The 144,179-nt window shown below is 38.6% G+C and overlaps 2 protein-coding genes across 2 annotated transcripts; one reads left to right on the forward strand and one right to left on the reverse strand.

The window, feature by feature from the left end:
• Positions 1-13,705: 13,705 nt before the first annotated feature.
• On the reverse strand, positions 13,706-99,436 carry EIF3H (eukaryotic translation initiation factor 3 subunit H). The gene is made up of 8 exons (XM_059043591.2): positions 99,216-99,436; positions 80,269-80,425; positions 28,444-28,611; positions 26,821-26,920; positions 25,443-25,592; positions 18,037-18,157; positions 15,676-15,808; positions 13,706-13,930 (listed from the first exon to the last, which is right to left on the reverse strand). Exons 1-8 carry the CDS (start codon positions 99,345-99,347, stop codon positions 13,833-13,835), a joined length of 1,059 nt encoding a protein of 352 aa, XP_058899574.1. The 5' UTR covers positions 99,348-99,436; the 3' UTR covers positions 13,706-13,832.
• A 13,466-nt stretch (positions 99,437-112,902) lies between these two features.
• On the forward strand, positions 112,903-119,970 carry UTP23 (UTP23 small subunit processome component). The gene is made up of 3 exons (XM_059043592.2): positions 112,903-113,188; positions 116,614-116,788; positions 117,989-119,970. The coding sequence occupies exons 1-3, from the start codon at positions 113,001-113,003 to the stop codon at positions 118,373-118,375; spliced, it is 750 nt and encodes a 249-aa protein (XP_058899575.1). The 5' UTR covers positions 112,903-113,000; the 3' UTR covers positions 118,376-119,970.
• The last annotated feature ends 24,209 nt before the right edge of the window (positions 119,971-144,179 follow it).

The following is a 144,179-nucleotide window of genomic DNA, read 5'->3' on the forward strand; positions in this document are numbered from 1 at the left end:
GAAAACCACAACAGGAATATGCCCTATAGAATCGATACCAGTACCCCATTCCTCAGAGCCTTTGTATTGTGAGAGTGACCATACCCATGGCTGGGGAAAAATGCTGTTATCAACATCAACTCCCAACACTACATTTTACTGAGCACCTTGTATGTGTTAAGCATTGACCACACAGTTTCTAAGCATTAATTTATTGCCTTCTCACAATAGCAGTACAGGGTTGATCTTACTCCCATTTTACAGATGGGAACACTGAGGCTAATCAGGATAAAGTTTTGCTGTGGTGATAAAAACCCTCAAATCTTGATGGCTTAAAAGTGTTGTATTCGGGCTTCCCTGGTGGCGCAGTGGTTGAGAATCCGCCTGCCGATGCAGGGGATACGGGTTCGTGCCCCGGTCCAGGAAGATCCCACATGCTGCGGAGCGGCTGGGCCCGTGAGCCATGGCCGCTGAGCCTGCGCATCCGGAGCCTGTGCCCCGCAACGGGAGAGGCCACAACAGTGAGAGGCCCGCATACCACAAAAAAAAAAAAAAAAAAAAAGTGTTGTATTCAATACAGAAATACAGGTTCTGTTCCTGACATCTTGTTCCTCCTTCTAGCCTTTCAAAGAAGGAGCTGATAAACCTTTTGAACTGTGCCAGGGGCTGTCTGACCTCTGCATCCTGAGTTGTTGAGGTCCTGCTTAGCTTGGACCTCACATCACCAGGGAATATGTGTGACTTACTTGCTGGAGTCGGGCTTCTGGGACCTGAGGTCATAGTGATAGACATGCTCTTGCACTGACACTCCCAGCTCTCACCAGTTCCAGCAAAACCAAATCAGCTGGCTTTCCATCCACAGTGCAAAGCCCACTTGCTAACCTTTCTTGTCCGTGATGAAAGCCGGTATCAGCCCTTCCAAAGATGAGGCATTTTTATTATTTTTAGTCTTCACATTATCGCTGTGACTGTGTCCAGAATCCCCTTACTCTGAGCTTGTTGTTTTAGCCAGGCAACTAAGAAAGAGTCTACTTTTATTTCAGCCTTCCTTTGATAAACATTAAAATCTCCCTATCTCCCACCAATTTTTAGACTGACTAGTTATCCCAAGTGACCAAGAAAATTTGACTGAGCTTCCTTCCCTTTTGGCAAGTGCCAAGGTGGGCAAGTTACAAAACCAACAGATTCCCTTTTTATTTTAATTTCCCCCAATTCAAAATTAAACCATAATATTAAAAAGTGTATTCAAACTAAACCTAACACTCTCACTCCTCCAGCCCTGCTGGGGACACTTCTGGAGGTTCTGCTGTGCCCTCCCAGTTGGTTACTACTGTTCAGTAAGACTGCAAGAGACAAATGATATCACAGCCATCTAGACGGGAATCTGTTTGGTTCCAGGATACTTCTCCGGAGAGACAACCTCAATACAGGCCACTCAAGGGACGGAAGAAACTAGCTCATGAAAGAAAGAAAAGAGACCCTGTTTCCACATTGCGCCGCTTGTCTTTGACAGACTGCAGCCTTCCGACTCACAGCTCTGATGCTGCCAAACTTCTTTCGCCCTGAAGCAGCATCTGGTTTCCTGATTCAAGTCTCTCCTTTGTGAAAATGGGTTCTCTCCCAGCAGGGTCTCAGGTCCCTCTAATGCTTCTTAAGCCTAATTGGAGTCGGGGATCTGAGAAGTCTCAGCCGCTTTCGAGAGTCAGCTAGTCCCCGCGAGAGAGACCTTGTCCCATTCCTAGGACCCGCCAGTTGTGTTGGCCAGAGTCCTACGTCCGTGATATGAGCCAATCCCATAACCAGTTTCAGTACCTCAGTTTCCCCACTCATAAAACTTAGCTCTGGGACTTGGGAGTCTTAATGAGCATTGGCCTTTCCTGGAGAAATTAACCAGGTGCCGGAAACATCTGTGGCTGGAAGTGGAGTCTGCTGTATAAACAGAATATAGTATTCTCATACACAGGACTGTAGCTAAAGCCCAAATACCAACGAAGCCTGACTTCATCCTAAGTCCTATTTAGTATGTCTCTTGGGAAAAGGCAATCTCTTCTCCTCTGAACTAGGTTATATCTGAAGAACTCACCTTCTCATTTAGCACACTTTCTTCAACTCAGGACAAAGGGTCTTCTGGAAAAAGTAGAGGAATCAATAATTTTTACATCACCACTTTCCATTTAAATCATGTAACAACATTCCAGAAATAAATACCCCCAAGAGAATGTGTGTTCCATATGGACACAGACAACATCTGTCTTACTTACCACGGTATCTCCAAAGTGCTGACTCACAGAGGATACTAAAAAAGGATTTTTTGAACAAATGAATAAATGCACAGATAATCCCCCTAAAAAACTAATACTACATGTTTGCATAGGTTTTAGACTGCCTTTATGGCATCTCCTTCCATGCTGTCCTCAGTTTATGAGCTTATTAGGGCAGAAAATACTTGATAAAGCCTCAACGATGGCTCAGAGAAGTCAACTTGACAAAGCCAGTAGCAATTCAGGTCTCCGAATACCCAGTTCTGTCTTCTTGCTTTTACAACTCCACTGCTTTTCTTTGTCTAAAGTAAGGGTCAGAAAACTACAGCCCTGGAGCGAAATCCAGGCCATCGCCTGATTTTTGTAAATAAAGTTGTATTGGAACACAGCCACACCTATTCCTTTCCATGTTGTCTGAGGCTGTTTTCCCACTACAACAGCCCCTGAGTTGAGTAGTTGCCGTAGAGAACACATGGCCCACAAAGCCTAAAATATCTACTATCTAGCCCTTTACAGACAAAAGCTTGCTGACCTCTGCTCTCTAGCAAACTTCGCCTGGAATCCCGTCAGTCCTGGAGCTCTCTGGTCACACTGATTCAGTCACATAGCTCACACAACCAACTGGCCCTTCAGGAATGCTTGCTCCTAGGAGTGCAAAGAGCTTCACCCATGCTGACCTAAAACAAAGAGACCGCCAGTTATTTGCCCAGCAAAAATGGGTTCATATGGGATCAACAGAGAATTGCGATTCTGCAACCATAGTAAGCTGTGTGCAAGTCCCCACATAGCAGGGTGAGAACTCTTTTTAAAAAGGGAAAAGGAAGTTGGGAGGGCAATACTGAACAGAGTCCGTTGGGGCAACTGAGAGTTCAGAGTACAGCGGCTTTTCACTGGCTGAGCTGTGACAGTCTCTTATTGGCTGAGCTCTTGCCAGGCAAGAAGATGAAGTCTTCCTTCCTTCTGTTGGGCTCTGCTATCGTAGGGCTCCGGCTAAGAGCGTAGGATGTGAGAGCGCCCTCTTCTGGCCTCCTGGCTCTATTTTAAGTGAGGTTTCTACTCACTAATTTTTATACCCACATTATCCTATTTAATTCTCCCAACAATTCTATGAGGTATGCATTATTGTACAAAGACATATTGCGCTAATAGCGTTGGACCAAGCAATAAGAAACTGCTATTTTTTTGTAGGTCAAATACTGGCAATTTCAGGTAGGTCAAGCTAATACTATTTTTTTTTTTTTTTTTTTTTTTGTGGTACGCGGGCCTCTCACTGTTGTGGCCTCTCCCGTTGCGGAGCACAGGCTCCGGACGCGCAGGCTCAGTGGCCATGGCTCACGGGCCCAGGCGCTCCGCGGCATGTGGGATCTTCCCGGACCGGGGCACGAACCCGTGTCCCCTGCATCGGCAGGCGGATTCTCAACCACTGCGCCACCAGGGAAGCCCCAAGCTAATACTATTATCTCCATTTTGAAAATGAGAACACAGGGGCAACTGGCCCATCTGCACTCAGTTAAGTGAAAGTGCTCAGATACTAACCAGCTCTCTGCCTAGGGCAGCCACTAGCTACAATGCCTCTTCCTAAAACTTTACACTTCACTTTGCGTATCAAAGGTTGTGCTAATACTGAAGTAAAAAACTAGTCTAAGGCTGTTTAAGCAAGCCTTTTTCAGATTTATTTGACCAGAAAAGTTCTGGGGTTTCCCCCCCCTCCCCCAAGTAGCACCTACAAATATCCCACAAAACCAGTCTTCCTTGGCAAAACACATTTTGGGAAACACCTCCACTCCCTCCCTCCCCATCAAAGAGCCTGGAACACTTCACAGGCACTGTCATCCTCAGTCCTCCGGCTGCAGCCCCCTCCTGCCCCCCCAGAATGCCCACACAACTGTTCTGGGCAGGCGCAATTTGAGACACACTGCACCTTGCTCCATTGGCAAATGGAGCTCCAATTTCACTAAAATAACCTGAATAGTTCTTGCTGTTGCTGCTGGCTAATTCCATTTACAGGAATAATGAAGCTCCATCCTTGCGTGGCGGTGGATGTTCATTTAATACACTTTAACCGTCCCACACCTCCCATTTGTAATGCAAATAAACTGCATCTTCCATCAAAACGGCTTGCTCTCCCTCTGAATCCAAATTCTTCATAGAATTTGTGTGCCGAATCAGTTTCAAGCTTTTTTCCAATGGCAGTACCCAAAACCTGAGGTTGCCTTTTAGTCCAGTCAATTAAAACAACGTGGTATATATACGCTTAGCAGGTTTATTTTTTTCCCTCCTTTTTAAAAGAAAATAATGGATGGTATATATAAAGTTTACAGTCAGGGCCTCATTTATTACAAATTTTCTTTAGGAATAATATAGGTCCATAATTGTCATATGCATCCTCCCCTGCCCCCTCCTAAAATATTAATTTGGTGGGGAGGTTAGAAATCTATCATAACCGATGACAGACATCAGGGCACAAAAATAGCAAGTCTCGAGTTTAATATTTTATTGCCATATTTAGAAACAACTGGTTAGGCAGATGCTACTGTTATCTTCCAATTACTTCTCATTTTTCCAGAGTTTTAAATGCAAGCTGTGACAAATTAAATCTAAATTTCTATATGCTTTTCTTTGGGAAAAAAAGGGCAATTTCAGAAAACACTGCAAAAAAAGAATTGAAACAGAGGGGAAGAAAGGGATATTGACAGCAAGCAAGATGAGAACTCTATTCTCAATGCCTCCAATGATTTGTTTCGAGGGCCTCAAGGGATGCAGATATGCCTTCCCCACGCAGGCCACACAGTCTCCATCCCAAAAAGATTCTTTGCACCCGAGAATATGCGGTTGCTAAAAATGCACTCTCCCTGCCAATTTTATACATGTGCTGAAGAAGAAATCCCATCACCGAAATGCTGAACCTCTCTCATACTCTGGTGTAACGAGCTATCAGCTCAAACAGAATTGCGCACGATTTAGACTGACCACGGAGACAGCATAGTGTGATTATTTTTTTTCTAACGTTAACGTGCTTTTCACCATATACTATGGGGATGGTGTTCAGCAATTACATTTTTGCTAGAAAAATCATATACATTTGCATCGTCTCTGTGTTTTTGTTTTGTTTTTGTTTGTTTGGTTTTTTTTTTTTTTTGGTAGTATGCGGGCCTCTCACTGTTGTGGCCTCTCCCGTTGCGGAGTACAGGCTCCGGACGCGCAGGCGCAGCGGCCATGGCTCACGGGCCCAGCCGCTCCGCGGCACGTGGGATCCGCCCGGACCGGGGCACGAACCCGTGTCCCCTGCATCGGCAGGCAGACTCTCAACCACTGCGCCACCAGGGAAGCCCTCGTCTCTGTTTTTTAAAAAATCTGACTCCTTGACCCTAATTAGGGGGAATTAGGGGTGACGGTAGAAGGCAAAATGTCTCAACTCCCTCTCCTTTCTGCTGCCGGGAGTCAAACAGATTTCAAAACAGAACTCATGTCACTCAGCCTTCGCTCAGTTCAAGGATGTTAAGTGGCACACGCTGGTTTCCTTTCTCTGCAGTGTTAACACCGCTGCCTCTAGGTGGCCGCTGCCATCAGCAGTCAGGTAAACAAAGCCCTGCTATGGCTATTGTCTCGGGTTCCCTGCGCACCTGCTTTGAAATGCTGGTGACTCTCAAGAGAAGGCTCTCTGGGTGCGTGACCCCTTCGCCTTCCCCGTCCCTCTCCCTCTCTCCTCGCACTACCTCCTTCCCCTTCTCTCCCACCTCTTCCTCTGTGCTGGTGCTGGCCAAGTATGCCTGCAAGCCTGGCCGTACACTCTGTCTGGAATCCTTCTCCAGGACTTGACATGACTATTACTCTTAACCTCTAATAGAGGTGACTACTCTAAAATAATTTATTGCATTCTGTCCTCCCAAAATCAGCTTAAAAAAAGAAAGAGATCCCCAGGCCTATTTCAGACCTGACTTTTTAAACTCCCCAGGCAATAATGACACACAGCCAGATTCAGGGGTCACTGTTCCAGAGCAATCTTTCACAAGCCTCTGAAACACCAGGGCACTTGTTAAAGCACCGGTTAGGCTCCACCTTCAAAGCTCCTGATTCTGTAAATCTGGGCGGAGGCCCAAGAATTTGCATTTCTGACAAGCTCACAGGTGATGCTCCTCCAGGGACCACACTTAGGAGAACCACTGCCCACGGGTAAGTCCCTTAGGGTCAGGACTGCCTGCAATTTCAGTCCCAGGGTTCAGCACCCTGTGTGACACATTTGTCTGCTGAATGGCCAGCAGAAGGTGCTCCAGCGTTAACACGTCATGTACGGAGGGAAACACACACAACAGTTAACCATTTAGAAAGCGTAAGTTTGTGATTCTACTTTCATCCCGCAGTGATGGCTCCATTTGCAAAGCTAAAACCCACCTGCCAAGTCAGACATAAACAGAGACTCAGAAGCACCGAACTGACAAGAGTAAGCAACACTCAGTTCTTTTTAAGGAAAAATGCTGCTCTCAATTGGTTGGTTGGTTGACTTTTCTTCCTAGAAGTAACGAGAGACAAGCATCTACTACATAAGAGCATCAAGAGAAAAACCATCTTGCGGTCCAAGTGTGCTTCAGTTGGGAGCAATGATTTACTGCTCACACTAAACGTATTCAGAATCCAGGGAGGATTTACATGGCCAGCCTCTTACCACTGTCAGCAGAGCACCCCACCGCCGCTACCATCCATCCACACCAGACGGGAGACTCTTATCTGAGATTTGCCACATCAGGGCTTTGTCAAAATGCAAAATCAACACCTCCCCTTGCTCCTTCTCCTACCCCAGATGATTTCTGAATTTCTGTACCTTTGTGAATTCACAGAAGCATGAGCAGAATGGCATGAACATCACAAATGCAAATGTCTTTGCTCCTAACCAACTGCTCCAGTTCCCCCCTCCCCTAAATTTGGGAAGGGGAGGGAACGCGCTCCACAGGTCACTTCATCCCAAGTTTCAAAGGCAGAGGCAAAGGTGAGTCACAGCATTCCAACATGTTTTGTCAGGAGGATCTTTTAAACACACACATACACACACCCCATCAAGAATCCTTTTTCCCAATGCTGATTTGTACTTTGATAAAACTGACATCTGACAACTGACATTTCTCTAAAGAAATACTTCACTGTCAAAAGAATCTAACTTAATTTTGTTTGCTTGAAATGTTTTCATCTCAGAACAAACTTAGAATACCCGGCCACCTGTTTACACCACCAATCTCCAGCAAAGCAGCAAAAGCTCACCTCTTCCATCCTCTTCCTAGCTGGAACAGTCAGGGTGAGGAGGAGATAAATTACAAAAGGTTTTTAATTAGCCCCTAACATCTTGTTCTTTCTCGAGAGTGTGACCTTTGTGCTCCAAATGCTTCTGAGAACACACCTCAACTCCAGGGGTTTGTCAAAATCAAAATCAGAGAGCATCTCAAAACCAGAAAGGTTCAGCACGAAGGGGTAACACTCAAGCTCTTGAAGAAATGCTGAGACACAGCATAATACAAAAGAAGAGTGAATGATCTAGGCTATTTTGGAAACAATATTTATAGCTCTGGAAGGCTGTTTCCTCATAGTTAAATAAGAGTGTGTGTGGTGCCACTGCTATATTTAAATGGCTAACCAACAAGGACCTACTGTACAGCACAGGGAGCTCTGCTCAATACTCTGTAACAACCTAAGTGGGTAAAGAATTTGAAAAAGAACAGATACATGTATATGTATAACTGAATCACTTTGTTGTACACCTGAAACTAACACAACATTGTTAATCCACTGTACTCCAATATAAAATAAAAAGTAAAAAAAAATAAATTAAAAAAAAAAGTGTGTGTGGTGGCCCACAGCTCAGGCTGGGTTCCCTCCTGCTCTAAAATGTCATTAATGTATTTGCAAAACAACTGATTCTTCTATTGCCTGGTAAGGCTGTACCTTCTCTAACCCATTCAGGCCTAACAGCAAATAAGCCTTAGTATATACATGAGTTGGATTAGGCATTTTTGAGGTTAAAAGCAACAGAAACCACCTCAAATTTGAAGGGGAAAAAAAGGCAGTGTTATTAAGAAGATTCAAAAGTGTTTTTCTAAGACCCAAGGGCAGGAACACAAACAGGCCCCAGAAAGGGACCGGAAACAGAAAATCCAAGTGTTAAAGGCACCTGGAAGCATTCTTCCACCTTTGTACCTCTCTTGCTTCTTCCCCTAAGTTCTTCTCTGCTACTCAGCCCTATGTTATAAAATGGTGAACAAGGTTAGATATTCTCTTGACAAGAAATGAGCCCAAATGGGACACTGGAATCCCTTAATCTCAATTCTTATTTATCAGAAAATGGCCACTCATTGGGTGAGGTGTCCACCCTGCCTAATTATAAACATGGAGGTCGGGGGCTCACCACTGGGATCCTATGAATTTAGGGGGTGGGCTGAATTAGGGGGGCAAAACAGTTCACCAAAATTGGTGGGAGGAGGGGAGAGAGTGGCTCACCACAGAAGTGGAGCTTTCATACAAATGGGAAGCCGTGCTGAACTGCGAACTATTTTCCTAGAGTTGTGTTAAGGAGGGAGATTGTGCCGACTACTCCTAAGAGAAATCAAGGCCTGAGCGCCAGTCCTGGTCCTGCCACCTAGCAGCGTGGGAGCTTTAGTTAATCGCACCTTTTTGAAGTTTGGTTTCATCATCCCTGAGCAGGAATTACCAAGTACCAAACACATCGGCTTCATAACACATCCATACTCCTTTCCAATCTCAAATGAGAAAACACACGAGCAAGTACTTGGTGAACTGAAAAACACTGTATTAATGTAGGAAATCGTTCTTCAAAGAGCTGTTTCAAATGCAATGTGATTAGTCTACTCACTTTCCTTTCCAGGTATCTGGGTCTTTTGCCTCCATAACAGGGGTCCCCTTCCACAGGTATGGAATATCAGACAGACTCAAGCCAAAATAATACCACCCATCAAGACCAGACTAGATACTGTATGTAGGCAGCACATGCATTTTGTATCTGTTTGGTCCATTGCCTCCTGAGAGTGCATTTCTGTTACAGTACAGTGGGCCAGAAGTAGAAGTCATCAGCTGTAGTTCCTCTCTGTATCTCATTAGAGGTCTAGTTTCCCACCTTTCATTAGCAGTAATGGTGGCTGCACGCATCAGAGAGAAAAATAGACCCTCACCCTTTTGGTCAGGAGATGAGGTTACTGGGACACTTGCCTGCTTGACTGGACAATTATGACATTCAGAGAGGCGTGATTCCGTCAGGGAAAAAATTAAAATCTTTGTAACTGTTTAAGAAGAATGAAATGTAATTTAAAAGCCTCAAAATGGAGAAGGGCAAGAATCAAAACTAAAGAATCACAGGCAGACTGAATCTAAGAATGAGTTAAGCAAGTGAAAGCCAAATGACAAGATAAACAAAGGCGGGGAAAGATTACCCAGGGGATCTGACAAAACAAGAACTGTTTCCAGTACATACAAAGTAAAACATTGGCAAGAAGAGACTCCAGTCCAAGAAGAAAAGGCAAGGACCATTTACCGTCAGAAGCAGTAAACACTGCTGAAAGTTAAACAAATCCTTTGCCTCCAGGTCCACAAAGGAAGATGGAAGATGCCAGAAATGTCTGTGCCCTGGAGAAGGGTCAATGAAAAAAAAATATTACTGAAGGAAATAGAAATGACACCTGAGTTTATGTCTTGAGGTTGACACAAATGCTAGAAGCAATATTTTCCTACTGCAATCAACTTGACTGTAAATAAGGACACTTGGAAATTGGCCACCCTGCATTAAGGGTCTTATGAAGTGCTAGAGTCCTTCACTTTTGTCCAAATGTAAAAACAGTAATTTTTGGATTAAAAGAAGAGAAAAATCACTTTTACATTTCTTTACAGTACAGCATCCGTCAATTAAATTCTCCTATACTTCTTTTTGGAGTAGGGGAGAATGCACACGGAAACTAAATGTGTTATCTGCAAGCTACTGAAAAGACCTGCCAACAAGTCCTAGGAGCGACCATGGATTCAGCACCCCACCTACTATCCACTCAACTCCTGAAGGTTCCACGGAATACTTTTAAGTTAGTGAGACTCTGAGACTGCATCCAACCTTTGGTAGTCTGCAAGTCACTGATTCAATGAAAGGACTGAAAATGGGTTGCCTAACTCAATCATAGTTTTACGAAAATGCAACTGACCTCAAAACCAATCCCACCAGATCAAATTGTGATTCTAATAAACTGATCACATGACAATTAATATGAGAACTTAGTCTCTGAGAACAAGGAGGATATAGGTATTTAAAGAAATATCTAGAACAGACCAAGCCCCTACAGAATGACCCAAACTCCCCAAGCTGGGGGGTGGTGGCTCTTGGAAACCATTCCGCATCCAGGAACTGTATTCCTAAAAATCACTACTGAGGCTTCAGTATAGCCATTCTGGGTTATGCTGCAGAGCCAAGCAGGCTTAAGGGACAGTATAGGGAGTGGTGTGCATCTATGTAAAAAGGAAGCTGAAGGCAATGGGTATTAGGCCACGGCTGCTTGCTCCAGCAAAGGGTAATTTCCCGATAGCTCTGGCTCCCCATTCCTCCTTCCCTATCTCAAGTAACCTGGAGTCAGATCAACCCCTGGTCCAATCCGTCCAAAGAGGTTCAGACTCCAACTTGGGAGTCGCTGCCCAACAAGCAGGTCTGAACTCCTCCACTGCACATTCTTAGGCTGTGGGGTGCAGAAACCAACTACTGCTTTTCTCTCATCTTTGTCAATATTAACAGACTCAGATCTTCACCCGTCCCTTCATTACGTATCTACTAACCACTGCCCCCCCCACTTCCATACATGCCAAATAAAGAAGGAATCCTCTGTTGGCAGTGACGACTTGATCGTGCCTTCTATAGACGGGCACGTGAGTCATTTGCTAAAATAAGCCTTTACAGGCATTTGGCTTGACCCACTTTGAGTATTATCAGCCCCGTCTCTATGACATAACTATCAAAGAAAAAGATGCCTAATGAAAAGAGAAAACTGATAAATGGTATATTATGTATTTAATTTGAATGAGAAATGCTTACTATAAGATGGAATTTACAACTTAAATAAAAAATTCTTTCATAACATTCTGATATCCACACCAGAGTTCAATGCCAGCATGGTTTGAAAGTAAAGCTGACATAGGTTTTCCAAAGAACGTTGTAAAAACATACTGTGAACAGTGCAGTAACATTTTAGAAGACACTAAAACTTAAATATTTAGATGCTGCAAATGAGAAGTTACACCGAACTCCATGAATGATGTTAACATTAGATAACCACATCTCCATTTCCAAGCTTCAAAAAATGGAGAAAAAAGTTCCTTTAGTTTACCTCCATATTAAAAGAATAAGGTATTTGGGGGAGGCTAAAGATTCATTCTCAGGTATTTTCAATTAAAAATAATGTTACATTATCTAGAAACTTATAAAGTATTATCCATGATTATGGGGTTAAATATCAAATAGGTTTTACTTTTCTTACTTTGTAACATTTAATTTGCCATTAGGTTAACATGCTAGTTTTTTCTGTTCTTTTTGTTCTTGGGTAAGTGAATGATTTATCAGACTTGGTACTCAGTTTATGAGCTTTTCTCGTTTCAACTTGAAGAAACTGCAAATATTTACAGAAGATGAACCACATGTATTTGTTCCTGAAGGTTGTCAGAATATAGCACTCAAATCAAATGCCGAACAGAAGCTATTCCCTAACACTACATACTGTGGAGATTTAATTTCCATCGACATGTTTTCCTAAACAGTTTTTCTCACTACAGTAATTCGTAACTCAGAAACTAATGAAATCTTCTGTTAAGTGTGTACTCACATATTACTGAGTTATGAGGACCTAAACAGGCATACAGAATGCAGAAAGAGCCACATCTTTAAAAATACAATTGAATCCTGTTAAACATATACCATGAGGAAAACCGTATATAAGATTGTTTGAACTGACTTTCCTTCCTTCTTTTTAGTTTGCTCTTTGATACTTCAAGGGCGCTTTGTTTATCCGCAACAAAATTCCAAACCTAGGCAACTAGAATGCAGGGAAATGAACCAAGAGTATACCATCCACAAAGGCAGGGACCATGACCAGCTTCATTTATCAATATATCCCCTCTGCCTAACACAATCACACTCAAATGTGTTCACTCTAATACGGAATCACCACGGGCAGGAGTGCAAATCAGTATAACCTTTCTTGAAGGCAATAGAGCAACTAAAAGCCTTAGAATTATATATACCCTTTGACCAGGTAAGTCCGCTTCTAGGAATTTATCCTAGGAAAATTAACTACATGTGAGCAAGGACTTGAATTCTATGATGTTCGAGGGCCAGATCTTTTAAAAAGCAAAAACCTGCGAACAACCCAATATCCTGAACGAAGGGGCCCAGGACGCGCCCCTCGTCACAGCTCACTCTGAGGCTGCTCCACAGCAACCACTGCTCCCCGTGGACTCTCTGAGCGCCCACAGCACCCTACACTGGTCTCCTTCTCTCACCCCCTCTGCACGAGGACAGTGAGGCACGACGTGTCTCAGGGCCCACTGAAGGGAAAAGAGCCAGGGTGCGATCCAGCTGACTGATCCCAGAGCCCAGTCTTGCCTCGAAAACAATGTTACTGCAAAAGAAACGATTTCTCAACTCTTCTTACGCACCACCCATTCCTTTGGTCATCTTCCTAGGAGCCGTGTCTTCCAAGGGAAAACCATCCATAAGTGTCTCATAGGTACACCTCCGCTGGCTGGTAAATCTCACGGATTTGGGGGTTATACAGATGGCAGGATTTTTTTTTTCCTTTCAAATACAGAATTATTATAATAGTCTTTTCCCCCCAGTGTAGCACTTGTCTCACAATTCTTCTTTCCCCATTCATAAAACCTGTTATTAGCATAATTATATTTCATGGTATAAAAAAAATAAACATGAAGCCCTCAATTTAAAAAAAAACACACACACAGAATCAATTTCATTTTCATACAAAAACATGGTCCTTTGGTAAAATGATTTTTTTTTTTTTTTCCAATTCTTGTGCCCGATGAATGGCCTTTGAGCACGGGGACTGGGCAACCATCACCTGAAGAAATGAAAAGGCGGAACCATGGGAAACACGCCAAGCGATTCTAGGCCTGAGGACCACGGGTGTCAGGGCAAGCACAGAAAGCCTGGGGCTTCACGGGCGCTCACGTGGGAGCGAAGAAGTACTAGAATTCACAGTAGGTAGCAGGGCCTCTGGGTGAGGCATCAGGACACGCAGCACTGGACTCGGTGGTGGAAACGTGGCACCAAACAGGTATAACAAAGGTGATGGAGCCTGTAGGTCTGCGCCTGGTGATGCTTCTCGTCAAGCCTGCTTTATCTTTAGAAATACATAGGTAGAAGCTAAATAAAAATAAGAAGCTAAATATAATATGTCTAAAACCAAATGAGCAAGCAGTCGAGATTGTTTTGTTATTATTTTATTATTTGCTAGAAAGACTTTTTCAATATGCAAGTGTGTTTCTTCTGAGAATTGCCCCAATGTGATCTCAAGAGTCCACGTTAACGCCTTTTCTGGAAACTTCCTTTTCTTAGCTGTTGTATTCTTGAAGAGCCTGGGCCATGAAGAGTTTGCCTAAGTTTTGAGCAGTGAACTCCTTGATGTTCTGGCAGTAAGTGTTAATCTGGCCTGTGCATTTGGGAAAGTGAGAAAGAGAGTCATAATGTTCCACAAACTGTAAAATGACCCAGAATACTAGTCAAACAAGAAAATCAGCATAATACAGAATCATCAGAATTTTATTTTGTTATGTTTTGAATCAAAAACAAAAACGAAGCAGACACAGATATAGCGAACAAACCAGTGGTTACCAGTGGGGAGAGGGAAGGGGGGAGGGGTAATATAGGGGTAGGAAATAATAAGAGGTACAAACTATTAGGTATAAAATAAGCCACAAGGCTACATTGTACAACACAGGGAATATAGCCAATACTTTATAATAACTATAAATGGAGTATAACCTTAAAAAACTGTGATTCACTAAATTGTAAACCTGTAACATATAATATTGTAGGGCAACTATACTTCAATAAAATTTTTTTAACGAGTTAAGAGTTCTATTAGTTCATAAGAGATTAATAAAGAATATAAGTTTTGTTTTGTTTTGTTTTTTAAATAAGCTATCTTCCACTCTTGGTTACATGGATAATGAAGAAAAACAACAACTTTTAAAAGATTATCAGCAGTTAAGCACATATTAGCTGTCAATCAAAACGTACTGACTGTGCAGACCAGACCAACACTGTGACTAAGCCAAGTGAGAAAACAGCACTAGCTCTTCTTAGCCAGGTAGAAAGGAGATACCAAATCACAGAACTGTAAACTAACCAGACCCACCTGACCCGGATGTTAGCTACAGCAGTTTTCAGTCCGTGCTCCAGAAGTATTAACAGCCTCCTCCTACGCCCCCAGAGCCCAGACAGAGCACGAGCAGGGAGCCCATGGGGGGAAAGGGCTCCACCACCGCCTTAGTCTGAACACTAATGATCTAATCGGATGCAACAGCTACACATTTCTTGAAAGTATAAGGAATACAATTCTGCCTGAAGTGGCCCTTAAGTAAGTAAGGCGTCTCGGTTTCCCGAACCTCATTTATACAGGTACCAGAAAGCTTTAAGGAGTTTGGAATTTCCCCCACATTAAAAATATATCAACAGAACTGAGAAACTGCAGAAGACCCGCTTTTCTCTGAGTTGGATTTTCACTCTAACAAATCTCTCAGACAACTGGCTGACTGAATCAAACAGTATTCAACAACATTCATACAGAAATAAGGTGATTATAGCTAAATAGGGGCATGAATGTTATATATTCAAAATCAAGTCCTAGCATAGGACACAACGGCTCTACTACCTTAAGGCAGTGTTAAATGTTTATCCCCAGAGAAAGTCCACGGAGAGTTTACATTCATGTTGCTACAATACAAGTCAAAGTAAGGGAAATACTTCTTTGAATCAAAAACTTCAGTTCAATTCAAACGCCCACTTGCAGACTGGGCTCAAGGCTAGGCTAGAACATCAAAAGTAAGGGGTTTGAACTCAATGGTCTTTTGCATTATGAGATGATAAACACTTTTTCTTGGTTTCCATGAAAGATGACTCACACAAAACCTTCCCATTTTAGAAAGTTTATATAATCCCATCTCAAAAGTGTTTGTTTAGATAAACACAGAGTGAACCACTAAAAGGACCTTAGAAATAACAAAGACTGACAAATTCTTAAATTTCAGAAATTACAGGTGCTTGATTCAAGTCCATCATTTAACCATTTTAAATACACTAACTTTTAGATGTCTTACCCTGTGAATCTCTCACCGTCTTCTGCTTCCTAAAGAATAAAGAGAACCAGCCATGCTCTGCACTGGCTAACAATACCTGCAATGAGCAGAGAATCCATCCTGGCAGGGGGTTGATGTGGTTTGAAGAGTTTGGACAGATCCTCCTCAGGGAGCGGGGGTTCTCCTCGACTCTGGCGCTGCATATTCTCCTGCTGGCGACGCTGCTGATACTAAAATTCAGAGAGGAAATGATTAGGTTATTTTTCTCTACCTGGGGAGAAAAAAAGGACCTCCCTCACTTATGTGATCAAGCAAAACTCCACTGCTTTGAACTCCAATCTCGGTTTTATAAAGGTAACCCTTCATAACTCTTGCTTCTAAGAGGCTAAATATGGTAACAGTCAAGGAAAACTTCCTTGTTGTAAACTCTAGTGTCACTCTGAGCTCTAAGATTATATAACTAATGATTTAGAAAAACAACTAGTTATGTGAGAAACATGGGGCTTACAGGCAAAGAAGCTCAAGATTCATGAGCGAAAGGGAGTAACTTGACCAATTATGACAACGGGGTAAATAAACAGCACTGCAAGTATGATTCATCTTAACTTGAAGCACTAAGCAATGAAATACCATATTGGGGAATTTTTTCAGCTTTATCTTTATTGACCAAAGTAACAATAATACTGATGATGTTACTATTATAACGTCACCATTCCTGTTATTATTATAACAATAAATACTATCAATTCCTAACAACAGATAATCATCTGTGCTTTAGCTCTACACCGAAGAATGAATATTAGCTCAGATAAGGCTTCAAAAACTTTCAAACTCTGGATTCTTAGGACTCCATGCAGAGAAAGTGGGGTTATATATAAAGGTATATATCAACTGTAAACTTATAGTTCAAACTACAATCAAGACGCTAATAGCTATGGATTGCTTACAACAGCAGAGGAAATAATATCCCACACACAGCCTTAAAAGGTCAGGTAACGGGAAGCCAGGGTAGGCTAGTAAAAATTTTAAGCCCTTAGATAAGGGAAGTAACTTGCTTTGCAAAAATTTCTCATTATGGGGTATGAGAGTAGAAGTGAGACAAATCTAAAAAGGGTTATGAATGGTGCTAAGTAGAAATAAATGTCAAATGCAACAATTTATGACATACTAGAATTCTAAAAAATATCTCCTAAGATTGGTTTCCAGAATCAACTGTTTCACTGGTGACAGATTTTCAATTTGATCCTCCAGTTGGGTCTTTTACCTACAGGAAGAACCAGCAGGGAAATGGGATCAAGCTGGTTTTATTCTCCCCAGTTTATAAGAGATTTTCACCATCACCATCTTCACCACCATCTTTTCAGTTAAAAAAAAGATACTTTATAGAATTATCTGTGTTTTAAAAATTCTACGTGTGAGAAACACAGTATTTTAAATTTCACTAAATATACGAACATTGGTATTAAATTAATTTTTTAAATATGATATTCTCAGAACCACTCAGTTGTGCTTAAAATCCCAGTTACCAACATCTAGTTTAAAGTACATTTTAATGAACAGAGTAATCAAACACTCACATGTATGTACATTCTGGAATCAACTTATCTCCGAATCAAATGCTAAGAACATTTCAGAGCAATATGGTCCAAGACAGTATTCCAGGAACTGTGAAAATCATATGGCCTTCAGGCAACACTAATAAAGATTAAGATTAAATGGCCAGGGCTTCCCTGGTGGCGCAGTGGTTGAGAGTCGGCCTGCTAATGCAGGGGACATGGGTTCGTGCCCCGGTCCGGGAAGATCCCACATGCCGCAGAGTGGCTGGGCCCGTGAGCCATGACCGCTGAACCTGTGCATCTGGAGCCTGTGCTCCGCAAAGGGAGAGGCCACGGCAGTGAGAGGCCCGCGTACCACAAAAAAAAAAAAAAACATTAAAATGGCCAGAGCAGTGTGGATGTGCATATGAGAGTATCCAGCTAATTCCAGGTAAATCTGTATTATGCTATCTATTTCACAGCAGTTGGTCTATTATTTCCTATCAAAATTGCTTGCTCTTAATCACAATTGCTCATTTTTTTAAATGAACTGAAGACTGCTAACTGTACTGCAATGAGCCACTAGCAAACCAATTATACTTAGTAAAGAAATGAGCTGTGACCCTCTAGAATCTCTCTGCCTCTGATTTTCTCAATAGATGTATCTCTCTTTTGCATAACCTTGGCATTACAATCTGAGCTTAATCTACCAGCTCTCTTCAAGATAGGTATTTTTAAGTACAACTTGTAAATAATATATTAGGAACATACTATATAAAGAATAATCTTTTAGAACACGATAGAGTTACTAGCTAAGAGTCAATGCTTCATCAAAGATAATTTAGATCGTCTTGAAGATGACTCTTGAAGCACCATACTTCGAAAGGAAGTCTATGCTTGTTGAATTTTCCCGTAATACCAACCTGATGTTTCTGCTGCTGCTGTTTACTCGTGTTCCTCATGTATGTGTTATATTTAACTATATCTTGGCTCATTTCATCCACTCTGTCCATCAGCAACTGGAGGGTCTTCCCCAAATGATTGCTGAAATATAAAGTAGGTATACTGACATGTCATACTTTAAAGTTATAGCTCTGCCACTGCGCTAAGTAGTTTTGAGATATTAAACTGATCTGCCATTTGCTAAAAAAAATGAAAGCACACACATACAGGAAAGCAAAGGCAGAGGAGAGAATGAGAGAGTCAGCTTGTTATTAAACTTTCCATATCAAGCCCACAACTATTAACTACAAGGGTATCTGAAATAGCTACATTTCTTAGTGTCAGAGCATACACATGTCAGAGTAGAAAGAGTTAAACATATTTAGCAGGGTATCTAAAATGGGTACTTTCTGAACAACCAAGTTTAACCTAGGCTCAGTACTCCTGAACCTGTTTCCTGAGCCCCGCCTCCGCTCTCCCCAACTGTGCTCCAGAGCATTCAAATCAGTAGCCACAGAAAGGAAGAACTGGCAAACAGACTGAGACTTCTGGCACATGATTTCTCTCCCTAGCAGGTTCTGAAGGAGTAACAATAGCATTTATTCTGCAAGGCCAAATGAAGAAAAGAGGGCTAATTCCCCACTGCCCTTCCTAGAATCTGAAGTACAGTCATTCATCTTTCTTTTCCTCTCCATAAATTTCTACTGCAGCTTACTTACCAAAATCTTCTTACAAAGTGGTGCTAATGGTTAGAACAACACCCACCATATTCACTGATTTCTGCCCACAACTATCTCCTACCATGTTAAGGCCCACTACACGTGTATGTACTCTAAAAATAACTAGCTGACAAATAGTACTCATTCACTCATTCCACACAGGTATCTACTAAACACCTATTATGCTCCAGCCTCAGTGTTAGCAAATAAGGAGACACTAGTGAAGGAGACATTCCTGGTCTCGGTCTTCACTGAGCTTACAATTGATAGGGACAGGGGAGCAGGAAGGGGGGAGATAAGACACTCAGACAGTGTGGTCAGACTACCTCTTTTAAAAGGTGACCGGCTGGAAGCACAAGATGAGAAGGAATCAGCCATGCAAAAAGTGTTCTAGGGGAAAGAAAGCCCACGTGCCAGAGGCCTGAGGTGGGTAAGAAGTGGACAGGGAAAAAGAGGAGGCCTGGCATGGGAGGAACACAGAGACAGGCTAGGGAGGCCAGACAAGCACACACACGAGGAGCCATTAGCTGCCCCACACAACACCCCAACCACACGGTCACTGAGTGTGAATGAGAACCCGCGACTGTGACATGAATCCCTGGTGACATGTCTTGCCTGAAATTTTAAAATGATTTAGCCTGGCTGCTATGTAGAGAGTACACCGCAGGGTAGCAACGAGGAGACGGTCAAGAGTCCACTGTGGAGTGCTGGCAAGAATGTGGAGAAATCAGAATGCTCGTACATCGTGGGGAGAACATAAAATGGGGCGGCCACTGCCGAGAACAGTTTGGTGGTTCCTCAGAAAGTTAAACCCAGGGTTACCATAGAACCCAGCAATTCTACTCCTAGGTATATACGCAAGAGAACTGAAAACTTACACTCACACCAAAACCTGTATATGTATGTTAACAGCTGCGTTATTCAAAACAGACAGAAATTGGGGGGAAAAACGAAAAGGATGAATGGATAAACAAACTGTGATTTGTCCATACAATGAAATACTACTGAGTTATAAAAAGAACAAAGTACTGATATATGAATGAAACTTAAAGGCATTATACTAAGTGGAAGAAGCCAGACACAAAAGGCCACTTACAACATGGTTCCACTTATAGGAAATGTCCAGAGGAGGCAAATCCACAGAGACAGAAAGTAACTACTGGCTGCAAGGGGACGAGGGGAGGAGAAGTGACTGCTTAGAGGCATCATGGGGTTTCTGCTTGGGGTGATGAAAATGTTTCAAAATTAGTGGTAATGATTGCACAATATTGCAAATGTATTAAAAACCACAACTGTATTCTTTAAAAATGGTTAAAATGTTAGATTTTATTTTAAAACTGCACACGTGCGCACGCACACGCACACACACACACACACGCACACACACACACAGAACCTACTGTGGCATTGCACAGAGAAGTAGTGGAGGCTTGGAACAGCCCAGTGGCAGTGAACATGGAGAAAAGTGGGCAGAACTGAGAGAGGAATCAAGGGCGACTCCCAGTTTCCTGGCTTGAGCAGCTGAACGGTTGGTTACAGCACTTACAGAGAAAGAAAAGGCTGAGGAAGAAACAGACTGGGAATATTGGGAATGACTAAAAGTAAATCCAGTTAAAACATGGATTCCATCTGTAACCTGAAGAAAAGAATTAATTAGAAAGCTTTGGCTCTTTATCTTAAATAATAGAAAGAGCACAGATCTGGGGTGTGTGTGTGTGTGTGTGTGTGTGTGTGTGTGTGTGTGTAGATAAATTTATCTTTTAATCCCAGGTCTGGCACTATCCATCTTACCTCGATCCAGCAGCTTGGTCTAATGACTTAACTGAAGACTCAAGTGCTTTTTTCAAATTAAATTTTATTTCATATTTATCTTATTCCATTGTAATTTTGTGAATCATTTTTTCCTTTTAAATATTTCTTCTTTGGACATCAGATTAAGTATTCACTTTTCTGTTCTTTTCCAATTTCTTCATAGTCTGATTTTAATTCACCCATAATTTGAGCTGATGGTGCAAGATCAGGAATTAAAATGATTTTTTTTCCCCAATAGCTAATCAAATGTCCAGATCCACTGATTATTTAGTTACCATGCTTTCCAAGTAACTTCAGGGCTGAAATGTAACTATACTGTGTCCTCTCACATGCATTCTTTCAACACACATTACTGAGTACATACTTACTTTTCCTGTCACTCTGTTATAAGATACTATATTCAGTCACTCTGTTATAAGATACTATATAAGACATTGTTGCACTCAAAGCATTCTAGTGATAAGCAAGGAACACAAAAAGAAATGCAACACAGTGGCAGTAGATTCTATAATAGAACAGAAGCATAAAAGATAGTTTGGTAGGATCAGATGAGACTTTCCAGATAATGTGACAGCTGAATTTTGAGTTTTTGAAGGAGCTGAAGATGGGAGTTGGAGACAAGGAAGATGCAGAGGGACACTGCAGATACTGTGTGTAGGTAGCATAGTCAGAGACACTGGCATGAAAAGCATGATACATCTGAAGAACTGCAAGTAACTCAGCCCATCAGAAGAAGCACAGGAGAAGGGCAAGACTGGGAAAAAAGAGAGCAATGAAACTGAAGAGGCGAACAGTCACAGTGCAAAGACTCTTGGAAGCTGGGCTATAAGTTTGGATGCTACTCCAAGGACAGTGGGGACTCAGCCAAAAATTTTAAGCAAAGGAGTAGTATCATCATACAATTTGCATTTAGCAAGATCACTGCAAAATGAAAGAGGAAAAGGTTAGAAGCAGGAAGTTAGGAGACTGTGAAAGGAATCAGGGAAAGAAATAATGAGGCCCTGACCTAAGGTAGCAGAAGACAAGGAATAAGATGAAATCACCCCAGGAATCACACACAGGAAGACAGACCCCCAAGGAACACTGATATTCAGGGACAAGAAGAAGGCGGCTGTGACTGTGGAGAATGAGAAGTAACCCGGAAGTAACCCAGTGGTAGCACCCTAGCCTACAGAGAAAGCATTTCAGGAAGAAGGCTTATCAACATTATTAAATTTTCAACACTCTATAACATCCAGCAATATCGTGATAAAGTCATTTTTGCAACTTCAGCGAGAACTCTAACAACACAGAAGAGATGGAATACTAAGTGTTCAGGATAAGTGGAAAATGAGTAAATACAGACATCGACATACAGAAAATCCTATTAAGAAGTTTGACTGTAAAAAAAAAAAAAAAAAGGGAGAAAATGAAGTAAAAGGTTAAGGGAGATGGATAATAATGGCACGAGGTCAAAAGGTGTTGTTTCTGTAACTTTGTTGTTTAAGATGACGGTGACTTGAAACAAGTTTAAATGTCCTCACTTACTCTTAGGAGATGCATGTTCAAGTATTTAGGGGTCAAGTGCCACGTCTGCAATTTACTTTCAAATGGTTCAGGAAAGAAAGTACCCATTTATGTCTAGAGAGAGAAAGAGAACAGGTGCAAATGTAGCAACACATACACCTGGTGAATACAGGTCAATGTTTATGGGTGTTCACTGTATTGCTTATTATCCTTTCAATTCTTCTCAACTGTCGAGCATTAAAAAAAAAAAAAAAAATTAATGGGAAAATCCAGTCAATAAATGTAACAGAAAAGAACCAGTACAGAGAGGAACTGGAGATACCCGAGGAGAGAGGGTGCAGAAAAAGAGAGACCTGGATGAGGCCTCAGGGGAGACACTGGTCCCTCACTTTCACCAGTGAAAGAACTGAGGCCCAAAGAGCTATATTAAATACAAGAAATACTGTAACTAACTACATGATTACTTGTTAAATAAGTCATTTATGTTCTTAAGTGCAAAAGAAATTCACAGAAGGCAAAGACCACCACCAATCCTTGACTGGGTGATGGAGGAGAGAGCAGTGACACTGGAGAAAGCCATTAAGAAGAGTTAACTGCCATTGCAGAGAAAAAGATCTATTATTTTTTCCAGACCTTACATCTTGGAGACTGACTACACCGATTTTAGCAATGAGAAAGGTGCTACTAGAAGAGAACTTCCCTCTCTACTAAAGAGCATCTTTAATGCAAAGTACTAACATTACGTGTTGTAGGCAGATGTAATTATAGTGAAAGAGCACAAGCACAGGTACGTGGACTTTAAACACTTCATAACATTTCTGTTACTATAGTGCCCTTCAGAAATCTAGCCAGTAAGAAATACGTGAAAATCTGCACAGCACAGGTCTTGAAGGGCAAAAGGAATTAACAATAATACAGAACTATTTCACAGATAACACTCAGGAAATCAGGTCCACTACCAAGAGCAATTTTATGGGGATCTTTTCAGTACCAGTTCAACTAGAATAGTGAAACAGGGAGTTATTGTTGGCAGTTTCAATAATATAGTCTTTTCTTTTATTGCCAAGGTAACAAAGAACTGAAAACAGATAACTTAAACAGATGTGAACCGAGAGGTGCAATGATAAAGTCTGCTCTGGCTACAGTATCAATTTGTCCTTATTACCCTTCATGTATGATGCCCACCCTTAGTTTACTTTCTTACAGAGGAAATAAGAACAGAATTGTTTTTTTCATGTGTGAAAAGCCAAAGGCTTGTGTAACAGATTTTTTAAAATGAATCAAGGCTGTTATGAAATAACGATCGCCAGAACTTCCGTCTAATAAAACCAAAATTAAGAATTAGAAGTTTTTAAATGAAAGGGAATGCAATACGTTTTATTCATAGCATAAAGCAAATTTATCAGGTAAATCAAAGAACTGGAATATGCATATGGGTTGTGATAAGCAAGACCAAGCAAAATGTTTAAGGAGCTACTTCAGAATGATTTCTGATGCGGTTTCTTAGAAAAAATTTTATGGCAAATGATGATTAGCATCATCATGCTACTAATGTTAGAAATTAAAATTTGAGAGGTACAAAGGTTACATTTCAGTCTTTTCAATTAGTACTATCAATTTGGGCCAATGTAACAGTCCATTAGTATAAGCACTGCTTCAAGGTTGCTTCTTCTTTTTTTTTTTCTCCCAACAGGAACACCAATTTACCCTTTTAAATAACTTCACATGGAAAGCAAACATCTTCTCTTCCTATTTCACATAAAATACAGAAGATAAAAACTATAATAAAATATTTGTCCAGATCTTAGTTGCTATGGCGAACTGGGAACATTTTCTTGGCTATTCTAAATGCTGCTTTGGACAAACAGACATTACAGACCAGCTCATTGGTAATGGGAAAGCAGAGAAGGGCTGTATTTGTTTTGTATCCTCAATAAAGGAAACTTGGGGAAAGGTGAAGACATAAATAATACGCAAGCAAAAGCTTTCACATAATAAATTTAAAATTATTATATAACTATATACTTAATACATCAAATTGCATGCTGAAAAAGGGTTTTAGCTCAATGCTTTAAATACAGGTGTGCCAAGTGTGTTTGTGAAAGCAATGAAGAAAAATATGACCTTCTAAAAGAGACAAATTAAAGGACTATTGTGAACGTACGTTTGCAGTCAAACAGTACACTCTTTAGTGCCAAATGACCCTTGCAACCTGGCCGTATTACTGAGCACTCCATTTACAATCCAGTTTCCATCTCCTTCCCCTGTTAAGACTTTCTGGTGGCCTCGGTGATGAATTCATGCAATGAAGGTGACACTTCAACCACAGTCCCACCCATCCCAGTGCATGGAGAAGAACACTGGGTACACTGGTCCTTCTGGGATTACCCCTACTTGTCTTATACTGAAGAAGTACAAAGCCTGCATATTCTTTTGTACTAGCTTCTATCTGGGATAACCAGAAACCTGATAAATAACTCAGCTTCCTTTCCAAACTGGTTGCTTTATGAAAACACACCTTGTTTTTCTAAGCCATTCAGCAAATGCATACTGATAGATTACCTACTTGCTATCAGCCTTCTCCTGCCACAAAACAATCACTAACATCAAGCTTAAAGGGAATTTAAGAGGAGCTACATACATGACTCTGTTCATATTTCTGTTAAAAGCAATAAATGAGGGGAAACGAAACATTAATTCCATAAAGGAAATAATCTGTTTTACAACACCTCAAGTCAGCATTTTATCAATATAGTAAGTAATATCTTAGCAACTAGATAGCCAAAGCAGTCACGATGAAGCAAATGATGTCACCACTGTGTAAGATAGCAAAAGCCAGTGTCAGCTTCAGAAAATTCTAATTTTGGTTGAAAATTCAAATGGAAAGTTTACTGCTAATAGAGTCTACATCTGAACAAGGGCAAATGCCACAGTAAAACAAAAAAGCATTTTTGGTTTTCTCCCAAGCATTATTAAATATCCAGACATAATACCATAGCCTCTAAGGACACTCACTGTACAACGAATAAAGCTGAGCCAAATCAAAAAACCCCTCCCCTGTGGGCATGTACCATCTCAAAGCAAAAATGACACAGAAAAGGCAGCAGAGGGGGTTCCTATAATAACAGGAGCTATCAGTATACAAACACCATCTCACTTTATCAATAACCACGGTGTTTTTCCTGGGATTTCAGCAGAGCTGGACAAGTACTACGTGTTGCTACTATGTCTTAAGAACCTCAAAATGTGCTTAAGTAATTTTCTTCTTGTTTCACAGGTTAAAGTCTAAGTAAAAGACTCTTTTGCAGAAAGTGATACAAAGGGACTTTTCATTAGACAGGGCCGCTTACCTGCTAGCAAGACTGAGCAATTCATGTTTATCTGCTACAGCTGACTTCTTCTCAAGCTCCCACATTAGGACGTTGATGAGATGTGAATTTTTAATTACAATCGGCACTTCTTCAAACATGTGCTCAAAGGTGATATTTCCCTTTTTCAATCTGTGAAGCATGTTAAAAATACGTTAGTCTGGTGGTCAGAAGTAAGTGTTAAAGTGATTATTTCATACATTTTCCCTAATTACAGGCCCTCTTCAGGATTTTTGTTTGTCTCATTAGCACTCTTTTAAAAAGGGAGAGAAACTAGAGTTTTACAGAGTCAAGCCTAAGTCGAGTGATTTGAACAACTCTGAAAACGATCCGAGTTGGAGCTAGAAGACTAGAAAATAAGACTCTTAGCAAAAGAAACTATTGTTTCTTCAGAGTCAGGTATCTTCAAAATTTCAGACACTAAAATGTAAATGCCATAGGTAATCATGCTATATAATCTATATCTAAAACATTTAAAATAGCTAGAAAAGAGAAATACTCTAGTTTTTGGGAAGTTCACTTTAAAAGCCAACTGAACGCAAGAGATCAACAAGTAGCAGGACACTCACACGTCACTCCACACGCAGTGGCTGAGAACACGGCGAGACCGCAACTCCTCATAGTTCAGTTATAACTGCCATGCCCAGGAATTGTTCCTGAGTTAGCTTTTCTTTTTAAATGCTTTGCATCTTAATTTCTTTAGGAGCCAAATGGTAAACTAGTAATGAATTGTCTGTCCTACAGGAAGTCAAAAGCACTAACTTCAATAAGAAATAAAAATTCCTATAATTAACAGAAAATGAAAGAATTCTGAATTTTTTTAATTTTAATGTAAATGTCCCAATGCCATTATGTAGGATCACAAAACAGCTTCTTCAATTAATTCTTCGCATACCTGTCACCCATAAAATATCCAAAAAATCCACATTCCTTACTGAACCCTAAAAAATATTTATATCTTTCCACACACCCCCGCCAATGAAACAGGAGGTCAGAAAATAAGACGAACAGCTCACAACTGTTCTGACACAGAACTCACACTCTGACAGCCACTGAACACTCACTCATCCCATCTCCCTTTATTTAATCATATATTTCTTCAAATCCAGTAGCTAATTAATCCCCACTCTAACTGAATTCACCCATGCTGAGAACAACAGATGAGACATTCCATAAAGAACAGTTTAAACATGGAAAGGGAGAAATCAAGTGGCACTCAGCCATGCAGAAACTTCTACCGTCCACATGGCAAAAACATTACCACACCACCACCGAGGATTCAATACATGTGGCAAACTAATATCTTAAAAGAAAAACACCCGATCCTTAACATATGCCTTATAGGCCCCCAAACACTTACGCTTCGGGAGAAAAATCCTTCTCTTTACAAACTTCCATCAGTTTAGGAGTCAGTCTGTATGCCTTTAGTGAGAGAGACCCTTGGGCAGTTTTTATGGGATCTCAAATAAGGAAAAGAAAAAGAAATTACTAAGAATTCTGTCACTACCAGTGCCCAAATGACACTGGTTCTGGGCACAATTCTGTTAATTATCATAGTCTTTGCAAAACGAAGATCAAAATAAATAATCAGAACACAGTTTGAAGCAGATTCAAACCAGCACAGCAAACAGTAAGTGAAAATGCAGGAACCTATCATCCTACTTATAATAGGCAGAATAACTTCCTCCCGAAAGTATACACAGAAGATACAAAATACAGTTATTTTCAAATCTATTCCTCAACTAGAACCAGCAATCTTGACAAAAATTAAATATAGCATATGTCCCATACATCTTACATACATCTTGCATAATTAGAAGGAAAATACTCATGAATACTGAACATGAAAATTTACTGGACGCATATTGTGTAGCTCTTGGTCCACTAATTTAAATGAACAGCCCTTCCAAAATTTATCCATCCTAACAATCACCGTTCAAATTTTTTAGTTAAAGCAGATTCTAAAAACAAAACCACTAAAGTCAAAGTGCAATCACAAGTGTCTCTTTAGTTTTAGAGAAACTAATTTTGTCAAAGCTAACGCTTAAACACTCTGTGAGTAAGGGAGCTTAGCACTTGCTGCATAACGGCTCCGGCATGCCAATATTCCCCTAAAACCTGTGTTAACATTCATGTTGCCTGAAACTTAACACAGTGAAACTTTTAGCAATAGGTGATAAAATGAAAACCAAAATAGATTGAAACAAGTGGAAAATTCATCAAGGTCTGATGATGCAATGTTTCCAGCCAGTATAAGTACACTTTAACAACTTGTTCTTTACTGTAATCCAATTGTTAACATACTGAAACAATTTGGGGGCAGCTCATAAGATTGATCGTATTCATTAGTATTTTTTCTGACAGATACTCAGGACGTTACATTTACTTCTCAGCTGGAAACTATATGCAAGTCTGCCAGATATGGCAAACTGTGAGTGTTTGGGGAGGGGGAAGGCTATAAAGCTGTTAAATTGCCTACAGTTATGATACAGCACAGAACATCTGGTCTGGAGAGCTTGAGGAAACACCATTAAATAGGCCGAAAAGAAAAAAATCTTTGTGCTAAGAAACAGTCCAGGTTTTGTACGCTGCTGTCAGAAGTATAAAAAAACTTGGCACACCGTGTTATGATCGGTCAGTCACGTACAGAGCCAGACACTCCAGCAAGCGGGGTTTGTTAGACATCTGGTCTAGTTCCACCAGCCCCTTCAAATGAGGGAGGGGAGACGGAGGAGTAAAAATGAAGCAGCTACTCCAGCATTCCAAAATGTACACATCAGGGCTCTGATAGCAAGAAAAATAAACAGAAAGAAGGAAACCCTGTCTAGACTTAGCTGCTGCTGAGGCTGCTGCAGAAACAGGGTTGGTATTTACTTGAGAAGGCCTGCCAGGCTGCTCTTAGAGGCGAAAAGACAGAAAGCAAAAGTAGTAGCAGCAATATTATTAAGGGAAGAAAAGAATAATAAAGGCAACTCCTCCTAACCGTAAATGAGAACGACAGATTCTTCAATGGCATGCTGGTAACTGAACTGAGAATCCAGAAGCGCCCGGGTGACGAACGAGCCGTAGTATGTGGACTGGTACCAGCCCACGTGGAGATGGTCGATGTTTACATGGCGAAGGCTCCGCATCATTTCCATCTGATATTGGACTAGATGATAGGGACAAGGGGGACAAAAGAAAAACTATTTAATGACATTACCCATATCAAAACCAAGCCTTTTTGGAAACAAATTTCTACACAACTACTTATTAGCTAAAGGGAACAGGTTTCCAGATTTTAAATTCATTCGCTTCACATATAAAGAAAACAAATTAAGCTTTCAAATCATTAGGGCATTCCTTTTCTCATTAACAAAAACAAATTTTGTAGAAACAGTATTAGAAATGTAATAATAATGCCTTATTCCAAACAAGTAATTATTTATTAAATGTGTCTCCACTTTTAAGGAAGAATGTGTGTAATTACTAAACTGGTTGGTTGTAAGAAGTTATGTTTGAATTAGTAAGTTGAGAGCAGTTATCAACGTCTTCAACACAGCTTTTAGAACTGAGAAGTTAAAACCATCAAGAAAACCAACAGGAAAACAATTAACTACCACATTATTTAAGTATGAACAGGACACAAGCTGTAGCTGATTAAAAATGTAAGAATTCATTTTTGCCTTCAACTGGTGCCCCCTGCTGCATGTGCTAAATTTAGAAAAGAATTCTTTTTTCTTGTCTGTGTGTTCCTTTGTGTTAAGTAATCAATAGTATTTTTTTTCATTATAATAGTTATATTTTAATCGCCATGTATAGAATGAAACAGTTGGATGACTTTGACATGTCAAATTAATGACTATAATGTATATTATTAACTCAAAGCCATATTACTAGAAAAATGGGTGCAGACACTATAATAATGTATTCTAAAAAGCAATATAGCCCAATAATGAGTAGCAAATATGTAAAACAGGAGAAAATTTTATAGTTAACATAATATTCAAGCTATTTCTATTATAATAAAAATGCATGACTGTGTTGAGTAAACATATTTGCTTAACTAAAAATCTAACCATTTCATTTTCAAAACTCTTAATCAGGTTTTAGCAAAAGTAAAGTTAAATGTCTGTCATTTCCTTGGTTACAGCACTACGGTTTTACAAAGCAAACAAAATTCAGGATCATAAAGTATAAGAGAACCTTCCCCAGATGGACACGGTCTTTTCAACGCTTATTACTAGGTAAAGAAAGTATAAATCTGCTTATTCCAAGGAAGGTTATATTCTTATGATAAAAGATGGCAGTCAACTCATCAACTACTCAAGAATTATGTGTTTTTTGAAGTTTTCTTTTTATATACAATATGATGGCCTCAAGAAGAAGTAGTATAAAATTAACATGGTAATCTTGAATCAATTATCTTTTATCTTAATTTTTTCGCTCTCTAGCATGTAAGATATCCCCCTTCCTAGCCAGTTTAACAGATTCCTATCAACCACATAAAACTGGGATAGAACCATCACTATTGTCTCTTTCTGCTTTAAAATTTCATAACTCTTTTAAAGTAAAATCACTGATTTGGCTAGTAAAATTTAATCAAATGTAACTTATGAATGAAGAATTCTAATATCACCAGTAAAACAGGAGCCAGAACTAAATTTAATATTTATTTTAAAGGGATAGGAAAGAGGAGATGGGGAGCAATTACCAAGCAACTGATAGTACAAACACGATTTTATAGGATGAGTTTTTTAAAATTGGTACTTCTAAAACATCTGTCAATGTACAATTTAGCTATAATGTAAGCAGAAGACAGATTCTACCAACTGGCAATAGTAGAAAAGAAGACAAGACCTGGAATCTAGCGATCTAGGTTCTCATGTTGGCTCTGAGATTTCTGCCGTGGGGCACCTCGCCGTCCTCCTCTGATGCTCAGTTTTCCCACAGCTCCAAAAAGATCTGAGAGCTCATCCCAGTCAAAATGCTACGACTCCACACTGTTCACTGGATATGCTAATTACAAGTACTGATTTTTCTATAAACTAAAGCAGGTAGCATGCATTAATAATAAAAATAAAAGTGCTTTCCTATGAAAAATATTCTGTAATCTTACTAAGTCAAACAGCCTGAATACAACAGATTTTATAACAGCATTTTCAGGTTGCATGAAGTAGAAAACTTTACAATCAGTAGCAAACCTCCAGATTCCTTCTTCATCCAGAGTCTTACCTATCTTACAGCCCCTTGGTAATGATAAGGAGGAAAATGAAGTGTTTCTCTCAGCTAGAGAAGAGACTAAAGACTAAGCCTATGAATGAAGCCTGTCGCCCTCCGAGTTACCATTGTAATAAATGCCAATGTATTTATTTCTGGGGATTGAGGGGTGAAGAAATAAACCTCTATATTATGGGCGAGGCTGGAGGTGGGGGGAGCACTTCTATTTTCCTCTTCTACAGCTTAGAAAATCAAGACATACAAGATTTTACGAGGCTTTAATAAAAATTTATTTTTAAGGTCATAAGAGTTTTCATAGGATGAAAATACAAATCTAAGGGTTAAGAGCAATGACAGGTGAGTTAATAAAATTGCTTTTGAAAATCTACAATGAACTGGAATTTCACTATTACGCACAAAAAAAATACATGAAATTTCAGGTCATTCTTCATCTAGGTTTAGATTTAACCACCCCAATTTTTTAAATTAAAAAACACAACTTTTTAAAAAAATAAATGCCCTCTTGGAGGTATCAGAGAAAGAAAGGATCTAAAAAGACTACAAGTGATCCTTGAAAAGGTGAGGATAAGGGTGCTAGAGCTCCAAAGTGAAGTTGGGGTGCACTGAGGCCCAGTCCTCGCTGGAACTACACATATGAGGCTCCACTAAATGCACAGTTTAAAGAGGTTACTTCGATTTAATTTAAAAAACAATTTTTAAGGAAGTCATATTTGTTCTATTATATGCAAGCAAGAGACAACTCAGAAACAGCCAAGTGAATTTTCATCTCTGCAGTCTTTTAGGTCTATGTCCTTGTTCTAATGTTAACACAGACATGTGACCCTTGTCTCCTTGCACAGTTTTTCCTTCTCCTCCAACCCAAGTTCTCAAAAAGTACAAAATCAAACCCTACAAAAGCTTCCCGGTAAACCTAAGTGGGGATAAGAAATGCACAGCAGACTGTCCCACTAAACTGTCTCCCAACACGCCCATCAATCAACTGGGCTGAGCTGCCACACCAGCTGACACCCATTTACCCTCTGACGAGGAAAGAAAAAGTCGTGATACAGTGACATGCCAGTAAACTTTACACGGGAAATTAGGAACGATCATTCCAGATTCTAATCTCCCAGGCAAATGCCACTGCTTTAGTGGCTCTGCTAGTCTAGTCCCTCTCAGGAGTTACGCTGGAGCTGGAGGGGAGGGATACTGGGGGTGGGCAGGTGAGGCACAAACAAGTGACCCAGTTTAGCTAGGACACCGGGTAAACAGGAAGGGGAAGGGCTCACGCTATCTGGACAGGACTGAGGACATGTGTCCGGCCCGCCAGGCTCCGGTGAGTAGGGTCTGCTGCTCTTTCCTTCTCATTCCCAGCCATCCTCACTTACCCTCTCTCTCCCCGCCACCACCCGCCGCTGGAGTTTTCAAAGAAGGGTAGAAAAGATGTGGCTAGACAGATATGGTTCACTCCTATCTCTCAGAAGGAAGAGAATTACAGCAAAAGAAACAAAAGAAAGGAGAGGAAAAGAAAACCACAGTGCCACACCTCCCCATAGTTGAATTAATGCAGATCAATGAAATAAGAGACAAGCATTTACTGGCAACTCTGCCGCGTTGGCTCAGGGTTAGAGACACTTTCGTTTTTGTTCTAAAGTTCTCGTACTTAACAGAAGCCCAAGTGGCAATTTCAACCAACGATATTAACTTCTGAGTTAACGGCTAAATATTTCCGGAGAACTTTCCAAAGATGCATAGCAAGGGAAAACTTTGGGGGAGAGGGGGATTACTTTAAAATATGATAATATTCAATAGAAAGAATCGTGTAGTGAGAAGTTTAGGAAAGAACATTTTAAACGTTGTTAGTTTAAAAAGCAAACCCCCTGCCGACTGACTGAGGAGAAACAGTGCACAGCAAATGAATTTCAAAGACAAATTGGTAGTTACTACCAAGCCAACTCAAATTACTAATACAAAAGCTACACTTAGATGCAATTGAGGTGGTGCTACAAAATTTGCAAGCATTATAAAAATGAGGTGAAGTTTTATAAATCTCTTCAACCTCCACAATTGCCTTCATTGCTGAAGCCGCTCCCAAGCAAAGGAGAGCCTGGTTTACAACGCCGAGTAACTGCCCGCAATCTGGCACCAGTGTATTCACATTCACTTTTTCCAGATACCCTCTTTGCAAAACAGTCAATTTTAAACTGCCTAGAGCTAAACAGTCTTAACTGAGGCAGGCTGCCCAAAAACTATTCTTTTCAAAAATCCACCACATTTGTTGGGCTTTCTCTCGTTTTATCTCCAAATATGAAAATACTATGCTGCCTTATATTTAAATGCTGTATCTGGACTCACACTGGCAAACAACCGAACAAGAGTTTGAGATATGAGTTCTCCTTAAGATCACCCGGAAGGACAATGAATTCGAAGCTTTTCAGTTCAGCACAATAATTAATCAGCATTCTTTTCACCTCCAATTCCTCACCTTCATTTTAAAAACCATCTTTATTTTATTATTTTAAGTGAGCCCTCATGAAATGCAATTTATTGCCAAAAAACAGGAACAAAGAATTACCACAGTTGGCCAGGCTGGGATGAGCTGAAAGTAGAAAACTGAAGCTGAAGCATACTCTAAAACTATCTGTCTGGCAGATTGGGGGGTGGGGGTGGGGGGGTGTTATAGATGTCTTACTGGGGAACAATGAAAGGACCAAGTAATAAACTAATTTAAATTTTAAAAATTAAAAACAATTCAATGGATCTATCATCTTATGTGACTACTTTGATATTGTATCAAACAAATCCAAATCATTTTAAAATATAATAAAATCTTATTAAAAATACACATAGATATAGCCTGGAGGAAAAGGACAAGACTAAGCACCAGGAAAGAAACTAACACTTAGTGACCACTTATTATGTCACACTTCCTGCTAAGTGGTCTACATATGTTATCTGACTTTATTTCTCACAATAACTCTAATGAGCTAATCACGATTAATGAAATCCTTTCAGAAAAGCTGTTTACCACAGCTTGTAAAGTGGCAGGACTCAATTGGACTTTAGAAGCCCAGGCAACCATCCATTTACAGAATCTCATCTCTTCTTTATTAGTAAAGTATAGAGTGAATTATTTCTGAATCAATAAAGCATAATAGAGATAGAGCAGAAATACACAATTTCTGGGTTTTCAGAAACCACAGCTTGTGCATGTTTGATCACTAAATTAACTAGTAATTTAGCACTACCAGTAAGATTTTAAGTGATAAAACCACCTTCAAAGATTTTTAAATGTCAAAAAGTTGAAATTATCACAAACATGTAATCAAACTCCTAAAACACTGCATTCTATGTTACTATTTGAAACTAAGCACTGGACCAGATCAAAGATGACCCGCACAAACAGATCAAGAAAAGGAACAAAGAGAGACCAGATGTAGTTAGTTGTACATGCTCTTTGAAACAAAGAAACAAACTAAGCTCAACCAAGAGATGCAAACGGCTTTAAAAGCAAACAAACAAACAAAACCCCACAACTCTGAAACAAATCAATGATAACAACAAACATGACAGGAAAGTGGAATACATCAAAATATATCTGTTCTAGCATTAGGGCTAACCTAAGGAGGGCTTTTAAGAAAATTATCACAACCCTCCTTCCCAGCAGCACCATGAGACACAGCGAGCCCGGACAGACTATGAACTGTGAAGGCTCTGCCTCATTATTTACTAAGACAAACTATTCTCTGCTTTCCTCTTCATATCAGATTTTCTGCCAAGCCACACATACGTTTCAGGCAATGCTCAAAGCTAGGAGCAGATGTAGATTTAAGCAAACAGAATGTGCATTTGAAAAAAGAATTAAATAAGAGTCTACTTTTGGTAGAGAGAACTATAGAGTACGTATTTCTTAAAACTTCCATAGTCTCTTCACCCAGGCTGCATTATGTATTCATCCTTTTTTCCCCCCAATTAATACACCTGTTACTAAGGCCACGGTGGGACTGCTTAAGAACTATGTTAAGAGTTCAATTTCTCACAATATAGAGAAATATCGAGTCCAATATAAATTCTACTCTACCTAGATATTAACCTGTTTTATTTAAAAAGAAATAACAAAAATACTGCCTTTCTTAATCTTACCAGAAATATTTTTTAAAGTGTTCATTTGTCCTGAGTGGTTTTTTATGAATTCTGACAAGTAATTTCTTCTGTATGCCAAGCTGGGAATAAGGAAAGAGGATGTGTGTGCTACTCTATCTTTTAAAACTAGTAAGAGCTTTGAAAATTATTGGAAATCAGGGTTTTTAAGAGGTTTTAATGTATCTCAAGAAGTCGCCTATGAAATCAACTGGATTCTTCACAGAAAATACTGTGTATATCCTGCAACAAATTCATATTGTACCTTCTTAACCAAATCATGAAACACAACCAAGAAATCCTATTTCTTTGAGGTTATGAGAATTTTTAAAATACATATACATTTATGTCCTTGGTCATGAAAACAGATGCATGTAAGTGAATGACAGAGAACAGCAACTAAGTTAATTGTATGTCATTTGAGATCTGTTTACACAAAGTAAATTCACTTTGATGGGAGCAAGGGGATATATAGACCCCTTTCCTTACCTATCACCATGAAGAATTCTCACTTAAAGAATAACCTACTGACCACTGCTACCACTTGCTACAATTAGGAGCAGACCAAATGAGAATCTTTGGGTTTAGAAAAATATATATTTCATGCTCTTTCATGAGGACAGGTAACGCCCCCATCATATTTACAGCTATACATCAAGTACTTGTTTAATGCTGGCACAAAGTTAGGTACTAAAAGAAATATTTCAGAAACCTAATTGCTGTTAATGTACTAGAGAATGGTCACAATTATTAGGAAATTATAGATAGATAAATCAATCCATCTCCATCTTACCATGTTCACAAATGACATGAAGTAGCTTGCATTAAAAAGCATACCCAGTAAAATCACATCTAGGGAAAGTATAAATTAGATTAAAGAAGGAAGAAACTGAAAGTGAGACAGAGACCTGAACAAAGTGAAGCAAGCCATAGATATTTTGGTTAAAACACACAAATTTAGTTCTGGGCTCTGGCACTCAAATCAAAAAGGGAAACATGGTAATTTATATTATCCAAAGGGAGAAAAACATAAGATCCCAAAGTAGGTAAGACTTTTATCTAGTTCTTAAGCCTAAAATGAAATTTTCATGTGGGGTCTCAAAGGAAAACTATTGTACAGTTTTTTGAGAAGCAAAAGCATTTCTCTAATAGAACAATCACAACTGATTTACCTTTTTTTTATAAATCTAGGGTTTTTTTAAAGGAAAACAAGAAGAGAATGGCTCATGAGTCCTAACACAGAAAACAGTTTGTACAAGTTACAAGCAGCAGCAGCAGGGGAATAAAAGAAGAAAGGGCCACCAATATGAATTAACAGTTTCATCCTGTAAGAAACTACCTATCAAGCTCAGGCTGTTCAAAACATAGAATGGGATGCATCAGTAGTGAGCACTAAATATTGAAAATAGCGAACACATGATCAGTTTGGGGAAGTACTGTTTGCAGCATACAAGCAATACTGTTCATTCTGAAACCATTTACTGAGTATCACCTGTGCTGGGAGCCTCATAAAAGTTGTAGTGACATGAGCTTTAAAGGTACCCCCTCTTCAATAGGAGCTGGTGGTCAATTAATGCATTCATGTCTCTGAACCTTAACTTCCCCACCTAGAAAATGGTGGTTTCAACTTCCAACCAGATGATGATGGCAATTTTAAAAACTTACCTCCAGTCCAGATGGCTGTTTGCTTAACGAGCATTTTTCAGCAGGAGTTCCATAGGTAATGCACTCGGAAAAAGTATACACTGACTTTATCAATCCCACCCTCCATGCCTACTAACTCTGTTTTCTCCCTCAGTGAGAGGCCCTGAGTCATCAATCTTGTCCACCTTCTCCCACACTCAGCTCATATAGTCCTCTACTTTCTTAGTAGCTCTCAAATCTGTTTTCTCCAAGGCAAAAATCATTTAGAATTTTTCTAAAAATTTTAAGTGGGAAAATGCTCGTGAGATGCCGAGAGGAGGAAAAAAAGCAGAATATGTGAGTAACCTAGGTTGCTCCCTCCTCCGAAAGAGAAAAACTGGAAAGAAATATGCTAGAATGGTAATGGCAGCAGTTCTCCGGGGAGTGGGATCATAGATTATTTATTCTTACCCTTATTTTCCATGGTTTTCGGCAAAAGAAGTGTGCAATACATACAATATTATAGAAGTAGGTACACAAGTTATCAACAGCATTTTCTTTTGCTGGCCAACTTATTACATTTAACATGGTCACCAAATAATCTGGATACCAGAGCTCCTAAACTGTGGGAGCAGAGAACAGAATATGGTACCAGACTACTCAGACTCTGAAGTAGCCAACCTGGTCTGAATACCATCTGCTATGGACTGAACTGTGACCCACCCCAAATTCTTAGGTTAAAACCTTGACCCCCCAATGTGATGATATCTGGGGATAGGGTCTTTGGGAAGTAATTAGTTTTAGCTGAGGTCATGAGAGTAGGGCCCTCACAGTGGAGTATGTGCCTTTATAAGTAGAGACACCTCAGAGCTTGCTTCCTCTCTCCATCCATAGGCAGTACTGAGTAATCAGGCTGTGTGAAGACACAGTGAGAAGGTAGCCACAACCCAAGGAGACAGACAGGCTTCACTAGACATCAACCCTGCTGGCACCTGGAGCTTGAACTTCCAGTCTCCAAAACTGAAAAATAAATTCCTGTTGTTTAAACCATCCAGTTGTTTAAATCACCCAGTCTATGGTATTTTGTCACGGCAACCCAAGCTGACTAAGACACCATCTCTAACACATATTAGTTGTGTGACCTATGACAAACTGTCTCAGCCTAGGTGTCTGCCATTGTAAGATGGGACTAAAAACAGTATCGACTTCATGAAGTAGTAAAGAGGATAAATGAAAGCCTTAGCAACAAGGGCTTGGTGCACTGAATAACCTCAAGAAGAGCTCAGTGGGTTTTCACCATCACCTATCATTCAGAAATGCTACTTACAATCTAGAGGTTATGGTATTTATCTGAGTCAAAGGAAAGTTTATGTACAAATATGAATATGATCAAAAAACAGTCTACCATGAAAAAGGATTACAAAAGGAAAAAATACTTCTTAGATACTAAAACTGTAAGCTAATTATTTTCAGTACAATAAAGAACAGAGTCAATAAAGAAAGAGACAAGCTACAGAAATCAGATTTCGAGAAAAGGTAATCTTGGGTGTTCTATCATTACTGGGTATATAACAACATAGTTGCATTGTGCTATATACGTTTCTGTCTCCTGATTGCATTTGTAACTCTTCCAAATAAAGGAAATAAACTCCCTGCCCCCTCCCCAACAGGTGACTTAAGAAACCGTACTGAGAATATGGGTGGAAAGGGGAAGGAAGAGTGAGCAGCTGTGCCACCTTACACAGGGCACTGACTGAGTAAAAGTTACTGGAAATACTGCCCACCCAAGTGACGGAGCTAAACTCAGCTCAATATAGCAAACAGCTTTCTAATGTGCCTTTATCACTTAGTAGGGTGGGTAATCCACTCCTGCAGCCTCAACTGTCCAAAGCTAGTGCCCTTTACCTTCAAACATCAGGACAATTTGGATTAGGAAATCAGTATTAAAGATGCTATAAGAAAGCCTGAAGGACACAAATCTTTTAAGAGTATCCTTAACTGCAACACAAAGAAGGGAAAGCTGGCAAGAATGGAAAGTGACAGGAGTTAAAGAAAAGGTTAGGAAGAGCAAATAATTTCCTATGGCTTATTTATATCATAGAAACAGAAGTACTTGTAACCACACTCTCCATCCAACCCTTTCTTGCCCCCATCTCTTCCCCTACACACTCAGCTTCATGCAAACTTATTTTTATGGGGTAAGGAATAAAGAGGTCTATGCTGAGAAAATGAACAAGCAGAAACCCTCATAGCCACCACAATAAATCTGAAGCTTGATCCTTGTGGCTGGTTTTTAATGAGGCCATTTACTTTTCCTGTACAATCTCTTTTTCCCAAATCCATACAAATATGCACTTTTGTGGAGAGAGGGTGTAAAGCTTTCACTACGTTCTCAAAGGGGCTAAGATCCAAAAAAGAGTAACAAGCACTGAGATGCAATGGAGAACAAGCCAAATGTGGTCTTGGCTCTCAGAGAACTTCCACTCCTCTGTGCACATGTAGGGGGAAGGTGGGAAGGAGGCAAGATGGAAGCAGTAATCAGTTCAGTTCAGGGGCAGCCAAACAGTAGCACAGACAGCACTGAGATCACCAAAGACATACCATTCAGGGAGAGTAAAAATGTCAGGCCAAAGGTCCCAAGGAAACCCCAGCAGGACACCCAACAGATTGTCACTTTTACCCTTGTCCTACGAAGACCAGGAAGTCCATCATGTGGGAAGCTGGATGGAGGCTTCATCTAAACAACTCTGTGATTTAGATTAGTAATTCCCAAGAGAAAATACACTCCTTTACCCACCAGGTGATATGACCGGAGCTAGTAAGCTAAGACTGTTCTAAAGGCACGGAGCGGTGATCCCAACAGAGAGGTAACCTTTCTCCATTTGAGAAGAATACACATTTTGGGGGAAAGCTGGTCTCCAGCAAAAATGTTATGTTATAAAAATACACTTAGCACAAATTGTATCCTGCTATGTTACAAACATACCTTGAAATACAGTTCTACAGTCACAAACTAACAACCATCTTCAAGCAACTCAGTAATCCTGTTATCTTTTGGAGTTTTTACACAGAGATCTCTAGAAGCCATTACTGAGACTTGTCTAATCAGTTGTCATTATGTAATCTGAGGTTCCTAAAGATGCTTTCCTATGGCGGACCCCTTGGATTAGAGAGGAATACGAAATAGAGCATACAGGCGAGAAGTAAAAATCATTGAAAGGCAAGAAAAGTGTTACAGAAAGATGCTGGAAGGCTACAAAACAGACCAAATAATTCTCTTCCGCAACTGGCAGGCAGGATCCTGCCAGATGTTTGAAATAGAATTAACCTCTATGGGCTGCACTGACAGAAGTACACTGCACAACTATAAATAAATAAATATCTAGGGAAGCATAAATAACTATCTAGGAAAAGGCTATCTTTGTTTTACTTCCCCTGAACTTGTTTCAGATTGTTCACCCCCTACTCAAACCACCAAAGAAAACTGTCCCTCACTGCAGTATCCAGATACAGAGCGAGCTGGGTATGCCGAGACTTGAAAAAAGGTGCCATTTGCAATCTTTCAAAGCATTTTCAAACCAGGTAATATCACCTTAACAACAACAAAAAACCCTCTTTTATCCCCAAAGGATATGTATCTCTTCCTTGCAGAATAGATCTTGATGGTCAGATAAAGGCAATACAGACAGCTTACAGAGGCTTCCTCTTTATATGCTGCGGAAGAAAAATCTTGAACAGCAAATTCATACATTCATCCCTTCATACATTCACACAGCAAGTATTTATTTCAAGCTATAATGTGCTGGACTTTTAGGTGCTGTCCAGCAACAGGGCAAAGACAGAAAAGGTTCCTGCAGCTGACATTCTAGTAGAGAGGAGCAGGGTGACAGCCAGCATTCCTGGGTCTACTCAAATGCTTAATGTTCCCTAAAGAAAATACCTGGATAATCACATATAGTTCTCTGGGCCTTTAAAATGAACAAACTATCTCTGTTAATAACAACCAGGAAATCAAGCTTGGGAATCAAAGGCCTGGCTTCTTACTTTGCAAAATAATACAGCACATAGGCTTCCCTGGTGGCGCAGTGGTTGAGAGTCCGCCTGCCGACGCAGGGGACGCGGGTTCGTGCCCCGGTCCGGGAAGATCCCACATGCCGCGGAGCGCCTGGGCCCGTGAGCCATGGCCGCTGAGCCTGCGCGTCCGGAGCCTGTGCTCCGCAACGGGAGAGGCCACAACAGTGAGAGGCCCGCGTCCCGCAAAAAAATAAAATAAAAATAAAAATAAATAATAATACAGCACAGAAGAATAGTTGCAGGCTGAGAAAACAGCAGACCTGAATGGCACGTCTGGTTTTGCCATTAAATACAATAAAATAAAGCAAAGGAAAACCTCCAAATAACCAAATTGCCCTTAAAAATACAGTTTTAAAATCATCTAATTTTTAATGTATCTCAAATGAAAAATGATTTGGATTAATGCTTATCACATGGTAATGGTGATCATAATAAACAGTAGTAAAATGGCAATGATTACCCTTGTGAGAAAACTGACATTTTTAAAAAGAGTTAGGCAGGGACCAGATAAAAATCCCCCATGAATAAAACGTCATGTGTTTCTTTGCTAGGTTTTGAAACTGGAATAAACTATCTCTGTTGTGCCTTCAGGTGCTAATATTTCAGAGATAAATGGGGGACAAAGTCAGTTTCACTAAAAACTATGATCTAGAAACCCTAACAATAAGAATGGTCAGAAGAAGGGAAGAAGTATAACAAGGATCACAGTTTAAGAAGTGACTAGAGTTCTAGACTACAGAGCATAAGTGGGTTCCTCACACAGAAAACAGGCCTGAGGCTAATCCCTGAAGGAAGAGGCAGAGGTTCAAAACACATCGTTAGATTTTCCTCCCAGCACAATTTTAGTCCAGACCAACAAGCACTGGAACAACCCCTCTCACACTTGAATCATATGCAGAACATTTAATGGACATTCGCACTCATGAAAACCACTGATTTCAAGTTTTTTAAAAGTTATCCTTACTTTAATTATATAAATAGAAGTTTTAATAAAGTTAAAAATGAAACAAAACCGCTGTGTATCAGTGACAGAGATGATTTGCATTTACCTCCAGGGTTTAAATATCCAGCCTGGAGATGGATGACTCGGATTACAGATTATGCATCTAAGAAGGTTCTTTTCTCATTCTATTTCTACTAAATTAGCAGCTCCTTACTCAGACTTGTAGGTCTCATCAGGAAAAGCAGCCAGCATTTTGTTACTGTCAGATGATGCTACATATATGAATGAAATAGACTAGATTCTAATCCTTGATTTCATTAAGCTCTGGAGCTATTCATATCCTGCTGCACTATTTAGCTGTAGTTTAATATGTCTAGCAATCTCATCAATTTCTTCCTCTAATAAATTAAAATTATCAAGGCTTAGTAAAGTGGGAACACTTTCCTCATCCCATTATCATAATCTCAATGTTAAAAACTGTGGTATTTTTACTCAAAATTAATACTATAAAGCTACTCAAGATACTACACGTTTAGCTAAAACATGCCACTTTAGCAAATTATTTGAAGGAAGAATGAAAATAGCTTTTACTGTCACTGACTGTTATAAAGAAGGTATAAAAATGTAACCTCTACTCTCATGTCAAAGATTCATACAGGGGGCTTCCCTGGTGGCGCAGTGGTTGAGAGTACGCCTGCCGATGCGGGGGACACGGGTTCGTGCCCCGGTCCGGGAAGATCCCACATGCCATGGAGTGGCTGGGCCCGTGAGCCATGGCCGCTGAGCCTGCGCGCGTCCGGAGCCTGTGCTCCGCAACGGGAGAGGCCACAACAGTGGAAGGCCCGCGTACCACAAGATTCATACAGGTATCTTTCTCCTCACAGGCAGGTTAGAAAAGCAGGGTCAGATTTAATCTCTTCCCACACATTTTTCATTGAACATATTCTAAAGATAAGTATTGAAAGATTGAAATTTCAATTTTATTATCTTTATTTTCTTCCATACTAAATTAACATTGAAAAGCATAAGAGCATTATTTCATCAAGTGTAAAACTCCACTAAAGCATAAGAAAGGAAAGAGAGCTAGCAACTTTAACTATAAAACACCATGGATTAAAAAGTACATCCCAATTTCATAGATGTTCAGGTGCAAAAACAAGGAGAGGAGGGGAGGAGAATTCTAGAGCCAATGAAGCTGTTCCCTGTAAATAAAGTGGTGTGTGGGCAGGCACTGTGGCAGCAATGCTTTTTTCTTGCCAGAAATACAATTGTACTCTATCAGTACTCTAACTCACTTTTTCTAGTCTATATAACTCATAAAATAGTTGTTAAATAAAACCTCTTCTCTTCAATCATGGATTTTCCATGATGAATAAAAAATCGCCTGGTACTTTTCCTTCATGCAAGAATCACATATATGCTAAGGATGAATGCTTTTGTGCACAACAGTGAAGCTGAGTATCTAGTAACATGCACATTTAATACGAAGTGCTTTTCCATGTTCTATGTGATTGAAACTACGAAATATTAACTAACAGTAGTTTTGTAAAGGAAAGGATATAGGTACTCTCTGCTTTCTCTCCAAACACAGCATCTGTCATTAACTTTACAGCTGCTTTTACAAGGTTACCTGCAATAGTGCGACTTCTACTTGTGTTATGTAAAAAAAAAAAAGTGCTACTTCGAATGATGCTCTGGTAGTTGGGACTCCTGTCCATCTTTAGCGACAAGATTCATTATTTTTGGAAATAGTTCTTTGGAAAGTATTACATTTGTCCTGGAAAAACTTTATTGATTTATAAAAATCGTCATTGTAGTTTTAAATCACACAAATGGTTTGGTGGCACCATGCCACCACTTGACAAAGTTTCTTAAATAACCAAAAACTTTGGGGACTAGGGGCAAATTATTCAAGAAGTCCATAAAACCTACTTTTGAGGCATGTGCCACAGTGATTCTCATTCACTTTTCTTTTATTGCTTGTATAAATCATCACATTCTTAGATTCTCATTCCTAGCATATATAGATCCACATTCCACTGAGGCCAGAGTTTCTGCAGACATTCTGGGCCAGATAGTTCTTTGTCGTGGTGGCTGTCCTGTGCGTTGTAGCATACTGCACAGCACCTCTGGCTTCCACACCCTGGATGCCAGCAGCGCTCCCCAAAGCGATAACAGACAGAATGTCTCCAAACACTGCCAGTGTTCCCTGAGAAGCAAACCCCAACTCTCCTCAGAACACTGATGTAGGCACTGGAACCCTGTTCGATTATCACATATTATTCTGAGACAGTGGTTTTGTTACTATTTTTAACGACTGAATGAACCATCCCCCCCCCATTTTTTTTTTTTTTTTTTTTTTTTTTTGCGGTACGTGGGCCTCTCACCGCCGTGGCCTCTCCCGTTGCGGAGCACAGGCTCCGGACGCGCAGGCCCAGCGGCCATGGCTCACGGGCCCAGCCGCTCCGCGGCACGTGGGATCCTCCCGGACCGGGGCACGAACCCGCGTCCCCTGCATCTGCAGGCGGACTCTCAACCACTGCGCCACCAGGGAAGCCCCCCCCCCATTTTTGAGATGGAATTACAATACAATAATAAGAATGAAAAATCCAAATTCGACATACAAAAATATGTAAATGATGTAAAAGTGGTAACCAAAACAAACTACTGTATTAACTATCATCCAAGACACACTGACCAACTCACTATCCTTTAGAGCATACGTACAAGCTTTAAGAACTTAACAATTATTAGGAATGTAGAGAAGTCTTCTAGGAAAGTCATAATCAACCTTACACGTCAATATGTAAAATGTATATGAACACAATTGTTTCAATGCCTTTTCCTCTGAAAACACCAAAATTTGAAGGCAGAAAGTGAAGGATAAATTTTTTTAATGTTCATATTTTAAGTGTTTTAATATAAAATTCACTACTGTCAAACTGTGATATAGGCCAGGGACATGAAGGATTTTCAGTTGGTTTAGAAAAACTATTAACAAATACATATACAGTTGAGATCTGCAAGTTGGGGGCCAATTATGGCGATCATGCTTTCTTATAACTTGTCTCTTGATACAATACTATTTACTAACACTAATAATAGAAAGACGGGAGGGGGGGCAGATCACAAGCCTGAATTAATACAGCAGTACTAATATACTTGGCAAACAAGGGAAAGGCTAGACATGTATTACACACCTTTCAGGTCTTAGCTCAGAAACCCCTTCTTTCTAGAAACTTTCCAGGTTCCCTAGTCCAGGCTAAGGGCCCTTACTTTGTGTACCGTGCTCCTGCTTTTTATAAGATTATTCCACTATGCTATAATCACCTTGTTGTGTTTACATTTTCACAATAAAACCACTGTGTCCTCAGCACCAAGTACACTGCCTGGTACAAGTGGTGCTTTAGTAAGTCCTTCTTAAAAAAAAAAAACAACTCAGATAAATCCTATAATAGCTTTCCTTATGATATACAAAAGGAATAATAATAAATGCAAGTTCATCCAGAGTAATTAATACCAAGGAAAGAGAAAAAAAAAATCCTGAAAGCAATCTGGAACACTGCAAACACTGGATTAGAAACCTCAATGAGCACTGTAGAAGACTGTCTCTATATTTAGAAAGAATGAATCGACATACATAGCTAATTTATTTATGTCTTTTTCAGAAGAACATACTGTGGGAAAATAAAGATAATATTTAAGATTATGTTTAAATGGAGAATTTTACTCCATTGGGCAGACTATAATTCAACATTATTTGTAATCAAATAAATTTGAACCAAAATATGTCAATTTTCACCTGAAAAATATGTAACTTCAAAAAAATATGCACAGGGCTTCCCTGGTGGCGCAGTGGTTGAGAGTCCGCCTGCCGATGCAGGGCACATGGGTTCGTGCCCCGGTCCGGGAAGATCCCACATGCTGCAGAGCGGCTGGGCCTGTGAGCCCAGAGTCTGAGAGCCTGTGCTCCGCAAAGGGAGAAGCCACAACACTGAGACGCCCGCATACCGGAAAAAAAAAAAAAAAAAAAAAAAAAAAAGCACAATGATGGTGAAGATGTGGTTTAATTGCAGGGTGACATATGTTACAAGTGTGGCTGGGCTCCAGTTTATATTTGTCCAAAGCCCACGTTACTTGGCATTGGTTTGGAACTAAAGTTTCCCAATTTGTGCGGTAAAGTATATGGTCACATTTAAATGATACTCTCATATACTACTGAGAGCAACAACCTTTAAGGAAAAATGCTGGCTCTAAGAAAAGCTTCTACTTACTGAGCAACTATATTTCAATCAATAAATCAGATACTCCCTATACTTCATATGTAAGGAAGATATTACTTTTTCCATTTGTTACATGAGTACATTGCCCATATAATAGGTAAGTGACCACCATGGCTCAAAGCTAGATGTTCCCAGCTACCAAGCCCAGATTCTTTTCAATATACCATAAAAATATTTGTCCTTTAACTCTGATTCCTCTGCTGGAAATCAGCAAAAAGGTTATAATTCATAACTGGAGGGAGGGGTATGTTTTTACGTGATCATCAAAAACTGTTTATAACAAAAAACTAGAAACTGTCTAATGTCTGACAATAGGAAGAAGTTAATTGTGATACATTTATGCCTTCAAAAGTTCACAATACAGCTTTAACAAGGGTGAAAAGCATTCAAAAACACAATAATATGCAACATAATATGAAACAGATACAAAAGGTAAAAGCACTCTAAAATTTAAAATGTTAAAGCATACTTAGAAGGAAATATACCAAATTATTAACCATCATTATGTTAAAGATACAAGATGGATAATTTTTCCTCCTTTCCAAATTCTCTGAAATATTGTTCTATTAATTTTTTATAATTCAAAAAGCTTATTTAAAAAAGAAAAACTTAGCAAGGGCTAAAAGTTCAAACAGAGTACATTCTGTTCTCTAATTCGTAACAAAATTCACATGCTCACAAAAATGATAGTTAAGTTTAAAGATATAGATAAGACAGGAAGAGAGAAAGCAAAAAGGAGATGCAAGAATTTGAAAAGTTCAGTAACAGAAGCATTTCAAGAGGTAAACCAGATGCTCCTATGGAACTGCAGCAGAAGGTCCAGGAGACAAATCCATAATGTCAAAGGCTATATCAGATCAAAGAGCATGAAAGTAGGGTCCATTTGCTACAGAACTGTCCATTACACTGAAGAGATCAAGACACACTAAGCTCTCAGCAAAACTCACAATTAAAATCAGTTGAAAGCTGTTGAGTAAGAAAGCGATGGAAAGATGAGAAGACTGCTTCCTCGGGCATTTCACTGGGAAAAGGACGCTTGGCAATCGGGTCAAAACAAAGAGGTCAAAAGCACAAGTTAAGTGAACAGTGTCACATGTGAGGCCATAAAAAGTTAAGTTACCAACAGTAATTAGCAAATATCCACGATATTTGCTTTCAGGGCCACAGTGCCTCTCTCTCTAAGCATCTCTCTTCTGTTTTACTTTTCTTTAGATTAGGCAATGTTACTGTGTCCTTTCTCCAGGACTTCTCAAAACCAAATGAAATTTTAAAAGATATTCCTGTCTTCAGAGGCAGCATGGTTCAAATGCCCTCACAAAACATTTTACAGGTCACATTTCAAGAGGGTAGAAGATGCATACTCTGGTGAAATTACTCACAAGAGGTAAAAAAGTAAAAATTATTCTAAGTGCTTGGTCTGTACCTAATAAATTTACGTTTCCTACAAAATTAAAATGGAATTTTATTAAGGACATGCAGGATGGTATGAAGCCAATTGAGCAGGAAATACTTGATTTCTTGGAGGTAAAAGCCTTAGCTTCCAATTGCCTGTTACTTCTATTCAACAACCTAATCAAGAGAATATATAAAAATGAAATGTTGTGATATGTTGTTTGCTATGGTTGTGGTGCGTGCATGAACTTTTCCTGAGACCTCTGCTTAGATGATAATCATCTGACGCTGAATTATGACTACTACACTCAGTGCCTGTCCAGAGAAAATCAACTGAACTCACATGATTGTTTAAGGTCAAAACATCTCAGAATACCTACCATCCACAAACAACATTTTACAGATGGTGTCATAAAACAAAAATTTCAATAGACATCTGCTGTATCAGGAATAAGAACAGACAGAGCCATACACCAGACATTAAACAGAATGCCTTTTCATTGTCACAATGCCCTATATGATGAATGTATCCCTTTAGTATGAGAGAGATCAGCTTACTTCCTACCTAACTACTCCAATTTTGAGCTTCCCTTGGGTTGCCATTAACAAAATACCAGAGAAGTTTACCTCCTCATAGTTCTGAAGGCTGTGAAGTCCAAGATCAAAGTGCTGGCTCATTCAGTTCCTGGTGAGAGCTCTCTTCCCGGCTTGCCAGCCTTCTCCCTGATACCTTCACATAGTGAAGCAAGAAGGAGAGCAAGCTGTTGGTACCTCTTCCTAGAAGGACTCTAATCCTATCAGACCAAAGCCCCATCCTCATGGTTTCATCTAACTCTAGTTACCTCCCAAAGGCCCCATCTCTAAGTACCATCACATTGGGGGTGAGGGTTTCAACATATGGACTTCGGAGGGACACAAACATTCAGTCTATAACAACTTCTATTTAAATTTCTCAATTTGGCAATGGGGTGTGTGCCTAGGGATGGATGACATAAGCTAAAACTGTTTATTTAAATCATAACAATTTTTGAATTTAAAAGGTTGATATTAATATTCATAAAAAGGACTATAAGAAAACAATACCAAAATTGGGCAGAAGCAAAAAATTAAAAATCTGGTTATCATGAAGACATTGTTTTGTAAATGCTCTGGTCATAGCAGTATTCAGTGATTTATATAACCCAGGCAGGTTATATACATTGAATTCTTTTTCATTTTAGCCAGCTTTATTTTTTTTTAAGCCACAAGATGAATAATAATAGCCTACACTGATTATTAGCCTACACACCTCACATGTATTTATGATAATCCTCCCAACAGTTCTATGGTGTAGGTACTATTATCCCCATTTTACAGACAAGACAAGTGTAAGAACTGTCCATTATAGTAGTACAATTTTAGAATACAGAGTTTAAAAGAAGAAAATAAGACCTGTCTCTAATAATTCTCTATCTGGAAAAAGGTCTATTCAGAAATCTGCAGCCTTTCATTTGACTATTAATAAAAAGAGCCTGTCTTTGTTCTGTGTTTTAATCTCAAAGAGAAGCTATTATGCTACAACCACTGGAGAGAGCCAAGATGAAACTGGGCAGAAAGGATCAAGTTCTCACCAGATGGAAGTCCTGCAGACATGAGGGCTTTTACCAAAATATTTGATTGAAAGTAGGAAGAAGGGAGAGTGTGTCTTCTGAAATGCACTATAAAACTGTTCTTGCTGGATCCCGCCCCCCCTACAGTGAAGCTGTAGAATGAACAGGAAAAAAGCAAAGTTTCCAAAAGAAAAGATGCCAGGATTCCTCCCTTTCTTCATTTAATACACATTTTTCAATTACATTGCAGCTATTATATTCATATTATTCAAACGAAACAAGATGATGCATTCCTCGATACTGCTACTTTTACAAAGTAATGCTTCTAATGTTACATAAAACTGCTAAACCATTATTGATGGGAAGGAAAAACACAGAAATTTGGAATATCGTGAAATCTTTTCCAGACTCAGAATTATGACTAGTGCTAAAATTCAAAGATTGAAGGAAACAGATAAGAAAATAATTCTTTTGAACTGTAAGCATACACTACAGGAAGTATGCATAGCATGAAAACATTTTATTGTTTTTATAAATCAACATCCTGCAGATGTTATGATTAAGAATATCCACAATTTGTTCAATTATAAAATGTTTTAAATTGTCAAATTAGCAAGAAACTCATATCTGTTTCAAATGCTTTTTTGGAAGGCGTATGTAAATCATAAATAGTTGTTGCACAATCAACAAAGAATACTACTTGACTGTTTATTTCATAAGAAATAAGTATATTGTTGAAATACATATTTCCCAAACCTTTTCAAACCGAATATACAGGCAATATCAATTACAAAATGTAAAATGCAGCTGCAGCACAATTTATTTGATATTATGTAAATCACTCAGTCTTTCAGGTTATAAAAGACTGTCCCTTTTCTCTTATTTATAAACAACCACAGTCTGCCTAAAATAAACTTCAAATTCTGATTTCTTATACTGTTTGATACAAGAAACTAACCAGAAGTTTGCCCTAAAGAGAAATGGAACATCTGGTGAAATGAGTAACATGCTTCAGGATCACATCTGTTGCTAAGGTTAGTATTCCAATGTGATGGCTGTAATCTCCATGCTAAGTGGTAAAAGCCTAATGGAAAATAAAAAGGTACTAAAGAGGCAACCTCTCCAACCACAGAGTGCTTTCTTTTTCTCAGCAATGTTCTAACAACTGGGCTTCACAGAGTACTTGGAGAACTATTTCTGTAATAAGTAAATCCTTCAGTTCAAAACACGGATCTATTCAATAGACAGCTTCTACCATGGGATGGCTGATTGCGTCCCTTCCCCCAAGTATATTAACCTGGGACATTAATCAAGACAAAATGTACACTATTTCTTGTCTCTGATTCATCAATCTATTCTGCTTTTATTTTTCAATTCACCAATAAGAGAATCTGGAGTAGAAGAAACAGGAGAGGAAAACTGAGAGAAAGCCCAGGTGGCCAGGAGAGATGGCATTATTAATTCAAAAAAGGCTGCTTTCACAAGCACACCATGCTCAGCAACCTTTCTCCTCCGTTTACTTTTAACTTTCAATTTTCTGCCATAAACAGCAACAACAAAATTCTATGCTTACTACAGTATAAACTGCCTTACATATGTGACACTTTTAAAAGCCCCTACTGTGCCTTCAAAGGTTCCCAAACAAGGAAAGATCTGTACAGCAGGAGAGGAACCCACTTATATTTTCTAACAGCTGTGAAGGATCAGTCCCCTCGAGCAACAGAAATCAAATGCTAACTGAAAAGTGTTTAGAAATCAAATGTTTCCATCACCTCACACTATCAGCTACTTCCATTAGTATCCATGAAAGAGACATGGATTTTATACAGCATTTCAATACAGTAAACTTTACTGACAGCAGAAAAGAGAACACAATTACAGACTAATCCTACTATTAAACAGGAAGTCATCAAGGAAGAAAATGAATACTCAACTTCCCACCTCTGCCGCTTCTCTACTGGACTAAACAACTAATCACAAATGCCTTAGGGAAGAGTTTACAAGTGTTATTTATGAAGCTTATCTGGGGTTCCATATTCTGAATTAAAACCATATTACTTAAAATATAAAACATTTAGCATCACATCAGGAATTGATTTTACACCAAGTTCAAAGTCAATGATAAGCCCTGTGGAGGGAATTTTATATAATTTGTGATGGTTCTGTAAATATCTTGACTACCTACTAATCAGAAAGGATAATACAGTCTACATATCCTGGAAAATAAAAGATGAGTGACCAAATGGGCTCAAATCATCCATATGATGCTGAAAATAGGAGGATGTGAAAAGATTTTCAAATGTCATTACAGAGTGAGTCACAACTCCAGTTCCAGATGACTTCTGCCAGCATTTCCTGAGCACCTATCTCTTTTTCTAGGCACTATGGTAAAAGTTGACAGCCAGCCTTGAATCAAGACATAATCTTTGCCTTCAAGCAGTTCAGAGCAGGTAAGAAAGTCACATTAGCAATACCACGCGATAAATTCAAGGTATATGGGTTGCAGAGTTAACACAAAGGGGACTACGGGGATACGGGCATTAGGAAAGGCTTTGCCGAGGTTCAAAACCTGCGCTAAGTTTTGAAGGATGGGTAAGAGCTTGCCAGACAGAACAAGTAAGAGCTGGCGTCGAGCCTGAGGAAACCACCATGCAAGGCACAGAAGTGTAAGAGACTCCAAATTTCTAGGGAACTCTATATAAACAATCTCACACTAAATAACGTGCACAGGAAAAAGAATAAGAAAGAAGGTGGAAACCATATGCCTGAGCCAAATCTCAAAGCGTCATAGGCCAGGGAGACACGGACTTTACTGTGCAGGTAACAGAGGTGGCAGAGAAGGGTTTTAAGTAGGAAAGTGACTCTGAGACTTCTGTTTTTTTAAGGCATCACTTTGGAGGGGGAGAATGGACTAAAAAGTAAAAGACTTGGGCAAGGAAACCCGTTAAAAGGCTACCACAATAATTCAGGCAAGAGATGATAATGAAAGCCTGAAGTTAGGCAGACAGACTGAGCAGTTAACATGAAAAATGGAATATGCTCAGCAACTTTACATGGTAACTTTAAAACTAGCTCGTGCAAAGAGTTTAAATGAGCCACCAAGAAAACATCAAAATTCCAAAAGGCATTTTAGGTTGTGTACCACATTAAAGGAATATTGCAAAACAATTTCAATTAGTAGAAATCAACAAAGTTTACACATTGAAGAAAAGGACCAGAAATCCACAGCGAGCCTGCCCCAACCTTGGTGCTCCAGCAAAAGAAACACAAATCACAAAGCGGTATCACAAAATTCACAAACCAAAAGTGCAACCTGAAAGTTTCCAAATAAATAACTGTGATAATTTATGATTACATAATTTGTTACTATATTATCTAAAGAAAAATAGATGTAGGACTTCAAGAGAAACTGATGCAGCCATTTGATAGGCTTAAAAAATATTTTCTACTTGGCTCTTAATTTTTTCCTTTTTTTCCTTTTAAGAGAAGGGCCAAGAGACATTTGTTTAATCTGGGGGCATTTTTACAGGCTTTTAAAACAGCATCATTTCCAAACTGCTTTTCCCATGACTGCTTTCATTTCTGGAATAATTTTCAAATATACTGAAAACCACCTAAATTTACAAAAACCTCTAACAATGAGGGTGCCTAAGTTATTTATATACTTCATGATTCCTTTTAAACATACTTGTAATAAAAACTTGGTCACAAAAGCAATCATTCATTCAAGTAAGAAACCTAAAATGCCCAAGACACTAAGCTAGAATGAATCAGGTCTGACTACTGCCTACATATACTTATAAGATACAAGCTAAGGTTAGTTAAAAATATAGTACTTCAGAAGGTCAAGAGACACATTCCGACCACAGCTTAAATGCAACACAACAAAATGTTACTGTCAATGCAAAGCAATAAAAAATAAAGATAAATACCATATTTAGTCAGCCCAATTTAACTCATAATTTCCCTCACTTTTATCTATATGGTATTCATATAACGCAGAAAAACTAAAGAAACATTTGAATACCAAGGGAAAAGTTCCAAAAACTTTGCAACAAGCACCTACTGTCAAACTCACCACAAATAAATTAGACAGTAGTGAAATGCCTTCTTCTGAATATGCTCAAGTACGAGTGCTAAACACAGAATGGTGTCTAATCTCTCTGGTATTCATACCTTAAGGAGGAGTCATAAATGGCCAACTTTAGCATACAAAATGTTTTGACTTATACAGTGCTTTTAAAAACCTAGAAATTTCAAATAAAAATTGGAAACAATTCAAATGCCCATGAGGACAGAATGAATAAATAAAATGTGATATATTCAAATAGAATACAGCAATAAAAAAATGAATGCACTGCAGAGGATGAACCTCAAAAATATAATGCTGAGTAAAACAAGAAAGACATAAAGAAAACATATACTGTCATCACACTTATAAAGTTCAAAAACAGATAAAAATTAAATTCATAATGCATAAAAACATACCTGGTAAAACTATAAAAAAATAAAGCTTCAGAAAAGTCAGAATACTAGTTACTTCTAGGGGGAATGCAAGGGAGTTATGATCAGGGAGATTCTGTGGTGCTATCCATGTTCTATTTCTTGACTAAGGTAGCAGTTATGTGGATGCTTGCTTTATAATTATTCAACAAATTGTGTTTTATGTACTTCTCCTGTAAATAGATGTAAGAATTTAAGAGAAACTGACTCAGCCATTTGATAAGCTTTATGAAGTATTTTCTACTTGGCTCTTAATTTTTTTTTTTTTTTTTTTTTTTTTTAAGTTAGAAGGGCCAGGAGACATTTGTTTAATCTGGGGCATTTTTACAGGGTTTTAAAACTGTATATATTCTTAAAAACTCAAACGTAGTCAGAGGCCCTACCACATTGAAAAGTCAGATTTTCTGTATTTTAATTAAACTATTACAGGTGAAATGAATCTCACCAATAGGAAAGTGTATATATTCCCTGGTGATGCAGTGGTTAAGAATCCACCTGCCAATGCAGGGGACACGGGTTCGAGACCAGGTCCGGGAAGATCCCACATGCCACGGAGCAACTAAGCCCGTGCACCGCAACTACTGAGCCTGCGCTCTAGAGCCTGCGAGCCACGACTACTGAAGCCTGCATGCCACAACTACTGAAGCCCGTGTGCCTAGAGCCTGTGCTCCACAACAAGAGAAGCCACCACAATGAGAAGCCCGCACACTGCAGCGAAGAGTGGCCCGTGCTCGCCGCAACTAGAGAAAGCCCACACACAGCAAAGAGGACCCAAAACAGCCAAAAATAAATAAATAAATTTATTTTTTTTAAAAACATGAACATATCCCAGAAAATTGAAAGGGTCTGATATCTTAATGCCATATCTACTCCTCCCACAAATGAGAATATATTTCTACCCAAAATAATCACTATCACTTTCATAACTGCTGAAAATCACTTCTACTTTCACAATTATTACTAAAAGTCAGTCATACTTGTTCTTAGAAGATACCAAGCCCAGGACCTTCATCTCACTGATCCTGCTTCTTTATGTTTTTTTTCTTTACTATTTAGCCTTAAGCAAAAGGAAAGAGCTGGCCTAGACTTGGAGCTGACAGTTCTCTGACGGACCGCTGAATACGGAAGTCACTTGTCTATTTCTGAAAATACAGCAACCTGAAACAATCAGATGGAGGGCAATAAAATTAAAAAGAAAAATAGCTCCTCTCCTCCTTTATCTCTCAACCCCAGCACAATAGCACTTGTTGGAAATGCGGGGCTGGGGGCGCTGGGTGGCGGGGGCTAAGAAATTTGAAAGTAAGTTCTAGCTAAGCTAAGGCAACTTACTGAAAGGCTGCAGACACTTAAGCCCAGGAAAGGGTATACTGGATTTATTAATCCTTCAGGCTGCTGTTAACAGTACTTTTTGATCCCAACTACCATTTCTAGGTTGACTTACACTGGGATCCAATTATAACCTACTTAGCTTATCATTCTCAGTGTGTAAAAGAAAAATGTCTAATATAATTGATACAGCAAATATTCAAAGATTAGTTCTGCTCTGTGTATCCATTTTAAATAAAGAGAAAATTTAAAACACAGGTAGAAAACGCTTTAAGTATATTTGCTAAATTAAGCAAGTGACTAAGAAGAAAGCCATTATACTCAACATATGAAAGGCTCTGACAATCAAGTAAAATGTGAGAGCAATATGAACAGGTATCATGGCTAATCCATAGAATTTTCACCAAAATTAGTGACAGTGTTGTATCTCTGCGAATACACTCAACCCCAAGGCTCACTGTTCAGGTAAACAGTGTTTCCTAGTGTTCTTAGATCAAAGGTGCATTTAATAAACAGCCTTAGTGCAAACATAGTTTATTACATTACTAAGCCTGATGGCAGCTCCTAATGACAGCAAACACTGCTTCAACTATTAAGAAATGCAAGAAAAACCTTCATTTTCCATTTATAAATAACAACCCATTTGTACAGTGCATCCATGATATACATGCATACTACACTTTGAAAAAAATGCTGCTAACGGTGCTAAGAGCAGACTCCAGTTCAAGGCCAAATGCCACCTTTTGGGTTTGACCATCACTCCCCCACCCCCCAAAAACCTAGCATTTGCAGGGGGGGAGGGGGGAGGGGTGCGCTAATAAAGCCCCAAGGACACTCCAAATAATGTACTCAAGTGTTCTTTGTTTTGGTTGTTTAACATGTACTAAATAATCTTGCAATTCTTGCCTGTCACTCTATATGTACTCTTCAGTCATGTAAATTTTAATTTTGTTTCAAAACACCACCACAGGAACCTCTATTAAAAAGAAATAAATTTTTTAAAGCCTACAAAAGAAATGCCCTGCTATTTAAAAAAGAAATGAGGAGGGGGATGTACAAAGTCCCTATTTTCAATGTTAAGGTTTGGTAGATCAGACAGAATTTACTTTCTGTATTATTCCTCTTGGAACAGAGGCTTCCTCCTAGCTGGTGAGATCACAAATATGAAACTCCCTCGTCCCAACACTCACGCTTTTACACTGGCAGATGAGGTCTTGTGGTCTAAATTAACAACCTCCTAAGAAATACTCCCTAGCATCCCACTGTGGCACTACCCTCTTTACTTACTGGACTGAACTAAATCTAATAGACTAGAGGGATAAGCATAGAAGGATATACACATAATTTTGCAAGCACTCTGAAAGGCTCTCAAAATCCAATAAAAGTTTACCATGACGTCAATAATATGAAACAAACTGAAAGAAACTAGAGGAAAGAACCACTCCCTTTATAAAACTCACCCAAGAGTCCTCTTAATGGCAAATTCTCAGTGCATTTGAAAAGACAGTTAGATTTACAAACATATAAACTATGCATTTTTTCAGGACCTCGATTATACCAAAAAAAAAAAAAAAATCAATGCAGTAAAGACCAATTAAATCTTAGTTTACAGAAAAGACCACCTTGCTTATTATCTTCTACTAAAAGTTAAGTACTGCCTTAAAATCAAACCTAAGTGTAACTTAGGCAAAATATTTAGAGAATGTATTGGCGTACTAAATGACTAAGAATCAAGACAGGATTCCACACCACAATTAAGGAAGACTCAGGAAAAGTATTATCTGTCTTTCAAAAAAGAAATCCTTTTCCTGCTACCCTCACTGTATATTCATCTTATATAGTGGCACTGAGATGTTTATTTACAAACACTCCTCATAATAATATGCTTAATGAGTTGAAAAGTAGGTCTCCCTCTGACATCTCCACTCTTTCTGGTTTATAGATGTATCCTTAAAGAGGTAGTCTTAGCATATACAAGTCTGTTCACATAAAGATACATAAATTCACATATTTTCAACAAAATAGTAGCATGCTCAAAAAACAAACAACTGAAAAACGTACTCCCTTAAAAATATATCTGGGCTTCCCTGGTGGTGCAGTGGTTGAGAGTCTGCCTCTGATTCAGGGAACACGGGTTCGTGCCCCGGTCCGGGAGGATCCCACATGCCGCAGAGCGGCTGGGCCCGTGAGCCATGGCCGCTGGGCCTGCGCGTCCGGAGCCTCTGCTCCACAAAGGGAGAGGCCACAACAGTGAGAGGCCCATGTACGGGAAAAAAAAATAAAAATTAAAAAAAAAAAAATATATATATATATATATACACACACACACACACTCTGAGGGGTTCTCCACACTTGTTCAAAAAGCTTTTCATATTTTTGTACACGTGTGGCATCCCACTGAATGGATGCACCATATCTTAATCATTCCCTTACTGGCAGGCATTAAGTTATTTCAATCTTTTGATATTAAACATCCCGTAATAAATATCCTTGTACATACATCACTTCACATAGGTGGTAAGGAGATGTGCAAGTCAAACTCCTGTAAGTGAAACTGCAATGTAAAGAACCGTGAGCAAACATTCCATTTGTGACACCGCCAAACTTCCCTTCATACGGTTTGTGCCAGGTTAAACTCTCGTCGGTACCATGAGAGTGTATCTGCTTCCCTACACAGTGTCTATCAAATTCAGTGCAGTATGCGATACAATTGTTTAATCTTTCCAAATGTGAAGGGTGAAAACTAGTATTTTCTTATACATTTTAAATTGCATTTCTTTCATTATGAAAGGGTGATTTGTTTATCTTTTCCTATGAACTGCCTGGCACCTTAGGTCCACTTTTTCTAGTAGTCTGTTTTCTTTTCTCCCCCCATTCGATTTGTAAAAACAATTTTTATGTAATTAAGAAATTAGCCTTTTGTCAGTGCTGAGCTGCAAATACTTTCTTTCGCTTTGCCATATATATGTTTGTATTTTTATTCTTTGACTTATCAACCATTCATTTTATGCCTTCTGGGTTCTGTAACATACACAGAAAGCTCTTACCTAATCTAAGACTGCATATTAAATAATTCACTTACATTTTCTTTTAGTTCTTTCATGATTTCATTTTTTTGTTTTGTTGAAATCTTTGACCTATATATAAATTATTCTTGAGAAGTAGTTCTACAACCTCTCCTTAAAAGTTCCCCTAAAACTAAATCATGTTCAGATCAGATAGAGATACTATGTGATGCTGATAGTTTGACCCTTCAAAGAAGGAAGCATGAGCTAAAACTGACTCGTGAAGGTGTATTGCAACACAGTAACAGGGAATAAGAAAACGGAAGTTTCTCTCCATGCATCCTCTATTTATCCCATATCCATGCCCATGCTGTCTTTAAAAACAAAACAGCAATAAGAAAACCCCATCTAATGCAAAGGTCTTAAAAACTAGGGTCAACCTCCTAAATTCTTGTGCCTCACTGTGCACAGGTAATTAAAAAAAGTTCACAGCCTGGGGTCGGGGGGCGGCAGGGGTGGGGAGATGCAACGGTCCAGAGCAGAGTGTCAGAGCCCAAGCAGGCGAGCTGGTGTCCAATACTAAACAGAGTAAGAAAGGCAGCCTCACAAGGCAGGAGGTGGCATGGGGAGTCAGAGACTCAGTAAAGTTGGGGGCGAGGGAAACAAAGCAAAGAGGGTCAGCATCTAAGCAGGGTGAGGAATGCAGGGCAACGCAGGGACAGGTGGTCTGGCATAGGGTACCAGAGCCCAGGTGGGGTGAAGAAGGTCACATGGGAGAAGGGGATGGAAGGTGGAGTCAGAGCCTGAGCAAGGTAAGGAGGACATAGGCATATGGGAAAAGGTGTGACAGCAGAGATAGCTGAGTTACATGAGGGAGAAATTAACCAAATAAGTAAACATGTTAGGAGCAGCAGAGGCCACTGTCCTCCCTGTCAGAGAAGGGGGTTATGAACATGGAGAGGGAGAAAAACCTAAAATAAACTCTGTTGCGGTACACTGCGCGTTGGCCGTTTCAGTGTGAACTCATGGCTTTCAACATAGATAAATATAGAAGTACAGATGTGAATGTGTGTTTTCTGTGCGTTATTTGTGTACTTAAATACATACATTCCCTAGATCTGTCAGCCTCAAAAGGCCCACTGCTATACTCCAATAGCAATGAGTACACTCAATGCTCAGTTCTCTCTTCTCGATACCATTCTTCTCTACAAGGATATGGGGCTCTTTTGAGAAATGACTGATTCCAGAGCTGTGACAGGGGAAGTACAAAATGAGCCTGGAACATCATATTATGCCACAAAGCAATAAAATGCTCAACTAATTGATGGAGACATTGCTGAAGGACACAGCTACCTTGAATGATAACCTACTGATCAAACAGGATAAAATGAACATCAAAATAAAGTGACAGCAACATATAGTAACCCGTTGAATAAAACAGGAAACCATGGAGTATATATACATATAAGGATATATGAATAAACTGAAAATTATTTTTAAATAGCATACTTTCAAAGTAGCCCTAAATACTTGGAAAATCCCCCAAAATACTTGGAAATAAGATTTTTCCTCATACTACTCAAATTTTTCTAGCCCTATAATTAATAATCATGAATAATAATTAAGGCCTGATGAAAGATAATCATATTTCATGACTACATCAAGAATCAGATCCCAAAGCACTACACAAATTGTTTCTGAAATAATTTGTTATTTCTGACTAAAATACAGGGTTCAATGACTAGGGCTTCAGAATACTTACAATATGGGTGAGGGGGGAGGTGCTGTTAGCATGATGTTGAATTTCTACTACATACTCATATATTTAATCCTTGTATCATGCTTAGTCTCCTTGACAAAAAAAAAAAATCAAAATAATTTCAGGGTAAAATTGATGAAGTGTAAATCTGACTACAAAATATGTAAGGCAGAACACCCTTGCTCCAAAAACAGAATGAAAAGCACAAAAACAAAACAAAAAAAAATTTTTTTAAGAAAACAAAACAAACAAAATAAAATAAAAACAGTTAAGGCAGTATGCAGTCAAGTAAAAAAGGCTAGGACACCAAGCCTGCCTGTATTACAATACGATCATTACAATAAGGGCACAGACATAATAGTCTGACTGTGGCTTTTCCCAGGGGTTCCAGATCACCCATAAGGAAATACTGGGCCCGGATGAAATTTTTTTTAAAGAAAAAATTTAAAAAGGATAGAGTTTTAGGATTTTAGAAAAGCTTTTTTTTTTTTAAATGCATGCCTATTTACATACATATGGACACTGAAGACCTACTGTTGCCTTCACCAACCCAAAGGCTGGCAAATTTGCTTACTTTCCTCCTCTGTTCTGCTACAGAATGGGAACAAAGTGGAGTTCACTCCACCAGTGAGCTTGTGAATTAAAATGGAATTAGGATGACCAAAGCTCTCTGAGTCTATACTCGAGCCACTTTCCCTATTGCTTAAAGCCACTACCAAGAGGTGAGGCTCCCTCTTTATTATGTTACAACATTTTTTTACCCACTTTACCAGGAACCTCTAGCTGAGCCTGTCCTCCTCACACTGAATTAGTACTAAAGGTTTATGTTTCTTCCCTTAGGGTCTAAACTTTTATTTGCTCCTATTAAATATCACACTGTTTAAAAATCTTCTAAATTTCAACTTGCCCTGATTAGTTTGAATTATACAATGCAAATTAGACTACTCAATAAGGCTTGATCTTGAAATGTGATAAACATAATCTCACCTGATTAAGTTAAATTATGCTCCAGTAGAAGACAGACCCTACATATTTCATATGCGTCCAAGCTATGATAAACTCTAAATTTTACCCCAAATGTACCCCAAGTTATGCTTTTGTGAAAAATAACAATACCTAACACTCATTAAGTGTTTACCGTGAGTCAGGTACTGTTTTAATGTTTTACATGCATTCTTACTTAATCCCCAGAACAACCCTACAGGTAGATGGTATCACCATGGTACAGATCAGATCACATTCAAACACAGCAAGAGCCTACCCCTGGACCACTACACTAGAGAGCTATTATCATGGCTTGGCTATTAGGTAGCTATTGTTTCACATGCAAAATAATTATAACTGCAGTAATTTTTACCTTTAGCTTTAACAAGTTGATCAATGTGATATAAAATAAATTTGACATGGCTGATTATTCAAAAAAGTAAACCTATATACATTTCTCATACATTTAATTCAAAACAGAATTTAAGCTGCAATTTTCTAGATCATCATATTAAGTCTAGTCTACGAGTCAAGTTAGCTGTCACTCACTAATGCAAATCACTCCTTTCCTCAGAAGACATCAAATGTCTCGTAACCACCCCTTCTCATTCTCACCACCAGTGCTCAGACTGGTCTTAAAACAGATCTGAACACTGTCATAATACAGAAAGCTTTCATAGTTGCCCACTGTCAATGGTACAAAGGCCAAACTCTTGAACAAAACGATCAAAACTAATATAAATCTATGTTGTAGGTATCGACTGTCTCCATTTTACAGATGAGGAAACTGAAGCTGAAGGACTTCTACCATACTCCACACATCTATCTATCAGTACCTTGGTCATGTAACAGTCTCTATTTTAAAACCTCTCCCCGCAATCAACCTCTTTCCCCATTCTTAGAAATCCTAATCTGTCATGTGAACGCCAATTCTTTAATGCTGCCAACCCCTAAATTTCATTGTTTATGATTTTTTTCTACTGAGATGCAAGACATTGTTAATATCAGTGGCTCATCTTAACAAGGAACAGCAGTGGGGCTGTTAGGAATTTATACATATAAATTTTACACACAGACATATATACATTTATTTGCGTGTGTATGCCAAAACTCACCGAGTTATAGGTCCCATTTTATTAATTAAAATTGATTTGATAACATTTGCTTACATTTCCATCCATTTCATAATTCAATTTCCCAACAATTTTCATCATCAATAAAACACTTGACATTTGACTCCTCTAAGCTCAACAAACGTTTTCCTTAACAGTTTATTTAAATGAACACATAGGTGCTCTGATTATTCTCTTTGAATGGCAAGGGCCCTTAAGATCAATGGCAAATGACAGTGTCATTTTTTTTTAATGGAAATAATGAAATAGAAGACAGTATTTTAACAGTCTCAAGTAGCCAACGATAATCTGGCATTGGAGCAAGACTGCTTAACCATCTAGGGAAAAAAAGCAGGTAACAAAACTCATCTTTAGTGGGATGGTGGCAACTGCAGCTGAAACAAAAGATTATCCAATTGATTAACCAATTTCAATCTCCTGAAGTCTTCAACATCTTCTTAAAGAAAACTCCTCTTCACTTTTTAGTCACTACTTAGCAAAAACACCAAAGGTCAAATGAAAGTATGGTTTATTGTTCCTGTTTTTAGTGGATCAACCGACACTCTTTTAAGAAAAAAAAAAGATTTATACAGTTTGAAGGGAAGCCAGAAGCATCCATAAGTAAAACTGGCATCCAATATGGAAGTTAAATTTAGCTTGCTTGGGGTTCAGAGAGTCCATTTATATTGCAAAAGCTAGGTTAAACATAACATTTGTAACTTTTAAACACCTTTTTTGAGAAATGGGATGGGATTTTTCTATCACTGCTAATTTACTTAGAAATTATATGCTTTCCCAAGTTAAATCCACCCTTCTAATCATAGAGTATGCTCAAAACATTCAACCAGCTATCATATAATAAGACTTCTGGACTAAATTTATTTTGTTAAATTTCTTTATTCTAATCAGTTCTCCTTCAAAGCTAAGAAAAAAAAACTTTTTCTAAATATGTTAAAATTAGGGAAGAATGTATTCTTCAATCACAAACAAAATTAAAACAAAGGAAACTAAAAAGGTAAACATTTTTGTCACATTATTCAAACACTGTTAATACTATTCTGCTACCTAAAGGATCAAGTTTAACTAATTTAGCTTTGTGTGCAATTTACAATCTCCTTTTTTTGGTTCTAGTCATTCAACAAATATTTTATTGAGCATATACCATATGCCACTACAAGGGAAACAATACATTAGTCTTAGTTCCTGAGCTCAATAAACATCCAGTCTAATAAAAGTGAATAAGTGAAAAAGGTAATTAAGATTAATCCTGATAGTCTTCATAACATTTATTAATTACTGGGGTGTTTTTCACTTACCTCCAAAAATTCTTTGCTACTTGTCCCACCCAGAGGTGGAACTTAACTCCCCTCCTCTTGAGTAGTAACTCACTTCTAGGGAAAAATAGTAAATATTCAGTGGAGAAACCTGGCAGTCACCCCCTAAACTGAGCAGCCAAGGTTAGTATAACCAGTATTGAAACATGTTGAGATGATGTACCCCCTGATATGATGTGATGAGAAAGGCACTTCTTTTGTATTCTTCCTCAAATTCTACAACCTCAGTCTAACCACGAGAAAGCATCAGACGAACCCAAACTGACAGCCAGTGGACAAAAGACCTGATACTAGTACTTTTCAAAATGTCAAGGTCAGGAAAAACAAGGAAAAGGCACAGATTGCAGGAGACTAAAGAAACATGACAACTAAACGCAACATGGTATCCTGGATTGAACCTTGGAACAGAAAAAGAACATAAGTAGGAAAACTGGAGAAATCTAGATAAAATCTGTACTTTAGTTAATGGTCCCAATTCTTAGTTTTGACAACACCATGGTTATGTAAGATGTTATGCTTATATAAGATGTTAACAGAAAGGGAAACCTGGTGAAGGGTATACAAGAACTCTCTGCAATTTCTGTAAATCTAAAATATAAAGAGATACTTGGAGTCAGTAATCAGACAAAAGTTTAACTACAGAAAATGGAAATCAAAGGAATGTCCCTAAAATTTCAATACAGGCAGGCTTCCATATCCCCCCGTGTTCCACATCTGTGGATTCGATCAACTACAGATTGACAGTATTCAGGGAAGGGGGAAAAAAATTCCAGAAGGTTCCAAAATAAGAATATATAAGATAAAAAACTTGAGCATCTGTGGATTTTGGTATTCACTGTGGAGGCCCTAGCACCAATCCCCCGTGGATACCAAGGGATGGCTGTACATCCTTTCTTATTTTAACTGGAAAGCCCAAAATTTAGTGGTTTAAAAGCTGAAATGTTTCAGACATCCCAAAGAAAACACAAGCTATTTAAGGCTGGTTTTTAATTATTTCAAGCCTTTTTTCTTCACCTCTCAAACAATTTCACAGACTGTACAACACTGTATGGCTCTCCCAGTGGCAGTGTGTGCTACGTCAGTGGACAAAGTTGTGTTCACACCAAATGTAAAAAGTTTGGCGAGTTCCTTTGTACAAAAGGCATTTTGCAGCGGATACAAACTACTGCCAATAACACTGCGTAGGGTCACACATGGGAAATGATAAATTCCTGCAACAAATATTCCTGATATTGAAGTGCTGATGAGCTACAATGAATGTTCTCCAACATCGAATTCATATTCCGTCAGAGATAGATCCCAACTGGCCTGAATGAATTTAGATACCCAATAGTATGTCTGAGATGGTATAGCATAAAAGTTAAAAAAAAAAAAAAAAAAAGTTCACCTAAACTGTGAAAATTTACATATTAAGGCACATAATACATAACTCTACCCATGTTGTTTAGCTATTAAACTATTAGGAATAGACAGTATAAGGAGAAAAGTTGAGTTGTTTCTTCCAAAAGAGAAACTCTAATTTTTCAACCAAAACATCCATGTCCTAATGTTTCCGTAAATTATAAAGACTTCCAAGACAGAGTGATGATTCAAAAAGGATATCAGGGCTTCCCTGGTGGCGCAGTGGTTGAGAATTCGCCTGCCGGTGCAGGGGACGCGGGTTCGTGCCCCGGTCCGGGAAGATCCCACGTGCCGCGGAGCGGCTGGGCCCATGAGCCGTGGCCGCTGAGCCTGCGCGTCCGGAGCCTGTGCTCCGCAACGGGACAGGCCACAACGGTGAGAAGCCCGCGAACCGCAAAAAAAAAAAAAAAAGAATATCAGACACCACCTTACCCACGTGACCAAAGTTAGCATCACTAGTGATGTCATGTGGATAACCCTCTACCCTCCAACAGGATGTAATAAGAAGAGCACTCACCGTTGTGGGTTTACCCTTCAAAACTCCAGTCTAATCATGAAAAAATACCTGACAAACTCAAACTGAGGGACATTCTACAAAACACTTAATCGGTACTCCTCAAAACTACCCATATCATGAAAAACAAGGAAAGACTGAGAAATGGCCACAGACCAGAGGGGACTAGGGGGACACAACAACTAAAAGCAATGTGGTGTGGTATCCTGGAATGGATCCCAGAAAAGCAAAGGACATTAATGGAAAAACTGGTGAAATCTGGATAAGTCTGGAGTTTAGTTAACAGTAATGTGCCAAAGTTGGTTTCTGAGTTACACTCATGTACCACAGGAATGTAAGATGATAACATTAGAGGAAGCCGGGCTGAGGGCTATAGGAAAACTCTCTGAACTATCTTTGCAACTTTTCAGTACACCCACAATTTTTCCATAATAAAAAATAAAAACTCCAGACAAATTTGTTTATAAAAGTTATCTAGTAGCCACAGATAAACTTTCTTGGAATAAACACTATCACCAATGCATTCACTCACCAAGCTGAGTTTTCATGAATATTTCAAATACACCATCAAGAAGAAAAATAAGTCTTAGATTAAGTCACAGAATTATAAAGAACATGACATGACAGTCATTAACTCAACCATTTAACTTAAAACCCTTCAGTTCAGTAGCCTCTTGCTGCGTACTAAACAAAACCTAAATTCCTATACGACTCTGAAAGACACAGCCCCTTGTTTCTCACTCAGAAGGATTTATTCAGATGGCCTAGCTTTCTAAAAGTTGCTAAACAATGGCAGGCTCATTCCCAACTAAGGGAGGGCCTTCACAGTTCATTTTCCTCTACTCCTGGCTCTCACACACCTGAATACACCTCAGGATCAGAGCCTCTGAAGGGACCCATTTAAGGTGGGGCACCACCCACTAAAGCATCTGTTTATTTCCCCCACACTACTTAACACAATTTGTAATTATTTTATCTGGTTAACGGTCTTATGTCTCTCTCCTCAACGTGTTCATTATGTTATCTCTCGATATCTGCCAAAGTTCCTGCGGTAGCTGGAACTCAGTAAATATCTTTTAAATGAATGAATGAATCCACCAACTTGTAAAAACTATTCTCAAGACAGGACACAACTGTCTAAAGAATTCCATCCCCTGAATGGACAATTCTTTTGGAAGAGTGAAGTAAATCTACTTTACTCTTTATTTCTATTTTTAGAAGATCTTAGTTCTGCCCTTTGGAGCTTTATAATAAAGATCAACCCTCTCTCCTTAAGACAACCCTAAAAATATCAATCCACATCTATACCATATTGACTATTCCAAACAATGCATGTACTTTTCAAAATGGCCCCGAAAGCTCCCTTAATTGAAAAATCTTAAATATCTAATATTTTTGTAAAGCTCGTATTGCCCTGCCAGTTATCAACAGCTCACATTTACTGTACCCACCTGCTCTGTCATACAGACCATTATCACACAACATGTGCTGTTTACAAATTATTCAAGAGGAAAAGGGATGACAACAGGATTTAATTCTTCTAGAATATGTCAGATATTAAAGCTATTCGATACATGAAGTCAAGCCCTCAAAATATGTGTATAACCTTGAGCTCAACCTTTTACCATTTCTTCCATCTCTCTAGTATTCACCTTTTCATTCTTAATGCCACATCTCATTCAAACCTTCATTATCCATCTGTCTTTCCTGCCTCTAGACAAAGAAATACTGATTTTATACCCTTACGCCTCTGCTGGGGAACCCAGAATGACACACAACTGTTTCAAGTCTAAGCCTCTTTTTCAAACATTCTGTCTTCCATAATCTGACCCTATCTATTATTATTTCAGACCATTTCCCCAAACTAAGTCTTTGCTCTAAGTTACAGACCTCACTTTCCTATGTTTGTATCACATGCTCGTTCCTAAACCTATGCCTCTTCATTTTGTATGAGTTCACCTTTCCTCAATGAGTCACAAACCTCTAAAACTTAAAAGTACTACCCTACTTTCTAAAAGCAGAATGTTACAAATTCTTGGTAAGCAATCTTTCCAATGCTCAAATTTCTCTTCCTATTTTTAACACTTTTCTCCTTTGTCTTATCAGGGAAAACAAAAAGGCTGTTGATTATCACTTCCATACGGCCTTCAGTACCCAGGGCAAATCAGGTATATTAAAAGAAGACCATTACATTTTTAAGTGCCCTACACCAGGCTTAAAAGTTACACTGGGACATGGAAACTTCTAAGCTAAACTACAATAGTTGTAAGAGTACTCAAAAATCAAGACAGAGGGGTGGGTGGGGGGTGGGGGGAATCAAGACAGTGAAAATTAATCAGCACATCAATAAATGTACAAAGGATTTTACATGTAAATTTTCAAAACAGCACTTTTAATAATGATTATTATTACTATCATGCTAAGGACAACAATATTTTAAGATATTAAATCTTCCCTGTCCTCCATTTACTAGTCCAAATGAATATTTATTTTCCTAAGCCGAAACATTTGCTTAACTACACAACAAAGATGCTATTAAATACCTGTGAAAGACTATTTCTAAAATTAGTGGAAGGAAAGTCTGTTGATTTTGATGACTAAAAATTTCATTGATCTATATTAACAGGCTAGCTAAAGTTTAAAATTTCAAGTTCAAAGACAAAGCAAGACAATTTATCAAACAAATTAAATTCTGTGATTAGTATAATTCATTCATTATGGGTGAAGTAGTTAAAAATCTTTCCATAAATTCTCAAAGATGTTCATCAAAACCACTTAATACCAGCTGAAGGGAAACCGATAGCAGTTAGTTACTACATTCTCAAGACATGAAATATATATTTAAATGATGTATTTATATCAAACAATAATTAATTGAATTACACCAAACAGCATTATAGTGCTCCACTACCACAGGGTAAACAAAAGTGTAATTATGATCCAAGCAAAAAACTAAAGAGAAGCAAGGTCGGATGAACTTGATACTCAACTGCTGCACTTTCAAGCTTTTAATTTTGTTTAAAAGGTTTTCTCGTTCTCAGGATCGCTTAGCTGTTGAACTTGCACCTCCCCAGAATCTCAGCTTGGCCAGAGCCTTTCTTTTAAAAAAATCTCTTTGCAGTGAAAGAAATTATGGTCTAAATCACAAAGATGACAAGAAACCTTAGCAATTTAAATAGACAAGCCTTGAAATAATATTGTGATCAAAGTATCAAGCAGCCTAATAAAACCCAGGTGGCTCAAGCTTATCATATACGGTACTCATTACCACAATTGCACTATTTAATCTACTTCCTGGTGTCAACAAAAACTTTCTGTTATTAATTCCCTCCAGTTATGGATCTGCTTAAGTTACTGCAGTTTTCTGATAAGACATCTCTTTGTCCAAAAAAATTTTTAAAGAGGGAGCAAGTCTCATTTTAAATGTTTTAGAACTAGAGCCATGGTTGGTAAAACCACAGAAACCACAGTGGCTTTGTATTATTAGTCATCTATATAAGGTTATGTTAATTCCTAAGGAGGTACCAGATGACTCGTGATTAACAGTTTCATAAGAGCTCATATGTTTACATCAAAAAGGTAACCATATGCACACACAAAGAACTGTTTTACAAGTTATAAGCCTCGAAGTCAAATAAGAGATTTACTCACTGACAAAGGTATACAGGATAGATTCTGCCAGGCAACTCCTCTTACCCATAGACAACTTCTCCATCTTTCATATGGTGGTTCCCTGTTGGTTACAACTTGTAAGATTTTGAAGCAATTTTCCCATCTATAGGTCTTACTGACCTTTTTAAAAGTACTTAATTGTTTCTCAGGAAACTTGTTTTATGGCATAATTTGTTTCCAAAAAGATTCCATTTAGGCAACATAAAAATGCTAGCTAGCATTATTAAATCTACCTCAACAATGGTGTCAAACACTGAAGCAGCAAAAAGATTTTATCAAAAAAAAAAAATAATAGAGAAAAATGATAAGAGGCTGGCATGATCATGGTTACTATCCCTGGATTTTCTAGTTGGTCTCAAGCATAGGTACCACAACATCCAAAAGGGGAAGTTGAGAGCTGAATGTATCGCAAGCCTCCAGTTTACAGACAGCTGGGTGTACTGGCGACAAAGGAAAATCACTCACTGCTTCGTGTTTCATGAGTGGCACCCAGTGTTCACACAGATTCCTTACAACTTACTAACTGATCCATTGCCTTTCCATGTTCTCTTCTCTCTCACTCTGCTTGCACAGAGGGCAGTCACAGCAGATTGGAAGCACTGCACAACATATCACTTAAGCATACTGTGTACTCAGTAAAGAAGGAAATTCACACGACAAGCTTTATCACTATTGTCTGTTTAAGTCATCTGCAAAGCAATGTTTTCTAGAAAGTCTTCCTGCTGATCTCCTAAGTCAAATTAAACCATCTATTCAACCTATTGTTTGGAACTGCATTCAACAGCATTTAATAAGAACGTGTTTTTCCTCCCTTAACCCACCCAGATCAATTTATACTTTCAATTAGCTTCTCCATTCTTTCAGCATTGACATGGTCTTAGAGTACCGGAGGTGACTGTATATATTCAACTACCACTAACTTTCTGTTGACCTAAAGGTTAGAATTGCCCTTCATTTTAATTTAATACCTAGTATACAGGCAGAAACTTAAGAAACTTTCTGAATCTAGTGTTAAATTCAACAAACATTTGATTCCAGCTGTGCTGACAGTAAATGATAACACCAAGAAGTCATTTGTAAGTAAATACATCATGCCTACAAGTCACAATTGCATGCATCTATATCACTCACAGTGCTTTCAACAAAATACTGGCATTACTGACAACCCTCCGAAATTGTGGTGAATTACAGATTAGATGGGCACGTTGGAATTTCTAGTTCTGGATTAGCCACTCATTTTAAACTTGGGCCTCTTTGGGCTTCAGTTTCCCACGTGCAAAAAGAATCACAAAAGTTCCCACTGTGATGCAGTCTGCAAATGTGAAAACTGAGGTTAGAGACAAATGATTACAATCAGTAATAAACCAGAACTTTACCAGAACTCAGTCTAAATTTCCTTCCTTTTATGCCTTTCAGAAAGTTTGCAAGAGCTGTATAAAAATGATTTAAAATTTTTTTCTCAACTAACAGCTATAATGGTAAATGTGTACACACACCATTTCCCTATATATGGAATTGGCTACTACTTATGTTTTATCAGGCTGCCCATAGGATGAGGAGACAAAAACGAAATACAAATCTGGCTTATAGCAAAACATCATTCTCACAGTTAATCATGTCGAACATCTCCTAAAGGAGCAGGGAAGTAACCCAGACATGCTTACCGTGATTTTAACATTTCACAATATGTAACGTTTCACAGTATGTCTATACCATCCCATTCCTCATTCATTCACCAGAGAAAATGGCTAATACCCATAAAGGTGTTATATCACCACTCTTCATACAACCCTTCACTCTCTTCTGGTAATAAATCTTTTTAATGTTTTGTTTTATCTGTGTTTTCAAGGTAGGAGTGGTGATTAAGAGTGTTATGAGGAGGAAAAGAAGAAATTTCAAAATTAAGAAGAAATAATTCACCTCACCAAAAAAGTCTTGCTAATAGACTTTTAAAACTTAGTACATTTGATTACAGATTAAATTACTGACAGAGAAATTTTCATCTAAAGGTTTGGGAGTCCCTACCAAGTGAGATCAAATATAAAAATAAAATATTTCTAATATGAAAATGAAAAACATGATGAGTTTACAAACCTTTAGGAACCAAATTAAGTTACAAAATAATGGAACCACTCTGAATCGCAAACTTGGAGATGTGTAGGCTTGCAGACACATCTTTATAAACCCAAGTCATTCTCCAACTACACAAAAATTTTTCTAGACACTTGCACCTGAATAGCAACATAATCTTCACTTTATACAATAATCTGGCTTCACTAACGTAACGTGCTAACAAATCTCCCCATGCTTCAAGTCAAACACACATTGCTTAGAACAGAGCTAAGTTCTTCAACGAGCACTTCAGAAAATATCCTTAGCAGATATAGGCACGAAATGGCCAGTGGAAATGCCTGGCACATAGCTCCCACTGAAATACTGACTTGATGAATGAATAACAATGGAATAAAGAAAGAAAAGAAAAGGAGAAGATAAAGTGAGAACAGAGGAGCCTGGAAGCTACAGTAGCGTGAGGACAACTGTTATTTGTGGAGTGACTGCTGCTGCCTTTGCTGCCTGCTGGGGTCACTGACACGTGCCCCAAGTCCAAAGTTCCCTAACTAGGACTCTGCTGCCTGACTCTTCCAACCACTGTTGCTGCTTGTGGGACTAGTAGCCTGCCTGCCACCAAAAACCATGTCCACGAGGTCCTCACCTATCCAATTCTACAAAACAGCAAAAAGACAGATACATTTCTGCAAAGACCACTGGAGAAATTTTGTGATCCTCTCACCGATCATGTAGGGAAGAAAGGCTGTCTGTATATTAAAATGTCTGTAGGTTGCATATTAGAGAAAACAAAGGGTGAAGATGTATGCGGTGAAGAAGGGGGGAGATGTAGGGTTGCATTATAAACCTATGCCGTTATATTGTTACTTAAGTCAAAATAAATATTGTCTTTGTTCTCAAATGTATCAGAAAGCACCCACAATGTACTGAGTAAAAATTACCAATTAAAAAAAAAGGCAGCAAATAATCCTCATGTTGAAAAGGGATAAAGGTATGAAAACACCAGTCTGAAACTGATAACAGGTAAGCCTTGAAGAGTAACCTCAAACAGATAAAAGTTTCAAGAGCTATGAAAATTTCACCTAGAGAGATGAAAACAAAACAAACAGAACACTTCACTGGTATGACTAAGATATCACTCTATATTAAAGGGCAGTTTGCAAAACTCAGTATTAGTGCCGAAACGTCGAATCTAACTATAAGTAATCTATCAATCTATAAAACTTGCAGATCAGGTAATGTATTTAATTGGGGGGGTGAAGCCAGGTAGCACTTCTCCAGGGCAAGACAGGAAGCTTGAACTGTGATGGTTAGGACAATTTTTGGAAAAACAGAAATAGCAAGGATCTTTGATTACACACTGTAGCTGTGGCTTTTTGACATTTTAATTAGTGCCAAAACAGTTCAATTCTAATGGTTATTACCTTAAAGTTTACTAATAAATTCAAATATCTATACCTAATGTCGTTGTGGTTCAAAAGTAAGGCAATTTTTATTTAATTAAAATTTAAACCACTGGGAATAGTAATTTAAGGATTACATTTTTAGACCTGGGAAACTTAGGAATTTTAAATACTATTTAAGTATTGTATCCACCTGTAATTTTCAAATCTTAAAGTATTACTTTAAGTCTGGACAAAATTTGAACAGGTTTTACTTGGCTTCTTTCCAAACCATAGCACTTACGCTTTAGGGACCGAGGGAGGGTACAGTTTAAAGCGCTTTAATTTCTTAAAGCAGAGAAATCTTTTACCTTGACCACATTTTCAATAGTATATCCTTCCATGCACAGGAGTTTCTCATTTAAAAGGGGGAAAAAAACCCTAAATTTTAAAACATGCAATAAACGCAAAAATATTTTTCAAGCTTTTAAAACGAAGTCAGATTTTGTTCCTACTCTTGTATTTAAAATCTTGAGATGCCCAAACTGAGAGAACAAAAAAGGCATAAAAATAATCAGGACTGATGCTTTATATTTGGATTCTACTTCTCATATTCTAATCACCCTAATAAGCCAAACATTAAACATATAAAGTAAGGTTAAGGTTTTTAAGTTAGTTTCAAATCACAAACTATAGCTTTCTGAGTGAGCAAAATAATTTAAGTAAGCAATAATCTAAAGTTCATTACCCTGAATATTCAGTGATAAATCACTCAATGTGAATGGTTTAACATTTTCAAAATGCTACCATGAATAACAACAAAGACATCAGTACCCTGGAGAACTGTGCCATAATTCAGTGTACAGATTCTCTCTAGTTACCTGACTATACAATGTTTCATTTAAAATGAAATACATATGAAATAGGTTATTAAATATTTAAAATTTATCAAGTATCCTATTTAAATATTTATTAAGTATTTTAAATAGAGCTAACTGCAGCATGGGTCCTGAGTTTCTATAAACAAGGCACTCAATTATTATTGTCAAGCATCTTTTTATGTATCAAAAGAGCCTATATGTCAAAAACAACTTCTCCACCTAATACAAAATCAGCAACAAAATCTGAACAATATTATCAAGGAACATAATTAGCTCTGAACAATAAAGATGCCAAAATGAATATATATTAAATTCTAGAGATGCCTGTGTTATTTATGAGGGCCCAGAAATGTGAATAACTGGAAGAAACTCACAAGACATAACTTCCTTAAAAATTACTTAAAATGCAACTAATAACCACCTACAAAATCAAACTTTACCTCCCCTGTGAAGTCATCCTCCAAAAGGAATTAGTAGCTCATATCTGAGTGTTGCCATCATTTTTTCCCTTCCTCACACTAGACTTAAATTAATTGTTTCACAATTCTTTATTTACACACTTGTCTCTCCCACTTAAAATCTTTCAAAGCAGTAACTAGGATTTCATATCTGTATCTTTATCACCACCCACTCAATGCAATTTTTTTTCACCACCTACTCAATGCAATTTGGTGGATAAAAGCTGAAAAGGAATTTTTTTTTCTGATATCTGAAACATTATCATACCTCCACTTGATGATCTGAGGTCACAAAGTAAACATGCTCCTACTTCTCCAGTAAATGTCAAAACACACTTCAAAACTATCTATATATAATATTTCCAATATTTCCACCAAGAAAAACTCTTGCGGGAGAGCAATAAAACAGTATTTTTTTAAAAATGAAATCTGTCGAACAGACCACAGTGATCAATGACTGTTCATACAGATGGAAGATAATACAAAATAATAAGTAAACATCATGTCTTTTTACAAAATGTCCCCATCTGTCTGAAAAAAACATGAAAAGCTTTCTCCATTCTGACTCAACTCTTCCCTGAACTCAAAAGCAATACAAAGCCGAAATAGTGATAGCTGATGAGCTAGGGTTAAAGCAATTTTGCACTCAGTGTGGGCTGCAAGCAAACTAAGGAGAAGGAAGGCGAGACTTCAGGAAGCAAGTAATTAAGCAGAGACTTTCTCCAGTGTAAAATATAGCTTACCTATGTAGAAAGTATTGCAAGTAATGTAACTATCCAAACCCACTCTCTCCGAACGCAGTGATAGAAAAATAACACCTATGCCATGAAAAATTACTGTGATTACATTTTATTTTAATTACATTTTTGCCAATTCTTATTTTAGCCTTTGAAGAGTCTGTTTAAGACGATACTACTTACTGCTCTTCTGTTGGTAGCTTAATGATAAAATGATAGTGTATAACACAGTCTTTAGTAGTGTTTCCTGCTCTAACACTAAACTTGAGTTTAAGAAAATAATTTTCAAGTACCTGAAAATAAACAGAAAGGTTAACAGCTATGTGCGTGTACATATTACTTCACTGTGTGGAATTACTTCAGTAATGACACATGCTGCACACGTCAATACTGTCTCAGTTAGGCATCACTTCATTCCCCTAACTGCATTTTAGTAGCACAATACAGTCTTCATGCTTCATTTCTGAAAGAAACTTATTTGAAGGCCAAGGATCATCCTTTGTGACTGACTTAAAAGAGCAAAATTAAAAAAACTGTCTATTCCAAATATGAAAATTATGGATTTGGCTCTGATGCAGAATAAAGTAAGCTTCTTATATCACCTGCAATATTATATTGATTTAGTCTGCTGAAAAACAAGACAGTGAGTTATTGGATCTGTGTTTAATTCACTGCACTTTATAACATATTTAAGGAATTCAGTTGTATAAAACAGTATCTGAATCTTATCAGATGAAAATATTTTTTTCCCTTTTAGCAAGCCTCGGGTTGCATGTCTAAGAAAACAAATTAGTCTCCAGTTCTCCTAAGCTTGATAATAGTGCCCCCTAATGGGAATTTTAATATGAGTTTTTCTACTTATTTTTAAAAAATCATATATTCTCTAATATGAGCATATTATCTCTCTAGAAAGTAAATTCTGTAACATAAAAGTTTATCGAGATTTAAACTACTCAAAGGAGAAGTTATCACATATGAAAAAAAATATGTGAATTCATGGAGAGAAACAAGAGAAACTTCATGCCACAACTGTTTCTTGTTTTCTGTATCAGCTTATTGTAACATCATCCATGGTAGCACTACCCAGAAAGTTAATCTCATGAGGAAATTATCCTTCAGCTATGTTCCCAATGTTCAGTATATAAGCAATTAATACGTGCTTGATGAAAAACATTAGCGAGTCTGATAAAAACAGGTTCAGAAGTGAATTATTTGGCGTCACACAGATCCTAAGCATAGAGCTGAAATTTCCACCTCGGTTTTCAGGCCACTACCTTTCACAATACCTGGTCACAAGTCTACAACCATTAATTGAAAGCCTTTCTCCCCTGTTATCCACAGACAGTTCCCATATATATCAGTAATATGTGGGATATTTTTGAAAAGAAAAATGCATTAAAATTAAAGTAAATACCATTCTGATACTTTCCAGGTGCACCAGAGAAACAAACACCTGGTAATACCAGCATTTTCATTACACTGCCCCTAATACATTCTGGATGAGAGTCAATGTCAAGGGCAACATCTAGAAGAAATAAGTAACAAACAAAAAGCCATCAATTTATGATGAAAAGAAGGAACTATCTTTAACTTTTGAGAGCAGGAAAATAACAAGAAAAAGTAATATATAAAAAAGAAGTGGTCAAACTTTCTTAAAGAACCAGACAGTTAAAAAAAAAAAAAAAATCAGGCTCGGTGCCCATATGGTCTCTGTCACATCTACTCAACTAAGCCACTGTAGCAGGAAGACAGCCACAGAAAATACATAAGTGAATGGGCATGACAGTGTTTCAATAAAACTTTATATGCAAAAGCAGGCCCACAGATCATAATTTGCCAGGCCCTAATTTAAAACATCTCTCTTTTGGACCACAGATTAGAAATCTCAACTTTACATGAGGCACAAAAACACACAAACCAAAAAAAACCAACCTAACACAACTCAAAATACATAATCACTAAACTTATTAAATGTTCGGTGATTTTTACTTCCACGGGGTGAAAAGCTGAGGAAAAGATCCTTCTCTGAATAAATATTAGTTTTAGCAAGCATATACTACCAGAATAGCAGTAAGCAAAACAACAGGCCTTTACTTTAGCATGATTTAAAATAATCAACATGCAGGACTATAATGGGAAAATTTAGCTTTTATCAAGGTGTGATAAACATCTAATGGTGACTGCATACCAATACCCATTAAGATAAATAAATGGGGACTTCCCTGGCAGTCCAGAGGTTAAGACTTCGCTTTCCAATACAGGGGGTGCAGGGTCAATCCCTGGTCACGGAGCTACGATCCCACATGCCTCTCCACCAAAAAACCGAAATGTAAAACAGAAGCAATATGGTAACAAATTCAATAAAGACTTTAAAAAATGGTTCACGTCAAAAAAAACTTAAATAAATGGATTAAGTGAGAGAACCTAAAATTTAAAACTACTACAGGAGGCTATGAAGAAATACAGAGCATTGTCTTAGATTATTCACGTATATAAGAAAAATGGCAAAACCTACTAGTTTCCTAAGGCAAACCAAGAAAATCTAATTCAAATTCAGTAGTTTTTCCCAAAAACTAATTTAAGATGTAGAATAATGATGCTCTGCACTCAACACCCTTTAATCACTGGTTTCCACTTCATTAAATTTCTAAAATCAACACCATTTTAGTGGGAAAATCATGGGATTTGGAACCAGGGACCCAAAGATCTCAATCCCTATTCTACCAACTGCCAGTTAAATGATTTTGGACAAGTTGGCCTCAGTTTCCTAACCTGGAAAATGGGACTGATAAAACCTTCAACTATGTAGAGTAAATGATTATAGGAAATGCACATATAATACACAGCAAACAATGCCCTGTAATTTTTTTTTTATTATTTAACATTAAGTTGAAGTCGGTTCTAATCTCAGTGTTATTAAAGCATTTTTTAATGAGCTTCTTAAAGCACATGTTAATGCAAAGGTACAAAGGCCAATTATCTCAAGTCCATAAAAGTCAGCTTCCATGGAGAACAGTATGGAGGTCCCTTAAAAAACTAAAAATAGAATTACCATATGACCCAGCAATCCCACTACTGGGCATATACCCAGAGAAAACCGTAATTCAAAAAGACACATGCACCCCAATGTTCACTGCAGCACTATTTACAATAGCCAGGTCATGGAAGCAACCTAAATGCCCATCGACAGATGAATGGATAAAGAAGATGTGGTACATATATGGAATATTACTCAGCCATAAAAAGGAACGAAATTGGGTCATTTGTAGACACGTGGATGGATCTAGAGACTATGAAACAGAGTGAACTAAGTCAGAAAGAGGAAAACAAGTATCGTATATTAATGCATATATGTGGAACCTAGAAAAACGGTACAGATGAACCAGGTTGCAGGGCAGAAACTGAGACACAGATGTGGAGAACAAACGAATGGACACCAATGGGGGAAAGCAGCAGGGGGTGGGGGTGGGATGAACTGGGAGATTGGGATTGACATGTATACACTGATGTGTATAAAATGGATGACTAATAAAAAAAATTTTTTTAAGTTAACTTCCAATGATCGAGATCTAAAATTAGTCAGACATTTGCTTTGTTCATCTACCATATTTGCACTGAACAGCTATTTCTTGCTCATATTCTAAACTGATAATTTTATAAAACAAAATTAATTACCCAAGAAAGCCATGTGACAATATAAACTGTTCAGGAATGGATTCTGCTCCCAACTGTAACACTAACAAGGAAACTGAGTAAGTCACTTCAAATGAACCTCTCACGCTCCTAACTTGTAAGTCAAAGAAATTGTGCTAACAACCCCTGGTCTTCTCCCTTGTCTTCCAGATCTAAAATAGTTATTACCAAATTATAATTAAGTATCTCCAGATAGGCTGGTGAATATGGGAATAGAGATAACTTAATACTGCCAAAACAGACTGAAGAGAAATCCCAACCATAATCCTATGTGAGTATTACACACATTTAATATCAATATTACAGTAGTTCAAATGAAACAAGGAGATCCTGACTGGCTTAAAATAAAACAAAATAAAATGCATATTGCATGAAAGTTTTTTAATAATGCTAATACTTAAGTGCCTAGAATAAAACAGCCTTGGTTAGTTTCTAGAAGTATTATCTTAATGAAAAAAAGATGTATAGACCAAACTGCAATATCAAGGTATTAACCTCAGTAAGAATATACTTTGTGTTATTAAATGTTCAAGGTACTATGAGGATGTGAAGTCAAATGAGATAACATTTTATCAAAGTTAAAGTTGATCAATTAAAAGTTATATAGAAAAAAAAAGTTATATAGAAAATGAATGATAAAAAGAAATTTAAAAGACAATCTCATTTACAATATCACCAAAAAGAATGAAATACTTAGGAACAAACTCAACCAATGCAGCACAACACTTGTACACTGAAAACTACAAAACACCGCTGAAAGAAAGTAAAGACGACACAAATAAATGGAAAGACATCCAGCCTGTATTCATGGAGTAGAAGATTTAATGTTGTTAAAATGTCCATACTACCCAATGTGTTCTACAGATTAAATGCAATCCCTATCAAAATCCCAATGGTATTTTTTTTTTTTTGCAGAAATAGGAAAAAAAAATCTAAAATTTGTATGGAACCCCAAAGGACCCTAAATAGCCAAAATAATCTTGAGAAAGAAAAACAAAGCTGGAGACCTCACACTTCTTGATTCCAAAACATATTACAAAGCAACAATAACCAAAAGAGTATGGCACTGGCATAAGATTCCTAGAAGAAAATACAGGGAAGAACCTTCATAACATTGGTCTTGGCAATGGTTTCTTGGATGTTACACCAAAAGCAAAGGCAACAAAACCAAAAATAGATAAGTCAAATTATATTAAAGCTTCTGTGCAACAAAGGAAACAAAGGAGTGAAAGGAACAAAACATCTACAAACCATATATACGAGGAGTTAATATCCAGAATATATAAAGAACTCCTTCAACTGAGCAACAACAACAACAACAAATCCTAAAAAATTAGCAAAGGACTTGAATAGATATTTTTCCTTCTAAAGAAAACATAAAAATGGCCAACAAGCATACGAAGAGATGCTCAACATCACTAATATCAAGGAAATGTAAATCAAAACCACAATGAAAGATCACCTCACACCTGTCGGAATGGCTATAATCAATAAGACAACAAATAACAAGTGTTGGCAAGAAGATCAAGAAAAGGGACCCTCACGCACTGTTGATGGGAATGTCAACTGGTGTAGTCACTGTGGAAAACACTATGAAAGTTCTACAAAAAAAATTACATACAGAATTCTCACACGATCCAGCAAATCCCACTTCTGACAAGATTATATATCCAAGAGAACTGAAAATAAGATCTTGAAGAGACATTTGCAGCATTATTCACAGTAGCCAAGAGGTAAAAACCATCTAAATATCCATCAATGAATGAATGGAAAGAGAAAAGTATAGTATATACATACAAGGGAGTATTATTCAGCCTTAAAAATGAAGGAAATCCTGCCATATGCTACAACATGAATGAGCTTTAAGGATCTTAAGCTAAGTGAAATAAGCCAGTCACAAAAAGACAAATACTGCACGATTCCACTTATAAGTGGTATCTAAAGCAGTCAACCTCTTAGAAACAGGAAGTAGAACAGTGGCTGCCAGGGGTCTGGGGAGGGCAAAAAGGGGAGGAGTTGGTCAATGGATATGGAGTTTCAGTTTTTGCAAAATGGAAGTTCTAGAGATCTGCTGCACAACAAGTGGCATAAAGGTAACACTACTGTACACTTAAAAATAATTAAGCTGATAAATGTTATTTGTCTTAACTGCCATTAAAAAAAAGGTATGTATAAAATGAGTTCTGAGAGTTCAGACAAGTGAGAAATTATTTTCAACTAGATTTTTTTTAAAATCCTTTAGGATGCTGATCTTGGCCTTTGGTATGAGCTTTTAACTACTATTAGCCTTTGCTAACAAAGCAATTATACCTGTACCACAAAAATAAAATGCTCCTGAAATGCTGAAGGAGTGTCGTCTTTCGGAAGTAGATAACTCAGCTCATCTTTTCTTAAACAGTAAGCCAAATACTATAGTAGGAAATGGGTGTTGGACACAATGACAATCCCTGTCCTTCACAATGTATTTGGCAAGCTGATTTCATAATAGGAAAGTTAACATCAGCACAGCTCCTATCCAAATTATGAGAATCACAAATTCCAAATAAGTAAAGGCCAAACTAATGAAGTTTATAATAAATCTTCATTTCAGAGAATTTGTATAATTTTTTTTTCAAGAAACACAGAACTAGGCTACCCTGATAGACTCCCAATAACAGATTATCAAAGGTTATGGTGAACATTGGATTAATAACCATTTATGTGCACTGCAAAGACACAGTAAGATGAGTACCCTTACCTTCATCAAAGTCAGCATCATCTTCAGTGTGCTGGGGGAAAGGAAAGCAGTTGGTAATTTCAAGCCGATCTTCGACAACAAGGCCCAAAAGCACTCCTTGAACCACCTCAGTTCCCTGTCCTTCTTCTTGGTAATGTTTGATAATCTTTAATACCACCTAAACGAAAAAAAACAGAAAGAAGCTTAAATACCATCTTATGGTTTACACTTCCTTTATTTCAAAGAAAAAATAAAACATGCCTAACCAAATTCCTTACAAATCATTTCCTTTACCCTTACATAAATAATAGAGTCTTACATAATAGCCTCAATGTACATCTGAAACTTGGAATTTGAAGACATGTCGAAAATGTCCATGTACAGCACTCACAACCTTCAAGTCAAGGGTCCCTAAAGGTCTGGCATCCAAGAGTTCCTTCAGTCAAATCAAACAACATCACCTCAACCTGAGATCATTACAACGTGACCCTGTTAACCTTTGTTAATAGTAAGATAATTTCCTGCCACAGATGATAAAAGTATCAATAAAACACAGAGATAAAGACCTCAATTATCTGAACACCTAAAAGCAGAACCCTCTGACAAATTCTCAACACCTCAAGATGGTTCCTGAACAGAGCATCTAAAGCATCTAATTAATCAGAGGAAGCAACAATGGGAACATGTATCTAAGAAGAATCTGCTTGGTAACAGAAAACACAAAGAGAACCCAGTCTCTAGCACTACCTAATTTTTCTCAACCAGAAGGATACACCAAATAATCTCTAATGGATTAGTCAGCTCTATTACTATTACTCTCTCCTTTAATATTTCCATAAAGATAAAGAGGTAACGTGATTGAACAGGCAATTAATTTAAAAGTTCACAATAACAGTAATGATTAATAATAATTCCTACAACATGAGACTGGTAATATATTAATGGGCTTTGAATAGTGCTTGGCACGTAGTAGTATTTATTAATAGTAGTCTATTATTCAGTACAAGCCCATGGCCTGAAGACTAAAGGTCTTCAGTCTACAATACAGTCTACAATATAATGGAAAGTCCTCAGAGGGAAAAAATAAGTCTAACAACAAAATGATAATTAGTATCTTACTGATTAGCATTTAATTTAAAACAAGTATATTATTGACAGAAATAAATCACTGGTAGCCAGTTAGTAACACAGGTTACAATTATTGAACATCATGTGCCAGGCAGTATTCTAATTATTTTACATGTATTATCAATCAGGTAATTCTCACAACTACCTTAGGGAAAAGGCATTATTATACTCATTTTACAAATAAGAAAACTGAAGCAGAGAGAAGTAAATGACTAAAGATCACACATCCAGGAAATGGTAGAACCAAGATTTAAACCAAGTCAAACTCCAACGCTCATGTGTGTACTTTAACAAGATGACTTTCATATCAGTAACTTAATAATTAAAACCATGAGTTAGGAACAGATATGAAACAAAGACTCTGTGATGAACAGACCCAAAAAGACCTTACACCAGTGTAAGATACAGACCTCCTAAGAACAGCAAGCTGTCAGCAGGGAAAAGAGCTTAATGTAGAAGGACTGGCAGTGCTAGTTGGTGTACTACCTCAATACTGTGAAGTGGAGAAAGGGTACAAACCTTACCTAGTCCTGTATAAAAGACCTCTACTTCTTGAAAGGCACAAAATGGGCTTAAGGGGTCATGCAGGAGTAGGAATGATTTACAGCTCTAGCATTTATTAGCTGTGACCTTGGGAAAGCTAATCTTAACCTTCCTAAGTCTTAGACTTCTGACTTGCAAAATGGAGCTACTTCATAGCATTATTGACACTACTAAAAATGAGAAAATGTAGAGTAAATACTTCACACGGGGTCTGCCATGTAATAAATGCTCAATAAATCATCAATATTACTGGCTTTATCAATAAAAAGAAAACAGAACTGTTTGATTCCCATTCAACTTGACTCTCTGCCAAGAACAATCATTTCACACACTTAAAGAACAGAAGAAACATGAATGACTAAAAAGGGACAAACAAAACTGATAAAGAGTTATCACAGATACACCTACCAACTTGTGCAGTTTACCAAGTTTCCTGGATACTTAACCCTATTAATGAGATAACTGAACCACAGTTGAAATCAAAGTAAATGAGAGATGAGAGAAGATGTCTGAGCTTAATGTAGATCTTTGCACAAATCCTAGAACTGATTCCTAACAGCTGGTTCCTGTGTGTGCAAAAAGCAGTATTAGGGCTTCCCTGGTGGCGCAGTGGTTGAGAATCCGCCTGCCGATGCAAGGGATACGGGTTCGTGCCCTGGTCCGGGAGGATCCCACATGCCGCAGCAACTGGGCCCGTGAGCCATGGCCGCTGAGCCTGTGCGTCCGGAGCCTGTGCTCCACAACAGGAGAGGAGGCCACAACAGTGAGAGGCCCGCGTACCTCCCCCCGCCACCCCCCCAAAAAAAGCAGTATTGATGACTAGGGCCCAGCATAGTTTCACAAAAAGCCAGGCCAAAATAACCTTATTTCCTTTTATAAAGAAAATAGAGATGAGAAAAATAATTATTATGTTTAAAAACAAATTAGCATAGTTTAAAAATATCTTATATCGAAACACTGTCTTCACTCTTACCAAAGTGAACTATGAAGGAGCTGGGAGCAATGTAACCAAACAGCATAGCAGCCTGATACGCTTGCCCCAAGAATCAATGCAATTTATAGAGCATCCACAGAAGGACAGTGCTCCAAGTAAAAGAAAATTATTATCTCACTCTTCCTAGCATCGCTGACCTGTTACAGCCAGTTCTCTATAACAACCAAGAGAAAATTTACCAGTAACAGTATTCAACTGAGCAACGGGAAAAGCACAGTGGTTTAACCATCGGCTAAACACAATCAACATGAATAAGTATACCCCAAAAGAGCTAATTATAAGAGAGAAAGTTTAAAACTCTGTGATGAGAACCAGTTCAATGAAATCAAATCTCTCTCCAGGCTAGGGACACTCATAAAGAGCACTTTCCAAATAGTGAAGCACTAGAGGATGCGTCTTACTTTGAAAGACAAACTAAGGACCACAGGTGACAGTTTCAGAAAAGAGTATTTCCATTTTAAAGATGAATTCTCTCTAGCATTTATGGCTGTCCAAAATAGAAGCCTTTAGGAAAGGCCTGGCGACCACTAACATGATCTTGCCAATTTAATAAAATCTGATGAAATAAAAAATTCAGAAAAAAACAACTTTATCAAAACTAAGCAAACTCATTCTTCATGTTGACATTTAGAGCCTTCCTATTTCCTATATACACATTAAAATCTCAATTCTTTAGTTGAAAAAATAACATACTGGAACTGCGTTACAAACTTCAGAGCAGGCTCACTCAGATGTCACAGGAAATCCCCAGGCAGAAGGAACCTACTGCCATACAGGCTTCTGACCAAGAGCTGACTGCCTATCGAAAACTGTTCCATTTATTATTGGTATTGTAAGTAAGAATCCATGCACTGCTCATGGCCTCCCCTCTTAAACGTCCTCATAAAAATGAAGGGATGTTTTTACTCCCCGCATCTTCAACACCCAACACAGGTACTAGCACATAAAAAATACTCAAAATATATTTGCTAAAGGAATGAATGGTAAACATTTATCAATCATTTATGTCAAGCACTCCACCAAGTGCCTCACATGCAATTACTCATTTAATCCTCACAATCACTCTCCAAAGTCAGCAATATTATTTTCCCATTTTACAGAGGAGGAAACAGATAACCTGACATAGATTTATTAAATCAGGAAAGTGAGATCTGACTTCTGACACCAAGGTACATTTAATTACTTACTTCACAGTAACTACCTTTAGGCTCCAAATATGTTTTTCATAACAAGACTGAAACAGAATGCAGTGGCAACAGCTCTGGAAGAAGTCTCTGTGACTAAGTTGTAGACGCAGGGTTTCTGCATGGAGTAAAGAAAAGTTCAGTGAAGGATTTACAGGGACCTGCAGCAAAAAGACTGAGGGAATGGTACTGGTGGCCACATTTTTTGTGCCCTGATAACAGGAAGTAGCATGAACAGGAAACTGCCACTGATTGTAAGAATGCGATTCAGCTCTTTATCTTCAGCAGCACTATCCTCACAAGCCACAAGATGGGAACGTCCCACCACACACGTCCTGTTTCAGTCATGCTTACTGGCCTTTCATTTTTCTCTCCCTCCAACCAATCATATGCTTCTGTCCATAAAACAGTCCTGATATACTTTTAATTAATCCTGTTTACTGATGCCATGCTACCTGTTCTTACTCTTAAAAGCAAAATACATGAAAAGCGTAATAGCTCTCCAAAACAAAAACATACTCCTCTATTATATTTTGTTTATAAGCATCACAAATGTTCTTAGCTTATCAAAATGGCCTGGGGAGCTTTTTTAAATAAATGAAGAGAGGTCTTCACCCTGGCTACATATGACAGCCATCAGTATTTTTAAAATACTGATGCCTGAAACCCAATCCCCAAAAATCAGAGTTGGTTAACCTGGGTTGGGGTTCCTATACTGTTTTTTGGGGTTTGGGGTTTTGTGGGCTTTTTTTTTTTTTGGTTTTAGTTTCTATTTTTGTTTTTAGATTCTCCAGGTGATTCTATCATCCTACTTCATTCTAACTTTTAATAAGGTGGAATGGCCCAGACTTCCTTTTTTGTTCTGTTTTTTTGTTGTTGTTGTTGTTGTTTTTAATGAGGTGGGTGTTTTTGTTTTTTTGGTTGTGTTGGGTCTTCGTTGCTGTGCACAGGCTTTCTCTAGTTGCGGGGAGCAGGGGCTGCTCTTTGTTGCAGTGCACGGGCTTCTCATTGCGGTGGCTTCTCTTGTTGCGGAGCATTGGCTCTAGGCGCACGGGCTCAGGAGTTGTGGCACACAGGCTCAGTGGTTGTGGTACATGGGCTTAGTTGCTCTGCGGCATGTGGGACCTTCCCAGACCAGGGCTTGAACCCGTGTCCCCTGCACTGGCAGGCGGAGTCTCAACCACTGCGCCACCGGGGAAGTCCTTTTGTTCTGTTCTAACTTCTCAGGTGATTGCAATGCACTCAACTGCTTAAACCACAAGTTTTCTTTCCTGTTTTAAGACTCCCTGTGTTGCTAAAAAGTGAGTACACTGATAAATACAGACCCAAGAATGAACCTTTTATTTATAAAAGCATAAAGAGAAACTCAAGCCCTACTTGGAAGGATCCCTACAATTAAAAAAATGAGAGGAAAGGTAATGTGAGCAGTTCACCTGAGAAGTATTCACGTGTCTATAGCAGAGTAAAACTTACTCTTTATAGCTCGACCCCATATTCATGACTACTTATAAACTAGTGAGGACCAGGTTCCTTTATCCTATAAATTAGCAGGTAAATGAAGATTCTTCTACAAATTATGCCTTTCGGGACAGAAACAAACTGGCCAGCAGAATCTGAAATTACCAAATTCTTCTACACCTCCCTAACACTGTCATATTCTGAGACTAAATGCTTACTAACCTCCTTGATATGCCCTGCACAGTTAAGTACTGTTCTTGGAATAGGTCAGCAGTCTCTAGAACCATCTCCTAGCCTTCTGAAGTTCCCATGTTCTCAGGATGGGCCAATCTTGCCAAAGAATCCCAACTTGCAAGACAGTAAACAGACTTCCTGTCTGCTGAAACTACCCTAGAGGAACCATTTTTTCCTACTACTGTTTACTATTCAGTGCAGGCAATTTGAAAAAGCAAAGCAGACTATTTCTAATCTCCAATGAACAAAATATTACTTCTTTAAGTGTCTGGCATTTCAAAAAAAAAATAAAAACCTAACTTTGCCCAAAAGGATAAAAGCAACAAAGAATTTAACTTCCAAGACAAAAAGTATTCTCAATACTATAGGATAAAATATAAATAATAATCTAAAATCCAAATAAATTAATTATACCAGAAGTCAATCAACCTAAACTTTGAGTTAATTAATAAGCATGATCGCTTAAATCTTCCATCCTTCCTGGAAAGGAACACTTAGCACAATCTCTAATCAAAATCACATCAGAAACTTTCAGTTCCATACCAGAGAACAATTTAAATCTGACTAAAATAAAGATTATGCTTTCTGATGAATTGGAGTAATTTTCTATCAAATATGATGTCTACGAAGACCCATTACTACAGAAAAACTTGAAAGGAAGCCCTGCACAGAATCACCAGAATTCTGTTATTTTCAGTTTCTTTCATTCACTCATTAATGCATTCGATGTTTGCTGAGTGACTTCTACAGGCCAGTTATAGCAATGCCAGGCCCTGTGAATATGAAACTAAATCAAATACATAAGGCCTTTACTTTCATGGGGCTTATATTTTAGAACATCAGTTCTCACATATTTTGATCAAAGGGCCCTTTTTAACACTCTTAAAAACTACTGTGGACCTCAAAGAACTCTTCTATTGATATTTACATATGAAAATTCAAACCAAACAATGTTCAAAATACCTTATTCACTTAAAACAATAAATGCATCACAAACTAACTTAAATTACATTTTTATGAAAAATAACTACTTTCCAAAACCAAAAAATCAGGATACAAAAATGACATTGTTTCACATTTCTGTAAAACATTTACCTTTTCAAAAATAAATTTTAACCAGGATAGGAGAATGACACTGTTTTATAGTTTTGTAAATCCTATTAATGTCTAGCTTAATAAAAGACAACTGGATTCTCCTATCTGCTTCTGCATTCAGTCTTTTACATAACACATCATGTAGCATCTGAAAAGAAAACCTCCATTAAACACTCATGAAAGAATGAGAGTAAAAGTGACAAATAATGTTTATAGTTATTATTACGAAAATAGTTTAGATCTCGGATACCCTCTCAAAGAGGGTTGGGGATTCTCGCAGTTTACGAACCACTATTCTAGAATGACAATTAAGAAAATTAACGTGCTAATACACTGTTAAAAGCACTATGAAAAAAACAGAGAACCGTGCTGTTAGCTAGGTTAATCGGGAAAAGGCCTCTCTCTGCGATGACCCCTGAGCAGAGAGCTGAGGAACAAGCAGTCAGCCCTACGAAGAGCTGGGTGAAGTGAATATTTGCCAACGATGGGTTTTAAACACTAGTTCAAAAAAATACTAATATTTGCTTTTCATAAAATATACAAGTTGTATTTTAAGGGAACAGAAAGGCCTCAAGAGGGATGACCAGTAGCAGGGTGGGAGTAGTACACGTCCCTGTTTTTACCAGAAGCTCTGGGACGGAAATAATAAACCCAATCTCCTAGCGGACTCAGCTACATCCTAAGACACTACTACATAATTCAAAACTAACAATTTCCTACCATTTTTGTTGATGAATTATGAAACAATATATTAATAAAATCCTTTCAGGAAAGGTTTGCCATGGCTTTTATAATCAGCAATATTTCTAATACCACCGTCAAGGTTAATCTTTACCTGGTAAACATATGTCTATGAAGTTACCACCCAAAATTCTTCTAATCAAGGTAGCAATTCTAATGAAGTTCAAAGTTAAAAAGTAATTTAAGAATTGAATCTGGAACTTTCAGGCCTTGCAATATACAAATACGAAGTACCTCAACCCCCTCTACTCCTGTGTGTATGTAGAAATGATGAATAAGCTGCATTTCTGAAAAGCTTAACCAGACAGTCAACCAAGCTAGAAGAGAAGACTCACAGACCAGAGCATTAACCCTGTGAGTTAACAAGCAGTATCCGAAGGTACATCAGACCTAGATACAATCCCCAAGGGCAAGGAACTGGGCTACAGCCCAATCTCTGTCCTGGGTCAGCAGATGGGGTCTTGACTTGTTTGACTCAAGGAACTGGAAACTAAGACCTTTCCAAAAAGCTGGAGCTCCATGAAAATTGTTGGTAGAAAGATAGAAAACAGTAGTTGCAATATCGTATAGTTAAATATAAACTTACTACCTGATCCAAATGCCTACTCCTCAGAATTTACCCAAGAAGAATAAAAACATATTCACACAAAGATATGTTCACAAATGTTCACAGTAGCACTATTCATAACAGCCAAAACCTGGAAGCAACCCAAAAGTCTACCAAACAGGTGGATGAACAACTGCAATAGGCTATCCATTCTATGGAACACTACTCAGCACTAAAAAGAAACAAAGCATCAATACAACAACAGGGAATCTCAAAAACATTATACTGAGTGAAAGAAGTCAACAAAATGCTATGTACCATATGACTTCCTTTATATGGAATTCTAGAAAAGGCAAAACCACGGCTGATAAGTGGTTGCCTTGGGGCCAAGGTGAGGGGGAGGATACTGAGGGCAGAAGGTCACAAATAATTGTATAACTGTGGTTTCCATTATATAATTATTTACAACTACTAAAGTTCATTAGACTGTACATTTTAAATGAGTGGGTTTTATTGTGTAGAAATAATACTTTAACTTTAAAAAACTGTATGTACTTTTAAAATGTCAATATGATAAAGAAACAATTCGTATGTACCCACTCCAAATTTTATCCCCAATTTCAGAGTTCAAAGATCCCCTGAAATGCTATAAGGCCCAAGGAACTAGATTAAGAACCATTGCTATATTCTGACATTATTTATATTTTATATGTGTATATATAAACTCAAGTTTAAAATAACTCGTTTATAATAAGCCTAAGTAATCAAAAATAAATCAAGATAAATCAAAAATAAATCTATTATTTTAGAAGTCAAAGTATAACATTCAGAATTTTTCAAGTATTTTAGAATTTAATGAGATTAATTAGATAATTAATAGACAATTTCAGTTACCTAGAAAAATCTGTTTATGTAAAACTAATTCACCAGAAATTGGATGTTTACATGTTTACAAACAAACACACATACCCCCAAAAAAAGACATGGCTAAAAAATATCCACACTACCCAAAATTCTACATTAACAAGTATACTTCTCCAAGTCTATAAACCCTAAAAGCAAACATTCAAACCTGAAGGTCACAATGAACCTAAAGAGATATAAAAACCTCTTAAAATCAAATGCAATATTTTGTGTCTACATACTTAAGGGCATTTTCTCGGAAAAAAAGGTCCATGGCATTTGCCAGATTCCCAGAGGCCCCATGACCCACAAAGGGTTCGCAAGAGTTTTAAAAAGTAGTAATAAAAATGTATTATATACATGCAGTTATGCATTTATGTTTTTATGAACAAGAATGGTGTGGAAGGACATACCTTTTCTTCTATGAATCTTGGTATTATTTACTTAGGGCTAATAGGCATGTATTTGTTTTTAATTCAAAAAACATCAAATAAAGAAAAATTAAGGGAAATGATTTTAAAATACAGCCATCAATGCAATTTACTGTACGGAGTTGCGCAAAGAAGAACAAACTAATTTAATTTCCTTTTTTGACAGTGCTCCTGAGTTGACAGAATGTTGTGGACATAATAGATCTTGATTTTAGCATGTTCTTTGGGGTACATTAAAAAAATATATGGACTGAATGAAGCATGGTTAAGTGGCTCTGAAAGGAAAAGAAAAAGAAAAAATCCACACACTATAAGCCTGAGCACCTGCTGACTTTAAATTCTAATCTCTTGTTGATACGGTTACTCTTCAACTCAATTCACAGATGTCGCCGCACACATACAAAAATTACCAGAAAATATGCATGTGTACGCACCATCAAGGTGAAAGAGGTAACTTCTAGATACACAGACTGGTTTTCAACAAGCAGAGAGATCTGTTTAAGAGAAGCCTAACCTAAGCCAATTATAAATCAGCAAAATATCAATTCAAACTTTGTGCAAACTTATGGCAATAAATCTTCACCAGGAAAAGCAGCAGGTTTCCCACTGTCTCTGTACGACACATAAAAAGGATCTGTTGAAAGCCCAGTTTAAATGATTTGGGACCTAAGGAGTTCCAAATTGTTAGAACTATACCATCTATCATTTTTAACCTTCTTTTATAAAGCTGAGCTCATAAGGACTGATCTCAGGTTGCAACCTGTACTGTGCACCTGGGGTAAACAAACACTGAATCTATTTGTTCATCTTGTAAGAGTTCACAGATAAGAAATGTTGACATTATTAAAATGTTTTACCATTAAACCTGATCATAAAAAAAGTAAAAGTAGTGGTATTTAGTGATCACAATATTATTTTAGGTAGGTTCTACTAAATATTATTAGACTCTCGTTATAGAAAGATGTTATTATCTATAATAGGCATAAAAATCATTTATAACAGTGCTTCTCAAACTACAAGCAGCAAAGAACTCATTTTCCTCCTGTCGACCACAGACCAATATTTTAATCAAAGAATAAAAATTACTTACTAGAAAGTGAAAACGTATTTTTAAAGACAGAGAATACAAGCCCAGGGGTCACAAGCTTGGCTACAAAGCAATATTAAACTGCTGTCAAAGTTTCTAAAGACTCAGTCTGAACCCCGTGCTTGTCTCAGGCAGACCAGTAACAGTTCACACTTAATGAGCACTGGTTTATAGAACCTGTAACGTTAGGCAGGTACAGTTCTCTCCCAACTCCAGGAGTGGAACATTGAGAGTTTATAATCAAACACTTCCTAATTTATGTCACTGATAACGAAGTCTCTCAAAATATAACATTCTCTCAATAGATGTGAACTCTAAACTGTGTAGCTATCAAACCCATAGCTTCCCCCCAACCCCCGCTTGCTACAGGAGAGGACAGGCACTTGCTGGGCTCAGACCACTATTCTCTTAGTTTTGATTCTATTCTGAACTCTGTATTTTTAAGAAGGGTAAAAACAAACTCATTTCAGCAGCAGAACTCCACTTTGAATCACATACTCTGTAAGACAGGGGTAAGTCAGTAAAACATTTATCGAGTGAGCGATAACTCTAGAATTAATCTTTATTTTTGTGGAAAAAAAATAATGTTCAAGTGAGAGAGAAAACTTTAGTAAAAGCTTAAAATTAATTCTTACAAGTACACACAAATGTGAACCTCTGGTCTGTACAAACAGGAAAACCATATAGCATAGTTTAGTCTGGGTACTAGAATTAAAAATTAAGCTTGAGCGCCAGCTCCGTGGCCTTAAGCAGGTTACCTTACCACCTATCTCCTATGGAGATAAATCAGTCAGTATCTATTCTCACAGCACAGTTACAAGGATTAAAATATAACCCACCCAAAGTACCTATCACACTGTGCCTAGTAAAGCCTCAATAAACATTAGTTGCTATTACAACTACTATTTTACAATAAATATTTTACCTAATCTCTTTCATTCATCCATCCATCTATCTATCCCACAAATATTTAGTGAGTGACTAGAATATGCCAGATACCCTCATGGCACTTACCCTTGTCTCCTCAGAATGTTCAGAGTTTATTCCTTAGAGATTTTTTTCAGTCTTATAAGATATAAATATGACTTATTAAAAATCAGCCACCTAACGCCAATTTCCATTTTTGTTAAGACTTTATCAGGCATCTGTACCTAGACCTATCTCTTATAACAACCAATACCACAGGGTTTCAGGACAAGATTTTTTAAACCTGCATGAAAAAGTCAAGAGTGTGAGTAAATTGATTAATTGATTTATTCAAAATATTGTGTATATGTGTATGGATGGATGGATGTAAGTTTCCTTAAAAACATCATTATCCTTGCTAAAAATAAAGACTAGATCCACTACAAGAGTTTCTTAAAAGTCTGAAATAAAAAGGTAAAGCCCAAACTGCACCAGTTGCTAGCCAGACAGAAGAGGTCAGACAGGATGCATGATTCCTAGCTGGCTTTATTCCAGTTTTGTAGATTCTGGGAAGTAAGGTCCATAGCCTGAATTTCTCACATCAATCACCGTCAAAGAACAGCTATTACTGTAGGAGAATTTTAGTCTTAAAGAAACTGTAATGCCACAGAATCTCCCCTTAGCATATTCTGTAAAGTCAATATCTAGACTTTCATTTAATTCTGGCTTCTCTCACTGACTGATCTGTGAACTTGGCAGTTTTCTTATTTGGTTAAGCCTGGATCATTTTTTCTAACACTGAACAAAGAAGGTAGTTACTGCCAAAATGTAAATTCAAAAAACAGAAAGCAGCATTAGTCTTAAATTTAACGCATTTTATGGATCAAGTGGGATGGGGTTCCATTTCATAACTGGCTGAATCAAATAATAAATAGGATTTAAATCACTGCCGTTAAGTTTTGATGTGAAAGAAATTCAAGTAACTTCAATAAGAAAAAAAAAAAAGATACTTTGCTCCTGACACATATGGGATTAGTTACAATGTTCCAACACACTTAACTAATATCGCTTCTATAATATTGCAGTTGAAAGACCATATTTCATAATTATTCTCTTGGATCTAATGCTCATTGATGGTCCACAGTTTTAAAGTTAAATCAACTATTAATTGTTGGGGAAAGGGGAAGGACAATGCAGCCTCAAGAAATTCAACAGAATAGCTCTGCTCTCATCATAAAAATTAGTCACAAGAAAGTAAAATGATGCAATCAAACATACAAATGTATAATTTCAATTAAATGTTAACTGAGGATATTTAACTTATAATATTAAATTTTTACTTTACCAACTTAATATATAAAACCAATAAGCAAATTTTCCCACATATAGCTAGAAGATAATTTTCCTAAAGTAAAAGGCTTAGGTGGAACAAAATCCATTTCCCCTCTCACACAAAACAAAATTTCAAAGCTGTTATGAGCTGTCTGCTTCCCAACACAGTGTAAGTTTATTATATTCAGAAGCATGAACCACTGCTTAATTAGAATGCCTTAAGGTGATTTTTAGGTGCTTCGATTACAGTTTGTTTCTGCTTCCTTAACAGGAGGCAATACTTGCCAAAATAGGTCCAGAAGGAAACATTCAAGAAGAGTAACTGTGACTGCCCCTGAGAAGAGGGTGGTTGAAGATAGGAAAGAAAGTGAGTTTCTTTTCACTACCTACTCCCTTTTGCATTTTGATTTGTGTACCATGTGTACCCAGAGAAATGGCTGTGTTTAATTAAACAGGTTTAATAAAGTAAAAGCACTTCAACTTTCCAGCCTAAAAAGTATACCACAATAATCCCAGGGGGAGGTGATTATTCACCTTCTTTATCCTCAAGAGGTCCTTCAGAACAAAACTGAAAGTTATGCATTTCTGTACAAAATCTAAAATGGGTTTTCTTCTACCCAAAAGAAAAAGATGTTGGTTTTGTTTTAAAGGCTACCCTTAAACCAAACTTGAAAACAGTATATCTACAAGCTCTCATTTGGAGGCTATAAACAAAAGGTAAAGAGGATCTTAAAAGTCAGGGTGTAAAGTTTGATTTTATTTTGTGTAATGAGGATTTTTCCAAGGAGTTTCTGCATTCTAGGACCACAGCTACTAAGTGACTTTAAGAGAATCCAAGGGGAACCCTAAGGAACAATCAAAGATAATACCAGAAGACTGGGTGACTTAGGCAGATCTGTGAGTGTTATCACTATCAGACAGGAAATATTTACTGAATTGATGAATCACTGTAACAAGCATACTAACATACATACTTAATTTTAAAAATAAAGACTAAGATTTTTAGAAACCATAACTTTCAGGTGGCAATGGTGTCAAGAAACAGCACTCTATACTCTTTAAGTGGGAAAGCACACTGAACTAAACAACTATATTCTGGAGAGCAGTTTGGCAACATGCTTAATACGCTTAAAAACGTGCAAAACCACCTTTAACCCATTAACTTCAACTATAGATATTTATTAAAGCATTGGAGAAACGCTAGAAAAGAAAATTCCGAACTCTTAACAGTGTACCCACCCTCAAGTTATGAGCTTATAAACTAATTTCCTTTGTGTTTTTTATATTTATCCAAATTTTCCTTACTATGAATGTATACCATTTTTTGTTTTCTAAAACATCCAATTTTAGCACATTACTGCTATCCCATAAATAAACAAACATTTGCTACTTATATCAAATGAAACTAGTTGGGGACAGGGATAGAAGGTAAAGGTATTGAGAAAAAAATGTTTCGTATTAATCATCAAGATACAATGAATACCTGTGGCATTTAGGTACTATTTGGGAGGAATATAAATCCTTAAAATTTTATGCCAAAATAAGTTGATATTCAGACTCAAAGAGTAAAAAAGTTTTATATTTTGAGTAAGTTAATACTGAGTTACCACTATTTTGCTAAATCCATTTTTTTTTTCTCATATGCTTGGGCTTGGTACCAACATCAATAAAACTCCAGAATACGGCTCTGGTATATACCAGTACACACTTCAGCCCTTCGGTTTTGATGAAACAAGTACAGTTTGTCATCAAATAGATGGATATGTAAATTATACTATACTTTGCTATCAAGCCTAATCTTTACAGGAGGTAACCATTTGATAGAACAATCTTCTACAAACAGTAGTTTGCAGGGGGAAAAGATAAAGTTATTTTCTCTTTAAGTATATTTTCCCATATCCTGCCAAATGAAATAATATCCAAGTGTCGTAATTTAAATATTTTACAAAAACAAAATTATGAACTAATTTTCCAGAGAAAAGCAAATGCAACCAAGTTTTCATGTAGTGCTAAAATCAGGAACTTTTATCTAAAAAACTATCTAAAGGAGACTTGGTAAAGTAAAAGTGAGAGTATCTGAACACAAAAATAAGAACTGGCAAACACCCTCTTCAAAGCCTAATGATTTATAGAGGCTTTTCTCCCCAATATCGGTGCTAAAGGCCCAGAAAAACGTTGCCAAGGCCTAAAATATCTGGATAAACTTATGCAATCCTGGATAATAAGATCAGAACGTCTAATTATACAGGAGCTAGTTGAAGCCAAAGGTGACAAGAAAGCAAAAGATAAAAAACCAGTCGTCTGATGTAAAAGACTTACTGTGCCCACACTTTTTAAGGTTGAAGCAGGCATTTGGGAAGTGATATATGCCATTTCATCTAGACTGCAATAACTACAGTTTAAATTTCTCATTATATTCCATTTACTTGGTCAGGCATCCAGTTTGGAATCCCACTGTAACTAATACCAACTATTAAAATCAATCCCAGCTACTAAAACTGTTATTGACAATGATTAAACATCAGTAGGAAATTTTATATGTTAAGCTTTTATTTATTATAGTAGGAAGGTCATGCCTTATCCTCACATTACAGCAGAAGAAACTAAGGTTCAGAAATACTATTCATTAAATCATCTCCATGTGAAATACCACGTATGCTAAGCTCCTTCAATCATCCCCACAAAGCTACAAGGAACAACACTAATATAGCTCGTCACCAATGGTGTATATGCCATAAACACAGGAAGCAAGCACTGTCATGAAGTTTTTTTAAAAAAGGAAATGGATTTCAACAAGCCTTCTCGCCTCAAGGGAAAGAAACAATGCGCAGGACATCTGCAGGGTTATCCAAACCTTGGAAGCAGCCTGAGATGAAAAAGTCAGATGGATTCAGGTTTGCCCACCTAAGGCAGGTAAACTACCCTACTTAGGGATATCTACTAGTACTCCTCCTGACTCTCCTTAATATACAGTAAACCTTTCATTAACAGCATATGATTACACGCCAAGATGAGCAACACGAGCTGTCACCACATAAAGTTCAGAGAAAGGAAGAGACTGATGTGGCCCAGAGCAGTACTACTCAAACATTAATATGCTACAAATTACCTGAAACAGTAGATCAGGAAAAATTCCGAAATACTATATTTCTGTATTTCTAACAAGCTACCAGGCGAGGCCAATTCTGCTTGTCTTGCTGGTCCTTGGACCATACTTTGAGGATATCAAAAGTATAATGTGCATAAGAAAGGTAAGATTCAGCTTGGTTCTGGGGGAACAAGGTGAGTTTTACAAGAAAAGTCCAATAGGAAGAATTAGCTTGATCTCCTCTAGGAACAATGAGACCACTTGACTACAATGAAGACTCACTCATCCGTTCTACAAGGATGGATACACTGAGCACTGACTCTGCACAATGTACAACAAAAGACACACTGACAAGCCTACTGAAATGCACAATGAAGATTATTGAGAGATATCATTTCACACAACGAAAACAAGCCATCTAATTGTCCACTAACATTTAGATGAAGAAAATTATGTTCTAATCATACAATGAAATGCTATATAGTAATGAAAATGAAGTATAGCTCCTCACTCTAGAACAGAATAATCTCAAAATCATGGTATGAGATATGCATATATATGATTCAAGAGACAGGCAAACATATACTATGATTTAATTTTCATTTTTTATTAATATAAACAGAACAAACTAAACAAATTGGGAATACTCTGTATGGTGAAGCTACAGAGAAAACTAAGAAATCACTGAAACAAAGCTCACAAGAGTGATTACAGGTTTCGAAAAAGGGACGGGAGAAAAGGATGAAACAGGGGAAGGGACTTCAAAGATACTCATAATGTTCTATTTCTCAAGTTAAATGCCAGGTAAGTGAATTGTTTACTTTGTGATTATTTAAATTATGTACTCCAGACACTATTTTGCATGTATAATATATCCTGATTTTTTTTAACAGTTCTTTGATAATGTTACCAATGACCTTTTTTAAAACTAAGTCAGGGACTTGGTGATGGCAGATTCTAGTAGCAGTGAGTTAAAAAAAAGTATGGAAGACCACGAATATAGACAAATTCTTTAACCACTGACTTCAAGGAAAAAAAAGTGGGGACTAAGAATGAACACAAAGTACTAAGTAAAAAGAGACAGGGCTGAACATTTTAATACGGGAAAGTCTGACGATGGTCACATGTTAAGAGAAAGGTAACATTAAAGATACAGAAAAAATTGATGAAACAGGACTAAAGCTTAGAAAGGAAAGGCTCAAGAAAAAAAGAAGAAAAATTGGCCTTGGCCATTACCAAGACACTAGAAACAAATGTGATTAAACATGAGGCTAACCAAATTAGTCCTGTGTAGCTGGAATGAACCATTCCTACCTAGAAGCTTGGAAATTGTAGCAAATAAATGTAATACAAAAGCAAGGACAACATCTTGGTGGGCCTTGAATTCATTGCAAAGTCACTAAAAACATTTCAAGGGACTTCCCTGGCAGTCCAGTGGTTCCGACTCTGAGCTCCCACTGCAGGGGGCACAGGTTCAATCCCTGGTCGGGGGAACTAAGATCCCACATGCTGTGCAATGCGGCCAGGAGGGGGAAAAAAAACAATTTCAAGAGGAAAGTTAACAAGGTCTGAACGTTCACATTAATTCAATGTTTTAATAAAAGTATGCAGGCTAAGAAAACAAGTCAAGATGCCATTAAAATAATCTTTATAAAAGAAGATATTGGGACATGAAACAGGAGCAGTACAAAATTCATCAGTTTATCTACCTATGTCAACTAACCTGTTCAGTTTTGGGAATAGAACAGGTTAAAAACCATAATCCCTGCCTGCCCTCAGTAGCTTACATTCCAGTGGGGGAGACAAACAAGAAAGCAAACAAGACAATTAATTACAGGCAGTAGAAAATATTACGAAGGAAATAAAGGTGATGTATGAAGAGTGATGGGGACGGGGCTATTTTTTACCGGGTTGTTAGGCCAGGCCTTACTTGAGATGCTGACATTTAAGCCAATACCTAAAGGCTCAAAAGAAGCCACGGAGAAGGAAAAATATTTGAGAGAGTATTTCAGGCCGAGAAAACAAAACTCTGAAAGCTCATTGTGACTGAAGCCTAGAAGTATGAGGTGAGTTTGAAGAAAGAGACAAGAGTAGCAGGACCCTGAAGTCTGTGTAATAAGTCTGTATTTTATTGTAAGTGGATGTGGTTGGTGGCATAGAAATGAGAAGCAGATGAATTTGATGTATTTTGAAGGTGAAACAAACAGAATTTGCTGAGGGTAAAAAAAAGAACATGCATACATTAATCCCTAGGTTTTGACTTTCTCAAACGGAGAGCTAGTAGTTCTATTTATTAAGATGGGAGAGACTGAGGTAAGATTAATGAGTGGGAGAGAAGGAGGAGAGGGAGAGTCAATAATTTTATTTTGGACACGTTAAATTTGAAGTACCTATGAGATATCCAAACAGTGATAGTAAGCAGGCAGCTGGATATACAAGAGTGACATTCAAGAACCAAGTCTGGCAAGAAATATAAATCTAGGAGTTATCAAAATACAAATAATATTTAAAGCTTTGAAAAGGGGCCTTAAAGAAAGTCTACCACTGTAACTTGTACAAATAATAACAGTAGTAGCTAAAATTAAATGGTAACATGTTTTACCATTTAATTTACCAAGCACAAAGAGATTAAGTAACATGCCCACTGTAATTCAGCTAATTTTAGAGCTGGATTCCAACCCAAGCAGTCCGACTCCAGAGTTGTGTTTTCATCTACTTTGTCAAGCAGAGACCAGGTGGAAGGAAGCCTAAACCCAAATCCTGAGGCACTCCAATGTTCACAGATAGGGAAAAGGAGAAGCCAACATAAAAGATATTTATGCCAATTACGTGGTTTCAGGTAAGCGCTGAACCACAGGCTCAAAAGTGGCTACAAAGTAAATCTCCACTTGTGAAGTTAGATGTCAGATGCCAGCAGGGAAGCAATAAAGTTTACTCTCCCCTCCCAAAAGCCCTACAGTCCTAGATCCTTCTCGACACCTCCGTCACCTACTTGTCTCCCAGAAGAGTCATTCTCCAAATACCCTCTCCCAGGCATCTCAAAACAAGACCCCAAGAATCTGTCACACACACACCCTAGCCTAGGTCCCCTTTCTCAGCCCTCACCTCCCCCATCAGATGGCAGAGAAGGCGGCCGCGTCTCCCGAGCAGAAAGTGAAGATAAAGAAAGGTTTTAGGGAAAAACCTTGGCCCAGCCTCAGCAAGACCAGAGGAGAGGCTACCGGGAAGCACGTCTGGCGGAACCGGGCTGAGAACTGAGCTCCCCACGTGGGCCTGGCGAGACGGAACCCCACTCACCAAGCCATCTATCTGCACTTGCTTCACGGCTGAATCTCCGGACCCCCCTTTGCCTTTGCCTTTCCCTGCAGCGCCGGTGGTAGAGCTGGAAGAGGTGGCAGCAGAGCCGGTGCCTTCTTTGCGGGACGCCATCTTTCCAGCCGGACAGGAAAAGAGAGAAACGTGAGTAACCGGAAGCGGAAGTGCACGCTTCACGTGACGTCAGGCGCAGGCTGGCGTTCGAGAGGCGGAGCTCTTAGGAAAGGCTGGGGGAGGCTCCGCCTCCTTTCTCACTTCCAGTCGCCTTCTTCGGCAATGGAATCCGGTGCACGTGCGCGTTGTGCGTTTACGGCTTACAGAACGCTTTTAAGAAAGGAAAAAATAGACTTTTAAAAATGTTTTGCACCTTATGTTTAGTCGGTCTCCACTAGGCAGTTGATCATAACTGCATTATAGCTCGCATTTATGTAGCGTCCCATTCGTAAAAAAATGCTTTCACTTCTAATTTTTTAAATTAATACCCATTTCCAATCTTGGAAACTATGAAGAACTATACAAACTCCCATGTTAGGAAATTGAGACGTGATTTGTCTAACGTCATTCTGTTAATTAGTGGTGAGCCATACTGCAGTTTAAAATTTCTTTGCAATTTTTGTTCTTTTAAATATCCTACTAAGATTTTCCAGTCATGTATGCTAAACACACTACATGGGTTCTTGTATGTATGTGGGCCCTCTGCATGAAATAGCCCAGAGCCAAAAGGTACAGAGAGAGAGAAAGAGAGAGAGCGTGAGAATGAAGTAGAATTTTAAACAGGCAATCGATATGATCACCGTAACTAGAAAGGGTCTAGAAGCAATGACATTCCTTCATTTGGATTCCTAGTTTCCTTCCTATCTCACTGACTGATCCTTTCTTCTCAGTCACCATGGCTGATTTCTTTACCCTTCCCTAATTTTAAAATTAAAGTTAAATTTTAATTTATTTTAATTAAATTAATTTAAGAACAGCAGCAGTGTTCAGTCCTTGTACAGCTTCATTCCCTTATCTTTACTCCCTATCTCAAGGCTCATCATGCAATGCTGACGATTCCCAAATTTATATTTCCCCAGACCTCTCCACTGAACTCCACACCAGCATATCCATCTGTCTATTCAACATCTCCACTTAAATGTCCCACAAGCACCTCCAACTTAACCCCAAATACCACCTCCCCTCAAAAAAAATGTTCTTCCCACAGTCTTCCCCCTGTCATTTGATGACAGTGTTATTCTTCTAGTTGATAAGAACAAAGCCCTTGGGGCCATCTTTGACTCCTCTGTTTCCTTCACACCCTACCCCTGATTCATTGGAAACTTCTGTAGGCTCCACATTAAAAATGTATTCAAAATCCAGACTTCTTTGGGGAAGATGAAGTAGAAATATTTTTTTCCTATTCCTCCCTATAAGTACAACAAAATCCCAGGCTATTATATATAAAGGAAACATAAGAAGACTCTGCAAGGTGAACAGAAGGAGAAAGACTGGTTAGGAACATGGGGACCCAAGGAGCAACACAGTGGTGATTTCCCAGTTTCTATTTGCCACATATATCCCAGACTTGGAGCTGAAGTCCAGTCACCTGAAAATATCAACAGGCACAGATTTAAAAACTCCAACAAAAGTCTGTTCTCTGCACACTGCCAGTAGAGACCATGTGGGGAGCTTGAACTTTCACCCCCACCAGACAGTAATAAGGAACCCACTCCAACCCCCAATGGAGTGATGTCAAAGAAGGCCTAGTGGAGACTAAGGATTTCACCGCAGCTGGTAATGAGACCACCCACTCCTAATGCCAGTGAAGGAAACAAGAAGAGCAGTAATGAAGCATTACTACCCCTCCCATCCAGGAGGTATAAGTTCACGTGTAGTGGGAGCTGGAACTCCCATCCTCCAGCAATAACAAGGAATGAGTCCTACCCCCAAGGGAATCAATGGAGGCTGAACGTGAAACTTCTATTTGTACCCTCCTAGGGCAGTGATAAGAAGGACTCCCTCCTCCTTCCATTGCCAGAGCTGTGTCAGAGGAAACCAGCTAAAACATATGTCTCAAGATCCAGTGTTCTGCACAAATAACAAATGTTGGTGAGAATGTGGAGAAAAGGGAGCCCGCACACACTGTTGGTGGGAATGTAAATTGGTGCAGCCACTGTGGAAAACAGTATGAAGACTTCTCAAAAAGCTAAAAATAGAGCTACCATATGACGCAGCAATTCCACTCCTGGGTATATACCCGAAAAAAAACAGAAACAGTAATTCAAAAAGATACATGCAACCCAATGTTCATAGCAGCATTATTTACAACTGCCAAGATATGGAAGCAGCCTAAGTGTCCAAGAACAGATGAATGGATAAGGAAAATTGGTATGTATTTATAATGGAGTACTACTTGGCCATAAAAAAGAGTGAAATTTTGCCATTTGCAGCAAAATGGATGGACTTGGAGGACAAGTGTTTACCAGTGTGGAGAGGGAAGGGGAAAGGACCAATAGGGGTGGGGGAATTAGAGGTACAAACTATTAGTTATTAAATAAGCTACAAGGATATATTGTACAACATGGGGAATATAGCTAATATTTTATAATACTATATATGGAGTATAGCCTTTAAAAATTGTGAATCACTATATACCTGTAACCTATATAATATTGTACAGCAACTATACTTCAACTTTTTTTTTTTTTTTTTTTTTTTTTTTTGCGGTATGCGGGCCTCTCACTGTTGTGGCCTTTCCCGTTGCGGAGCACAGGCTCCGGACACGCAGGCCTAGCGGCCATGGCTCACGGGCTTAGTTGCTCCGCGGCATGTGGGATCTTCCCGGACCAGGGCACGAACCCGTGTCTCCTGCATCGGCAGGCGGATTCTCAACCACTGCGCCACCAGGGAAGCCCACTTCAACTTTTTTAAAGTTTAAAAAATAAAAAAGGAAGATCCAGATTTCTGTATCAAAATACCCAAAAGTCTATGTCTCAATTTTAAAAAATCACTCATCATCACATCAAGAACCAGGAAGATCTCAAACTGAATGAAAAAGACAAATAGATGCCAGCACTGGAATTACAGAAATGTTAGAATTATCCAACAAGGATTTTAAAGCAGTCACCATATAATGTTTCAACAAACAATTACGAACACACTTGAAACAAATGAAAAGAGTGTCAGAAAAGAAATTTAAAGTCTCAGCCAAGATATAAAAGATATAAATAAGAATGAAACATAAATTTAGAACTTAAAAAATACAATAAGCAAAAATAAGAAAACTCAATGGATGGGCTTAACAGCAGAAAAGAAAGGACAATGGAAAAAATCTGAGGCCTGGAGATAGAATGATAAAAATCACCTAGTCTGTACATAAATTGACAGAATATAAAATGATACAGCCACTGTGAGAAACAGTACGGCGGTTCCTCAAAAAATTATCATAGAATTACCAATTTCACTTCTAGGAATATACCCAAAAGTATTGAAAGCAAGGGTTCAGACAGATATTTGTACACCAGTGTCATAGCAGCATTATTCATAATAGCCCAAAGGTGGAAGCAACTCAAATGTTCTTCAACAGATGAATGAATAGATAAAATGTGGTATTTACATACAAGGGTATATAATTCAGCCTTAAAAATAAATGAAAGTCAGAGACATGCTGAACCTTTTCAACAAGGATGAACCCTGAAAACAGTATGCTAAACGAAATAACCCAGACACAGAAGAACAAATATTGTATGATTCCATTTATATCAGGCACCTAGAATAGTGAAATTTGTAGAATAGCAATTACCAGGACTTGGAAAGAGGGAGGAATAGGAAGTTACTGTTTAATGGGTGCAGGGTTTCAATTTGGGATAATGGAACAGTTCTGGAGATGGACACTGGTAATTGTTGCACAACAATGTGAACATACTTAATGGCACTGAATTGTTCACTCAAAAAAGGGTTTTAAATATAAATTTTTATGTTATGTATATTTTACCACAACTTAGAAAAAGGAGACTGGAACAAAAAATGAACAGAGACTCAGAGGTCTTTGGAACTATAAAAAATACATATCTAACAACCCTGTCATTGACGTCTCACAAAAACAAAAGAAAGAGAGCAGGGGTTAAAAGGTATTCGAAGAAATAATGAATAAAAACTTCCCCAATAGGGGAAAAGTCATAACCTACAGTAACAAGAAGCTTGAGTGAATGCCAAACAGGATACATCCAAAGAAATTCACACCAAGACATATAACAGTCAAACTTCTGAAAACCAAAGAAAAAATCTTGAAAGCAAAAAAAAAAAAAAGCACCTTATATTGATATAAGAGAAAAACTATTAGATTATAGTGGATTTCTCATCAGAAACCACAGAGACCAGAGGAAGTTGCATAATATTTTCAAGCTAGTAAAAGAAAGAATTACCAACCCAGAAACCTATATCCAGCCAAAAATATCCTTCAGGAATAAAAAGGAAATCAAAACATTCTTGGATGAAGGGAAACTAAAACAATTTGTTACCAGCAGACCTACCCTAAAAGAATGACTGAAAGAAGTTCTCTAAAAAGAAAAGAAGCAATAAAAGAATAAAACTTGGAACATCGTAAGGAAGAAAGAACACAGTAAACAAAGATATGAGTAATTACAATAGACTTTCCTTCTCCTCTTGAATTTTCTACATTATTTTTGAGAGTTAAAGCAAAAATTATAGCATTACCTACTGTGGCTCTAAATATACGTAGAAGAAACACTTAAAGCAAATAATGGCTGGTTAAGGGACATATAGGAAGGTCAGGTTTCTATAAGTCACTTGAACTGGTTAAATGACAACAGTAAACTGTGATGTTATTTTTATCTAATATAATACCTAGAGGAACCACTAAAAATGCTTTACAAAGGGAGACACTCAAAAACACCATAGAGAAATCAATATGAAATTCTAGAGAATGTTCAAATAACCCACAAGAATGCAATAAAAAGAAAACAGAAATAAAAACAGAGAATTATAGGGGAAAAAATGAAATGGCAGTCTTAAGCCTAAACATATCAATAACTAGATTAATATAAATGTTCTAAATACATCTATTAAAATACAACTATTGGGAAAATGGATAAAAACAACCTAAGCATAGGCTGTCTAAAAGAAACTGATTTCAAATATAATGATATAGGCACATTGATGTAAAATGATGGAAAAATGTATCATGCAAACATCAATCAAAAGAAGAAGGACTGGCTGTATTAATATCAGATAAAAGAGAATTCAGAGCATAGATAATCACCAGAGACAGTGGGAGATATATAATGATAAAATGGTCAATCACCAAAAACACACAGCAATTCTAAATGTGTTATGTCCTAGCAACAAAGCTGAACTTATGTTGAGAAAAAACTCATAGAGCTCAAAGGACAAATAGACACACCCACAGTCATAGTTAGAGATGTCAACTCTCCTCTCTTAACAACTGATAGAACAACTAGAGAGAAAATCATCAAGGATATAAAGGAATTTAGCAATGCCATCAATCAACAGGATCTAATCAATATTTATAAAACATTCCACCCAACAGCAACAAAATACACATTCTTGTCCAATCCCCATGGAACACAGAGATCATATCCTGAGTCATAAACCAACCTTGACAAATTTAAGGTAACTGAAATCATTCAGAGTATGTTCAGCAACCACAATGGATTCAAACTAGAAATCAAAATATAAAAGTAACAGAAAATTTTCCAAATACTTCAAAACTATACAACATGCTTCCAATAGCCCGTGGATCAAACAGGACGTCTTAGGAGAAATTTTAAAACACACACAGTAAACTGAATGCATATGTAAATGTAAAATGTCAAAATTTGTGGAACACAGCTGCGTCAGTACTGAGGGAAAGTTTATAGCTAAATGTATACATTATAAAAGAGGATTTATCTCAAATCAATAAACTAAACTTCCTCTTCAAGATCCTAGAGTAAAGTAAGCCTGCAAACATGCAGAAGAAATTAAATAACAGAATACTGAATATATTGGATCACCCAAAGAAGATTGCTCACAACCATTAAATTGTACTTTAGCCGCCTTCCAAAAGGCAGTTTTGATGTTGTGGTTATTAATTTCACTGTGGATATTCATATAGTGGATAAAATAAATTTATCCTGTATTCCCAGTAATATGTTCTTCATTCTCTCTGTCACTGGAGCTAAAGTTTTTAGCATACTTCTCTATTTGCTGGAACTATTTCAAATTTAGTCAGAGGCAAAAAGAGAGAGGACGGTAAAGACCTTCCAAAGCAAGCTGTGGGCCCTGTCCACGGTGATTACCGCATGAGGACAGGAAGCAAAGGATAGCCTGCCATGCCTGAGCGAAAAAATGAAAAAATAAACAGTCTGACTAGTTCTGCTTTTGTGGCATAGTAACTCAACCCATTCGGAAAACACAGCCCAGTGAATGTCAGACTGTGACCAGTCCATGCCTTAGACCCAGCCAGTACTAGAGCTGTTTTCCTGCACTTGGCTAAGATTTACCTAAATCCCTTTCAATGCAATAAAATAGAAGAGTCAAGATACCAAAGATGAGCCAAAGGATTTTTTTGAATGTCACTTTATTCCTATTCAGTATTCAGATGAGCCAAAGGATTTTTTTTTAATGTCAGTTTATTCCTATTCAGTTGTTGCTTTCTTCCAGACCTCTATGGAAGGCAAGTTTCCTCTGGACATCTTGACAGTCTGAGTTGAGTTCAGGGTTGGCAGGCAACCTCTGTAGGACCAACTTAGCATCGGTTCTAGCCTTGGTATGAAGGAAGAGGGTAGAAAGTCATATGACCTTTCTATGTACTGTCCCTCTGGAAAGTAACCACACATTCACGACACACAACCGAGGAATAGTTCTGCTTTAGTACCCATTAGAAACAAGGGAATCAAGGAAGCACCATTTTTCAATGAAATTTTCAATGAAAGCCTGTAAGGGGTGTATGTTCTTATCTCTTCTTTGTAGATTATTTTCTAGGAAAGGAACACAAAGATCTTGTTTTCCCCTTGAGAAGGAGATACCATTATGGCATGGTGACAGGATCTCCCCAAACATCAGATTAGTCACTCCATTGTTAGGGAGTCATAAGTAACCAGGTATAGAGAGAAACAGGAAGCCTACCTTTCAATACTATTCACTCATAAGGAGGGGATCAGAAACTCCCTACTCTGTGGAAACGAGAGGAAAGGGCAAGAGCCGTTCTATCTCCTCCTCTCCAAAAGAATATGCCTTGCCATCACAGGTCATGAACAAGGCCTGGGACACAAAAATTAGACATAAGCAAATCCAGAAGAAACAACATATAAATAGGGCAAAACTGAAGTTCTGAATTAAGTTCATAAACTCTTTAGAAGTCCACAAATACTCACTTGGCCAAAAGAAATCATTTGGCTTACATCACTAAACGCTTTCCTTAATATTTAACTAGAATGGAAAAGATGCCTTTGGGAGATAGTTGAAAGCAGCTAACAGCAACACTTAACTTTGCATCCCAGCCTCTTCACAATGGTGTCTAGGATAAAACAAGAACATATGCAGAACATCTTAAATTTCTTTAAGGCAAAATATTATACAGGTAATATTATCATTTTCCCTTTAAAAGTACATTTTGTTGCATAGATTTAACAAATATTCCATCAGTTAGGATGCTTTGGGTTACAAGCAACCAAAAAAAAGTAAACAAAAAACAATTTAAATTATTTTAAACAAGAAGGAAATGTATTCTATCACATAACTAAATGTCTAGAAGGGGGCAGACTCCAAATGAAGCAGCATAAAGACTCTAGTTCTTGACTCTGTCTTTTATTGTGTGTTGGTTCTGTCCACAAACTGACTAGCTACCCCTATAACCTCAAAATAGCTGCCAGTAGCAAAGAACACAATGTGCTTCTTTTTTAATGTTTATTGTAAGAAAAAGATAAACTCTCCCCCTAACCATGGGGAAAAAGTCTTTCTCTTTAGTCTGGGATCAATTTAAGTCATATGTCTTCTTCTGTGTACATACGTACCATGTGAGGTTATACTTTGAAGAACTAAGTGATTTGTTCAAAATTATGAAAAGTCACAATACAGATGGTAAAGAGAGAGCCAATAAAAAGAAAATAATATTCATTTATACCTACGACTCAGCATGTAGGTATTTTCTATATGTTTGCTAAAATAATAATAATTTTTAAAATGACATTTCATCTTCTCATCCCACTATTTTGATGTATGATTTATCAACTAATATTAAAAGAAAGTGATCTCACATTGAAAACATTTGCACAGATTCTAAGAGCGACTTTTATTTGGTATAATATCATGTAACTAATACCTTGTATTGGTGTAATTCAATTATAAATACAAGACTTTGAAATAATATTCTACTAAATTATTGAAAGCCTTACCACCAGAAGTTCAGTTTCTGCCCTGAGGTCCTCCTGCTGCTTAAAAATATATACGAAACCATGAGTGAAAGGGTTGTGTTCAACTTTTTGTTCAATATAAATAAATAGTGTTTTTAGGAACTCGTTTAATGCCGTAATCGGACATAATTCTCAATCTTTAGACTCCTTTAAGTAACAGTAATAATATTTTCTTACTTAGAGTAATTTTATAAGGATTCATTAATCTTCTAAGAATGCTTTGATAGGTTAAAAATGAATGACCCCATACAGTATGAACTTCTCTACCAGTTTCAGTTATGATTTAATTAAATTTCAAAGGGCAGTTTGTTATGTATGTATCAAAGTAAAACATTTTGCACATTGCTACCGCTTCTTAACTTTTCATTTTCTCTACCATTGTATGTTTTTACTACTTTAATTAATGCCACTGAACATTTTGTAGTTAAAAAAAAAATGGAGAGCACTATTCAGATCTATTGTGAAATAATGAATTCCTTTCAACTTACCTCACATGGCACGATTTGTTCTCTGTATAAAATCATTCAAATAAACTATTTAGCGAGCGAATTTGCTAGTCTAATTTTCCAGCCACCTGACAACTGTCATCTGATAACCAATGGTGAACTACTTCCTGATCACTGTCTTGTTCAGAAATATCCTTGACAAGGAGCAATCCCTTGAAATTTTTTTCCAAGAGACAGTTTCTCCGTTGTCATTTAAGGAAGAGCCCACTGGTACTAGCTGGGCCAACAGACAGAAATTCTGCTCGCTTTCTTTGATTGACAACTGGGTGACACTAACATTTCCTTGATGTTTCTTGCCCAAGCAGCTGGGGTTCTTCATATTTAACTAACTTTTCCAAACAGGAGATATATTCCACTGACATTCTCAGTTCAAATCAAATTGTTTATACGTTCAAAAGAAACAAATGTCAAGGTAACTTCTATAGTATGTAAAAAGGATTTAGTTTATTTTACTTTGAAAAAGTCTTTTACCTTTCACAGAAAACTTATAAACTAGGATTTTGAAGCTGTTCAGAGAAAGGGTAATTGTATTGGCAAACACTAACCAACATCAAACTTTTATCAAAAACATCTGCCAATATAAAATTCTCTAATTCTGGCAAGTAGTTTTAACATATTCTGTCAATTAAGATTGGGTTTGGCTGCATATAAAAGAAACGATTTATCAAAGTAGGTTCCTTCTTGGTTGAAAAAAATGTACCATTCTGGTGAGTGATTTCTTTTTTAATGAATTTATTTATTTATGGCTGCATTGGCTCTTCGTTGCTGCACATGGGCTTTCTCTAGTTGCAGCAAGCGGGGTCTACGTGCGGGCTTCTCATTGCAGTGGCTTCTCTTGTTGCAGAGCACAGGCTGTAGGTGCACGGGCTTCAATAGTTGTGGCATGTGGGTTCAGTAGCTCCACGGCACGTGGGATCCTCCCGGACCAGGGCTCGAACCCGTTTCCCCTGCAGTGGCAGGCGGATTCTTAACCACTGCACCACCAGGGAAGTCCTGAGTGATGTTGATAATGGGGGAGGCTCTGCATGTGTGGAGGCAGGGGCTACGTGGGGAGTCTCTATATCTTCTTTTCAGTTTTGTTGTAAACCTAATACTGCTCTAAAAAAAATAGTCTCAAAAAATGAAAAGAAAATAATTTTTTTAAACTAAAATAGAAGTTTATTTTTCTTCTCACGTAAAACAAGGCCAGAGGTAGAAAGTCTAGATTTGGAAAGGTAGTTTCATAGTCATTGATGGCCCAGGCTGCTTCTGTTATCTACTTTGCTAGCTTAGCACATGGCCTCCATCCTCAAGTTTACTTCTTGGTCTAAAATACGCTGCTAGGGTTCTACCTTCATCACATCCAAATTACAGGGAGTGGTTAGAAAGGCAGTGGGAAAAAAAACAAAAGTGCCCATCACCAAGTTAAGTTCCTTTAAGCAGCTTTTCCCTTGTCACACTTATACTTACATACCCTTGGCTAAAACTTAATCGTATGACTGTACTTGACTGCACAGAAGGCTGGGAAATGGATTCTCTTTTCTGGGCACACTATTGTCCAGAATAAAATCAGGATCCTATTACTAAAGAGAAGAGAGAGATATTGAGCGTCAATTTACAGTCTGTGTCACTGTCATTATGTTAAATGTGGTGATTTTGTGGGAAATTTCATGCAGCCATTAAAAATAATGAATAAGAACTATGCCAATTGACTTGGAGTATGTGTGGAGAGGATTTCCACAAGGATTGTTGGGTAAGAAAAGCAAAATGTACAGAAGTGATAAAATATGATTCTATCTTTGAATAACATAGAGTGCATACATATGTATGCATATATGTAGGCAAATAAGTATATGAATATTAAAAAATTACAGAAGTTACACAGTAGATTAACATGTGTTATTTGGGCAAGGAAGAGGAGATGAATGTCCTGTGTTGTTCCTTTGTTCCTCTTGTTATAACAGGCATGTGTTATTTTTGTAATTTGAAAACCGTAAGGATGTTTTTTAAAAACGTGGCAGCCTCCAGAACCAACCTTCATAACACCTTCCCCTATATATATATAAACTCACAGTAAGCAAGTCCCAGATGAGAGTTTATCCTAGGGGATCTTAGTGAAGGACTAATAAGCCCTCAATACAAACCAGTTTACCTAAGTTGTTTTAAATTATTTATTTAAGGCATACGTTAGCTGGATAACATGAGGCAAAACGTTGTATTCCTTTGGAGCTAATGGATGTTAACAAATATTTATAAATATTTAAATATGAATATAAGGCAGAATAATATCACAATAGATATCTTTGCTGAATTATTTGGTATACTAGTATTTATGAAATTAAACAAAATAACCTTTATGAATTGTATTTAATATTTACCTATTTAATTCCATTTAGGACATGAATCTTTCATGAAAATTCTTGTTTGGGAATTAGTCATACCTTGCAGGAATAAATCATTTTCAGGTCAACTTGGCTTCATCAAAATTTCATGAAGAAAGAACTTCAAAATCATGTACAACAACATCATATTATAAATTATATTTGATCCAGATGTAATAAAGAGTATGAAAAAATAAAGAAAAATAAATTAATCCCCTACCTCAACTGAATGTCTATTTGGCCTGGAAAATATCCAGTGTACTGACCTGAGGAAAAAAATAGCAGTTAGCAATGCTGAGACATTACTGTTCCTGCACTTTAAGCTCAAAAAATTTTTCAATGACTATTAAAAATTTTTAATAATATTATAATAATTTTCAAAGTAAAATTTCAGATTTAAACTTATATCCAAATAGTTTCTCCAATAATGGCAATATTTGGCTTCTGCCTTTGTTGTGGCCAAATATTGATATTCCACTACTAGGTCATTTGGCATCAGGCCAAAACGTATTCAGTGGACCGTTTAATGAAAATGTCCCATTGGGTAAACAGTGATGCTTTACTGCAGACAGTCCTTCTGGAACACCAATATGCATAATAAATGACTTGGGGATATTGTAATAAATGTCACTTCCTCTCTGATTAGTATCCCTCTCCCTCAGTACTTGTTTTGAATCAGAAATGGGCATATTAAACAAGCACACTAATAACTTTTCTGCATGTCCCAGGATCATGTTTTGAGAAACACTGCTGTAACAGAAAATTCTGTTTTAAACTTGATAATCAGCAGTATAGCCTGTCTTCTTATTTGTGAAATAAGGGTCAGTTGTGTAAATAGCACTGTCATATACATAGAGCTTGAAAAAAATGCTACAGCCTAGTAAATTAAAAAACAAAACAAAACTAGAGTATGACTCAAATCCCTAGTCCTGAACCTCATTTTTCTTAGTAGTGAAACGTGGCTAACAGGATGGAGCTGGTAAATAAATCTGTGAGCCTGTTTTTCAAACTGTTTTAACTGTTTTGCAAGGCTGGGATAGTATATTTTCTGTCTTCGGTGGGATTATAGTCGGAGTGGGGTGTTGGCACACAGGGATAAAGAGACTATTCAGATTGGAAGGTCATGAGCAATTATACTCAAGAACCATGAATCCAATCCTACAATAACTCTTCATGGCTTCCAATTCCTAAATTTATTTTCAGTTAAATGAAAGCAGTCATCTAAGTGATGTTGTGCTGTGAATCAATACAGGGTTAACATTATAGAAGATTTTGGTTCCAATTTCATAAACCTATGGTTCTTTCTCTCAGTCTTTAGCTAAAACGAGATCTGGGACAGATTCCAGGCCAGAAGAAAAAATGCAAAATTCCATACTCCCCATTCTTTGGTTATTTTGCCTAGAATTGAAGTGGATATGTGGCAGTTAGCCTCGGGGGAACTCAAAATTTTCAGATTTACTCTCTCATTAAGCAAGTTGACCAAGTTATTTCTAAACTTTCGGTCAGCTTTGTACCTCCCTGTTAGTAGCCAAGTATGTCGTTCTCCTACCTCAGAGACTATAGACATTAAAAGCGTTCTTAGAAGTCATCTAGTCCTGCCAACCTATTTGACAGTGAGGAAGCTGAACGCAGGTTTCTTGGGGAGTTGCTCAAGGTCAAATGGCTTGGGTGAGGGGCAGAAGTAGCACTCTAGTTTAGGCACACTGACTCTTGGAAAACCAAGCTCTTGAATAAGTCCTCCGGAAACACTCCTTGCGAGTGATTTAGGATGGTCTCCAGGAGAAGAGGAAATGCAAAACGATGGGGACTTTTTGCCCTGACATTTGGCTTTTCAGTGGGAGTGGTCCTATGGCGGGAATGTGTGCGGGAGGTGAGGGGGAGTGCAAGAATATTTGAACTTCAGGCAGGCGACCTGAGTTCCAGTGATAGTTCTGACACTAAAGAACCTCGTGCCCTTAGTAAACGTGGTTAACTTCTTTATAGGAAGGCAATCACTACAAACCTGCCCAATCAATAGTCGCCCAATATACTTTGGTCGCTTTCTTCCCTCATTTGAGAATTATTAACATTAAAGGGGAAAATATAAGGTATATTACCTAGAACAGTGCCTAGGACATATTAAGGCTCAATATTTTCACTGATTATTATTATACCGTGGATTTTTCAGGCGCCGTGCCAACTAACGCGCAAGAGACAGTATTTCTTTTAACCTGGACCATGACTGCGCATGTGCGCCTCTATCGCGCACTTAGTCGTTTTCCCACTTACGCGCAAGCTCCGCCCCCGAGGGCGTGTCCCTTAAAGCGCGGGCACCGGGTAAAGCGCGCTCTCGTTTGGGAGTGACGTAAACCAGGCCCACAGACGGGGCGTTTGCTTCCGGGGCCAAGGGGTCTTCATTTCCGGGAGAAGCCCGTCTTGCCGGTAGCGGGCTGTGTTGGGGGAGTTTGCTGCTGCTTTCTGGTCCGGTGGCTCGCTCCGGGAAAGCCAGGCATGAAGATCACGAGGCAGAAACACGCCAAGAAGCATCTTGGCTTCTTCCGCAACAATTTTGGTGTCCGCGAGCCGTACCAGATCCTGCTGGACGGCACCTTCTGTCAGGCGGCTTTGCGGGGCCGCATCCAGCTGCGGGAGCAGCTGCCCCGCTACCTCATGGCAGAGACTCAGCTGTGCACCACCAGGTGGGCCTGGCTGATCCGGGTGGAGGCGCGGGGGCCCCGCGGGTGTGGTAGAGGCGAGGCCGCTGCTCGGAGGCATCCATTGGGAGCCCTCGAGGGGCAAAGCGCGCGCCCACGAGGAGTTGACAGTTCAGAGGGGCCGCTAAGGAGTGTGGGCGAGTATCTACCAAGTAGATAGACAGTATAAGGTCCGGCGAGCATTCATCTTAGCCTGGAGGATAAGAACACGTGCTTTGCCGTTCGACCTGGTTTCCAGTATTGGGCCCAGTTCTACCAGCTTTGTGATTTCGGGCAAGTTACTTACCCTCTCTGAGCCTTGGATTACTCGTTTGGAGAAAAAAGCTCGTAACTACTTACAAACTTGCTGTAAGTCGGACGAGGTATATAGTATATGTAGAGCGTTTATTGGTATCTCAGACCTATATCCTCTAAGTCATTGCTTGTTCTTTGCATAGCTTTAACCAGTTTAAGAATTTTTCAAGCTTCACAACTGCCCCATGATGTAATATCTTCGATTCCCAGAAAGATAAGTCAGGACTCGATGTTTCAAGAACTTTGTGCAAGGTCATTTGTTCATTCAACTGCGTTTATTGAGAACCAGCCATACGCCAAGCACTGCTGTAGCCAGAGGATAACTTGGTGAACAGGATGATCTCCCAGCCCGTATGGCCAGCAAAGTGCATAAGTCAACCTCTTAATTGGTGTGTTTTGACCCCTAGTTCCCTCACTTCTTCAAAGTGTGGGAACACCTAAGATGGAATCTTGTGGGGTTTATTGGAGGAAGGATGGAATCAAGGAAGGTTCCACAGAGGAGATAACTTTTGAGCCCAGTCACGGTTCAGTTCTGAGGGAAAGGACATTTTTTGAGTGAAAGAAAAGAGAAGTGACTTGTAGGGACCTCTTGAACAAAGGAGTGGAGTGGAGTTGTGAAATGCCAGGGAAAGAGATTAGAGCGCAGCGTATATTTGGGAAAGAAGCTGGGAAGAAGATAAGATGAGGCTGCATAATGAAGAACTACTGTTCATAAACTTAGTTTAGTTTTTTTTTTCCTTTGTAGAATATTTCCTTTAAAAAGTGAACAGAGAAAATTTAAATGACCAATAATACCACACCAGTGACTTAACGCTGTTAGCATGTTGTGTATCATCCAGTTCTTTACACACACACACACACACACACACACACACACACGAATGGGCTCTTACTCTGCATGTGATATTAATGGCCTGCTTTTCTCACATAGCACTACTCCATGAACAGCCTTCTATATTCAGAACTTCATGTGGATTTCATTCAAGCAGAGCCTCAAATGGGCCATAGATGCCCCGTAAGTTTTGATCCCCATCTCCTTCAGAGTTGCCACACAAGTCCTCAGATGGTCTGTGCCCCAGAGTTTATTGCTTCTGGCTACAAGCCTTGTCCACTTAACCCTGTCTGCCATAGAAATATTAACATTTTTAATACAGGGTTGTAATATTTAAAAAGGTTGAGAAGTACTGCATGAAATTATATTCTGCAGCATTTTTCCCCCTAAAGAATTTATTTTAACTTCTGGGATATTTCATACATACACAAAGATAGAATAGTATAACAAAACGTCTATCACCCAGTTTTTGCAATTATTGACATGGCCATTCTTTTTTTTTTCGGCTCTCTCGGGTGGGTCTTAGTTGCGGCATGTGGGTTCTTTCGTTGAGGCGTGCAGGCTTCTCTCTACTTGTGGCTCGTGGGCTTAGTTGCCCTGCGGCATGTGGGATCTTATTTCCCTGACCAGGGATCGAACCTGTGTCCCCAGCATTGGAAGTGATTCTTAACCACTGGTCCTCCAGGAAGTCCCGACATGGCCATTCTTATTCATTTAAGAATAAGTTACTGCTAGTTTATTTTAAAGCATATTATTGTCAATTCTTGGTGTGTATCAAGAGATAAATGCTATCAGACCTGATAAGTATCTTCTAGAAATGATAACTGCAGCTATGTGAAGGGTAAGTTGGAGAAGCAAGAGAATGAAGACGGCAAACCTGTTTTGTGGTTGTCTAGTCAAGAAATAATGGGAGCCTGAACCTGAGAGAGGAGAGGTGGGAACTTCCACAAGGAGACGTTACAGAGGTAGATACCAGAGCTGAGATAGGACGACCACTGATGGGTAGGGGCAGAGGTAGGAGTGAGGAAGCAAAGGTTAAATAGGATTTCTGATTTCGAAACAGTATCTGAGAAGATAATAAATTCAAAGAGATAGCAAGCCCTAGAGAAGTCTGGAGGCAGGAAAGTGGTTTGATTTTAGACATTGTGAATTTGATGAAGAGCTGATGGCGGGCCATCCACAGGAAATATTCAATAAGTAGTTGGCAATTTAGGCCTGAAACTCAAAATGGAGTTCAAAATGGATGACTTTAGAAAGCAAAATCTCTTTAAAAATGCAAAAACTAATGGTGTGATAAAGCGAGTGAGGCAAGGGCTGGCTAAGGTTGAGAAATCTTTGACTTAGTAGTTCTCCTAATTTTTAAGAGGAAGTACCTGGGGAGCTTATTAAGATGCTAATGTTTGACTCCACAAGGGGTTCAGATTTGGGGATGAGAAAGGAGCTAGAAATTAATATCACTGTGTCATTCCAGTAGGGGTAGTTTATAGATGACACTTTGAAAAACATTGCCTGATATTAGTATGAAAATGCAAAGTGAAAGAAAGTTGTGATTGTTTTTAAACACGCTGGTGACTTGAGAATGTTTACTTTTCTAAGCTGAAAATATTCTGAAGGTGCACCGATTTGCACTTGAAGGAGAAGCCTGTAGCACTGTGGTTGGTGCAAAGTTATCTATCATCAAACTACTTAGATTCACATTTCAACTCTACCTCTTATTAGTTGTTTGAATTTGGGCATGTTACTTGAAATCTCTCAGAATGAGGTGTTCTAAAATAAGGATAATTTTACAATAAGCTGCCCTCATACTGTATAGCACAGGGAACTCTATCTTATGCACTGTGCTAATCTGAATGGCAGGGAAGTCCAGAAGGGAGGGGATATCTGTATATGTGTGGCTGATTCATTTTGTTTTGCACTGGGAGCTAACACAACATTGTAACGCAACCAGACTCCAAGAAAAATTAATAAAAATAAATAAATAGAATAAAAGTAGGGAAAAAAATAAAGTAAGCTGCCCAACTTTGTAGGGCTGTTTTGAGATAAGCAAGACTTTATGTAAAGGCAGTTAGCATGCTGCTTGCACATCATAAATGCTCAGTACACGTTAACTGTTTATTATGTTCCTCCTACTTGGTGTATGCATTTTTCGGGTCTTTTAAGAGTGAAATGCTTAATGTATGGTTTGTAGTTTAAAAAGAAGAATTGATTTTTTTTTTTATAATTTATGTGAACAACAGATACGCGTCTGTTATCATTGTGAGCTGCTAATAACTTTTTTTTTCAGATGTGTGTTAAAAGAGTTGGAGACATTGGGAAAGGACTTATATGGGGCAAAGCTGATTGCACAAAAATGCCAGGTTCGAAACTGTCCCCATTTCAAGAATTCAGTGAGTGGATCAGAATGTCTGCTTTCCATGGTTGAAGATGGGAATCCTCACCATTATTTTGTGGCAACACAGGTGATACCACTTCTGTTTTTTGGGGTTTTTTTCGGTATGCAGGCCTCTCATTGTTGTGGCCTCTCCCGTCGCGGAGCACAGGCTCCGGACGTGCAGCCTCAGCGGCCATGGCTCACGGGCCCAGCCGCTCCGCGGCATGTGGGATCTTCCCGGACCAGGGCTCCCGGACCAGGGCACGAACCCGTGTCCCCTGCATCGACAGGCGGACTCTAAACCACTGGGCCACCAGGGAAGCCCAGATGATACCACTTTTAAAACCGGAGTCAATCATAATCATTTCTATTTATACTCCATATGGAGCTATTTATCATTAGAAAAGATTAGGTGGAAGTGGTTTAAGTGTTTCAACTTTTTAAAATGCACACTTTCAAGTTAATTTGTAGTCAACAAAAGCAATTGTCATTTGAGGAGAAAACCTTAAGCATAATGATTTTCTTCTAAATTACTGAAGTGTCCTTTTGTAAAATAAAAATTATTGACAGATGTGATGATATGTTTTAAGGCTCTTGAAGGGAAGGTAAGTAGAGCAGAGATTTCACATTTTATGTTTATGCATGTTTTTTCACATTCCCGTATTTCATATTATTTATTAGAAAGTCGTATTTCATATTGTGTGAGACTATACCACCAGTATGGAACTGTTTCAGGCTTTTAAAGACTGGGAAGCAGGGGAGGAGAGACTCTTGGGGTTGATATTAATGACTAAGCTTGCATACATACAGATTTCCTTAAATTTGCTTGTAGGATTATAAAATTACACAATTAGAAGCAGAGCTGAGTCTAGAATCTGAATCAGCTAATTCCTACTTTATTTCTATTCTTTCAATCTCTGTGAGCATTCTTGACCCTTTCTGAAACAGAGTAGAAATGAGGGACATCACCTAGTATATTTACCTTTGCATTAGTTTGTAATTCGAGGTCCTAGAAAATTTGTGGTCTTAGAATATTGATCAATATAAAATATTGATAAATCCCGTTCACATTGTTGTCACTTAACTGTTTGTGCTCAGTTTTTATGTTTTTTTTCCTTTCTTTATCATAAAATATACTCCCATTAGTAAGACATACTGATTTGAAAAGTAAAACCTGGGATCTCTTTTATTTTCAGTATAGCCCTCTTTAAGTTCTTAGAAATCTCTTTAAGGCATCTGATTTAATTGATATATTTGAACTAAATAATTCTATTTTTGTTTTTAATAGGATCAGAATTTGTCTATGAAAGTAAAGAAAAAGCCCGGAATTCCTCTCATGTTCATTATTCAGAACACTATAGTCTTGGACAAACCTTCTCCAAAAACAATTGCATTTGCTAAAGCAGTAGAGTCAGGTCATCTTGTCTCAGGGCAAGAGAAACAAAGTATCAAGCAGCTCAAAGAGGAACAGGGTTTAGTAAAAGACCCTGAACAGAGAAGAAAAAAAAAGCGCAAGAAAATAAGTGGCCCTAATCCTCTTAGCTGTTTGAAGAAAAAGAAAAAACCACAGGATACAAACTCATCTGCCTCTGAAAAGAAAAGAAAAAGAAAAAGAATCCGAAATAGATCTACCTCAAAAGTACTTTCTGAAAAGCAGAATTCAGAAGGATTATGAGTCCTTTGGATACTTTTAAAGACATGCAAATATGAAAAGGAATTTCTTTTTGAAACTGGAAGTACATACATTAAAAGACTAAACTTATTTTTATAAATGAATATTGACCCACAAGTCTTTGTATAAAATTATTTGTAAAAAAACAAACAAACAAAAAAAACAGAGTGGATGGATTTAGGTGTGATCATGTTCACTTTTCTTAGAGAATTTGGAGGGTTTTTTGTAATGTAAAACTGTTGTCTCTTTCTGTCTTACTGCGGCCCCCCACCCTCCAACATTATATGCAGATAGTTTAAAAAAATCATATAATACCAAAACACTTGTGACGAAAAAGAGGTAATCCCTTTTTCACATTCACAGAGGAAATTTTCTCTTTCAACTCATGTAGTGGTTGTAGAATTTACCTGTATATTTCCAAATAATATGAATCTGCTGCTACCTTTGGATCTGCCCATTATTGACTTCCTACTAGAAAGAGTGGAAATTTTGCTTACTTCTTTTACTCTACCATATTTCTAGTATATTAATATTTCAATCTTTATACATCCCAAATTTAGAATTTTCATTTTGATGACAATAAACTCTGTTTACTGCTAAACCAAGTAGGCTGCTATGGTTGAATTTATTTTTTATGTGACTTTTTTGTTATTCCAGAAGTTAATAATGGTCTCATTTTCTTCTAGCATCTGACTTGATCTTACCATATTCTCCAGTAACTCTGGAAAGGATCTCATAATTTTCAGTATAATAGCAGGTTATTTCTTACCCCTGGAATACTTCTGGAGCAGCCCTCTGTCCTCCAACGTGGAAAGGTTTTCTGCCAAGCATGTTGCTCAGCTATCACCCAGGCATTTCCTGTCCTTATCCAGAGAATCTACTTTGTCACTTCTGTAGCCTAGATTCTTCATTCTACTCGTTCTTGATTTCCTCTTCTGCTGTGGTGGAGCATAGAGTGTGTAGGAGGTATATTTTCTAAGGCTCAACCAGTGTGTCTAAACCTATATTTGTTGCACTGATAATCTAGCAAGATAAAGAATTCATTGTTGAAAAATCATTTCTCTCAATTTTTCTTGAGAACTTCTTGTTTATAAGGTCCTAGGGGGGAAAAAAATCCCTTTACTTTTTTTGAGTTCTGGAGGATGATTTTCTTTTAGATGTAAATGTTATCTTAAATGGCAAAAATTCCAAAATAATACTCTTTCAAGTTGGCTTTAAATGTTTCTTTAAAAATGTCTAAAGGGGGGCTTCCCTTGTGGCACAGAATTGTGGTTAAGAATCTGCCTGCCAATGTAGGGGACATGGGTTCGATCCCTGGTGAGGGAAGATCCCACATGCTGCGGAGCAACTAAGCCCATGCACCACGACTACTGAGACTGCATTCTAGCGCTCGTGAGCAACATCTACTGAGCCCATGTGCCACACTACTGAAGCCGGCGCGCCTAGAGCCCAGGCTCCACATGAGAGAAGCCACTGCGATGAGAAGCCTGCACACCGCAATGAAGAGTAGCCCCCCCTCGCCGCAACTAGAGAAAGCCTGCGCACGGCAACGAAGACCCAGTGCAGCCAAAAATAAATAAAATAAATTTTTAAAAAAATGTCTAAAGGGTTAATTCAATTAGGAATTGAATAATCAAGCTTTTCTTTTTTGGCCCCCTCCCCAATTGTTTTAATCATCCTTCAGGCCAAAATTAAAGTTGCACTGTAAGCTTGAAGTATAAAGTTGTCAGATTGATCAGTAGCTCCTGACTTTGAGCTGCCTGTGATACCTTCAAATAGTGGTTCTAATCTGTATCCTTAGAATATCATGATCATGTATGAAGTACTTCATGAATAAGTTCTTATTTATGGCTAAAATAAATAATTTTTCTTAAATATGAGAAAATTCAAATTTATTCCTGTAGGAATGTCATTCTCAGTTGAATTCAAGAGGCGCTTTTTTGGTGGAAAGTGGAATTTTAGCTTTACACCGGGAGGACCACACAGGCTATGTTACCTGTCAAGACAGGTGAGTGTTTTCTATTGTCATTTCATGATTCTGGTTTAAATTCTTAATGGTAGGAACATTTTTTTAAAAGGAAAGCAAAGGTACTGGAAAAAAGTGAATATAGTTCTGTAGTTCTTATGAGGAGAAATAACATTTGTCAATAATGACAAGAGTTAAGATTAGCAAATCAAATGTAGATGAAGTGATAAAGCAAGTGAAATGTACACTGATGATACTTGTTTCAATATCCTCAAATGCACAAATTTTAGGTATTTTTAACAAGATTTATATTTATTCAGTGCTATCTGATTGCCTATTATTAGAGTCCAAACGGGAGAGCTGGAAAAGTCAACCCACTATTATAAAATAGTAATTTTTAAGTTAAAATATAAAAAATAAAATGCAGGACTTCCCTGGTGGCACAGTGGTTAAGAATGCAGGGGACATGGGTTTGAGCCCTGGTCCAGGAAGATCCCCCATGCCACGGAGCAGCCAGGCCTGTGCGCCACAACTACTAAGCCTGCACTCTAGAGCCCGCGAGCCACAACTACTGAAGTCACGCGAAGCCTTCCCCAAAGGAACCTGTGGCCATTTTCTAGAGTGAATGTGCTTTGGGGAATAGAAATATCTAGAACTTTTGGAGATTACTACACCCTGACTCTGAATTGATGCTGATTGCTAGGGTTTCAAAATGCAACTGGTCCAACGTTCAAAATGGAGGTTTATGGTGGTTAGGAGATAAATTGAGTTACATGCCAAGTTTGAATCACAGTAGATCCATGAGCCCACCCTATGTTTTTTCTCCAGTTCCAGAATGTGTAACTTAAAGACATACTAGGCAACTAACTGATTGTGTCCCTTTATTAGCTCTCTCATTTATGAACTAAGGGTCATTAGGGTATGAAGGGTCAAAGGGAAGCTATTAGAATTTCTCCTCCCTACCAGGATAGTAAACCAAAAGAATAAGACATCTTTGGAGGAATTGCAGGGATTACTACCATCACCAAATACTTGAATGATGCAGAAATGTTGATTCTTATTTCATCTCCATTTAACACATCTATTTGGTCTGTGCAGAAGGCAGATGGATCTTGAAGCATGACTAGATTATTTTAATGTTAATCAGAGGGTAACTCATTTGCAGGATCTCTTCCAGATGTAACATCTTTGCTGGAACAAATCAACACAGCTCCTGTCACCTCGTGGAAAATCCTTTTTTTTTTTTTCCTCCAATTTTTAACAATTTGCTAGGACCACCACCAAAAATCAGTTTGCTTTTCCTTGACAGGGTCAATAGTATACGTTTACAGTCTTGTTTCATGCTAAGTCAGCTCATTTGCCTTCAGCCATAGTATAGTCTGTGGAGATCATGAGCATCTTGATATTCCACACAATGTCACACTGACCCACTACAATGATGGGATTACGCAGGTTGAATCTGATGAGCAGGAAGTTGCAAGTACTACAAGCATGTTAGTCAAGTTAGGGACCTGGAAAGAATAGGATTGGAAGATTTGTGAGAAAGATGTCTGGTGAAGAAGTATATAGATGGATCTTTTAGAATGGGCACAAAGTATGAAGATAATTGTGTCCCATGTGAAAATCCATCAATAGGCATTCACTGCAGAGGAGGCTCTCAAAAATCAGGTGGACAGAATGGCACTTTCTATAGATGTCAGTTAGATGTCCTTTCCCGCCACTGAGTGCTTGTTCACTGGGCCCATGAAAAAACGTGGCTATGGTGACAAAATGGAGACTATGCATGGGCTTCAACAACACACCTGACCTAGTTATCACTACTGCTGAGAACAACACTGAGCCCACAGTATGACGCCATTCTGGTGGGGAGGGGAAAGGAACCCGTTAGCCACATGCTGGCAGGCTGATTACACTGGGTCCTTTCCATCATGGAGGGAATAGAACTTTATCCTTAATGGAACAGAGCCTATTCTGTATATGAGTTTTCTTTTCTTTCCCATGATGCTCCTGTCAGTATCACTTAACAAAATGCCTGTTTGCCATCATGGCATTCTGCCAACACTGCTTCTAATCAAGGAATTTGTGTTATTAAATGGTCTTGCTATAATACATCATTATGTAAGTAATGCCAGTTTGGAGACAACACCTTGAAAGGATGGATATTCTCTTACAAGATGCAGTGTAAACTTTGAACCAGAGGTCAATATATGGTTTGTCTCTTCCATACCTAGAATACATGGGTCCAGGAATTAAAGGATAGAAATGGGAGGAGCTCCTCTCACTATTACATTTTATAACCCACTCAGAGGATTTTTGCTTCCTCCCCTCACAACTTTGAGCTCTGCTGGCTTGGAGGTCTTCTTTCTAAGGGTGAAATGCTCCTACCAAGGATGCAACAATAATTCCATTCATTTGGAAGATGAGACTGCCACCAGGTCATCTGGGGGTTTCTTTCTTATGCCTCTGAACCAACAGGTAAAGAAGAGAGTTACTCTACTGGCTGGGATCATTGATCCCAGCAAATTCAAAGAGCAAATTGGATTCCTGCTACAGGCTGAGAGTAAGGAAGACTATTTCTGGAACTGAGGAGAGTCTCTAAGATGCCTCTTATCACTTCTATATCTGATAATAAATGTTAATAAAAAACTACTACAAACAAAGAGAGGCAGAACCACGGTGTATTCAAACACTTCAGGAATGAAGGTTTGTGTTGCTTCACCAATTAAAGAACACATTGAGGTTCTGGCTGATGTCAAAAGAAACATGGAACACCTAGTTGCGATAGCCAGCCTCCAAGATGGTGCCCCCAAATTCTCACCTCCTGGTATTCATAAGCTTGTGTGTCCTCTTCCACACTGGATAGAGCTGACCCATGTAACAAATAGAATACTAATACTGTGGAAATGATGGCATGTACCTTCTGAAGCTAGGTTCTTAAAAAAAGTAGCTTCCATCTTGCTCTCTTTTGGATCACTTGTTCTTGGGGGAAGCCAGCTTCCATGTCATGAGGCTATTTAAGTAGCTCTACGAAGAATTCCACGTGGAGAGGAGAGGAAGCCTCCTGCCAACAGCCCACGTCATCTTACTTGCAATGTGAGTGAGCCATCGTGGAAGTGGATCCTCAAACCCTGCTCAAGCCTTCTGATGACTGCAACCCAGCCAACATCTTGACTATGATTTCGTGGGAGGCAGAACCACTCATTTAAGTCACTCCTGCATTCCTGACCCATGGAAACCATGTGAGATAAATGTTTGTTGTTGTAAGCAACTAAGTTTTGCAGTAATTTGTTACACAGCAATACCACTAATACAAAAATGGAAAAGTTTGGGCTTCCCTGGTGGCGCAGTGGTTGGGAGTCCGCCTGCCGATGCAGGGGATGCGGGTTCGTGCCCCGGTCCGGGAAGATCCCACATGCTGCGGAGCGGCTGGGCCCGTGAGACATGGCCGCTGAGCCTGCGCGTCGGGAGCCTGTGCTCCGCAACGGGAGAGGCCACAGCAGTGAGAGGCCCGCGTACAGCAAAAAAAAAAAAAAAAAAAAAAAAGTATAAAGTATATATACACGGTAGGTATACAATACATACTTATTCATGAATTAGTCATACAGCCAAGTGGATTGAAGAAAATATACTTGTGCACTCTAGATGTTCTTAAGGGGCAGCTAAAGAAAAAAAAATGTATGAATTGTTTCCAATTTCTTTAAAGGAAAAAACAATTACTGACAAGCTCTCTGGGTGCTAATATCTCCTTTCCTTTTCTCCTATGAATTAATCCCTAGCGGCTCTCTGCCAGCTTGTTGATGCTCACTGTTCGCTCCCTGATGTATTCAGAAAGATGCCCTCGTTCCCTTTAGTTGCCAAGATGTTACAAATTAACTAAACCTTTCCACAGGGAGTAAACGCTGAAAAGGTACGTCTTCCAAAAGCTCATCACTTTGCACACTATTGTACAAAGATATTTAGTTCAACTTGATGTGAAAATGACAGTCCCCTGTAATGAAATATTTTTAATCTCCAAACCCGAATCAGCAAATGTCAGTATTTTACATGGTGAGCAACACGAGCATGGTGCTGTTTGGCTGTATGATGTAATAACGTTCATGCTGGCACTTAGAGAGTTTTCTACATTCAGAAAGAGCAGGGCATGAAAGGAAACTGTCCAGGAATGGCATGGACTTTTAGAAGAGCCATGTTTGTTGTTAGCATGTACTGTCCACATTGGTGTCCCTTAAAATGGTGGTGAGCCCAAACGGCCGGGCAGGTAGCTAGCATCCCTGATCCTGAAGAATTCCAGGGTTTTATGTCTCATCATCATTCCCTCAAACAATATATTTAGACATGTAGAGCTATCACTAGGCTTTTCTCTGGTTGAAGTTCAAAGAAAATGATCTTATTTTACCCTTGTTTTCTAGTAGTGCTTGATGTCATCTCTGGCACCTAGGTGCTTACTAAGTGTTGAATGAGTGAGTGAGTGAGTGAATGAATGAATCAAATTGGATGAAATGAATTCTCTTATTATCACCTGTATTCCAGGGTCTCTAGCCTTCCTGACTCATGACTGTCAGTATCACACTGTTGCTTTTACATGTGACAAAATAGGGGCCATCATAGCACATACAGTGCTCCATTAAGCACTTTGGCATTTGGAAATAACCAGTAGTCAGAATAAAGAATCTGACATTTTGGTGAAAAGGAAGAAATATTTAGAAATATGTTTGGCAAAATATCGTGTATCCTGGGCTTCCCTGGTGGCGCAGTTGTTGAGAATCCGCCTGCCGATGCAGGGGACACGGGTTCGTGCCCCGGTCCGGGAAGATCCCACATGCCGCGGAGCGGCTGGGCCCGTGCGCCATGGCCGCTGAGCCTGTGCGTCTGGAGCCTGTGCTCCGCAACGGGAGAGGCCACAACAGTGAGAGGCCCAAGCACGGCAAAAAAAAAAAAAAAAAAAATATCGTGTATCCTAACTGAAATATTGTTAATTTCATATATCTCTAAAAGCTATTGACTACTTTTCCCATCACTCTGTTATGAATTATTCTAAAGTGACAATGTATGTGCATGGGGGGCATTGAGTGTATGCACTTTGTTGCACATAAGACACATTCTTTGTTAGAACAAGTGTGGTTCTAGTGCACGGCTACCTATGGGGACCATTCATCAATTCTGAAGCTCTGTTTCTTAGAGGACGTCGCTGATTCCCAGAGGACAGAGATACACTATATCTTCCTTTCCATCTCTGTCAACCAAAAGAAAAGCCGACTGTAACGGAGCATTCATTTAACCACATTCAAAGGTGCTGTCTGATTCAGTGTCCTTCCTACTCGGTCATTATCCTTTGCACTGAAACACACTCTGCTCTGACATCCTGAAAAGACAATTTTGTACCATCCCTCATTATTTCTCACTGCAGTGAGAAAGTACTTTAGTCTCTTTGGATGTAATGTCCTTTCGTCATGTATTGTTACATGGTCCCTACCATGTTCTGGCTAAACACACTCTGGACCATCTGAGATTTTGGGGGTGACTTTGGAGAAGTAACAAAAGGGGCAGAAGAAAGTGACTTCACTAAAACCAGAAAAGGAAAAGGAAATTCAGAAACATGTATACACACAATCAGTACGGGAAGCAGAACGTTGTGGGACAGTGGTTCTTAGCTCTGACTGTGCATCAGAATCACGGGGAATAGTAAAAACAATGAAAGATGCCCAAATCCCCCCCCAAGAGATTTAGATTCCTTTAGTCTGGTGAGAGAGCCAAGCATTTGCGTAAACGAAATGTTCCTCACGTGTTTCTAACGTGCAGCCAGGTTGAGAACCTCTGGCGTAAAAAAGAACTTGGGTTCGGGAGTCAGGCAGTTCTAGGTCCAATCAAATGGGGCTTCTCTCAGCCTCCGTTTTTTTAATGGGTAAAATAGGGTAAATATGGATTGTAAATAAGATAGTGTCTGGCCTTTAGTATATGTTCGATAAATAGTGCACGCTTATAATGGAATACCATGAAGCCAATAAAACTCGTATTTTCGAAGGCTACTTAATGATCCAAGAAAACAAATGTTTGTTCCCTTGCCCCCATTCTCTCTCTTTCCCTGCACTGCCAACTTCTGCAGGTACATGCCTGGGTCCTACCTTCCTTCCTAAGGACAACACAATTCAGAGCAGTCTTTCTCATGTCTTGGTTGCAAATATTTTTCTCATGAGACCTTTCAGAAAATCAAATGAGACTCTCTAAGGGAGGTGCCTGGGCTCCTGAATATTTTAAAAGCTCCCCAGGTGATTCTAATATGAAATCAGGGTTCAAAAGCACTTAATGGAACAGTGGATCTCAAACTCTGGTGTGCATAAGACTCATTTGCAGATTTTACTAGAACTCAGTTTTCTGGGTCTTAATCTCAGAGAGTCTGATTCAGTAGGTCTGGGGAAGGTAGGGCTCAGAACCTGCATTTTTAACAAACTCTCAGCTCCTAAGACCAGGAACATCAGTACCAGCTGGGAGCTTGTTAGAAATGAAAATTGAAGAGCCCTACCCCAGACCTACCAATCAGAATCTCTGGGGGTGGGGTCTAAGAATCTCTGTAACAAGCTCTCCAGGTGATCCTAACCCACGGTAAACTTTAGGAACCGCACATAAGATGAGAAGAGAACGCCAAAGCAAGACGAAGGGCGGCACCAGGAATCTGGGAAGGTCACCAAGACTTCAAATGTCCAACCTGGGAACCGGTGTCAGGCTAGAGCCAGAGAAACCACAAGGAGTAAGTATAAGGGAGAAGTGGGTCTTCTAAGGAAACTCTGGTGACATTGCCAAGGCAAGGGGAACAAATGTTAGATAAAAACATAGCTATCCCCTACAAATATGGAGGGGAATATGGAATTATGGCGTTTTTGTGTGTGTGTGTGCGGTACGCGGGCCTCTCACTGCTGTGGCCTCTCCCGTTGCGGAGCACAGGCTCCGGACGCGCAGGCCCAGCGGCCACGGCCCACGGGCCCAGCCGCTCCGCAACACGTGGGATCCTCCCGGACCGGGGCACGAACCCGCGTCCCCTGCATCGGCAGGCGGACTCTCAACCACTGTGCCACCAGGGAAGCCCTATGGCGTTTGTTTTTGAGGATGAAGCAAAATGATGCAGGCAAAAGTGTTCTTCAGTGAGTGTCTGGCACATAAGTACTTAGTGAGTTATATGAATTATTTTTTATTAAAGTAGCATTGGGGGCAATCAGTTTAATTATATTAGGAAATATAGCCTTTGTGCTTTATGTTTCTGGTGTTAAAGGTTTAAAGAAAATAATTTAGGTAATACAAACTTTAACACCTCGTGAAGAGGACAGTCCCCTTTTGGAGAACTGCAAAATGGGGTGAAAGGCAGAAAACATTTATAGGATAAAGAATAAGGAACAAGGAAGAGGAAAAATAGAAAACACCTGATTGGCTGGGACCACTTAGTCGACCTTGTTGGGGGTGAGAAGGAACAAGGAAATACGTATAGAGCCCAGAGTTGGCTTGGAGTTGGGGGTTGGCTGACAGGATATACAGCGTTTCTGGTCAAGCAGAGCATTTACAGGGACACAAAAATGATCTAAGCTTTGGTTTGCTGACGTGGCACCCTGGGGAGGAGCCACTCCATCTTGGGCCTAGAAATTTATTTCAACACCGGGTTTTATGGTTAGGTATGTAACTGACCAGGGTTTTTTGCCTCCATAGTCAATAGAAATTGATCAGAGGCCAGACAGGAATTTCAGGCAAGGCTTTGTTGGGACCCCTGCTGCAGCAGCTGGGAGCGAGATCAAACAATAGGTTCCCTTGCTTGCTTGCTTGCTTGCTCCCCGGGGGTGGGGCGAGCCTGTTCCTTATTTGCGGTGACGGTAGGGGTGTGTCCAGGGGGTTTGCCCACCCCTACGGTGGTGGTGTGTGCAGGGGGCATGCGCAGTACCTTGCTTTTGCTGCTGACCCCGTGTTTTGCCCCGAGCTCTTGAAAAGTAGCAGTTGGGTTTTTTCATCTCTTTCTATCTTTTGTCCAGAATCTGCCCTAACTGCGCAGGCATGCAGTTATTTTTAGTCCCACATAGTTTCCTTATATTTTGTTGCTCGACGTGTACCCAGGTGCAAGCACTGCAGCAAAGGGGCCCAGGTTCCAGCCTGTATCAGGTATACTGGCCATCTCAAGTTAATTTTTGTGTATGGAATGACTTATGGATCAAAATTTTTTTTCTATATAGGTATATGTAGTTGTTAAAGCAGCCTTTAAAAAAAAGACTTTCCTCGTTAAATTAACTTGACTGCTATTTTCCCATTTTGTTTTTTTCAGTTAGCAGTTTTTCCTTTTATTGAGGTACAGTTGATTTACCATATTATATTAGTTTCAGGTATATAACAGTGATTCAAAGCTTTTATAGATTATACTCCGTTTAAAATTATTGTAAAATGTTTGCTATATTCCCTGTGCTGTACAATATTTCCTTGTATCTTATTTATTTTATACCTAGTAGTTTGTACCTCTTAATCTCCTACCCCTATATTACCCCTCCTCCCTTCCCTCTCCCCCCAGTAACCACTAGTTTGTTCTCTGTATCTGTGAATCTGTATGTTTTGTTATTAAATTCACTAGTTTGTACTTTTTAGATTCCACATATAAATGATAATATACAGTATTTGTCTTTCTCTGTCTGACTTATTTCACTAAGCATAATACCCATCCATGTTGTTGCAAACGGCAAAATTTCATTCTTTTTTATGGCTGAGTGCTGTATATATATGCACCACATCTTCTTTATCCATTCATCTGTTGATGGACACTTAGATTTCTTCCATGTCTTAGCTGTTGTAAATAATGGCGTATGTATCTTTTTGGGGTGCATGTATCTCTTTGAATTAGTGTTTTCATTTTCTTTGGATATATATACCCAGGATTGGAATTGCTGGATCATATGGTAGTTCTATTTTTAATTTTTTGAGCATATCCATACTGTTTTCCATAATGGCTGCACCAGTTTACTTTCCCGCCAACAGTGTACAAAGGTTCCCTTTTCTTCACATCCTCACCAAGGTTTGTTATTTGTGGTCTTTCTGATGATAGGCATGCTGACAGGTGTGAGGTGATAGCTCATTGTGGTTTCAATTTGCATTACCCTGATGATTAGCATTGTTGAGTATCTTTTCATGTGTCTGTTGGTCATCTGTATGTCTTTGGAAAAAACGTCTATTCGGGTCTTCTGCCCATTTTAAAGTCAGGTGGTTTGGGGTTTTTTGATAGAGTTGTATGAGCTGTTTATATATTTTGGGTATTAACCCCTTATCAGTCACATCATTTACGAATATTTTCTCCCATTCAGTAGGTTGTCTTTTTGTTTTGTTGATGGATTCCTTTGCTGTGCAAAAGCTTTTAAGTGTAACTAGGTCTCATTTATTTTTGCTCTAGTTTCCTTTGCCTTAGGAGATACATCAAAAAAAATTGCTACAATTTATTTCAAAAAGTGTTCTGTCTCTGTTTTCTTTATGTTTTTTTTTTTTTTTAACCTTTCAGGTCTTACACTTAGGTCTTTACTCCATTTTGAGTTTATTTTTGTGTAAGGTATTAGAGAATATTCTAATTTCATTCTTTTACAGGTAGCTGTTCAGTTTTCCCAGCACCACTGATTGAATAGACTGTCTTTTCCCCACTGTATATTCTTACCTTCTGTGTTGTAGGTTAACTGACTGTACGTGTGTGTGTTTATGTCTGGATTCTCTATTCTGTTCCATTGATCTATGTGTCTGTTTTTGGGCCAGTACCATACTGTTTTGATTACTCAAGCTTTGGTATAATCTGAAGTCAGGAAGTGTGGTACATCCAGCTCTGTTCTTTCTCAAGATTGCTTTGGCAATTTGGAGTCTCTTGTGTTTCCATACAAATTTTACAAATTGTTCTAGTTCTGTGAAAACTGCCACTGGTATTTAGTTAGGGATTGCCTATTTTCCTTTTAGACTGCACACTCCTGGAAGACTTTGACTTTATCTCATACTCCTTTGTATCTGAATTAATTAGGATTTGGCTTGGCTCTCAATAATAGGGAGGCAAAAATGACAGTAGCTTGAATAAGTATCAATTAGGTATTCCTAAATAACACGCCATGCCAAACTCACTGGCTTAAATCAGTAATCCTCTACAGTTGTTGGCTGTGGTTTGGCCAATCTAGGCTGAACTGGATAATTCTCAGGTTGTGGCAGCTGAGGCAACTCTGCTCCTCACTGAGGTCTGTGGTTTCACTGGGATGGCCTCCTTCATCCTTGGATTGGGGTGGGGGCCAGGCTAACCAGGGCTATTCTTCTGGTAAAAGAAGAGGCACAAAGTAGCAAGCAGGCCCCATAAGGCCCAGTCTCAGGACCAGCACACTGTTGTTTCTACCTACGAGGAAGTCACATGCTGAGCCCACAGTCAGAGGGTGGAGAATACTCTCTGCCCATGATGAGGCCATGGAAAGGATGTGGGTATAAGGAGGAGTGAAGAATTAGGGGTAATTGTTTAATCTACCACAACAAGACAGAAATTTATTTCTTTCATCTAAAAATCCAAAGGTTGGCAAAATTCTCAGGAACTCAGGCTGCTTCTATCTTCTTTTTTTTGGCCACGGGGCTTGCAGGATCTTAGTTCCCCGAACAGGGATCAAACCCAGGCTCCCGGCAGTAGAAGCATGGAGTTCCAACCACTGAACCACCAGGGAATTTCCTGCTTCTGTTTTATTGCTCCTCTGAGCATGGCCTCACTGTCAAGGTTAACTCATGGATTAAGGTGGCTTCTTTAGCTCTGTATCAGGTAGGAGGAAGGGACAAAGAAGTAAGGGAACAAAGGGCACAGGCAAACCATCATTTAAGGGAGATTCCTAGAAGTTATCACATGACACTTCTACAACATGTGGCCACTGTTGGTTGCAAGGGAGACTGAAAATATAACCTTTATTGCAGTTAGCCACATACCCAGGTAAATCAGGGCATCTGTTACTAAAGAAGAAGAATGGATATTCGGGACAAGACAATAATTTGTACATATAGCCTTGTTCAGAGTATGGATGCAATAAATATTTGTTACTTTTATTTTAAATATTTTACATGCCGCGAAACAGTGGTTGTTAATTTTCAGCTATTGTCAATAATAAAATAAGAAAAATGTGTTTTTTTAAATTCAGAGATTCAAATTTGTTTGGCATTGTAAGTGCTTATTTCAGGTCCCACAATTACAACTGACTGAGAAACATTTTTTTTTTTTGTATAAATAGCAGTATTCTCTCTAAATCTCTAGACTTGACTCATTGACTTTAATAGTATTCAGATCAAGGGATTAAAACTAATAAAATTCAAAACCACAATGAGGTACCACTATGCGCCTATTAAAATGATCAGATTGAAAAAACAGACAAAAGGTAGCAAGGATATAGCACAATTGGAACTCTTGTAGATTGCTGGTGGAAATGCAAAATGGTAGCGCAACTTTGGAAAACAGTTTGGCAGTTGCTTGTAAACATTCACTTACCATAAAACTCAGTAATCCCACTCTTAAGTATTTACCAAGGAGAAATACAGGCATATGTCCACACGAAAACCTGTATGCAAATATTTATAGCATCTTTATTCATAGTCACTAAAAACTGAAAACAAAGTGTCCATCTATAGGAGAATGGATAAAGAAATTCTCTTATAGCCATACAATGGAATACTCAACAACAAAAAGAAGGGAATTACTGAAGAACATGCAGCAAGATGAATAAATCTCAGAATAATTATGCTGAGTGAAAAAAGAATCAAAAGGCTACAAGCTATGTAATTTCATTTATATAACATTTTGGAGAAAGCAAAATTATAGGGACAGAAACCAATTAGTGGTTGATAGGGGGATTGGAGGGAGAGAAGATCAATGGTAAAAGAGCATAAGGGAACATTTTGTAATAAGGGAAATATTCTTTATCTTGATTGTGGTAGTAGTTACAGAATTGTATTAATTGTCATCTTTCACAGAGCTGTACACCTAAATGTGGTGACTTTTACAGTATATAAATTACATCTCAACAAACCTGACCCCCCCCAAAATTCCTTTTTTTAATCTTTTTTTAAAATTGAAGTATAGTTGATTTATAATATCGTGTTTCAGGTGTCTAGCACAGTGATTCAGTTATATATATATTCTTTTCCAGATTTCTTTTCCCTTATAGAGTATTACAAAATATTGAGTATAGTTCCCTGTGCTATACAGTAGATCCTTGTTGTTTATCTATTTTATATATAGTGTGTATCAGTTAATCCCAAATTCCCATTTTATCCACCCCCCGCCCCTACTTTCCCCTTTGGTAACCATAAGTTTGTTTTCTATGTTTGTGAAAAGTACTGTTTCTTTTATCAAAAAATAAGCAATACAAATTGGATAAAACTCAGGAGGAAAAAGTGATTGATTTAAATTGGTATTTGAAACTATTATTAAGAAAATAGCAAAGTCAGTTATTTCTATAGTCAAAAATTCATATATAGCCTAGAATTAAATCTAGCTCCAAATAATTAATTACTTTTACATTTTTAATTTTAGTCCCATATCTGCAGTTGCTCAGCATGAAACAGATAAACCCATTTAGGAAAATGCTTCTCTCCCTGCCTTGTTTAATAGTGACTCAGGTTACAGTACACTGGGTATTGAAGGGCTAAAAGGAATTGTTTTTATAATGTAAAATGGCATATCCTGGGGCCATGGAAATGATAGGAGAAAATTCTACAAGAGTAATTGTTCTGTTCTGGTAAAAGAAAAGATTAATAATAGCGCTCTCACAGATTGAAGATGCTATGCTTTGCTTTCATTATCACCTAGGCTTACTAAATATGAGAACCAAAGATTTTCCTGAGGGAGGGCTGAGGACACCATGGTGTGAAGAAATAGATCCACCTGAGTGGAGATAAGTGGTGTTAAGGATGGGCTGAGGGGATGAAGGAGGTAAAGGAAGAAAGTTCGTCTCAAGGAGGGGCATATCCTCAAAAGGCTGAGGTCTAACTCTAGAGAAAGACACACTGACAAATAAGGCAATAAAGTGTAACAAGTGAACAGACACCTTTTAGAAATTATTATTTATTTTTGGCTGCATTGGGTCTTTGTTGCTGTCTGTGGGCTTTCTCTAGTTGTGGCGAGCAGGGGCTACTCTTTATTGTGGTGCATGGGCTTCTCTTTGTGGTGGCTTCTCGTTGTGGAGCATGGGCTCTAGGCGCATGGGCTTCAGTAGTTGCAGCATGCGGGCTCAGTAGTTGTGGCGCATGGGAGATCTTCCCCGGCCAGGGCTCGAACCTGTGTCCCCTGCGTTGGCAGGCGGATTCTTAACCACTGCATCACCAGGGAAGTCCTGGACAGACATCTCAAATTCCATGTCAGGGGGCCTTGGAGGTCACATGGCTTATGTGAAGAGGAAATTCTAAAACTGAGGCAAGAAATAGAGAGAGGAGTGAGTGTTCCATGTAGCTGAAGTAGTTGAGCAGGGCGGGGAAGTAGGGAAGGCTCCAGGGTAGACAGTTGTGTGAGGTTGAGGTTTGGAGAACAAATGGGGTGTGGCTATAGAAGGGGTTGGTGTATTTGGGGAGATGGGCAGGAGGCAGCTCTGTGAGTCCCTGTAGATTTTCACCTCCACTTGCTCCTATAGGCAATGGAGAGCCAGTGTGGAAAGTGATATATACAGATGGCCCCCACCTTATGATGGCTCAACCTAAAGATTTTTGGACTCTGTAATAGTGCAAAATACACATTCCATAGAAACCGTCCTTTGAATTTTGATCTTTTCCCAAGCAAGCAGTATGCAGTCTGATACTCTGTTGTGGTGCTGGGCAGTGGCATTGACCAGAGGCCTCCAGTCACCCATGTGATCACAGGGGTAAACAACCCATGCACTTACAACCATTGTGTTCTCATATAATCATTCTGGACCCATGCAACCATTTTCACTTTCAGTACGGTATTCAATAAATTACATGAGCTATTCAACATTTTATTATAAAATAGGCTTTGTGTTAGATGATTTTTTCCAACTGTTGACTAATATAAGTATTCTGAGCATGTTAAGGTAGGCTGAGCTAAGCTATGATGTTTGGAAGGTTAGGTGTATTAAATGCATTTAAAAATTTTTTATTTATTTTTTAAATTGAAGTATAGTTGATTTACAATATTGTGTTAGTTTCAGGTGTACAGTACAGTGATTCAGTTATACATACATGTATATTTCTTTTCAGATTATTTCCTTTATAGGTTATTACAAAATATGCACTTTTTAAAACTTTATTTTTAAAATTAATTTATTTATTTTTAAAATAAATTTATTTAATTTTGGCTGCATTGGGTCGTTGTTGCTGTACGCGGGCTTTCTCTAGTTGCAGTGCGCCGGGTTCTCATGCGATGGCTTCTCTTGTTGTGGAGCACAGCCTCTAGGCTCGTGGGCTTCAGTTGTTGTGGCTGATGGGCTCAGTAGTTGTGGCTCGTGGGCTCTAGAGCACAGGCTCAGTAGTTGTGGCGCATGGGCTTAGTTGTTCCGCGGCATGTGGGATCTTCCTGGACCAGGGATTGAACCTGTGTCCCCTGCATTGGCAGGCAGATTCTTAACCACTGTGCCCCCAGGGAAGTCCCTGGGGGACATTTTTGACTTAATGATATTTTCAATTTATGATGCATTTATCGGGATGTAACTCTATCATAAGTCAAGGAAGATCTGTATCTGGATTTTCAGTAAATCACTTTGGTAACTCTGAGGGGGGTGGGGTCATGTAGGGTAAGAGGTAGGGGGTGGACAGTGGGGATGGGTAGACCATTTAGGAAACCGTTGCAAAAGTCTGGTTGCGATATGATGGTGGCCTGAAATGAGAGGCAGTAGCCATGGGGATGTGAGGGACAATTATGAGAGCTATGTAGTAATTTCCTCAGGATAAAATTCTGAGGAGGATGTAGAACCTTGCATAAGGTTCATTTTTTTAAAAAAAAAACACATGATTTAAAAGCTAACTTATCAGCTGGCTCCAGCTTACTTCTGTAGTTCATCCATCACCACTGTCTGTTTCATGCCCTTGCATCCTGCCTCATAGCTTTTTTTTTTTTTTTTTTTTTTCCTGCCTCATAGCTTTTGACTGGCTTCATTCTCAGGCAGGGTCTCCAGATAAGGCCAGAGAAATGGTCCAACATTTTCAGGCTTATGGAAAAAAGACCTAGAGTTGAGGATGCGGGCCAGCCCTCGGTCAGGTGCCACTTCTGGGCCTGGGTTCACTGTGGGCACGCGTGAATGTACTTCCCCCACACAGAAGAGAGGTGTTATTATCAAGAGAAGGATGAAAGAGACTTGGCAGGAAAACACAAATTACCAAAAAAGGACCTCTGTTACACGTCCCAAATTTCCACCATAGATGGGGGTTTGGGTGGGCATAAAATATAGCATCATGTTGCTGCAGAGTTAAAGAAATGACTAGGCTAGCTGGCTTGGCATCTCAGGGTGCTATTTCATCATGTGGTGCCACGTGATGGTTTATGTCTGCTCTGTCCTAATATCTCTCAGGACAGTTGTCATCTAAACTGACTGACTTTTATCTGGGACAAATGCTAAACTACACCAATACTAGGGTGACAGGGGTAACCCGGGATGGTCCCAAGCAAACTGGAGCATATGGTCACTCTCATTCCGTGTCCCGCATTTGGCTGAACTTCCAGGAATCTCCTGGTTAGTTGACACCTGCTTCCTTGGGTCTAATTCTGAAACATGGAGCCAGAGTCATGAGGATCCACGTTCTGCCTCCTTTGTCACCTGAGGTGGGATGGTTCTATTTCCTGGTCCTCCCCTACTTTTTCTTCCCCTCCGTTCCTCGACCATCACCAGAAGATATGAATATTAGCCCGACCCCTTTCAGGGGATGGGCAAAAGGCGGTATCCAGTGACCATTTGCATTATACCCAAACGGTCATCGCCAGGCTTGTGTTCTACTATCTTATGTTGATGTTTTTTAAAAGCAAAAAAATTGCAGAGGGTGGCAAGAATGAATCGTTTGGATAATTTGTGTGTCTCTGTATCTTGAAGTACCCTAGCATTATCTGTGTCATTCTGTCCACTAGTCTGTGGGCATCTTGAGGACAAAGGACAGGTCTTATTAACCTTAGTGTCATCATTTCTTATCACAGTGCTTGAGCCTTGTCAAGCATTCCTTCAATTACACTGAAGCCTGACACCAAGTTAATGATTATGCTGCAAAATTCAGCAAGAGAGTTAAACTGAGGAATTCTTTTGAGTGGAGAACCTACCCATGTTTGTATCCTCAATATAGATGCAGCAGTAGACCACATGCATTGTTAGATTGTGACCATGTTTTTTTTTACATTTTTTTTTTTTTTTTTTTTTTTTGCGGTACGCGGGCCTCTCACTGTTGTGGCCTCTCCCGTTGCGGAGCACAGGCTCCGGACGCGCAGGCCCAGCGGCCATGGCTCTCGGGCCCAGCCGCTCTGCTGCATGTGGGATCCTCCCGGACCGGGGCACGAACCCGCGTCCCCTGCATCGGCAGGCGGACTCTCAACCACTGCGCCACCAGGGAGGCCCTGTGACCATGTTTTATCCGCTGCTCTTCTTGGTAGTGATCATAATGGATAAACTGTCACATCAGCCCTGACCAGAGCACGGCATTTATGTTCAGTGGTATTTAGCTTCTGAGGAGCAAAGCAGGCCAGACGAGCTAGGTTCTGATTTATCAGCTGCTCTCACAGCTAAAACTTAGCTATTCTTGTAATGTCTTTCATACTGTTAGGCAGAGGTGGCATGCTGGTAAATGTTTACCATCCAGCTCTCCTGGGGAAAAAAGCCCTGATTTGTAGACCTTGCGAATTTCTGTGGTATAAACACTCCATGGCTGGTTCCAAACTACCAATGTGATGTCACCAAACAAGAAGCCGGGAAGAGATACAAGCTGGTGTGAGCAGACCCCAGCATACCACTGGTGCAGAACTGACCCAAGCCTGTAGCTGACAGCTCCTGTTGATATTAATTCATCCAACAGACAGGTATTTATTGAGCACCTACTGTTTTGGTGCTTGGGATACATTAGAGGAAAAAAAAAAAGACGAAGATTCCTATGGTTGTGAGACAAATTCTTTGGGGAGGGTGGAGATAGAAGATAAAAAATAAACAAATGAATTATATAATATACTAGAAGCTGAGAAGTGCTACAAAAAATAGAAATATACAAGGATAAGGGCTGTTGAGAATGTAGGAGAGGTTGTAATTTTAAATGAGATGGTCAGAGTGGACCGCTCAGAGAAGATGACATTTGAGCGGAGGTTTGAAGGAGGTGAAGGGAAGCAAGACTTCTGGATATCTAAGGCAGGAGTGTTCTAGACAGAGGGGGCAGCTGGTGCAAAGGCTCTGAGGTGCGAGGCCGCAGGGCTAGTTCAAGGAACTGCAGGGAGGTCAGCGTGGCTAAATGGGAGAGGGAGAGGGTGGGAGAGCCAAGGAGGGTGAGGGAGGAGGAAGAAAGGGAGGTGGGGAAGATGGGGGAGGGGAGAGACTGACTGACTCTAGGGAGGAGAGGTCACAGGAGAGTGTTGGCAAGACAAGGGAAGACAGACCTCATAGAATATTGTGAGGATTCTGGACTTTACTCCGAGGAACTGGAGAACCACTGCAGGCAGAGCAGAAAGTGACATCCTTTGATTTAGGCGTTAAAGTAGTATCACCTGGCTTCCATGTTGTGAATAGACTCCAGCTGGGAGACCAGTTCGGATGTGGTGAGAAGTGTCTCATTCTGGACGTATGCTGAAGGTAGAGCCAGGAAGATTTGCTCGCCAGTTGGATGTAGGGTTGCACCAGTCTGCTAGAGTGGCCACAAAAATGTACTGCAAACTGGGTAGTTTAAAATAACAGAAATGTGTTATCTCAGAGTTCTGGAGGTTAGAAGTCTGAAACCAAGGTGTTGGCAGGGCCATGCTTCCTCTGTAAACCTGTAGGCGGTAATTCTTCCTTGCCCATTCTTAGCTTGTGGTGGTTTGCCAGCAAGCGATCCTTGGCTTGCGGCTGCAGCTTCTCCATCGTCACACAGTGCTCTCCCCTCACGTGCCTGTGTCTCTTTTCCTGTTTTTTTTTTTTTTTTTTTTTTTTTTTTTTGCGGTACGCGGGCCTCTCACCGCTGAGGCCTCTCCCGTTGCGGAGCACAGGCTCCCGACGCGCAGGCTCAGCGGCCATGGCTCACGGGCCCAGCCGCTCCGGGGCATGTGGGATCCTCCCGGATCGGGGCACGAACCCTCGTCCCCTGCATCGGCAGGCGGACTCGCAACCACTGCGCCACCAGGGAAGCCCTTTTCCTCTTATGAGGACATCAGTCATATTAGATTAAGGGCCCACCCTACTGCAGTATGACCTCATCTCAGTTAAACTCACTACATCCGTGATGACTCCGTTTCCAAAGTAGTGTCACATTCTGAGGTACCGGGGGGTTAGGACTTCAACAGATCTTTTTGGGGAACGTGATTCAACCCATAACAAAGTGGAAGAAAAAGAGTAGGGTTGAAAAGAACTCTAAGGGTTTTGACCTGAGCCACTGGAGGGGACCGTTGCCATCAGGCTAAATGGGGAAGGCTGCAGATGGAGAAGGTTTGGGGGAGAAGATCAATATTTCTAAAGTATTCCAAGTCATACCCGTATAGTCGGTCAGCTTACTGTCCCACAACTGAAAAGAGAGGAAAACTGCATTCATGTAAATGTATACAGATGACAGCAAAATAGCCCTGACAGTTAACTGGTCTCATAAGAAAATCACAGTATGTATTCAGAAAATAGTTACTCAGCCCCCCGAATAAAAACTTTTAAATGATTTAAATTAATTGGAAGTTCTAAATGTTGCATTTCACTTTTGTCAGAAACTTTTTTTTTTTTTTTTTTTGCAAGTTCACCTTTAGTGCGCAGGTAGTTTAGACACTGGGGAGAAAAAACTGAAAATCTCTAAAAGGCTTCTGAAGTCTTCAGAAAGGCAGAGATGACCCTTAAGGGGATGAATCTGTATAAACATTTACCTCATTGTGTAAATTAGGTGTAGGAACCCAAGCCATTATAATGTTTCAGTTGAAAGTTACTGAATGTTCCTGGCTTTGAGACAGTGTCGAAACATTGTCATCTTTCTTTGCACACCTTGGTAAATTACTGTTGTTTTAGGGATTGATTGTACAAGCTGAAACCAGTTCAAAATGATGAAAACAAGGGTGGATTCAGTGGAAGGACACAGGAAAATATGTCCCCAAACCTAGAGAAAGGTGTGAAGCTGAGTTTCATGAAGACCAGAAATCAGGAATCAGAATCAGCAGTACAAATCCAAGGTAGCTACTCACTCCAGCTCCACCTCTTTCCCTCTAGGGTTGTACAGTCTCTTGTCTCTGGATCTTCCCTGTGCATTTGCTTTGCTTTCTTCCCTTCCAGGATGGCCAGTTGCCTCTTTCCTGCTTTGCCCATCTCCTCCTTCATTCAATGGTGCCGTTAGCCTCAAAGAGTTTATATCACATCATAAAGCCAGAGCTGACTGCTCATAAATCCATATTCTCCAGAACCTGAATGCAATTTTTGCAAGAGGGAATCTGATTGGCCCCAGGGTCTGAAATAATTCACTCGTGGTCTAATCAGCTGTGTAGGAGGGAAATGTTCATATTCACTCATTAAACAAATGCTGATTGAGAGCCTACCACATGCCACTTGCTCTTGTAGGCTATCTGTATACTGTAGGGACCAAACTCTGCAATCTCAGTGGAGCTTAAAATCCAGAGGTCCTGTGAAAAAGTGCTTGCATTTCACCCTGTGTAGATCTGTATGGAATAGGTTGGTGTTAGAGAAAGGTGGACAGGCGTCCTAAAAGCAATATCCCATCTGGGGATCTGCCAGAAACACAGATGTCACATCTTTCTGCACTAGATCATATCAATACTTTGATTCTTTTGATTGCAATTGCAAGTAAATGGATTCACTTTCCCTTTACTCCCTATCAAAAGCCAAGCAATATACTGCTTTCATCTCTTTGCCAGAAGGTGAGACTTTAAAATCATTTGTCCCATCCTGTCCCAGCTGATATAGAGTTCTTTGTGATGGGAGTAGGTACAGGGCAGGGTATGTTCCATTCTACAGTTAAACCTCTGTTTAGCCAACCTCGTGGTTGTTCCACCAAATAATCAACAATAACAGCTATGATTCTGGTAGTTTACAATGTTGCTTTGCAATGGTTTAAGCCCTTTATGTCTGTTATCTCATTTATTCCTTACAAGTCCATGGAGAAGGTCCTCATTTTACAGATGAGAAAACTTAGCAGAGAGGTTGGGTGACTTGCTTAAGGTCTCTCAACTGCAAGTGGTGAGCCAGGATTTGTACCTAGAGTCTATGGAACAATCACTACATCATTACATGTTCTCTAAGGCATTCCTGGTGATGATGATGGCTGGGGTTTTGAATTACATTTAGTGTCTTTCTTGGTACATAAATGATAGGTCCATGGAGATTTCCAGTCTCAACTTACATCAACCTATTTGGATGCAAGATGACAGGCACTCTGACTTAAGGAAATATATATTTCAAATGAATAAGCCAGCAAGATTTTTTAATCAAAGGGCTTCAAGCAGAGGATTGGTGGGAATTGCAAATTCTTCTCTCTCCAGATATACAACTTATCCTTTTGAAAAGTACGCATCAACCTTTAGAGTTAGACACTTTGCTTCAGTATCTTCTCCACGCTCTATTAGCTAGCAGATGGTGAAACCAGGATCTGAACCTGGAGCCATGGTCTTAACCACTCAATTACATTGTTTTGAAGGTACCTGAAGTAATGGGGATGGTAGGGAATTCCAAGAGACCACACAGTAGTTGTGGTATGAAAATCGCATCTACTTTCCAGTAGGAGGAAAAATTTTGATGTTGTATTGAGGGGGTGGTAGTGGTGATAAAGGCGGGGTGGAGGAGGGTCCCAGGCCCATTACAGTGAATTTTCCTAAAGGTCTTTTCTAAAATCCTTCAAGGCCAACCCTTATAAAGACTTCTCTGAGCATCCATCCCCTTAAGCAGAGTTGATCATTCCTTTCAATACCCCACAGCGTCCATTGGCTATATTTCTATTAAATTATGCAGTTATCTCACTATAATACTCTTTCTTTTTGAATTTAGGATCTGTGAACTCTTTAAAGTCAAGAGATTTTCTCTGTTCTGTTAGGTGCCAAATCCCTACTGCCTAAGCACGTGTCCCTATTGTGTGTAGTAGACAGACAATAAATGTTTGTTTGTCAAAGAAGAAAGAAAGGCAGACATACCAGTGCTTTACTGATAATCATCTTCTGTGGCTATTTGGAAACTGTTTCAGTTACTAGTTCCAGTATTTCCAGCACCAAAACTCTTCAAAATGTCTAGAGCTCTTTCACATCATCAAAGAAGAAATCTGATGTCTTTGTGGTATGATTTTATGACCCTGTGCTGCGTCCAAATCCAATTATCGTTGGGTATTCTTGTTCATATTGCAAAATTTCTCCCTTTTTTTAGCATCCATAATAACCATCCGTTGCGAGTTTATGCATTTTATCATGTTCTATCTACTGTCTATTCAGAGGTCAAATTGAATTTCACTCCAGGGTAGTCTGTCATTTGATTTGCCCATAAAACGTCTAGTTAGTGGAAGTGAAATTTATTCAGCTAATCATGAATTTAGTACTTTAAAATGTACTAATATTATTAAAAATGAAGCCATGTGGATGAACTAAGGGGGATAGGACACGCTTATGAGTTTTAGGATAGAATAATAAAGTGATTTAACTGCACATTAGAAGGATGTCTCTGGAGACTTGTGTGGAAAACAACGCTAAGAATACAAAATGAAAGATGGGGGAGCAGTTGAGAAGATATTGGAACAGTACAAGCAAGAGCCAATCAGAGGTTGCAGTAAGTTAGAGGTGGTGAGATTCTGAACATATTTGGAAGAAGAGCTAACAGAATTTGCTGAAGGGCTTGATGTAAGGTGAGGGAAAGAGGGGAGGCAAGGACAACTTCAAGGTTTTTAACCTGAACAATTAAAAGAATTATATTGGCAATTACTAAGTTGGGACAACCTGGGTGAACCTCTAATGAAATCCTGTAACTGTATAAATAAATTCTATTCCCATGACGGTGGGGAATGAAGCCATGTGTTTTAGGAGCATACCATTATTTTAGTCATAGTATGTGTTTAGGTTGAAAAAGAATAAACTAGGTTTAGGATGACTGGTCCTAGAAGAGGAGCACTCCACAGACTTAGAGCTGGTGAAAAATGTAAGTTACACTAGGCTGGATACTTATGGTTGCAAGTAACAGAAAACTGACTTTTAAAAGGCAGAGTTTGGGAATTTCTTGACGGTCCAGTGGTTAGGACTCCGTGCTTTCACTGCCAAAGGCCCAGGTTCGATCCCTGGTTGGGTAACTAAGATACCAAAAGCCACGCGGCATGGCCAAAAAAAAAAAAAAAAAAAAAAAAAAGACAGTTTATTGGGTCACACAACTGAAAAGTCCAGGGATACATTTCGCTTGTCTCAGCTGGATCCAGGTACTTGACTTCGTTCAGACCACTCTCCTACTCCACGTTTCACTTCTTCTTTTCTTTGTTTTGGTTTTACTCTCAGGAAAGTGTTCTCTACCTGGTGGCTTCCCAGAATCTGCAGCTGGAGCAGGAAAGAAATCACCTCTCTCTTACCTGCTCCAGCAAAAGATCCAAGAATGTGCACAGCCCTGAACCAATAGTGGAGCCTGGGAGTACACAGCTGATGGCTACCTCTTGGTTACGTGCCCAGCTCTGGCTCTGGGAGTGAACTGCATCTGAATCACATGGACAGAGAATATCTAAGCGTTGTTTCCCCTAGGAAAACTGCAACACCGCTATCAGAAGAAGGGTGAGTGATGTTTTTATTTATTTATTAAAAAAAAAAAAGGATGAATGAATGCTGACACGTAAGGAACAAATGGACACTACTGATATCTGTGTGTTAGAGTTTAATTGAATCTTTACTAGGATTATTTAATTTTTAAATTCTCATCAGAGTTTGTATAAAAATATGGTATAACTTACTATCAACCCTCAGTATGATCACCTGGGTCTTGTATTATCATCATCATGTGAAGACCATACTCACCATCAAAATTAAGAACTTTGCAACTTAATTTCACTCACTGCTACTGATCTCGTTTCCTTCATCTAGCTTTGATCCCTCGGTAAAATTGTAGGACGTGTGTATAATTTGGGGGATTACAATGACAAATGCTTTTCTTTAGGATTACTTTCTGGAAAAAAATCTTGAATATTCACTTGCTTTCCGGTCCTTTAAAGAAAGTCTATTGCAAAGAATTTTAAACATGTAGGTATTAATTTTTTTTATAAAAAACCCCAAATAAGGAATTCTGATGTGGTTTTATTATTAGAAATGATTATATGATATGGGGAATTTTAGGTACATAATACATTATTGTTAACTATAATCACAATGCTGTGCATTAGATCTCTGAGACTTATTCATCTTCTAACTGGAAGTTTGTACCCATTGACCAACATCTCCCCAGTTCCCTCATCCCTAATCCCTGGTAACACCATTCTACTCTGCTTCTATGAGTTTGGCTTTTTTTGGATTCCATAGATAAGTGATATCATAAAGTATTTGTCTTTCTCTGTCTGACTTAATCTCCCTTAGGATAATGCCTTCAGGTCCATCCACATTGTCACAAATGGTAGGATTTCCTTCTTTCTCGTGGCTGAACAATATTCCATGTATAGTTGACCCTTGAACAAGATGGATTTGAACTACATGGGTCCAGTTATACAAGGTTTTTTTTTCCAATAAATATATACTACAGTACTACA

This window comes from Kogia breviceps, chromosome 17 (genome assembly GCF_026419965.1).
Source record: "Kogia breviceps isolate mKogBre1 chromosome 17, mKogBre1 haplotype 1, whole genome shotgun sequence".
Lineage (NCBI taxonomy): Eukaryota > Metazoa > Chordata > Mammalia > Artiodactyla > Physeteridae > Kogia > Kogia breviceps.

Bases quoted from the DNA above. Each gene is read 5' to 3' on its own strand.
- UTP23 (XM_059043592.2), top strand. From the start codon at position 113,001: ATGAAGATCACGAGGCAGAAACACGCCAAGAAGCATCTTGGCTTCTTC. The intron at 113,189-116,613 runs GTGGGCCTGGCT...TTTTTTTTTCAG, and splicing joins ACTCAGCTGTGCACCACCAG to ATGTGTGTTAAAAGAGTTGG. The intron at 116,789-117,988 runs GTGATACCACTT...TGTTTTTAATAG, and splicing joins ATTATTTTGTGGCAACACAG to GATCAGAATTTGTCTATGAA.
- EIF3H (XM_059043591.2), bottom strand. From the start codon at position 99,347: ATGGCGTCCCGCAAAGAAGGCACCGGCTCTGCTGCCACCTCTTCCAGC. The intron at 28,612-80,268 runs GTAAGGGTACTC...CCTATCATCTAG, and splicing joins TGATGCTGACTTTGATGAAG to TCCAATATCAGATGGAAATG. The intron at 13,931-15,675 runs GTATTGTTAGCC...CCAAATGCACAG, and splicing joins GGATTCTCTGCTCATTGCAG to GCCAGATTAACACTTACTGC.